The 144,179-nt window shown below is 46.4% G+C and overlaps 1 protein-coding gene across 1 annotated transcript; it reads left to right on the top strand.

Annotated features, from left to right (window-relative positions):
- Window positions 1-35,603: 35,603 nt before the first annotated feature.
- On the top strand, window positions 35,604-119,357 carry LOC119454367 (peroxidase-like). Its single transcript, XM_037716320.1, has 13 exons — window positions 35,604-35,737; window positions 77,786-78,018; window positions 82,091-82,285; window positions 89,537-89,671; window positions 90,940-91,041; window positions 93,181-93,291; window positions 97,436-97,571; window positions 98,742-98,951; window positions 101,010-101,144; window positions 102,903-103,127; window positions 111,220-111,389; window positions 118,604-118,709; window positions 119,294-119,357. The coding sequence occupies exons 1-13, from the start codon at window positions 35,604-35,606 to the stop codon at window positions 119,355-119,357; spliced, it is 1,956 nt and encodes a 651-aa protein (XP_037572248.1).
- Window positions 119,358-144,179: the final 24,822 nt, after the last annotated feature.

The following is a 144,179-nucleotide window of genomic DNA, read 5'->3' as shown; positions in this document are numbered from 1 at the left end:
TTGCAAAACATTAGCTAATATTGTATAATCAGGAGAATCATTACGTTACCAGAACTCACCGCACTTGTTTGTTTGGTTTATTCTACTACTTTGTAACCACTCCCCTCTTTATTGCCATATGGCCCTGAGGGTGCTTTAAATAAAAAATAAAATAATAAAACGAAGAGTGACTGCCAGTGTTTCAGTGAACGTGATGTATCATTTCCTTAAAATTGCATTGAACGTTTTTGGTCATTTAAAAGTTCTTTGCATTTTCATGTAACAAATTATCGTTGTGAGGGAGCACGTGATACTTGGTGGTAATGCCCGTCAAGCAGTTTTGCAAGGAGCAGATGACAGAGTTCGTGAATTACCAAGTAGGAGCTTGCTACATTGTTTCTGTTCTGGTCGTCATGGCTGCTTGATTGACTACAAAAGAAAGAAGTTAGGACTCAACCTGTTACTTCTCCAATTGTCATAAAACACCCTTATAAGCAAGTAAGCACGTATGTGAAATTTTATCATTCCCGCTCAGTACGATACAAAACTGTAGACTGCTGCTTTTCGGATTGGGCTCACACCCCTCTATCTGGTAAACTTGCAAATATATCAAGGTGAGGCACGTAGTCCAGGAGGACCTGTTGTCATTATGGTGACTATTGAGCTTCTTATGGCTTGGCGTGGGTAGCTTGCAAACCAATATTCTCGCTTTTGTCCATCTTCCTGAATAAAGAAACGATGAAGCCATGACAAACATGCCAGCAAAAAATGGTGAAACAAAAGTTAGTCTAATAAATGAACAAATCACGGTTCTAGCTTAAGTGTTCACAAACATGCCTTGTGAGGATTCTGGCCCTTGATGTTATTTCCAGTGGTGACACATTCACTGTTGAGTTGAACGTCTAGAGACAATAGAGTCCAAAGGGTTGAACAAATATGAGCAGCGTCTTGGAGGCTGGAGTCGTAAGAGAAAAGAGCCTCAATTAATTACTGTGGTGGAAGTGTGGGTTAGATTGTGATTCATGTATGACTAAGAACAGTGCACAAAACGCTCCAAGACAGAAAAGCACACACATATAAACACTGTTTTGAGTGTGCATTTCTTTCAATTGTGTCCTTGTATGGGTAGTGGGTCCTTGTATGGGTTTATTTACCGTTGCAAACGCCTAGAGCCTACAACGTCGATCCGCTTTCGTGGGTAGTCTTCAAGCATACTGTGATCGGTACCAGCGATGAATTTTCGCACTAGCTAGTATTTTTTTTTTCTAACAACACGTCATTACGCGGCCAGACGTGGCAGATCACTCACGGCGGAAGCCAAGCCATGCATGCAGCCGTTATGCCAATGAAACGACGCAGCTGATAAAATTCACCGTCTTCAAATACCTTAGCTTAGTGGCGGCTATCTAATGTTGGAGGCATAAGCGGCTAAGATATTATTGCTCTCTATTTAAAACGAATCTACGTGAAGATGTTCAAAGGAAACGATCCCCCCGTTCGCAAATATTACCTCCGTACGATTTGAAATGATAAACGGCATGGACTGCAGTCGATACCAGTGGGCTGCTGCTCAGTAAGGTCTCACAACGTTTATTCAAGTAATAAAGCACTGACTTTAATAACAAAACTCTAATAAAAACAATGGTCTGCTTATTTTGTAAAAACATGACATGTGAACTATGTTTGTCAGTTATTATATGTACATTTATAGATAAAATATAAAAATTTATAGATAAAAGTAAGACCCTGCACCTCCACCAAAATGTTGCAGGAAGAAAGCAGGCCCACGAGTGTAGAAGGATGTATATTTACAAGCGAAGAAATATGGCGTTCAGGCAACGGCCAGAGTCTTCGTCTTTCTCTCGTTCGCGTCACCTTCTTCTTTCCCTTCACCGTAACAATATTTAGACGCGTTGAGCGCCCCTAGCAGAAAAAATACAGACTAAAGTATGCGACCAAATTACAGTTGCTCCACATGCGCGCTTCATGCTGGAACGCGCTGCGGTTGAGTTTTCGCCCTCTGTGGACATTTCGCGAACTCGATAGTATGCGGGGCGTGGTTGGTGCCGCAGCACAGCTTCGGCCCCCTCCCTCCCTCCCTCCCTCCCATCTCCTCACGGCCTTTCGCGCGACGGAAGAAGTAGCGTTTCCTCTCCGCCGTACGTTCACTCTCCGTGACCGCGCGAGCCCACTAGCACATAGAGCATACGACGCGCCCGGTGACGATTTCATCGCCCTCGGACTTTATACGGAACCGCACGGCGATGGCACAAATCCGCTTGGAGTGTCCATATAATTATAACTACTATTGTTATTATTACTAATATAGCGGTGTTGGTAATGCACAACAGTTCCTGGGCAGCCTGTAGCCACTCATCTGCACCGCGCCCCTTTTAAGAGTGCGCGATAGATCTCATTGGTCGTTGAAGACAACGTCGGTCTTTCCATGAGGGGAAGTCGACTATCTTGAAGAGTGTCCGATTATTCAACTACACCAAAATAGCAAACACAGCCAAGGTTTGTACACCCGTGAGCAAAAGCATGCGGAACACAGGGTCGCCGAAAAAACAGAATTTCTTCGAATTACCAAGAATCGGCGGAAATTAATGGGTACACTGAAAAGTTCGCAATGCCAACTTTGGACTGCAATTCTCAATTTCAAGTTATGTTCAAAGGCAGAGGAAAAAATCAGCTTTATCACGCAAGCGCTGGTTTTTATATTTTTCCTCATGGGTCTACATCAAGGTACGGCAAACAGCTGCGTGCCGGATCAGCACCAACATCAACCAACCGCGACACCACCTGTTTAGCACACGGCTGCTAGCGCACAAGCTGACTACAAGTGTGCCGTAGAGACGTAGTAGTAAAAAAACGCGCTCGTATCAAATTTATATCATTTTAGTGCAAGTGCAGATGACCTAGGCAGAAGAGATTGTACACACATGGCACACCTAAATTGCGGTTTCAAGCACATGAGAGGAACGTGCATACATGTGAGTGCAGTCAGCGAAGGCATAAAAACGGCTGGAATATCGTCAGCATCGATAAAAAAAGAACACCACAAGGCGAACGTTATATAGGGCGTCCGAACTATCATGCAAAAAGATTTAAAAATACACAAATGCCACGTAGCTGGACAAAACCGAAGTAACGTTGTTTGCCGTCACTTGAAGATAGAGTATTTTTTCGCGTTCCGCCTAATAACAAATTAGTCTTAATAAATAATCTACTTCTCCATTATAATTAGATGAAAAGTGTTACTCTTAACGTATTAAATTATTTTTATTACTTTAACATAATTTTAATTACTCTTAACGTTTTTAATCTTGGTACGATTTCTACTGGCCAAATTTGCTCATTATAGAGGGTGTCCCAACTATCATGCTGCAAGATTTAAAAATATGCAAATTCCAGAGAGCTGGATAGAACCAAGGTAAAGTTGCTTGCCGTCGCTTGGAGATACTCAGATTATTCATTGCATTTGGCCGAATTACATAATTAGACTTAAGTAACTAATCAACTTCTCTGTTATATAATTAGATGAAAAGTGTTAATGAGAAATTTGTAGGATAACAAGAGAATTTCCCGACACAGCTTTCTATTGCCGAATACGTGCTACTTAAAGGTTCTTTTTTTAGCGTGAAAGAAGCCCGCACATACACACAAAATTGCCACCCGGCTGGCAGCTCGAGGCACTTTGCGTGTATTCGCGGGCTTCTTTCACGCTCGGAAAAACCCTTTTATGTAGCACGTATTGAGCAACAGAAACCTGTATAGGGAGTTTTTCATGTAGCCCTACAATTTTCTCATTAACACTTTTCATCTAATTATAATAACAGAGAAGTTGATTAGTTACTTAAGGCTAATTATGTAATTGTGCCGAATGCAAAAAATAATCTGAGTATCTCCAAGCGACGGCAAGCAACTTTACCTTGGTTCTGTCGAGCTATGTGGCATTTGCATACCTTTAAATCTTGCAGCGTGATAGTTGGGACACCCTGTATAAAGATCAAATCTGGCCAGTAGAAATCGTACCAAGCTTTAAAACGTTAAGAGTAGTTTTGCGACAAAATATGGTATGGAATACGTATACTGGCATTGTGCAAGCTAAGTTTTCGCAGTTAGTCGGACTAATTTTCCGAAACCGCAATGCTCTATCGCTTTGTATTATGAAAATTATTTGTAACATTCTGTTTCTATCTAGGAAATACTATTGCCACATGTTATGGGGAGCAACGACACACGTTAACCTCCAGAAAATAGATGGTGTTTCTAATTACACCCACACTTTTCCTATGTTCCGCAAATACGACTTTTTGCATGTCGCTAGGATCTATGATAACAGAATTTGTACAACTTATAAGCAAGAACTAAAAGAATAGCAAGCCCCAGCAGCTGACATATCTGTCAGAAAACATAGCCCTGTATGCCTCAATAATAATGAACATTGGAAAGTGCGAACATACAAAAGAGCATACGGCCAACAAACATTACAAAACAAGTTACCCAGACTTCTAAATACATTATAGCGAAACAAGCTTACTTTAAAGAGTGTAACATTCAAATAATTACGCTTTCATTTCAAACCTCCTTAAAGGCACACTAAAGAGAAACAGGAAGTTCAGCTGGAATAAAAGAGGAACCGTCAGGAATGCATGTAGTTTTTGGTGGGTGCAAAAAGTATCAGTTATTAGCAGAGAAATTCGTAAACAAAGACCAAATATCTCTTCCTCAATTTCTCTCACCCATGATTCGACGCTGAAGCAGTCTCGTCACGGATTTCATTGCTCTCAGTGAATCAGAGTGCGCCATGACACGTCACCGCTTGCTTAAGGTGGGGGTCCCACTCCGGCGGCACGAGCCCCCCGTTTTCAGTACTTTTGGAGCAACCGTGGTGGCTCTTCTACTTAAGATATAAAGTTGTATATACCAGAAAGAAGGTTATTTCTTGTAGATTCCAACTATATAAAATATAACGAAATTGATTATTGTGATTTAGAAATAAATGTTCATGAATAAGCATGAGATACATGGTTTTTGCGAACAGTGTCTCAGTTGTGACCATATTTATAAGAAACTACCGCATATACTGCATTGCGGCTTGCTCTGCAGCTTTAGGACATATTTATCTATTTGCTAGACGCAGCAAAATAATGTTGAATTTTAACTTTTTGAATAATTTGCTTTTGAACATTGCCGAATATCGCAAACTTCTATTGTAAACAGCCCGGCAAGTACACGCTCGGAATTTTGTATAACGAAGAGTTCAACGAATTTCCATTTAGGACGCAAAATTTCATTCATGTACCTTCATCAGTTTTAAACTGCAGCTTCGTAGCTTTAGTACCTTCCCGCAAAAATGGGCAAAAGTAGAACCAGAATTCTAAATATTGCTTAATTGCCGTCGCATTATTAGGAAAACTAATAAAGGTACATGAATGAAATTTTGCGTCCTAAATGGAAATTCCTTGAGCTCTAATTTTTCCAAGATTTAGCTTTCTTTAGCATGCAGTTACCGGGCTGTTAACAACAGAAGTTTGCGGTATTTGGCAATCTTCAAAAGCAAATTATCCAAAAAGTGAAAATTCAACAATATTTTGCTGGGTCTAGGAAATAGATAAATATGTCTTACAGCTACACAGCAAGCCGCAATGGAGTAAATGGGGTAGTTTCTTCTAAATATGGTCACAACTGAGACACCGTTCGCAAAAAACATGTATCTCGTGCTTGTTGAACATTTATTTCCAAATCACATTAATCAATTTTTCTATATTATATATAGTTGTAATCTACAAGAATTAAGCTTATTTATGGTATATACGACAACTTCATATCCTAAGCATAAGAGCAGCCACGATTGCTCCAAAAGTACTAAAAACTGGGGCTCGTGCGGCCGTAGTTGGACCGCCGCCTTAAACAGCCGAGGCGCTCGCTCCATCATAGCGCTGCGTGTGCGTTCGCTGCGACTTTTGCTAAGGTGTTGTGTGGCCGCGATGGATACCGTTGCGGACGCTCAACCTTTCAACGAAGAGTTCTCCAGGGAAGCAGGACTGCATTTGAGCGACTTCAGTGAAACGGAGCACGAAATGATCCTTTTTGCTCGCGCGGTAGGTGCTTCCGCGTACCGTCGCGGTGAGCAGCCGGCCGCGCCGATTGAAAACGAACCCTTATTTTCGACGACGGAAGGCAAGGCGGCCAGTCCGCCAGTCGACGATGTTCCCGACAGAACAAGCGTAGAAAGTTGCGCGCGTATTCGGTATGTTTTTTGGTGTCTTTTTTTATTGACATTCAGCACTCACCTAGTCAGTTTGCTGCTGCAGGGGAATCAGTAGGAGGTTTGATGAATGTGACATTAATGGAACAGCCCCCGCAGGGGCGTCTGCTTCAGCAGGCGTTTGGTGTGTTGCGACACCACGTACCCGAGCACACGAGGGTTGGACCCTCCCGCGTGTAGCCGTACGCGGCTTAGCCGTGTCTGGGGAAAAGAGGATCCTGGGGGTTGAGCCGATGCCGGGTGTTCGGACCTTTATGGCCCCTCGGCTGAGGCAACACACCTCTTTGGCCTCCGCTTCACGTAGACGGCACCCCTGGGCTGACCCACCCAGGGGAAATCGGCTGGTCGCCTTTTCCTATCCCCCTCTCTGACCTTTTTCTTTCCTATCTCCTTTCTTTACTGTCCTGTCTCCTCTTCTCTTCTGTTACTTCTGCATTTTCGTAGGTGGCTTGGGTTAACCTTGTGTATGTGCCTTCTCTTGGGTATCTTATATTGGGTTATAGCAGCAATGCACGGCTGGCACCTGCAGCATTACACGTTAAGTGCTGCAGCGTCCCCTAGTTGGGCTCCGTTGTGGGTGGCCGCCATTGCCGCCGAAACAAACCGAACTAATATGGGAACACCTACATTTCCCCGTTTACTTGATCGTCACCCTCACAAGAGGGGACGCACCGATGAAATATTAAACCTTTTCAGACCTAAACAAATATTTCCCCGATTTCAAGCTGTGCACAGTGAAAAAGATGAAAAGCCAGCTCGAACTGTATCCCTTTTTCTTGTTGCGAAAGGCTTGACTAACGCCCTTGGCCCAGGTTACAAGGTTACCAAAATGGCGAGCGGGGACATCATGCTTGAGATCCGTGACAAAGCGCAGCACAATAAATTGAACAAGCTTGTGGCATTTGGAGACACACCTGTTACGGTTTCACCTCATTGGTCTATATATGAACACAGCACGTGGAGTAGTGTCTGCTGTAGATCTCATCGACTTGTCCAAAACCGAACTATTGGAAGGCTGGAAAGAAGAAAACGTAACAAACGTACAGTGCATCGTTATCAGAAGAGAAAATAAGGAAATTCCCACTAAACACCTCATCCTGACTTTTGCCACTTGCGATCTGCCACAAACCATAAAACTGGATACACAAAATTAGCTGTCAGGCCATACATCCCCAATCCCAGAAGATGCTTCCAATGTCAAAGATTTGGCCACGGCTCGCAAAGCTGCCGTGGTAGGCTCACATGTGCGAAATGTGGAACACAAGGTCATTCCTCGGACAACTGTGAAGCGACACCTCACTGTGTAAACTGTGATGGTGAGCATCCAGCTTACTCCCGGTCTTGTCCGAACTGGAAAAAAGAAAAAGAAATTCTCACTCTCAAAGTGCGTGAGAACATCTCCTTCAAGGAAGCACGTAAAAGGTGCTTGCCATTCCACAGCACAACATATGCCGAGGCGACGCGCCAGGGGCAACGTCGTACCGGCTTCCGCCACCTGCCCGGCCCGCGCGCAGCGAGCCGCCGGCTGTGGCAGGCGCCCCTATGGTGGGAGCAGCCAAGGCTGCCTTGCCATCACCGAACTTGGCCACACCAGTGGCACCTGCTAGCTCTGGCAGCAGCCAGGATACCACAGAGGCTAAGGAGGTACCGTCAACCTCCGCACTGGTGGGGACAAAGGCTCCGTCTTCCGAGGCGAAGCCAAACCGACGTACACATCGCTCGCTAGAGCGAGTGCCCAACGCCTCCCAAGAGGCAATGGACACAACTCCTCAGACGGCACACGGAGCGCCTAGGGAGAGACGACTCTCCCAAGAACGCTCCAAAAAAGATAAAACGCCAGTTACAGCGCCTGGAAAAGGCTCTGTAAAATAGGCTGTACACATCCCTTGAGACACACTAGCACCTTTTATTTTCCTCCAACATGAACACAATATTGCAGTGGAATGTTAGGGGACTAATCCACAACCTAGACGACATCCAAGAACTTATCAATAAATTTAATCCAAAGGTGCTGTGTGTTCAAGAAACACCTTAACTCAAGAAACACCAACTTCAACGTCAGAATATTGTTTTCCGAAAAGATCGCGAGGATTTGCCGCATCATCCGGTGGTGTGGGCATCATACTCAACAGAAGTGTAGCCTGTCAGCAACTATCCACTCAATACGGCACTTGAGGCGGTAGCCATTCGTGCTGTACTTCTGGGTAAACTCGTAACCATTTGCTCGCTCTACATACCCCCACATTATCCTTTACATAAGCATGAATTTCAGTCATTTATAGATGAATTACCAGAACCTTACCTCGTTCTTGGCGATTTCAATGCACACAGCAGCTTGTGGGGCGACGCGCGTATCGATGCGCGAGGACGCCTAATCGAACAATATATTTTCTCCTCTGGTGCGTGTCTCCTGAATAAGAAGGAACCCACCTACTACAATCTCGCAAACAAAACTTTTTCTTCCATTGATCTCAGTGTAGCTTCCCCGTCCATATTTCCTGAATTTCAATGGGAAGTTATAAAAAATCCTTACGGGAGTGACCACTTCCCCATACTGCTGAGATCACCACTATAAAACGAACCTCCACCACAAGCTCGCCGGTGGAAGTTCGATACGACAGATTGGGAGAAATTCAAAAGTCTTACAAGTGGTATCTCGTGGCCTGACATATCTTTGCTGGGAGCTGATGCTGCGGTTGAGTATCTTGCATCTTTCATAATCGATGCCGCTACTGAATGTATAACAGAAATGAATGGTGCGACCTTCAAACGCCGTGTCGCATGGGGGAACGAGGAATGTCGGAACGCTCGTAGGAAACAGAACAAAGCGTGGGGGTTGCTACGCGACTCCCCAACTGCGGAAAATCTTGTCAATTTTAAGAAAATAAAATCGGAGGGCAGAAGAACGCGCCGACAGGCCAGGAGAGAAAGTTGGAAGTTTTTATCAGGCATAAACTCATATACAGACTAGGGCAGAGTCTGGAAGAAAGTTAATAAGATAAAAGGGCTACAAATTTATTCACTCCCGTTGGTAAACACACAAGGCCACAGTCTGGGAGACCAAGCTAACTGCCTGGGAGCACATTTTGAACATGTGGCCAGCTCATCTTATTATTCCCAAACATTTAAAAGGCACAAGGCTACAATAGAAAAACAGAACCAGACAGAAAAGGTACCGGAAACGAGGCATACAACCAGCCCTTCTGCATTGCTGAGCTGTATGCATCACTTGGTTGTTGCAACAAGTCTGCGCCAGGCTTTGACCGCATAGCTTATCAAATGCTGAAACACCTTCCCCATGAAACAAAGAAAACTCTCCTCTCCCTATACAATGCTATATGGACCTCCGGCAAGATCCCCTCTGCCTGGAAAGAGGCCATTGTCGTTCCTATACTGAAGCAGGGCAAGGACCCATCGTCTGCTTCGAGTTAGCGCCCTATAGCACTAACAAGCTGCCTCTTCAAACTGTTCGAAAAAATGATTAACCGCCGACTAATACATTTTCTCGAATCAAACAAATTGCTTGACCCGTACCAATGCGGGTTTCGAGAAGGTCGATCCACCGCCGACCATTTGATACGTATTGAGACGCAAATTCGTGAAGCTTTCGTCCGTAAACAGTTCTTTCTCTCTGTATTCCTTGATATAGAAAAAGCCTACGATACCACGTGGCGGTTTGGAATACTTAGAGACCTCTCGCACATTGGTATACGTGGTAACATGTTAAATGTGATAGAAAGTTATTTATCTAATCGCACTTTCCGTGTTCGTGTGGGAAATGCTGTATCAAGACCATTTGTGCAGGAAACTGGAGCGACACAGGGCGGGGTGCTCAGTTGCACTCTCTTTATCGTAAAAATGAGTTCTTTGCGTCTGTATATCTCAAGAAACATGTTTTATTCTGCATACGTCGATGATGTACAGATAGGTTTCGCCTCGTGCAATCTCGCAGTCTGTGAGCGGCAGATTCAGCTTGGTCTGAACAAGGTGTCTAAGTGGGCAGACGAGAATGGATTTAGCCTTAACCAACAGAATACCACCTGCGTCCTGTTCTCCAGAAAGAGGGGTCTGCACCCCGATCCTGACATTGAGTTGCAGGGGGAACGCGTGCCCGTAAAAACAGAACATAAATTTTTAGGTATCATTCTAGACACGAAGCTTACATTTGTGGCACACATACGGTATGTAAGAAACAAGTGTATGAAAACAATGAATATTCTAAAAGTGTTGTCACGCACCGCTTGGGCTAGTGACACACAGTGTCTGTTAAATTTGTGCAAGAGCCTCATACTCACAAGATTAGATTACGGCGCCATAGTGTACCATTCCGCTACGCCAAGTGCCCTAAGGATGCTGGATCATGTACACCATCTAGGCATCCGCCTAGGCACTGGTGCCTTCAGGACAAGTCCTGTGGCAAGCCTGTATGTAGAGGCGGACGTGTGGTCGCTTGATATGCAACGTTCATCCTTAAGCCTCACCAATTTCCTGAAAGTAAATTCGAACCCGAAACATCTGTCCTTCTCAACTGTAAATGATATGACCAGTTCCACACTCTTTAATAACCGACCGACAGCAAGAGAACCCTTCTCACTACGTGTAAGGAAAATTAGTGAAGAAATGGACATCCCACTACTTGAAAATACTCTGATGGCCCCAGCAAAGCCAGTGCCACCATGGCATTGGCAACTCATAGAGTGTGATACTTCGTTTGTAGAGGTCACAAAACATGCTCCAGAGGCACATATCCGGATGCATTTTCTAGAAATCCAGTTCAAGTACTCGTCCTGCACTCAGTTTTACACTGACGCTTCCAAGTCACATGCAGGGGTATCTTATGCAGTAGTCGGCCCATCGTTCTCCGAATCCGATGTACTGCACCCGGAAGCAAGCATTTTTACGGCTGAGGCCTATGCACTTTTATCGGCTATGAAGAGTATAGGCAAATCAAAACTCAAAAGATCAATAATATTTACAGACTCCCTAAGCGTCGTAAAAGCCGTCATGACTCCACATAGACACAAAAACCCTTTACTTATTGAACTGTATTCTGCTCTGTGCAAGGCATACCTGTCTAACCAGCATATTATTATATGATGGGTGCCTGGCCATAGAGGCATCGAGGGCAATGTTCTAGCTGATGAAATGGCCACATCACTACATCGCGAGCGCTTAACCCTACCGCTTCAATCCCTGCCAGAGATCTCAAGCCCTACTTGAGAAAGAAACTTCGAAGCCACTGGCAGCGCTTGTGGGATGCCGAAACGAACCATAAGCTCCACTTAGTTAAGCCACAGATAGGTCCCTGGCATCCCGTTACGAAAGTACGAAGAACTAATGTCCTATTCTCTCGTCTGAGAATAGGACATACATACGGCACCCACAATTTTCTTTTAACGGGAACTGACCCGCCAACCTGTGGTAGATGTGGAGAGAGGCTTACCGTGCTCCACGTCCTCGTGGAGTGCAGGGAAGCCGAAAGAGAGAGAAAAAGGCACTTTCCTCTAGCGCACCGGTACCCTCTTCCTCTCCATCCCGCTGTTTCTTGGCGACGAACCTCTCTTTGACAATAAGACTGTCCTGGATTTTCTGAGCGATGTAGTATTGCATGTTATTTGCCCAATAGTTTCGTAGCACATCCTCTCTCCAGAGGATATCGCCGCGATAGTAGTTTTGCATAGTACGCGCCTCCAGGCCCTTGCGTTTCAAAGGGTCTGTCAAGGCAGCAGTGCTTTTTGAAAAGTTTTATCTGTGATATATTTTCGTTTATCTTCATTATCTTGCAGTCTTTCGTGTTCATAGTGAACCTCATTAGCCATTGCCATAATTTTATTACATATATATTTTACGCATTTTACAGCGATTGTTTTTAGGCCCTTTTACAGCCACGATATGTCTACCTTTCGCAATTCATTGCTCCATTGTCAACTCATGAACACTGGCCTAGCGCTCTTTGGCCATACCTGGCCCTTGCGCCATTAAACACCATACATCATCATTGATGGAACAGCTGCTCCAGAAAAGACTGTCCTCTGGGCCACGCCAAAATACTTTCCGAGGGCAGGATTATATACATGTATAATACGAGGGCGAGAAATGCAGAGAGCACACCATCAGTTTATCTGGCTCTCTTGCCGTTTTATCATCGGCAGAGCACTGAGCCATTGCGAACGCCGGGGCTCATCGCGCGGTACCATATGAAAGGACACAGTAGGGTGAACACTGCCGCGGCCCCTGAGCAAGCACCTGGCGCCGTTTATACAGCCCTAGACACTACACACACGAAGCATTTTCTGTCTGTTTCCCGCGAAGTCAACGTTTTTCCAGCCACGCAACACGCAACCAAACACTGCAACACTGTAGAGAGGAACATGTGCGCCCGATGATGCAGGGAGCAAAACGAAACTACGAAAGTCACAGGCCTGCGCAGCACAGCCACAGCGTAAGCTGGTGGAGCGGCTCAAGAGTAGCTCCAATTTGTGCACCATGCACAACAGGGTCTTCGCGGTAGTCTGTTCGCCTCGTTTTGACGAGAACGATCTGAACTGTCCGCCCGGCTTCGACGGCGAGCTGCGGCTTGTAATGCTCTCTCTACAGCACTCTGCTGAGCCCGTTCAAGCCTTACAACTAGAACTTACATGTCGTGCGCGCCGCGTTTGCGGGCACCTTAACTAGATGGCGCCACCATACAGGCGGAGGCTCGGCAGCTCGGGAGCGCGTTGATTGTCCGCCTCGTCTGAATCGCATATCGTCGTCTGCGCCTGCCAACACTGCGTTTGCACGCATCTTACCTAGATGGCGCCACCATACTGGTGGAGGCTCGAGTCATCTCACCCTGCGTTTGCCTTATTGTATTTTCCGCCTGTATAGCAAGCGCTTGCGTGGCTCAGTGGTAGAGTATCTGGATAACACGCAGCGGGCGCGGGTTCGATCACGGCGGGAATCGGGTACTTTTTTCGCGTTTCCGGCGATAGCGGTTACGCGGCGGACGCCGGCGGCGGTATCAGCGCGACCAGAAACGGCTATTGGAATGAGCCCATAACAGCTTACGCTGTAAAACTATCACGCCCGCATGTAGCGCCACGAAATTGTTTCTTAATACTTATTTAATTTTGCGTTAAACTTGTACGTCCATGCTTGAAACGACTTAAAAATTTGACAAATGCTGTTTATGTACGTTTAAAGGGCCCCTAAACCACCTGAGGTATTTCTTGAACATTTCAAGTAAAAATGCGCATCGAGTTGAAAATGCCGTCACGACCAATGATGCCGAACGCTGCAGCGCTACGCGCCACCGGCGCGCCAAAAAATAAAAAAATAAACAACGCGGTCCTCCTCTCATGGCCTTTCTGGTATCCCCAGCGGTCGTCACGATGTCAGCAGGGTGAATCTGGTGATGTCAGCGTAGGGGATGATGCCCATTGCTCGAACAAGAACCTACCACTTCAGGTTTGTCTCCTAGCAGGTACGCGCGCTCCCTGCTCCTTCTTGTGTTGCTCGCTTGTGCGCTCTTGCGAATCGGTAATTGCAGCCCGCAACGTAAATGCCAAATCGTTCGCGTTCCAACGCAGTCATGGTTAGCGGTCTGATTAGCTGCCCGAACAGAGTGCGACAGTGTTGGCCTTTCTAGACGAGCACGCAACACATTATCTATAGCGGCACGCTTCGCATCAACACGAGCCGGCGCCGCAGCAACAGCGGGTAGCCGAGAAGCGCTGAGTCCACGTCCCCGTTACCGGCACAGTAACTCGCCGCATGCCGTTTGCAATTCGCGGGCCGCCGTTCGACGGCGGTTTCCCTCGCGAACGGCGAGATTTCCTTGCCGTAGAGAGGATAAGACCGGGACCCATTTGTGCGGTAGCCTCACCGCCACCGCCGGCGATCGCTCGACGGCACCGATATCGTCGCTAGGCCTTTTCCGGCTCACTTCAAAGCTATAACGGACAGCGCTTCGGAATTAATTACCGACGCTCACTAGCCGCAATATTTTCTTACCGTTGTTATCGCTCTTCGCAATAATTGTACACGAAGAAGAAAACCCGCTTATATTAGCGACGCCGTCGGCTGCGATGCGAGCACAGCCGATTAGGTCGTCTCCCGTCGGTAGCCGTGCACGGCAGCTGAGCTCGACAAGTATCGGAGCTCTCGAGTTCATGTTTAACGTTTGACAGTGGATATCGTTCTTCATAAAATGTACAATTTACGCATCACTTTATCTAGGAAAAATTATTTTGCTTGGAACAGAAGCTGCAGCCGATGTTTTCGTCGCCGGTGGCGGAGGCGCGCAGTTTCGCAGTCGTCGATGGGCCCATTGATCGCGCTGCGGGCGGTGCGCCGGCCAAACTACCGTCTACTTTGGACACCTCTCGCGCGGCAGACGTTCTAGGGCACGGGAGGCCGGTTCGCCGCTGGTACATTTGCCGCTAGCGTGGACCTGCCTTAACCGAAAGCGGGATGTCTTTTGAGAAGCGCGTTGGCGATGACGTGTGTCACGTGATATTTGGAGCAGCACTCGGCGAGGAGGAGAGACCAGCCGACGAGGAGAGTAGCGAAGGAAAGAGCCAAACGAGCGAGGGCCGTTTTTCGATCATCAAACGCGTGCAACTCCGCTATTACGGCACCATTTCGAAAAATTCTCGCGGTTACGTGTTCGTTGTAGATTCGTGCACAACTAGAACACCACAACTAAATTTCGACCTCTGGGTGGTCTAGGGACCCATAAGGTGTATTTAATTTTGCGTTTTATTAACAGCGATAAATCGCTCTCGACCAATCGCGGCCGGGCGGCGTTTGTGATCTCCGACGTCACGAACGTGTAGTGCGGGAGATTCGAAGGGGCTTCAGCACCTATCCTTTAGTTTTCCGCTATTTTCTTGCTTATTTAACCTCTGTTCGCAGTAAGAATGATATGTCTGTGATCGTGATAGGATAATCGACCATTAAAGCTGCACTTCCGATTTCTCTTTAGGGTCCCTTTAATATAGGGTCTTTAGGGTCCCTTTAATAAGGTTCTTACCGCTGCAACATTCTGTAGATGTGGCATTATTTCTGTTAATGTTTTTTTTTCGTTGTGAATGTAAACCGCCTTTTTTTTCTAGAACTGTCGTGATTGAAAATGCACTTTCGCACTGTTGACAAGTTTTTTGGAAGCTCACAGCGATTTTGATATGGTCACACGTAGCTGCTGCAGCCGCTATTTTGTGGGGACCTGTGGCGTCGTCAAGCCGTCGATGTCGGCAGATTTTTCCTCTGGTATGTATGTATCTGTTTGATGCAAATAAACTTGTTCATAATATTTTAGTACTAATATTTCCATTTACCTAGTTACTCGTCCGCCATCTGTTCATCCGCTAGTCTTTCCGCGCTTCGTTCCACCCTCCTTTCCTCTTTTAACATATTCTGCTTTGTATAATACACGAAATGTTGCGGTATATGGTCGCAGCAATTTTCTGCAGGTGCTCTCTCTTAAGGACAGCGCTTCAATTTTAGCCAGCCGTGTAAGTTTCGGTTGCAGCGGCCAGCCCCGCTGCAAACACGCCTGTTCTCGCATCGAGCACGGTTAGCTGAGTGATCAGCAGGTGTAGACACCGTCGCACAATGCTGCACCGCATAAATAAATCTACAACTTTCTCAATTTTTGTTGTGTCCTTTTGCTCGATCCTCAGATCCCTCCGAACTTGTAGACCACTTATTCGGTGGCGCGAGGCCAGCGTCCAAGCTCCATTTTTCGCCCGCGTACCGAGATATGTCTCACAGGCAAGCGACTCGCACGTGGCTGAAATGCTCAATACCCGCTTTTGACGATGTAGAACCCATGGTAGCCAAAATTACCGCACTATGCACATTGACAACCACTCGCTAAGCACTCAAAAACATCTCTATGAGTGCCAAGTAAATGCCGGTCTGAAACAGGCGCTTCTATGTACTGCTCAAACGAATTAAGTCAAAGCCAGGACAAGGGCCTTAACCGAAATCTCCCAATCACCTTGCACTGCGTCAGCCAAACTGCTTCCGGAGAATCGAAGTGTCTGATCGCGCCTCTTCTTCGACTGCGTTACTCTTACCCAGCACCCGTTTGGTTACCCTAGTACAGTAAGCTGTTATCTCGATTGTACGCAGTATATGCACTGCTCAAGTCAATTTCTTCCTGTTTTATCTCAACTATCAAATTTATTAACAACCAACCCTGATTTATATCCAAGAATGCGTTTAGCGTGCTTTGGGAAGCGGTTATTTATGACAGTGTGTCGCACAATGCACGTGTTATGGGTGGCGCGGGGTCGAATCCCGACCACGGCGGCGGCAAATCAATGGGGGGCGAAATGCAGAAAACAGCCGTGTACGTAGACTTATGTGCACGTTAAAGAACTCCAGGTGGTCCAAATTAATCTGGAGTCCCCCATTACGGCATGCCTAATAATCAGATGGCGGTTTTGGCACTAAAACCCCAGTTCTCTTTTTACATTTACGCCTTACTTGCATGCGGGTGCGAACCAGTTGTTAAAGCGCTGCATCCTCGAGGACCAGTTCGGAGCCCTGTGCAGCGTCTGCAACCGCGACCAGCTGAGGCGCAGCGTCTGAAACGACAGCGTCTGAAAACATTATATTTCAAGAGGGAAGAATGGGAGAAGGCCCCCGTTTCCACCGTCCCGCTATGCGTCTCCGCCGTGCAGTACCACCGCTACCACCGTTACCACCGTGCGGTTCTTACATGTCTCACACTGCACGATCTTTGGGATTGGCTCACGAAAACCGTTAGACGCACAGGAAATCTCGGTTAGTTCTCAGAGAAAGCTAAATGATTTATTATACTGTGTAGATGAAACAGTATTCAACTAAATCAGCGCTGAGGAAATAGACAAGGTTGAGGAAAACTTGTGAAAAGGAAAGGTAAAATTCACAATTAGTGAACCATTAACAAGAAAACTCTACTGGTGCATCCAAATGGGGGGCCCGCAATCACCTAGTATGGCCCCACGTGACCGTGTGGGGACATATAACGTCACTCGAGTAATCTCAGGCTATTTGGGCATTCATTGCCGAGACTGCAGTGGCTGCAAACCCATGTTTGTAGATACTTCTATTTTGTATAGGGCTCATAGCAGGATGACAAGGGAGATTGTGGAGGCCTATCAAATTGAAGAATTAGGAGAAAGGGGCGTGAGCAAGCCTTCAGTGTCACTCTCTGAAAAAGAGATACATTTTCTCGGTTTATCGCTGTAACATTTGCAGTATATGTTTTGATCATGCTTTAGACACGTGTACGGTTCACCAATATGCACCACTGAATTTTCCTTTTTGTCCTTTTTGTGTTGTTTGTTCCCTCTCGTTTGGTATATATTTATCGGTCCGTGCGAAAATAAAATGTAGAGTTGAAAGCAGCATTGTCTCTGTGTGTGTTTCTTTCTTCGTCCTCGTTCAGTTGCGCTTACACTTTCTACCATGTGTGTCATTAGGATATTGCTGTCAGCGCTCCATTTTTCACGACAGAACTCCGCAGCAGCATGCCTTTTCGTCGTTTCCACTGAAAGCGTGTCAAGCCGAACACACGGCCTATACCACATCAACACCTGTGGCCTAATACAACTCCACTGAATGCTTTTTACGATGAAGGACGAGAAAGGAAAACCGTTCTTCTCTTTATTCCCCTTAATAATGTGGAAATGGTGAAATGTGGTGCCTTTGTAATTTTCGCTTTAAAAGAAGCACACTATTGGAGCGAACGAATAACCTTGACCGCAAAAGTAAGTGAACATGTAAGACGATTATAAACTTTTCGTCACTTTAGGATGAACTTACTGCCTCTTCCACTTGACAAAATCTGAATCAGAAAAATCTGCAGAACCAACTACACCATTACATTTCAAATGCGCATAACATAGCGGCATAAGAAAGAAACACTCAAAGCAGCAATGCGAACCACGGTTGTTGATTGGACAATTTATTTGTAATGTCGGGGTGTTGTTTTGGCGGCAAAGTGATAACGTTATTCTGTGTGTATTAACTGTTTATTTATTTATTTATTTATTTATTTATTTATTTATTTATTTATTTATTTATTTATTTATTTATTTATTTATTTATTTATTTATTTATTTATTTACAATATCTACAGCGCCCTTGTGGGGCATTGTCAGTGTAGGGGGAAAATATTAACATTCAAATACAAAAAATACAAATACATAGCAAAATGCATATTGATGACAAGTCATTTGGAATTATCCACAGAACAACTACGAAATTTTGTTTAAAATTAACCAAGGCAAAAAACAAAAATCGCTAGGACAAATCGCGCAAATCGACCTGCAAGCACAAATCAAGCACAAGTAGAAGCAGGCACAAATGTAAGCACAAATCGCAAGCACAAATCGCTAGAAGGAGAAGGAACTGTAAACAATAACTTTCATGTAAGCCCAGGCTGAGATGAAATGGAACTTTGAAGGACAAGTGGAAATGTTGAAAGGGGAGTGGAGACAATTTCTTGATGGAGTTTGTTCTATGGTTGCATTGTGCGTGGGAAAAATGAATATTTGAAAAGATTTATTTCGGTAGCAAACTCAGTCAATTTTAATGTGTGATCAGTACGGGCAGATATATATGTAGGCTCCAGTATGTAGTTATCTTTTTCAATGTCCGTTAAACCATGAAATATTTTATAAAACAAAGACAAACGTAAATATTTACGCCTGTCTTCATGAATAGGCCATCCCAAAGTATTTCTGATTTCAAAAGACCTTTTTGAATAGTCATAATCACCTGTGACGAAACGGACTGCTCGCAATTGCACACGCTCCAGAGCATCGATGTTAACTTTAGTAAAAGGGTCCCACCCACCGTGGTTGCTCAGTGGCTATGGTGTTGGGCTGCTCAGCACGAGGTCGCGGGATCAAACCCCGGCCACGGCGGCCGCATTTAGATGGGGGCGAAATGCGAAAACACCGTGTACTTAGATTTAGGTGCACATTAAAGAACCCCAGGTGGTCCAAATTTCCGGAGTCCCCCACTATGGCGTGCCTCATACTCAAATCGTGGTTTTGGCACGTAAAACCCTATAATTTAGTAAAAGGGTCCCAAGTGCTACACACGTATTCCAAAAGTGGGCCTACATTCGACGTATACAGGGTTTCCTTCAGACAGGCCAGTGCTTGTTTGAAGTTGCGTCTCAGGAAGTTTAATGTGTTGCTAGCCTTCGATACAATGTAACCAACGTGTGCATTCCATGTTAAAGTGCTCGAAAAAATAACTCCTAGGTACTTATATTCCTTCACAAGGGAGAGCTGTGTTGCGTTCATGAAATAGCTTGCCGTCAGGGGCTGGTTTTGTTTGTGAATCTTAACTGTTTGCATTTGGATAGTTTGAGGGTCATGTTCCAGGTGGAACACCAAGACATAATATTGTTCAGATCGCTTTGTAACTGTTCGCTGTCTGCTTCAGATGATATTTCACGGTGAATACAGCAATCATCTCCATATAACCTAACATGGCAAGACAAATGCTCAGTTAGGTCATTAATGAATATAAAGAAGTAGGGGCCCCAAGACGGACCCCTGTGGCACACCTGATAATACAGAAACGTCAGATGAGCGAGCACCACCAAGAATCACGCGTTGGCTTCTTTCTAAACGATAACAGTGATGTGATTGGTCAAGACCGTTTTGGAGCAGCTTCTTGTAGCAGCCAAAAGTGCGTTTGGAGCAGAAAAACAAGCTTTTGGGGCATCTAAACGCATATTTTCAAGCGGAAAAATTGCCTCTGAGAGAAGGAAGAGAGACTACAAAAGGAGGGAGCCCAGTTTAATGGAAAACAAGCACATTTTTACCAAGAATTATTTACCTCAACAAAAAGTTGTGGCGCTAAAACATGTGAATCCCATGCATGATGACGGAGTAATAACGACGAAATGAGAGGATGAAGCTGTAATGACGATAGTAGGACCACTACAGCATCACGACGATAGTATGACCACAAACCTCTCTAATCTCTTCTTTAGCTTTCCAGTTTGCAAGAGGCTGGGCACTAAAATGGCGGGAACTGTGGAAGTGCACATAGAGACAAATTTGAGGAACTCAAATACGGAAGCGCGTTAGGAGTGCGCAATGCTCACTCGCTAAGTTACACCAGCCGAAAACAGCAAAATGGCAGCAGTGCAACGAAGAGAAACAAGCTCAGTAGCATGTGCAGCGACTTGCTCCCATTTAACAAAATTTTCAGCCATCATGCAACCACTTGACCTAACAACAGGAAAGTCAGATTGTGTAAAGGCTTCGCTGTACCAGCAGAACGCTTTTACATATAGCGTTATTATGAAAGTTATGTGCTCTCACCTCTTAGTTTTAAAAGCGCCATTTCAGCAATGGCAGGAGCCACCACATTTCAAACACGTTGCAGCCCTACTCTCGCACCCACCTCTTACTTCCTCCATGTGGACACATGACCAGTGCGTGTGATGAAAGATGTCGCTTGTTGGATTAGTTGGTTTTCAAAAATAGCAGAAAACACCTTTTGGAGCAGGCTTTGGAGCACATTATCGGAAATCTATCGGGATGTAGCAGGATTAGCCTTTTGGAGCAGCTTGGAGCAATTGGAGCAGCAATCACATCACTGCGATAAGCTTCCAGCCGCTTCAGGTCGGTATTTGGTATGTTAAGATAAGACAGCTTCTGTAGTAACAGGGTATGAGATACTGCATCAAATGCTTTTCTAAAGTCTAAAAATATGCAGTCAACCTGCATACCGAGTTAATAAATGCTGCGATATAATGACAAAATTTGCACAACTGAGTGTCGCAAGAAAAGCCGGCCCTGAAACCATGTTGCGTTGGACTAATAAAGCTATTTTCTTGAAGGTGTGCCGTTAAGTTTGTGTAAATGACTTGTTCCAATGTCTTGCAGGTAACGCTTGAGAGTGAAATCGGCCTACAGTTAGACGTTCTTGTTTTTCTACAGGTTTTATGAATTGGGATAACATTTGCATTCTTCCAGTCCGAGGTCAAAGCGCCTACTTGGAGGGATATCTCAAACAGCAGAGTTAAGAAAGGGGATGCAGACAATGCGCAGTTCTTTAGCCCAAAATTTTATATATAGTCAGGTCCGGGAGCCGAGTGAACGTTTATCTTTCGTAGTAATGATACGATGCCAGCTTCAGACAGCTCAATTTGCCTCATCTGTGTGAACTCACTGACGTCATGCAATCGAGTAACCTCGACATTTCAGCGTGAAAACACATAATGAAAATAAGCATTGAAAGCTTCTGCTTTTCCCAAGGTATCTGTGCCGGAGGCTTTGTCACCCATGACGTCAGGGATAGCGTCACCAGAATTTTTTTTTTTGCTTTTGACTTCTTTCCACATTTTGTCAGGTTTAGTTTGCATTTCGTGTTCAAGATTTTGTGTCCAAGAATGGCTGTTATAATTTCTCCTACAAATCTATATGCAAAAGTACTCAAAATGTTCATGTAATTGTACCACGTGCTTAAGATTCAAATTGTAGTCGGCGCCGTTTTCCGCCAGCATCTCCTTTTATCATTTCCTCCGCCACACGTGAAACTAAACCGTGCAGATGCAGACGCTTGGCGCCAGCTCCAAACTAATACGCTCCCCAGCCTTGCTCTCCGTCACACTTTTTACCCTACCCAGTACACCGACAAATGTCCTTTCTGTGGAGGTCACCTAAACCTCTACCATTCTACGTGGGAATGCTCCAAACAACCCGGCCTACCTAGAATACCCAACGCCTCCACATCCCAGTGGGAAGCAGCAGCAGCCTTGGACGACCAGCGATACCTGATAGACCGGGCCAGCCCGATAGCAGCAGCAAATGCAGTTCTGGACTGAGGGCTCCACTTGGGTGGCTAGAATGGGGAGGTGTGAATACCGGCGGCCCAAACGCGACCCCTCAGCGCGCCAATGCCGCGGGGCGGCGCTGTTGACCGAGGTGCGGTGACAGAGGTTGAAAGGCAGGGTTATGAGGTTTAAAGGGTAGTTCGTGGAGTAAACAAGAAAATTTAGACTCTAGCTAAAGCAATGAATTTTATGGTCATTGACATCAACCGAGAAGTGCACCGACCAGGCCGCGAAGGCGCTTTTGTGCGTGACGGCATACATTTTAGTGAAAGTGTAGCAACACCGTTCAGATGTCGATTCACGGCGCGAGCTGTAGCTTTTTTAGGCGGGCCCCAGGCAATCAGGAAGCAGGATTAAGTATTGAAATTAGCGAAACACCAGTAAAGGGCAGTATTAGACGGCCAGGAGTGAGGAGAAGACGCAGAAAGGATAAGAATAGAGAAGCTAAAAAGCAGGGTGGTCGCAAGCACGAAAAATGGCTGGAAATTCAAACGCAGCTGAATGATGAAGCGATTAGCGTGCACACCTTGACCGAAACGCATCTGCGAGATTTGGAACAGCCGCCTGTTGTTGACAATTTATATGGGAAAGGTGCAACAGAATGACCGGGTCAAGGAAATGCGGAGGCGTAGGCGTACTAATTAGGCGAGGTCTGAAGTGGCGAAGAGTAAACGAGACATGTAAAGAGCATTTATGGATTAGCGGCACATGGCAAGGCAAAAAGACGTGGCTGGGTGTAGCTTACCTATGAACAGGTAGTGGTAGCAGAGAAAAAATAAGGAATTGGTTGATTGCATTAGACGCGATATTAATGAGTTCTGTAAATCGGGCCAGGTGATATTAATGGGAGATATGAATGCACACATAGACGATTTAGACGGATATACTGATTAAAACGGCTCTAGTACTGGATCTGTGTGATGAACGGAGCCTTGTAGTAGTTAACGGGGAGAATAAGAGTCATGGATAGGTAACGTGGCAATGCGGAAAGAGTCAGTCATGTATCGACTATGCCTTAGTCTCAGGAATGGTCTACGAACAACCAGACCAACTGATAATAGACGAAAATGGAAAAAATAGCCTGGGAAGCGATCATAGACGTTTAGAATTAAAGCTTGGGGAGATACTAGCGCAGAACATGAACCAATAGCCTCAGAGTTTTTAAAAATGAATGACGAGCAAATAACAGAGATCGCAAACAACATAGAGAAGAAAGTTTAGGATTTTCCTACAGCAGTCTGCGAATATAAGGAACTGGTGGACGTTATGCAGCATGAAATAAGGCAGACACGGGAAAACAATTGTTGGATTGGAAAGAGGAAACCACGTAAGTGGTCAAACAAGGAAATAAAACAAGCTAATGAAGAGTGTAAATAGGCATCTAGGGCTCATCGAGAAGCCAAAATGTTGGGATTAAAAGAAGAAGAGGTCCTCTATAGATGGAATACATACTCAAAAAAGAAAAGGATGGCGAGTGAGCTCGTGCAAGAGAAAATTAAATGCTGCAAGGGAACATTGGGTGCATAACATTCACAAAAGAGACAAAGGCCCCCCAAAAGGTTCTGGAACCATATAAAAGCACTCGGAGCTCCAACTAAAAACTCGGAAAGCGGCTATAAGGGATGAAGATAGTAACATCTACGAAGGAGACGATGCACTGCGGTACATCACAGACGATATTAGGGATAACTTCGGCACGAGGAAAAAGTGTAGTTCAGACAACAGATCCAACAACAGCAGAGAGGACTGAGAGATCAAAATTTAGCATACAAAGCTTTTATTGGAACAACGCAGCAGAAGATGTCCCTAATAACATGGCAGCAGGATCCAATGAAATCCCAATACAGCTAATCAAAAACATCGGTCCAAAAAGCAAGGCACTGCGGACTAATGCCATAGAGCAAGTGATTGGAACAAAGAAAATTCCCGTTGGATGGCGTGAAAGGCAAGATGGACCTCACCTACTAAGAAAATTGTGATAAGGATAAGACGAGCTCGTACAGGCCAGTTACAGTAATGTCGGTGATATATAGAATGGCATGCAAGCTATAAAATTAGAACTGTCGAAGTGGGTGGAGAAAAACGATGTATTGGGGGAACTACAGAACGGGTTCAGGCCAGGCAGACGCTTAGAGTAGAGATGGGCAAAACGGCTCACTTCCGTGAGCGGCTCGGAACGGCTCAGCTCACCGAAGTGAACCGGTTCATTTGAATGGCTCACCGGTTCACTTGAACGTGCAACCTGTGTTATGCATATTGTATAGTTATGTAGCTTTGCAAAAAAACGATATATGCATAATTTATTAACCGTGTTATTCGTATTTTCGCTATATTTATAGAATATTTTACATGTAATAAAAGCGTGAATTTTCACTTGTAATGAAACTTTCTTTTCTGATATTGGGGATAAAATGCTTATGATACTGTGACAGGCAGAATGCGACGTAGTTCTTTTTTTTTTCGGAAAAAAAATATGTAACTTCATCGTCATTACAGAAGCTTGTCCGTTTCTGTGGTAGTTTAAAATCAACTTTTGCCAAAATAGGAACACAAAATGATAGTACAATATGTTTCAACTTTATTCATTTATTCACATACGTACGCTCACTATAATATGAGTAAGCTGTAATGCCATTCAAAATGAATGTAGAAATAATTTCTTGAAGTACAATACAAAAATCATACGAAAGATCCACGAAACTGCCGCACGTACCCCTCGTTTTTTTCTTCTCTTGAGTGCACGCGCGATACTGGCGATCATGCGATCATACGCTTGGACAAAAAAAAAGATAAAAAAGAAATGAAGTTCGATTACAACACAGCAGATCATTGACCTCGGTTTAATGACGTGCTAATGATACACGCTCAGAAAATGCATACAATTCATATTGCTACCAAAGCCGCTCACCTTACTTCGTATGACATTGCTGTATTGCTATCGCATTCATTGTTTCGCCCTTAGAGCAAAACTGTGACATTTTTTTGTGCTCGTGCGCCTTCGCTGGAATGTGTAGGGGTGAACGCACTTAGAGCTAGAAACGCAGTCTGTGAACGAAAGTGTTCGGTTGGTATAAGCCCTTGCTGGAAAGCTAACTTACAGTTTTTGCAAACTGTCCTTCTGCGACTGGATTGGGCATTCCATCCCGCTGTATATTTGCAGCCTCCATGTCTGCCGGTGGGTATGCATTCCCCCGCCTTTTCAATAGACAAGCGCCGCTTCTCTTGTAAGGTAATAATAATAATAATAATAATAATAATAATAATAATAGTAATAATAATAATAATAATAATACTTTATTCGTACTCAGACAGTCGAATATGTAGTCCAGGCAAACAGGGTGACAGAAGGCAGAAGTGCCTTACAGGAGTGGATGGAGTGCCGAACCTGGGATCCGTGGAGCGTGTGAGAAATCTCTTCTCTTTCCTTCTTTCGTCAGAGTCCTGCTAATGCATTTTGGCAAGTTTGGAAGTACTGTGGGCACAGCATCTTCAGATAGGGCAGGAATGCGACGGTATAAAGACTGCAGTTCCATTTATAAAGTCACGCACTATAAACCTGGAGGTGGTGGTGGTGGTGGTAACATTTATTTAGGTCCGAAAGAATCTTCACCCTGTTTTTATAGAGGCAAGACTGCGGGCCGCTCCCACGTTGCGACGGGAAGGCCAAGCCTCACCGCCGCATGGTGGGCCTTCTGGACAGCCCGGAGTTGATTAATCCATTCGTGGCTCTTGACCAATGAATAAAATGCTTCCGCCATCAATACGTGGTCCGTGTGGTGCTGTAAAGAGGGGCACTCCCAGAGAATGTGTTTAAAATCGCTAACTCTGCCGCAGTCGGGACACAAAGGGGAGACCTCCGTGTACCTACTGATGACGGAGAGTGTGGGATACGAGTTCGTTTGTATTAGCCTGAGGGTCACGGCTTGAGGCCTCGTGAGATTTTGATGTGGCAGGGGGAAAGCCCTGCGACTCATCTGATAGAGGCTAGTGATCTCGTTGAAGGTGGAGAGATTGTGTCTGAAACGGGGGGGTTCTGCCTCCGAAAAGGTCGGACCAAGCCCGTCGCCGGTCCCACCCGGCACACCGGCCTCCCAGTGCCCGGCGCGGCCCGCAAGACCTCACGCCCGGGCATCAGCCCTAGTTCTGCGCCCTCGTGCGCCGGGAACCATGTAATGACGTGATGAGTAAACACCTTACCTTCAAGTGCCCTACCAATCTCTTCACAAACTTCCCCGGTCGAGAAAGCTCGAAGGGCTGATCTCGAGTCCGTATAAATATATTCCCTGTCCGACCGAAGGAGCGCCAGCGCAATGGCCAGCTGCTCCGCCTTGCAAGCCGATGACGTCCTGATTGACGCGGCCGATAACACTCGGCCCTTCATGTCCACGACGTTAGCAACAAAATGGCTGGAGTCGCCTTCGTATTGGGCAGCATCTACAAAACATGACTCTGCCTCGTGCGCATGTGCGTACCGCAAAAGCGCAGAGGCGCGAGCCGTCCTCCTGCCAGTGTTGAAAGTCGGATGTACGTTCCTCGGAATTGGGGAGACCTTAATAGCCTGCCTCACACTATCCGAAAGCTGAACGTTCCTATCCCTTAACGTCTTCGGATTGATCCCGACCATAGCCAGGATCCCTCTTCCCGCCTCCGTAGACAAGAGTCTAGCAATTTGTGCGGATTGCTGCGCTTCGATAACTTCCTCTAATGTGTTGTGGACGCCTAGGCTTGCTAGGTTTTCTTTGCTTGTGCGCATTGGGAGTCCTAGAACTCTCTTAATACTTTTCCTGATGAACGTGCTTAACTTCTTCATTTCGTGTTTCTGCCATCTGTGCATCGGAGTGACATAATTCACATGGCTCATGAGAAACGCGTGAAAAAGCCTGAGGATATTATTTTCCTTAAGGCCTCCTTTTCTGTTCGAAACCCTTGCAATGAGTCTGATTATTCCTTCAGCATGTCCTCTAAGCTTATCTATAGTACGCCCGTGCTGACCGTTAGCTTCAATGATCATGCCTAGCACCCGGAGAGAACGAACCCTTGGGATATCGCTGCCGGACGACGTTCGCACGCCAATATCAATCTCCTCTGGAGGCCTCCACCCTCTAGGCTTGGGTCCTCTTCTAGTGGGGCGATATAGAAGTAACTCCGATTTGGAAGGCGAGAGCCGGAGACCCATCCGATTGACCTGGAGGCAAAAAAAAAACAGACGGTGGTGACCAGATTGAGCTTGCGTGAAAGGTCTCGTGAATAGTACTAGGATTGCAATGCCACGACGATGCTGTGCAACACGCTATGTATCGCGAGAAACACCCCAAAACAGGCGACGAGACCAACTGATGGCGAAGGCACGGAGGCGAGGCCGGCAGGCCGGCGCGGCCACCGCGCCGCGAGTGGCAGTGCCACATTTCCCCTGATGGCATCGGTGCGCAAGGTGGTCACGTGCGTCCGGAGTAGTAGTAGTTTTCTACTACTACTACTACATTTATCATTTAAGTGAAAAATTCGGAAGAACCCATCTCATGATGACAGTCAACAGTAACGCCTTATAGCACTGACTCTATACCGGGTGTCCCAGCTATCACGCAGCACTATTTAAAAAAAGAGGAACGGCGTTACGCGAAGCAAATTTAGTGGGTATTGTTTCCAGCACAGTGGAGTAGCCGCCAGTAATTTTTTGGTTACGGAGATTTAATTAGGTAATTGTAATTAATTATCCAACTCGAGAAGTACTGTCCTAATTATCAAAGTGTAAATGAGAAGATTATAGAGCAACATGAAAAACTACCGATACAGCTTTCTGTTGCTCAATACGGGCTACATAAATGTGTTTTTCCGAGCGTGAAAGAAGCCTGCGAATACACGCAAAATGCCTCGAGCGGCCTGGCGCACGTCAATTCTGCGTGTATTCGCGGGCTTCTTTCACTCTTGGAAAAACACTTTTACGTTGCCCGTATTGAGCAGCAGAAAGCTGTATTGGTAGTTTTTCATGCTGCTCTACAATTTTCTCATTGACACTTTTACAATTAGGACAGTACTTCTCGAGTTAGATAATTATTTTAATTACCTAATTAAATATCGGTAACGAAAAAATTACTGGTGAAAAAATTACTGTACTGGAAACAATACGCACTAGGTTTGCTTCGCGTCACGCCTTTCCTCTTTTTTTTAAATCGTGCTGCGCGATAGCTGCGACACCCTGTATAGCCCAACAACGTATTGCCACCGCCGAAATGGGCTATGTGTGAGGCGTGTACTGCGGAGTGACTCCTCTTTCGCGCTTCCTAAAGAACACTCGGCGTCGTCTAGTGGCGCCGCCGCGAAGCATGGGGGGCATCCGAAACGCATGGTGCAACGGTGCGCGCGAACGCTGCGAAACACGTCACCAGGTAACCGGGCTCCTCTCTCGCGCTTCTTTGTGGACACACATTGCCATCTATGGCTCTACCGAGCAGTCCGTGCGTGGCCTCCGACAGAATAATCATGGCGCGCCGATGCCTGCAGACTCTGACAATTGTTTCCTCGCTTTACGCGCACCCGGTGGCGCATACTCAGTGACCCAAGTTGGCGAAAGATTCGACAAACAGCTGCATTAGACACAGTGCATTAACGGCGCAGCTCGGGATACCTTGGCGTGAAAGACGTTCATTGAAAGGCGGGACATAACCAGTCCAATTATGGGGCAGCATGCTAAAACGTCAGGTAGTTCTCCTCGAGGAACCCTTGTGACATGGGTGTGACTCCGTTGAGCATGGGAGAATGCAAAGGATCAAATTTGCCTCTATAAGAAAAAATTAAAAAAGAAAGAAAGAGTAGGCCTAACAAGCCAGAATTGACGCCAGGAAAATAACCGGTGACGACACCACCTTCAAGTCCACGCAGCAGCTCGCCGTGAGGTCGTGTAGTGTGGGGGCGCCACGCACGAGCCCATTTAACTACTTGTCGTTATAGATATACTGCATTGTACTCTAAAAGAGGCAAACACGCAAATTAATAGGTTTCGAACATTTACACAGACACAACCGCCCGGCTCAACTAGGAAAAAAATTATTTGAAAGCTATGACGTTCAAAGGCATTCATCGAAAAGCGACACCTACCCAGTGCATTAGTCGCACAACCTGGTAATGCGTCGGGTTGTTGTCCTTGAACTTCTGTGACGTGGCTTCGATTTCGCTCAGCAACGGATAAGGTTAAGGGATATTTTTCGTCATTGTAGAACAGCACATTCCCAGTGGCACATACCTAGTTACCCAATTTGGCGCGAAAGACGTCGATTGAAGCGCGGCACACAGATGCTGGAACACACCCAGTGACTCAAGTTGGCATCGAAAAGGTTCATTGAAGACCAGCATATACCGAGTGGCAAATTCTATGTGCTCCAAGTCGGCGTCAGAGTTTCTTCAAACAGCGCTGCCTACCCAGTCCCGCATATACGTGACATATGTCAGCGTGAAAGAGCTTCGTTGAAGCGAGGCCCGTGTGTTAATGTGTACGTATACGTGCCTCTCTTAAACGAAGTTTTTTCACGCCGACATGGGTCCCTTTATATGCGGGACGGAGTAGGTCCCGCTGTTCCAAGAAACTCTTGGATTGACTATTGTGTTTTTGATGACGCAAAGGTCATTTCTGTCCAAACAGTGCCAAACACATGATTTAATGATTTAACAATGATTCATGAAGTCAAGGATGTAACGTGGCTGTAAAGGACCTAAAATCAGTCGCCGTGTAAATGCGTGAAATATACATGTATATGCACTAAAGTATGACAATGACAACTGAGATGCGCTGAGACAACTGAGGTGTGCTATGGTCATATAATATAATTGTGACGTGATCATATATAATATAAAACAGTAAGTGCATGCAAGCGGTAATGATGCCTAAACCGGGCCCTTGAGTGCAAGGACCGAGAAGCATGTGCTCCATCTACTATTGCAGCAGCAGCCTCTCTTAAGAGGTTGTGCTACGGATCGCTTGGGTGTATAACGAGTAGCATGCCAACATCGTTTAAAAGGGCTAAACGTAGTTTACTGTCAAAGCACGTGTCGTTGCCTAGGAGCATTGCTGGATGTAGTGAAACTTGTTGACGCTGTGGTAAACGAAAGCGTTTCTTTTTTTCTGTGAGGCTCTAATTCCCGACAATCCAGCAAACGTAGAGTACAGCCAACGTCAGTGCCGCATTTACCACAGATAGGTGGTTCATCTCTAGTTCAAAGGTAAGAGTGCGTGCCATAAGTGTGGCCGATTCTTCGTCTACAGATGATGACCTCCATGCCACGTATTTTCGATAGAGATGGCCAATTTGCAAACTGAGGTTTAATTACATGCGGCTTAATAAATATTTTATTGTCCCATAAGCGTTTCGAATAGTGCCTAATGGTTTTCCGTGGGAAAGGTTGTAAGTCTATGGCAGGAACATTTATTGAGGAGTTAGCGTCTTTTGTTGCTATTGATGTGGTGGTTTCGTCAGCAAGCATACTGAACTCGTTACCCCTGTGTCCAGGGTCAGAGAATATTGTGTTCAGACATGTATGTTCTACACAGCCGGCAATAAATATCATTCAGCACCGGATCTTTACATTTATGAAAATGATTTAAGGTTCTTACAACGCTCAAAGAGTCTGTGTATTTAATGGCTTATAGTATCTTTGTTTTACTAATGTGTGTACAGCTGAGGCCTACACACTACCGGGGGCCGTCAAAGATACTGGTTTCAGGTTGCAGGACATTGGATTCCGCGAAAGTCGGTGCAAGTGCTGCATAAGACACACTCACATGTGATCTCGATGCGTCCCGTGCATGAGTATTTCTGCTGAATTTATAGAAAATGCATCTTAATATGTGCTTGTGAGTCGTGCTTGGTGACCAAAATAAACGATGTGTCGCATTCAATTATCTGCCACTGCCATGGCGGTAAGCGCTTCGCTGGAAGAATTACGCGATGTTCCAGAAAGGGGACACCAATTTCTTCACTCAGCTTCCTCACACGAAGTGAGAAGCACTCTCTCACTGTGGGTTGGTTATGGAACAGTGTGGCACATGTAATGTAATTTATGGTTGCATAACAAGGATGTTCAGGGTGCGAATGTACGTTAAGGAAATATGTGAAGCTAGAATATAACCTCTGTAAATCGAGTGACCACTCGTTTGACTTAACGTAAAGGCTTTCGACAGGACTTGTCCTACATGCACCTGTGGCAAGGCGGATTGCTAAGTGGTGAACAGGATCAAGCATGCTTAACGCACTCGGTGCGGTAGACTGATATACCAGATCACCCTAATCCAAGTGTGATCGTATGAGGCTTTTACATAGGTTATTTAGGCACTTTCTGTCACTGCCCCATGTTGTGTGCGATAAAAGTTTTTCCCTGTATATTGTTTTCAGGCATTTAACCTTGAGGTACTTGATGGGGGTGATGAAGGAGAGTTTCGAGTTGAGTATGAGGCCTAAATATTTGTGTTCTCTGTTCAGAGCTAAGCGCTGTTCGTCGACTTTGATGTTAGGCTCTGGCTACCAAGCCTCTCTTCCTTGTAAAAAAGACACACGAGCTTTTCTGAGAGTTGAGCTTAAATCCATTCTCGTAAGTCCCTTTTCTAACTTTATTTAGGCCAAGTTAAACGTGTTGCTCACAGACAGCAAGGTTACACGATGTGAGCCCCACCTGCACGTCGTCAACGTATACACAATAAAACATGCTCCGTAGAACTGATGAGCGTAACAAATTCATTTTTATAATAAAAAGAGTACAGCTAAGTACACCACCCTGCGGTGCACCTGTTACCTGTAGAAATGGCCTGGATAAGGCATTATGAAACCAGACATTCACGGTTCGAATCGGTAAGTATCTCTGTATAATGGTGAACATGTTTCCACGAATACCCATTTCCGACAGGTCCCGCAACATCCCGTAGGGCCACGTGATGTCGTAGGCGTTCTACATGTGAGGGAACAGCGACAAAAAGTATTGTTATGAAGCAATGCATCACGATGATAAGCTTCGACGCACACGGGATGGTCGGTTGTCGACCGCCCCTCTCGGAAACCACATTGGTATGGATAAATTAATTCGTTGGATTACAAAAAAATGTAAGAAACAGCAATTTAGCATCTTTTCAAATAGCTTGAAAAGACACCTAGTAGGAGCTATCGGGCGGTAACTAATACCGAGGATGGGTCTTTGCTCTGCTTCAAAATTGGGATTAATATAGCTTCTTTCCACATAACTGGAAGATATCCGGCAGCAAAAATGTTGTTTAAAGCACGAGCAGTGAGATTGTGTGTCAGGATGCCGGCTGTTGATCATCTCATACACAATCCTGTCAGCTCCCGGTGCAGAGCTGTTGTATGCGCTTAGAGCAGATTTCAGCTCGGCGGTAATAAAAGAACGGTTTTATGGTTCGATTTTTCCACATTTGGGCTCGAATGCTTCTTGTTCTTCTATGTCTTTATCTTTAAGGAATGATTCTGAATAGTGTACAGAGCTAGAGACATGTTCGAAATGTACCTCAAGAGCATCTGCTTGCTCTTCTAAGCTCTTACCTTGGTCATTTACGAGGGGCAACAGATGGCTTGGTTGCCACTTTAGCTTTCTCAGCCCATCTCATACTCTACTTTCATGTGCAAATGAATTATTGTCCGAGAGAAACCTCTCCCAGCTTGCTCTCCTAGCCTGCCGTCTCCTCCGCCGTCCCTTTGATTTAACGCGCTTAAATTGGATAAGATTCTCCCTATCAAGGTAGTGATGCAGTTTGCCCCCCGCTTTGTTTTGCTTCCTTCGTGCATCTCTGCACTGATGGTTCCACCAGGGAACAGGTTTCTTGCACAACTGGCCATAGGTCTGTGGAATGACCTATGACCTCGCATATCGGCAGTCTCGCATTCAGGAAATGATTGGAGACCTTGCTGAGACCATTACAGCACTACGCTCATCGCCCCACCGTTGTCGGCGCAACCGCGATTGCCGTCCTAGATTCGCTTCTCCGTCCGGCTCCCGTTCTGACCCTCGTCGCGGAGCGTATTGCTGGAATCACAAGAAATTCAATGACAGCGCAGCTGGCTGAGAAACATGCCGCAGAGTCACTGATGGCGGGCGGTTATTCTCGCCGTACGTCAATCCGCCTGTTTTACATCACTGACAGGATTGCCAGACAACGATTTCTCGTGGACATAGGTGCAGAAGTCAGCGTCGTTCCTGCCGCGCGACTAGACCGGCAGCGTGCCAAAACAACCGCTCCCCTTCAAGCAGCCAACAGCTCTTCTATCAACACATAGGAGCAGCCCTCTCTTACCATCGACCTGGGTCTGCGACGCACCTTCCGATAGGGGTTCATTGTTGCAGGCATATGCATGGCCATATTGTATGCGGATTTTCTGACCTACTTCGCCCATAGCGGCGACCTCGGTGCTCGTCGCCTCGTGGACACGACGACTAGGATGTCTATACAAGGCATCCTCGCGCCTGTGACATCAACCACTAGAACGGTACCCCGGATATCAACACCTGCGTTCGCCTCAATTCTGTCAGACTTCGCAGCCACCTTTTAACCTTCCAATCTTTATCTGCCAGTACGTCACAGCGTCACGCATCATGTTGTCACCATAGGCCCCCGATGTTCTGCCGACCCATACGCCTCGCTGGTGATCGCCTTACCACCGCAAGGTGAGAATTCAAGCAGGTGCTGCAACTGGATATCATCCGTCCTTCGTTGATCAGTTAGTCTTCAGCTCTCCATCTGGTACCAAAGCGCGACCTAAGGGATTGGCGCCCGTGCAGTGACTACCGTGCGCTCAACGAGCGCACCATCACTGATCACTATCCTCTCCCTCACATTCATGACTTATAGCTGGAACGGTAATATACAGCAAGACAGATTTAGTGAAGGCCTACCATCAAATGCATGTCGAGCCAGCAGACATGCCAAAGACTGCAGTTGCGACACCATTCGGGCATTTCGAGTACGCCCGCATGCCATTCGGGCTCAGAAACGCTGATCAGACGTTCCAGACGTTTATCAACGAGGTCACCCGGGACTCCCCTTCGTCTTTGCATAGCTCGATGACCTACTGGTGGCTAGTATTACCCCAAGCAACATAGCAACCATTTGTGCCGACTAATATCTCGGCTCCAGGAACATGGCAAGGTATGTTTTTGGTGTCCACGACACTAAGTTCCTCGGACACCGCGTGACTGCTGAAGGAATCAGACCATTGGAAAAGAAAGTTCGAGCCTTGCGCGAGTTCCCTCGCCCAAGGTCACCGCGAAAGCTACGTGAGTTCCTTGCGCTGCTCAACTTCCACCGCCGTTTTCTTCTCAACATCGCCCGAATTATTATACCACTGACCGAGCTTCTGAAGCCTACTAAAGCTCGGTCCACTGCACATTTCTCGACGTCCGATGCCGAAGAGTCCTTGCAAGCTGCCAAAAATGCACAGGCACATGCCACCGTGCTGGTGCATCATCTCGTGTTGCACCTATGCGTCTTATCAGGGATGCATGTATTGCTCCTGAAGCTGAAGCCTGCAGAAGCGCACTACAGCACGCTCGGTCGCGAGCTGCTTGCGGTATACTTGGGCTTTCGACGTTTCTGACACCTGCTGGAGGCAACAAGGTTTCACGTCATCACGAATCACAAGCCATTAGCGTTCGCTTTTCGCGGTAATCACAGCACTTATACCACATGAGAGATACGGCACCTCAATTTCATCTCAGAGTTCACCATGGACATACGTTACATTGAAGGCCCAGTCAACGCAGCTGCAGATGACTTCTCCTGTATCGATGCAACATTCACGACCACACTTGACTTCGAAGTAATTGCCATGGCGCAGCTTTCATATGTCGAGCTTCGGGACCTCCGGTCCTCTGCTACGTCATGAGCGTTGTCCGACGTGCCCCTTCCATTTTCTTCAGGCACTATCACTTGTGATGTGTCAAGGGGCCGAGCGTGACCATTCGTTCCTTTCAAAAGCCGTCGTCAAGTATTTGACAAACTACATGGCGCAGGGACATCCCCGAGTTCGTGCCAACCCAGCATCTACTACTTCCCGCTTTGTATGGCCAAGTGTGAACTCTAAGGTGCGCCGCTGGGCTCGCGAATGCCTTCACTGTCAAGACTCCAAGACGACGCGACACATGAAGTCGTCAATTCACTCCTTGCGTCAACCTTATGCCCGATTCTATCACATTCACATCCACATCGTTGTCCCGCCGCCACCATACCAAGGTGCTTGATATATGCTCACTTGTGTAGACCGTTGTACCCGCTGGCCTGGAGCCTTTCCTCTAACTAACATAACGGCACTTACAGTGGCTTCTGCGTTTGTCAGTGGCTGGATCTCGCGCTTCGGATGCCCCAGCGTTGTTACGCCTGATCGCGGCTGGCAGTTCGAATGCTATCTCTCTCACCAACTCACTTGCCTCCTTGGCATCCGCCATATCCATACTACCGCGTATCACCCACCGGAAAATGGAATGGTTGAACGCCTTCACCGTGAACTTAAAGCGGCCTTGATGGCCCACCAGGCTTGCTCTTCTTGGGCTGAAGAGCTTCCTCTCGTCCTGCTGGGCGTGCGCTCCTCTTTCAAGGAAGAACTCGGCTACACAACTGTGGAGCTGGTCTATGGCACAACGCTGCGGGTGCCCGAGTAATTTTTCACACCAGCTAGTGTTACCACGTCCTAGCCAGACAGCTATGTTCGGCAGCTGCGCTTCCTGTTTGCACGCTTGCGTTCTTGCCCTATTAGGGTTGCATCATCAAGTAATGTTCTTTCACCGAATACATGCCAACAGCGAGCCACATTTTCGTACTGCCTGAAGGTATCCGACAATCTCTTACGCCAGCCTATGATGGCTCTTTCAAGGTACTGAAGCACACAGAAAAAACTGTTACCATCGACCTCAACGGACATGAAGAAGTCATCACTATAGAAGGGGTCAAACTAGCCTACCTGCCCACCTACTCATCAATATCCACTTTCAACAATTTTACAACCGCTGAAACGACGGATCCACTCGATGATCCTATATCAAAGGCTGGTTCATGGGCTCAGCTGCACCGCTGCTCTTCTCCTAATCAGATTTTTTTTGGATAGCCCTCTGGCAGCCATCGTCATCCTCTTCAGGCATCTTTTGTATTTAGCCCGCTCCGGCGCGGATGTCTCGTGCCCCGTGCTGCCAGCTGCAAAGTCAGAAGAATAAAAAAAAAGAGCTTCTTCGATCCTGCCATCGGTCCGAATGATTCTCAGGCCTTTAACCCGGAGGAACTGTGCACTTCCGGATGGGTAACGTCGTTCACGAAGAGACAAGAAGAAAGCGGAGTTGTCTCACATGAAAGAATATGCTGCTGATTGTAATATCGCGGTGCATGAACGCTTCAAGCAAGCGGGAAAAAGCGAGCTCAATCGAGTAGAGGCAGCATCCAGCCTGCCAAGACTACCCAGGGAGCAGATCAAGGTAATCGTACACACAAAGGGCAGACTTGACGTGGCGAAAGCTGTCATCGTACACTTGACGCGGGCTTTGTACAAAGTGGCGACTCTTACCGAAGCCCAGGCAAGCGAGGATACAATATGTCCTTACAAGATGAAAAACATTCTGGTTATCGCTAAGCCCAACGATCACCGTGCTGTGGTGTATGCTTCTATCCAGCAACTGGAGATTCAAGATAAAACTTTTCAAGCCTGGGCTTACGTGGCAGCCACATACGGCACCTGCCAAGGAGTAGTCAGAGGGATTCATCCAGAACTAATGGCGAATTCCATTGGGAGAACAGGAGCACTCAAAAGCACGCTGAAAGGGCTCGTTCCAGAAGCGACGTGTTCCAGTGGTCGAACAGGAGTGGGAAAGCCGTCATCCAGTGGTAGAACAAGAGCACTTTCGCTGCGCCGAGAGCAGCCGGGAGCAGTCCGGACTGCTCTCGCTTGAAAAGCGGAGTACGGAGGAAGTCACGTGACTTAAACCGTCATATCCTCCTAATTTCTTTTTATTTTGCTTCAGCCGGCGCGCGTGGGCGGCAGCCAAGCGCAGTTGGTGTTTTGGTACCGCTGTTTTTGACGTCGGTGATACGAGCGAGCTTCGCAGCGATTTAGCGACAGATCCTGGCATTTCTAGTCCGCCTTGCTTCTCGTTGGATGCGCGGGGGACAGCGGCAGCAAAGCGTCGTCGCCTTGTTGAAGTGCTTGAGACGCTCGACGGTGACAGCAGCGAAAGCTGCTGGAGCTCAACTTCAGATTCAAGTTGCAGTTTCAGATTATCTTCGCAGGCGGACACTTTGTGGGATGCGTCGGCGCTGCACAAAAGTATGTAGTACGTGGCCGCAAACGGTGACATTGTTACGCCCGACAGATTACAAGACGATCACGCGTGTTTTGCCGCTCTCCTGCAGAGAATGGTGGGACGTCGATTGCTTTAGTCACATCGTACATTTCTCCTCACACGTCCCCCTCCCACCTGCTCTCCGAATGCTCGCCGTATTCCAGTGGCGAGTCGAGTGTGCCTGCTCTCACTGCGCTGTCGCCCGACCCCGCAATGCGCGGCGCCCTGCTCCTGTTCTCCCAATGGAATTCGCCATAAGCTAGCAAGACCTCATCAGATTATTTTTCACACCCAGACACCCCACAGCTCTGGAAGTCAAACGAATCAAGAAATCAAGAATAGTGATTTTGTTCAAGGGAATGAGAGTGCCTAATACAGTTGTATGTGGCTCAACTCTAGTCAGCCGTTCGCTGTACATGCGACAAAACGGCGTGTGCTATACGTGTGGTCGTATCAGGCAGCGTGCTGACGTTTGTACAGCCAAAAAAGAGGATCTTAAGAAGTGCAAAATATGTGGTCTAGAAAACAACACAAGACAAGGGGACGAAGAAGATCTCTGTAACCCAGTTTGTGAAACGAGTGGCGACCCGCACCCAGCGGTTAATAAGGCTTGCCCAAAGCGCTTTCAAATTCCGTACATTGGCTGAAGACGGAGGTGGTGAAGAATAAAAGCTTGCAGCTGGGTGCGAAAGCAAACGCATGACGCCAACGGGCAGGCTTTACGTCAGAAGACGCCACCTGTGCCCTGAGGAGACTTCTACCTTCGCGAGCACTCTCCGTCGCGAGAGCGCTCCCGTTCAAGAGGACGCTCACGTTCAAGGGAGTGCTCTCGATCAAGAGGAAGATCTCGATCGAGAAGTGCTGGTCCAAGAGAATCCAGACCCACATCCCGGTCCGGCAGGCGAGCCACCTGGGCAGATTCAACCAACGAAGAAAGGAACAACTAGTCCAACAACGGCGGCAAGGAATCACCCAAGGAGAAAATTGAAGGTAAAGCACAGTCAGAGCATGACAGTGATGCGCGTATGAAGGCACTAGAAAACTGAAATCGCCAATGGAGGCTAGAGATCATCTCGCTCAGAAGCATGATAACCGGCCTCAGTAGCCGTCTCTCGAAGGAAAACAGTTCGACTCCTGGTCCCTCTTCGGCTGCAGGTACAAACAAACGCAGAGCTCTTAACCCCGACCTTGCTTCCTATTCAGATACAAATTAAAGTGGGCACCTACGTTCCCAGAGCTGATTCTGCTAAAATCTTAGGGCTAACCATTCATTCCAAAGAGCATAATAGAGAAGCTCTGAGTCTTCTAACCGGACAGACAAAGAGTGTTATAAAGCTCATTGATAGGGTAGCTAGCCGAAGGAAAGGATTGAAGGAGGGCAATCTCATCCGGGCCTTTCAGGCGTTCTTCCTAAGTCACTCCTTACACTGCACCTTATTTAGAATGGACACGAGCTCAAAAGGCTACGCTTGACTCTCTCATTTGAACGAGACTCAAACGGGCGATTGGACTGCCACAGTCTTCTAGCATGGAAAAGCTTCTGGTCCAGGAAATCCACAATACAATTGATGAGATTGTTGAAGCACATTGCATAGCCCAAACAACTTGGCTCTCTGCCACTAAACCTAGCCTTGAAATCCTGGAGGAGGCCGGCATTGAACCAAGGTATAGCCCCGAACCTACTAAATCTCTCGGCAAAGATACCAAGTATCAGTTCGTAACAGATGCTGTATATACATCTTGTAACTGCAGCGCGCACACGAGAAACGAGGACAAAAAGGTGAAAGTGTCTGTCACTTTCACCTTTTTGTCCTCGTTTTTCGTGTGCGCGCTGCAGTTACAAGATGAATAGATACCAACTCGCCCAACTTTCAGTACCTTTACAGATGCTGTACCCCGTAACATTCATCCTGTGTATAACGGGGATCGGAGGAGTGCAAGAGCAAGGACAATCCTGCAAAAGTTACATAAACAGAAGCTAGATGCGCTTTTTGTCGACGCAGCACAGTATCCCACAGGGAAAAGATTCTGCTTAACAGTGGTGGACGTAGAGTGGAAAATCATTGACGCAGCTTCTGTAAGGGTCAAGACGTCCTATGTGGCGGAGGAGGCTGCTATTGCTTTAGCTACATTAATAGTCGTAAGAATCCAACCTCTATATACTCGGACTCACACTCGGCTATGCGCTCCTTCTCGTCCGGATTGGTAGCGGAGACAGCGAGTAAGATCCTACGGGATCAGGACATCACTATCAGATGTGAAGAGCAGGGATATCACCACTTTTCGTGGTTTCCTGCCCGCTTAACGGGTATCACTGAATGGATGGGATTAACCCGAATGAGGCTGCCCATAGGACTACGCGTGACCTCACGAACCGCGCAACCGAATCTGGGACCTCCTAAATTCCCATAGATCTAGGAATAGACCCGCTCCATGCATATCATGAGATTACCACTCATTATAAGTTTACCCGTAGAACCTTGCCCCTGCCAAACCCCAAGCTTGACATAGCCCAGGCCTCTATACGCTTACAATGCTACAGGCTAGATCTTACCCTACTCCTTGCTCAATGCACTTAATAGATCAGGAAAACTCACAGGAATGCCGCAGTTGGGGATACAAATGTTGTAATTTTGAACACATGCTCTGGCTGTGCCCCGGCTTAGAGGACTCTTCACTTCAAACCAAGGACTCCTGGGAATCCTCCCGCCAGTGTCCACAACATCTAGAACAACTCTAGGCCGTCCACACGGCCCATGATGTTGCAGTGGGTATTGGCCTGCCAGTCCCGTCATGGTGAAGCCATCGGCTCATCCCGGGTCCCCCCGGGCGTGACCTCTTCCGGACCTCAATAAATTTCTTGTCATCTCATGTTTTCGCTTGCTGACTCTCGCATTTTTGCAGTGGACCTAACATCGGTTGCTATCAGCTTATAGAAGTTTGTTGTCCGGAGATGATGATTCGAGCATATATAAATGGAACATACGGTTAACAGCTTACTGAAAAGAATTGCCCGATCTGACACTGCCTCAAGGGCATCTGAAGGGCAACTTGTTGACAAGCTACAGATGTGTTGGTAGCTATTGCTACACCGCTGGGCGAGGCGTTTGCCTCGTCACGGCCTTCACGATATATAGCGTATTGACGAAGAAAGCTTGTGTGTGTGGCTTTCGGACTGGTCTCTTGAACACACAACAATTTTGGGTTATGTTTATGTAAGAGCTCTCTAATATCGTCGGGGTTAAGAAGTCCTCGAACTATCCATTGCAGTATTTGTGTCTCCACAATGACAAAAAGTGCTTGTGTGGTGTGTTTAAGAGACGCAGATTAGATCACGGAGCCATTTCCAGGCGCCGTGCCATGAGATCTTGCCTTTTTTGAGCGGACGAGGGAATCCTGCCGCTCCTTAGGTGCTTGCTGTACCATCTGAATCGGTGTTATGTCCATCGCCTCTTTTAAGGCGCTGGACACGTGTTCTTGTTAGCACTGTGTTTGACGTGAAGGCCTCGGCGCGTCGGACGAGACCTTTCAGGCCACCAACCCAGAAGTCAATGGTCCGTTCTTCCGAGACGGCAGAGCAGCTTTGGCTGCAGTCGCCAAGGGGGCGGATGGCGTCACCGCCGGCTCATTGTGTGTGGGCCGGACAGCCACCGGAGGCCGTTGTGGCGCTGACCCGTGATGCGCCACTTCGGCCAAACTGTTCGTTCGCAGGTATAATACCCGGCTGCGTGCCTCTTGGAATAATAGGTTTTCCTTCACTTTGATTGTCACAATTTCCTTTTCTTTTAGAGCAAAAGCTCTACTACGCCATGTCTTGCAAGGTCATTATTTGCGCCGCAATGACCTTGAGCCACTGGAGCGCAAGTGTGCCAGGTGTAACATCACGCCATTTGATCCGCTGCGAAGAGGCGTCGCAGCTGCATGCGCTCGCTCAGATCCTCCTCGCTGCGGTACCAGATGACTAGGCGAGGGTTTAACGGCTGCTTCGCCGGCGCTTGGTCGCTCAGTCTCACCGTGGACGGTGTGGCGGCTGGGCCGTCTGTGCGTGTGCTTCAGGGCAAGCGACAGGATGAATCCAATCATCAAGTAGATATAGCTAGACGGCAGGCTGTGAAATCTCAAGCAAAAGCAACGTTGGCTGCGCAAACACCGGAACAAAGGGAGGCCAGATTAGCCAGCTTATAGAGAAGCTCACGAAGTGCGGAAGCGTGCATTAATGAAACACTATGTGCATAGTCTTTGCAAAACCAAGTCAAACAGACCTTTCGCTCATGATAACTAGGTTCACAAGCATTAAACCTCAGCCAATGTTTTTTCCATGATGGCCAGGACTGCGAGTATGCCAGCATGCTATTCATCACAGTTCACATAACTGAGAGTTTTCACAGTTTTGAGAGTAGTGTTCGTGAGCACTGCATCTTGCACAACTTTGGCGGTCTCGGCAGTTCCTTGAACTGTGGCCGAATCGTTGGCAGTTAAAGCACGCAGAGGACTTGGGATACACTGTCTGACCCAGATCTTGACATAGCTAGCCTAAATTGCCTCGGGCAGCACACTTGACCCGAAGGTAGCAATAAGGTGCTTTGTTTAAATTTCTTTCTCATCGCGCCTCATTTTAATCTATTTCACACTGATCACATTTTTCTCTTTCCTGCCTTCCACAAGTCCGCCCTCGGTCAGCTCCATCATGTTTGCATCGGAAATAACGCAGGGGTGGTGTTCATATCTCGGTATGGGGTCACGGTGACTGGAATGTTCTCAAAAGCGACAAGGTTCTGTAGCTTTTCATATTCTTTCTTATCATATTGTTTCCTTTCATATCGTTTCTTATCACTAGCTAACTTCGTAGCTTTGTAACCTGTGCCTATAGAATCACAGAGACATTCCGCGACAAGGAAAGGTGAGATGACCCTCAAACTTTTTTCTGGTTTTTCAGGATGTATCACGTGATACCTTGGAACGGTTTCTCGTTGGTGGCCAAAAAAGTGAAATACTTCGGTGCGACCTCATTTCTGAGGGCGATCAGGGAGTTTCGGAATGGAACTATCCATAAGGAATCTTGAGTTTTCCGCAGCAGCGCCAACCACGCACCATTGAGCGGAAGGGGACGCCGCAGAATGTTTTAAACAGTTCTTGCGTATGCCAGCTGTACGTTATTGCTGTAACCAAATATCGCATACCTAAGGTTAGCTACCCACACAACGTTAACCCTCGCTGCCTGTAAAATTAGACGTAAAAGGAAGAGAGGACAATACAGGAAAGATTGAAAGTGAGAGAGACAGACGAAGATTGGAGAGGAGGTTATGAAAAAGCAACTACCGATTTCCCCAGGTGGGTCGGTCAGGAGGTGCCGTCTACGTGAAGTGGGCGCCAAAGGGTGTGTTGCACGTCTCTTGTACCAACAGACTCAGATCTCAACTCGACTACAGTCATCCAAGTTGACATTAAGGAGGTTCGTTGAAGAGCGACATATAGTCAGGTCACTCATACTTATCAGCACATACCCGCATGAACAGCCCACATTTTTAGAATGCACAATATCCAGGATGGGCCAGTACGTTTGATGGGATTTAATCGAATAATTTTCATTTGAAAGTAGGTTGAAAAAAGATAACAAGAGCAGAAACGCGAACGAAAGAAAGCAGGGTTTTTCACAAAATAACTTTGTTAGTATGAAAATCGGAGCTCACTGACCGTCATTGCAGTTATTGTATATACCATGTACTATAAGTAAAAAAGTCGTAACTGTGTTTATGATATCCAACTGCACCGTAACTTTCTATAGGGCCTATAGTCACTCTCTTATTTTGTGAAAGAAAAGTATTTATTGCTGTATTCGAATGCAAGATTACTTCACATCGTTCGGGCTTGTACCCTACAGAACTATTGCAGGTATCACGTTGTAACTGCGCATGTCGCTTTTTTTTCGTGATCCTTACCGCGCATCTTTTCTAATTGCTGTGCCATCGTAAGCTAATACTTTTTGCTACCGTAGTAATACGCGGTTAAGATGACATCTTGTCCTTTGAACAGTACTCTTTGGTAATTGTAATCTATGGCTCGCTTTGAATCGACACTGTTCATTCGCCGAGGGAGAGAGAGAGACAGATTGCTGTGCACTAACCCCTGCAATGTACAGGCTCAGCTCGATCGAAAGCAAAAAAGGAAAAAAAAAGCAGGTGTCTGATTCCAAGGCCGTGGGAGATTCAGTTGCGCACAGGTGTGGTCTAGTAAAAAAAATGGAACATCGACGATGCCAATGTGCGTGAGTGCCAAAGCTCTGCTTGAGATAGCACAGTGTATAAGTACGCGTGAAATGAAAACCTCTTCCAAACATTGCCGAATGGCTCTCCTTGTCTGTGCTGTAATAGTTCTCTGTGCGTCCGCAGGAGCGACGCTGTCCAGTGATGAACTCGACACGCTGGCGGGAAAGGTGACAGAAGATGTGCAGAGAAGAATGAATGCTCTTCGAGACGAAGAGGTCATGGGGAAACAAGATCACGGTACGTTCAAAGCATTTGTGGTGACTCAGCAACTGTGGCCTTCTGTTGCAGAGCACGAAGTCACGGTTTCTAATGCAAGTTACGGCGGTCGCGCACATAACGGAGCGCCCAAGAAAATGAGCCGAATTCTAAGCTATACCCTATAAAATGAGCGTGAAGTAGTTGAGCATATTCATCGCCTTGCTTTTCATCACGGCAGCAATGAAAAAACTTCTTACTCTAAGCATTCGAAAACAGGTTCCAATTGACATGGCTTCTTTGCTGGATGAAAGGTTGGCCGTACGCCTGGTGGCGGCTGATGATATCGAGGGTCCTACTGAAAGCGCGAAAGGTGGTAATGATTACTATAGACACAACGACGACCAAGTTAGAATTTGCTAAAGTATGTGCACAAGGCTCCTGTGGTGGAGCCAAATCTTCCTTTAACAAATCTTATCTTGGTCGACGCTGTGCCTATCAATTACTATGGTTTGCTATGATCATGACGCGATAACGTAAGAACCTCTATTTCATTCATAAGGCGCCGCCATTCGTGAGGTCAACCTTGCATCCACAAGTAGGCAAGGTTGCTGCTATAGATAGACCCCCTTTTTTTCTGTAGAAAATGCTCTTAGCTTGGTCGTAGTACCGCAAATAGACAGGAACTCCGGAAGCTCTGCGGTATTGTCTATATCACATTAAACTGATCGATTCTATGTGAGCAGCTATTTATGTGTGTTTTTATTCTTTTCCCGATGTTATGCGTGTGGTGTGTCGTTCATAAACTTTCATGACTGCAGTTTTCCCGTGTTTTTTTTTTTTGCATCCCTGGATTTGCTCCAATAGCGCTTTATAATGCCTTTACGCCTGTTCATTTTCTTGTTTTTCTCGGCTACGATATTTATGTACAGCCGGTCCTTTCAGTGACCAAGCAATAATACGCTAGTTCATTTCCGTCATCTATTTTAATTCTTTACCTATACATTTCTTCAAAAAAAAAACGATTCCGCACTTTATGGCTTGAACCTTTAGGCACAGAGCATGCAGCAGCACGTTCAGGCTAAGCATAAACTAGAACAGACAATACTGCCTCCTCATTGTCACACTCGTTATTCAGTAAAACTCAAATTATGCACATTTCACAGACAAGAAGCGCACAACGCCAATAGAAAGCAAGAAAAAACGTAAGCAAGTGTTATACGTTTGTAAACGTGAAGGAAAAAGCCTGTAGCTCTGGGGAAAAGACAGCGACGAACGCGCGAGCAGTGGCACGAGCGCGAGGAGCAGTATTGGAACGCTGGCATGATCAGCGGCATCGAGGCCAGCTGTAGAAGACGATGACGACGAACGCGCGAGTAGTGGCACGAGCGCGTCTCTGTGACCACGTGAAATGTGCAATCAGGCACGCACTAGGCACACCTTTAGTAAGCCGGGAGTAGCCTTAGCTTCAGGGAAGCATACTCGTCTCGTACCACGAAGGCCCGGGCTCGATTCCCACCCAGACCAAAATTTACCAAATTTTCACTTGATAGCCAATTTACTTTGCTTACAGGAACCTCCCTGTGAATGGTAACGTCAATCCAGGGAGTAAGATAAACAGGAGCGCCGGCTCCACCGCCGCGCAATGCATTCGCTCGGGATAAGCTGTGTAACTTGGACGCCGGGGATTTAGCTCTTGCCTTTGCTCTCTCCCTCCGCTCTTCTTCACGCTTTCGCGAGTGCTTTTTCCTTCCCTCTAATTATGTCATCGCGTAGCGCCATCTGTCGAGGTGCGTGGAAACCACTCAACAGCTTGCTGCACTGAGTGGCGGAGCATACGACAGCAGACGACACCCGTAGAGGGTGTCGATTGCTAGAAACCCGGGCCCTCGGCCGTCTCGATTTGACAGCAATCAAACACAAAAAATATCTGTGCACAAACATTAAAAGCGCAAAGGAGCACACGGTACCGCTTTTATGCACGCATGCGAAACGTTTGTACATGTCTTTAGAGGAAACAGACGATGCATGATGCTGTACAAAAATACACAATTACAGAAGTACTTGCTTTCCACTCCCCTACGTCTGCGCGCAAGCGAAGGTGCGAAATTTTTGTCTTCCTCGCTTTATTTACCATGTCTGCAGTATGTTTATTCATGCCTGACGGAACAAGGTATCTTGATACTTGTGCTTGAAGAGACTGAGCAACAGGACTGTGTTTTGTTCCCGGCTGTAAATCTGGGTATGACAAAGAACGCGAGAAGTTTTCGCTCTTCGCGGCGCCATCTCATCTTCAGCTACTGCACCAGTGGAGACAAGGAATTCCTGAAAGTAAGCGAGCGCTTTAAACAATGGCCAAATTAGGTGCCCGACACTTCGAGAAGCATCTTATTTTTGATGGTTACTTCAGCGAGCACAAAGACGATGTCCTATTAGATGTAAAAAAAGTGCCTCGACTTTGAAGTGGAGCTGTCCCTTCAATTTTTGATGGAAGCCTGGCGCAGCTCAATGATGCTCAATGCCAGATGGTACCAGAACACGCCGATGCGGAAGGATGGGAGGAGCTCAATTTATCTACAACTACACAGAGTGCATGCGCCTTTCCTTGTCCAGAGACATGCCGCAATGTAAATTCTCTGCCTTGTCTTCGAGAAGATTCTCCCAGTTATGCAGACACATAATCTGAGCTTCCCTTATAAAATTCATAAGCACGAAACACTGGCAGGAATTCCGCATCACTATGTTTTAATGAGAATGCGGCAATTTTGCTCGCAAGAGAACCGGGCGACACGAAAAGCACCGCGAGAAACAAAGAAGCAAGTAAAGCATCTCAGCACTTGATGCGTGCTCAGATATAAAGAGTGATAAACGTCAGGTTTGCATTAAAGGCTTTTTTTTTCGCTGTAGTCTGTCATTGCTTGAGACCACCCGAACTGCCGTTATATCTCCTTATCATTTGCCTAGTTTTTGCTTTCGGTCTTAATTTCCGTAATTCGTTTATTTGCTGTTCCTGTGCCTTCTATAGTTCCATGTAGCCCACCTGAGAAATGCCCTGTGTTTGGCGTCTATAAAATAAATCAAATAAAATGATACATGACTTGTTTCTCCTGATAAAGTCACTTCCTGAACCACGAGAGATATGCCAGCTATGTGCGCTATAAGGGTCTTGGCATGAACGGAGCGGACGACAAAACGGATGGGCAAGCAGGCGCCGTTGCTTTAGCAACTGTAGGAACGACAGAAGGACCGACAGACCCGAGCTTTTTTTTTTTACTTGATCTGCCCGCGCCTCTGATGCTTCGGTTGCTTGGGCCAACGCTGGTTGGGCCCGACTCTCTGCTCCACAGTTTGTCCTAATCCGTAGCGCCGTCTGGCGAACACGCTGTGAAGCAGGAGCCGGCGTTTCAGAATGTGTCCCTTTCCAGACGAGCAGAGTCGGCGCTCCTGTCTTATCTTACTCCGTGCGTCAATCCGAACATTTTAGACGTGTTTTTAATCTTTATGGCGTCGGCCATTTTTCATCACGGCACAGTTTCGCCAAGGTCGCTGCAAGGTCACGTAAAGGTCACCTCCAAGGGCACCGCCAACATAGACACCTAAGGCTTTCGGTGTAATAAAGAACTGAAACCCCGGCGAGTTTATTTCGGTTCCTCTTAACATATCAGCGAATGAAGGACCGAGACGACCAAAAATTAATGGCGAGACCTTCATGCGTCCATGATGCGCCATATAGACGCTTTTGTCTGTTTCTGAAAAAAAATTATTTACTCATCACGTAGACAGGTAAATACTTGACTAATTCATTGTCCCCTATTTTTGTTTATGCGATAGATTTATAAGGTCACTCTTTTATTCATGTCGTTACGACTGTCTATATTTACCATGGTATTAAAAACAGGCTTGCATTCCCGCTTTCTTACAATGTGCAATGGTGTTTGAGAATAGGTATTTTCATTTTCTTGCAGTCTTTTGATCTCACGTATTGACAACGTTCAGTTTGTGTGATACAACTGCTGCAAGACGACATAACCACATGATATTGTTGCGAGGCGGAAACACCACCACTCAATGTATCACATTTATGGTGCAGAGAACGAACGGGTCCTCGCGTTGGGCATTTCATTCTGCCCTGTTTCTAGAATAAACTCCGGCTTTGTGTTTTCAATGCGCGCAATTGCTTTGCGTCTTCTGGGGGCTAGAAAACAACTTTCACGCGATAGCGGGAGGCAAAATGCTGGGCAAGCTTGTGAACTTACAACTAGCGAGCCGATCTTCTTTCCTTTTCTGCACATTGCAGCTTGTTAGAGGCCTTGATCCATTGTTCTAGATTTTCGAAGGTAGTTGCAATAAAGTCCAGGTACCTGGCCTTTCTTAACCAATCAAGTTGGACAAACGCACTAGTGCGCCGTGTCAATACACGATTTTGACACATGCCGCTCGCACAACAAAAACCGCAATACTGTCCTTAACGACCTTTAAATGGGTTGAAGTGTAATGTGAAAGAGGTTGTTGCCGCTTAATAATATAGACTTAGATTACACTTAAGATGTGCTCATTTAATATTTCCTTTAACAGTTGCGCACACACGTGCGCAAAGTTGTGGGCCACGAGACTGGTTTGATTACTTTCTATGAACCAGAACTTTTCTACTCTTTTTAACGCAAGGGCACTTAATCTAGATCCCATGTAGCCATCTGACAGCGCGGCCCACGCACTAAATACGGGGCAGCTGATGACAAAACCATGACGAGCAAGCCCTGGCGGCTATAGCATGCGGTAAGATGAAGCTGAGCACTATCTATTAGCCATTCTTCCCAGCACTGGCAGCACTCCTCACCAAAGATCGCTTTGATCTACAACTAACTACAAGCATTGCAAATTCAGTGGTATATATGGGAAATAGGCGCGTAAGGGCTGGTCAATTTTCTTTGTACTAATGTAACGTAATCCTTTTACACGTGTGACGACTTCAGATCATTCTCGCTTTCGACGACCTTACCTGCCTCGCGTTTTTAGGGTTTGCTTTTCCACATGCGCATTTCCTTTCTTACTTCGTGATCTGCGGAATAAACAAGGTCGATCCAAATAGCTCACTAAGCTTTGGGCGAAAAGCGGTTCCGAACAAATTGTCACTGACAACAGCAAGGGTAGTGAGAAGAGAACAAACATTGAGAAAGAAAAGGCGTTTTTAATTAAAAGGAGGCGCAGTTTCGTTCAACGAGAATAAAATTCTTAATCAATTTTATATACGCGTGGTGAAGAAAGAAAACACAGCTCTATTTCACTTGATCATTCTCAATCTTTTTCAGCGCCCACTATAGATGGGGGCGTTCACGCCACTTTAACTTGCAATGCAGCCCACCCGCATCACACGTACAGCAACACACCCGCATCACACGTACGTTGTGTTGTGTTGCTTGTCGACGTTTGTATTAACTTGGTGGCGCGGGTGGCGTCATCCTTCGTTAGCCTTCTCAGTTAAAAGCAGTGATTGACGACCGACGGATAATCGTTTCGTTGTTTTCGTTCCAATGCCTGGCCCGTCGTGCTTGGCGTTGAACGATGCGGTCAGCACTCTACCCCCAAAGTTTCTGTCGGCCTCAAAAGAAAGTATGTCCGATGCAGGTGTGAAATTTCGACGCCCGTAATGCTCGACCGTTCGCTGCATTGCTGTTCGCGCGGAAAGCTTGAAACGGCCATCGAATCGAATTGCTGGGCATGTTAAAATACAGCTCTAACGACAGGCCACCAAAGCCAATTTCGCGCCTTTGAGAGCAAAATGACGACACTTCTGTTTTCAAACAGATATGACCGTCACATGATTTTTTTTTCTTTCACCGTAAGTGTTCCCTCGTCTTACATATGGCTCTAAGCCCCATTAACCGCCGAGGAGCCGCCATGTATTGAACGGCTTCTATGGAAGCTTCGCTACCCGGTATATTTACGATGCAATAAAGACTGAGATGCGAGTCAGTGCAGTCGATATTTGCTTATCTGTTGACGCTGTCTTTCTCGCACTATTTCGAGATAAACCAATGCGGATTTAAGTTCAGTTATCTATAATTTCTACTACCGCGGGCACTTTTACGTTTCTATCTGACAATGTGGCGATTGTTCCCCTCACTGCCATATTTCGCGCAAGACACGCCGGCTCGGCTGGCATGAACGTGTCTTGAATATGGAGAAAGGGGAGAATCTGTGCAGATTCTTTCTGGCGCCCGGGAGGCGACTACAGATGTTTGTGTAGGATGATGGAGTGCGAGTTATGAAGGTAAGTTGATTTCCTGAAGGAGAGTCTTCATGTGGGTATACAGCAAGGGAGAACAGCACAAAGGGACAGGCTTCGTTTGATTCGTTTGTGCGGGTCTGCCCACTCAGCCACTCAGTCTATTTAGAATTCTCTTCGGGCCCTCTTACCACGCAAAACGACCTCCCCAGAAAAATGAAATAAAAGTCTCGAACCTCGGTGACGTGCACACAGAACTAATATATTAGAAGCACTAATAGAACACTGGTCAGACTAATCCCAAGTATGATTTTGAATCACATATTTTTTTTCTTCGTGTACAGCAGGTGGCTCTGATGAGAACAATTTCGGAACGCGTTCGTGAAGACCAATGACCAGGTATATTTTTGACTGTGCTAGTGTTCTGAAAAGGACTCGGTGCTCGCAAAAAAAAAGAAGGTAAGACGCCACTAGCACATTGGTTGATCGGCTGGTTAGGAACGCCCTCTGGGTTTTTGTATAGTAGATAATGAAGGAAATATTGTTGTTTTTCCTTGGAATATCTTCAAAGACAAGGTCAAAGATACCGTAAAGAGCCATTTAAAACCAGTGGTCAAGAACTCGGAAAAAGTCAGGGATAAGGCTGTCGCAGTTCTGAAACAGATTCGGCTACCTTCGCTGAGCTTAGCGGTAAAGAATACGAATGATATTGAAGTGCACATCTTGTCTGGTGCTGAAACTCACAAGCCCGGGGTTTACTTTAAAAGCCAAGTCACCGAGAACCACGTTTTTTCTTTTGCAGCCCCTGTTGTTTCTTCACCCCCTCATAACATAAAAAGCTTTTGCGCGCGTATGAAACACCAGGCCGCCGGAAATTCTAGAAAGAAAATAGAATGAAAGGTCCAATGCAAAGACCCGTTCATTTCCTGCGCAACAAACAGAATATATCACTTGCCTCTGCCGTACTGCAGCAGCTGTATCGGACAAACTAAACGATGGGAATATGTGATATTAAGAGATAAAAAATGAAAAGAGCTCATTCTCCAGCGTACTTGCACACTGCACAAAGCGTGAATACACAAAGCGGCCTGCGTTTAGCAGCACGGTAATTTCATACAGGCACAGCGGCATCAATATAAGAGGGATCTTAGAGGCCTACCACATAAACAATAATCGGCACAGTGCATTAGCCAACCATTTTTTTCTCTAAGTGATCAGGAAATAAAATTTTTCAGAAGCAGACACAAGCCTTAATAAGGCATATATTGGGCGCATGATGGTCTCGCATTTTATTACTTACTTGGTGAGTGAAAGAAACCAGCGGAGAAACAGAGACAAAGAAGAGCTACATAGGACAAGCGCTGGACCATAGCCTCCTCGATAAACTCTGTGCCTGTCAAGACGCCGAGAGAACAATAGGGAGGCGCCGTCGGCAAAGTTGCAAACTACCGCCGCTCATTTCGCTGAGGGCGCCACCGACGTAGAGTGCCACCGCGCCTCCTGTCTGTGCGGCGGGCGCGACGCCGACTGTATTAATTGCTGCGATGGTGGAGTAACGATCCACTGGGTGACCAGAGCCTTGTTTATAACGCTGTAGAGCACCATGGTAGTGTCTCGAATACAGTCTGTGAAAGTGCGAGCGCACTTGCAGCAACTGCAGCGTCAAAGTGGATTGCGCGTCGCACGTAGCAAAAAAAAAAAAAAAAAAAAAAAAGCCCGAGTTTGTTTATTGTGGTTAATACGCTCTTGGTTATCGTAGTAAAGTACAGAGAATACGCAAGTCGCAAGCGTTCTTACAGCTATATCTTGTCAAAAACTGCTTGCGACGCTGCTCTATAGTGAGCCGTCCTTCTTATTCCTTCATTCTTATAGTGAGCCGTCCTTCGGGCCTCGGCGCACGTTAGTAGCATACTACTTTTACGACTTACAGACAAGTTTTCCCCAAGTTCTTTTGCATCAGATGAACGTTGTGGCCGACGTGAATATTTATACCCAGAAACCTTTGCACTTTCTACCACGTCCGTGTGCCTTGGCGACCAGGAAAAATAGAAACAAATATTTGAGGACCTGTAGAAAAAGCGCCGCATGCCTTGAATAAGCAATATGCGAGCAAATATTTTATTGCAAACGCTTTGTCGAACGATGCATGCCGCTCAGACATACAAAATCCCGAGGGCGCTTCTGTCACTATATATGCGTTGCTCGAAGTTACATATGTATCCACGTGAAGAAGTTCACGGTGCTTTACCCACACATGATGTCTGTGAAAGAGCGTGGCCTCAATGAAGGTTTTTTCTTTCTTTTTTTTTAATAACGCGAGCGCACTTCAAAAGCATCTATAGCAATCCCGGTCGCTCAGCGTTAAGCTCAGGTCCACGATCACCAAAGAAGGTTTAAAATGCGTGGACCGCACCAACGTTGCGAGGTTTGACCGTACTGCACGAGAAAAACCGACAAAAACAATGCACCCGACTTGCGATCCCAGCGGAGGTAACGGAGAGACGGAGACGCGGGCACACGGCAGGAGTCATGAGCTAGTCAACGTCGGTGGCGCCATCTCTCGGTGGAAACGACCAAAAGGGAGAGGGGAAAGCGACGGCCGATCGAGCGCCGTTTGACAGGCACAGAGTTATCGAGGAGGCTATGGCTGGACTTACACAACTGTAAGTTAACTGGTAAAAAATCGCAGTTTCACTCGAAAGGCGAAGCATCGATTGCGATAGCAATTAGTGAAAGCTATATTGTTACCGGGAGAAAATATATGTATTTACAATATATACAGAGGGTTGTAGCTCTGTGGCCAGGGTGACACCATCTACCGAGCTCCGAGACACTTCAGCCTCTTCTTCCCCAACCAACGTCATTTTGTCCACAGCGGTACAAACTCGTACGTGACATGAACCCCCGGCGGCAGAAGCATCGTCTCGATGCTTCTTAGGGTGTCAAATCCGCGTGCGGGTTATAGGGCTTTAGTCGCGAAACGTGCACGATATCAGTTCCTGAGGTGGTAGAAGACTTCGAATTCACAGGTGAGATCTCATATGTGAGGCTGGTGACTTGGCGAAGAACTCGGTATGGCCCGACGTATCGTGGCAGCAGTTTTTCAGAAAGGCTGACGCGACGGGAGGGTACCCAAAGCAGAACAAGGGACCCAGGGCTGAAATGAGCGTCCCGACGACGACTGTCGTAACGGTGCTTCTGGATAGTCTGAGATGCCAGAAGACGGTCACGGGCAATACGACGTGCTGCGGCTGCGCGAACAATGGCGTCGTGAGCATAGAACGTGGTAGTGGTGGCGTCAGAAGGGAGCAGTGAGTCAAGAGGCAGGAGAGGGTGGCGGCCATAAAGTAGATAGAACGGGGAATAACCAGTAATATCGTGACGCGACGAATTGTATGCAAACGTCACGAAAGGTAAGGTGCAGTCCCAATCCCGGTGATCATCACACACGTACATGGAGAGCATGTCCGTAAGTGTACGGTTGAGACGCTCGGTAAGTCCGTTTGTCTGTGGGTGGTAAGCCGTCGTGAACTTGTGGGACGTTGAGCAAGAGCGAAGAACGTCGTCGACAACCTTAGAAAGAAAACAGGGGCCTCTATCGGTGACTAGCTGACGTGGGGCACCATGATGTAGGATCACTTCATGGAGGAGAAAATCAGCCACATCAGTTGCGCAGCTTGTAGGGAGGGCCCGCGTTATGGCATAATGCGTGGTATAGTCCGTCGCAACAGCCACCCACTTGTTGCCCGAGGATGAGGTAGGAAATGGGCAAGGAGGTCCAGGCCGACGCGGAAAAATGGCTCACTGGGGATATCTACAGGCTGAAGGTGGCCAGCGGGAGACAATGGAGGCTTCTTGCGGCGTTGGCAAAGTTCGCAGGCAGCGACGTAGCTTCGAACAGAGCGATATAGCCCAGGCCTCGTCTGCGCACACGGTCGTATGTACGGGAGACACCCAAATGACCAGCGGTAGGCGCATCGTGTAACTGCGAGAGAATTGTCGAGCGCAGATGCTGGGGAACGACGAGGAGCAGTTCAGCACCATGTGGATTCATATTGCGTCGATATAAGGTCCCGTCCTGGAGAACAAACAAACATACGGGGAGAAGCGTCCTGTTGCTCCGAGGTAATGCGTTCGATGATGGGTCGCGAATATGGGTCACGACACTGCTCGTCGGCGATGCGTGAGAAGTCGGAGATCGACAAAACGCAGGTATCTGTATCGGTTTCGGTGCCATCGGGTGGGTCGACAGGGTAGCGGGAGAGGCAGGCGGCGTCCTTGTGTAACCGCCCAGATTTGTAGGACACGGAAAACGTGTACTCTTGCAGGTGTAAAGCCCAGCGGCCAAGACGGCCTGTCGGGTCTCTGAGTGAGGATAGCCAACATAAGGCATGATGATCTGTCACGACGGTGAAATATCGACCGAACAGGTAAGGGCGGAACTTAGCAATGGACCAAACAAGGGCCAAGCATTCACGTTCTGTTATCAAGTAGTTTCGCTCTGGTGCAGAAAGAAGACGGCTAGCATACGCGATCACGCGATTGGTGTCCCACTGTCGTTGGGACAAGATAGCACCAATGCCATGGCCGCTTGCATCAGTGCGAACTTCTGTGTAGGCATGCGGATCAAAATGACCCAACACGGGTGGATTGGTAAGGCGACTGATAAGCGTTGAAAACGCTTCAGCCTGGTCGGGTCCCCAACGAAAAGTGGTGTCCTTTTTCAGAAGGTCTGTGAGAGGACGAGCGATTTCGGCAAAGTTCTGGATAAATCGTCGAAAATAGGAACACAGCCCTAGAAAACTGCGGACATCGGTAGGAGAACGCGGAAGGGGAAACTCCCCAACGGCACGAACTTTGTCAGGATCAGGCTGGACGCCAGAAGCGTCAACCAAGTGACCAAGTACTCGTATTTGGCGGCGGCCGAAATGGCATTTTGCAGAATTGAGTTGTAGGCCGGCACGTCGAAAAACATCAAGGATAACTGAGAGTCGGTGAAGGTGGCTCTCAAACGTCGGTGAAAAAACTATGACGTCATCAAGGTAGCAGAGGCATATGGTCCATTTGAATCCGCGCAGAAGAGAGTCCATCATGCGCTCGAAGGTAGCAGGGGCATTACACAGTCCGAAAGGCATCACATTAAATTGGTAGAGACCATCTGGGGTGACGAAGGCGGTCTTTTCGCGATCTCGTTCAACCACTGCGATTTGCCAGTAGCCGGAGCGCAAATCAATCGATGAAAAGTAAGCAGTCCAGCGCGTCATCAATACGCGGAAGTGGATACACGTCCTTTTTCGTAATCTTATTCAGGTGACGGTAATCGATACAAAATCTCCAGATATTGTCCTTCTTTTTAACCAAAACGACAGGTGACGCCCACGGACTGCAGGAAGGCTCGATAATATCTTTGGAGAGCATTTTGTCCACCTCCGTTTGGATCACCTGGCGTTCAGCCGCTGACACACGGTAGGGCCTCCGGTGTATAGGAGGAGCGTCACCAGTGAGGATGGGATGGGTGACGACACGGGTGCGACCCAGCGGGCGATTTCCAAAATCAAAGATGTCTTCATAGGACATCAGAATACGGCGAAGGGCGAGCGCGTAAGCTGGCCGTAGGTCAGTAGCTATCATGGGCGTAAACTTGTCGTTGCTTGAAGTAGGACGGTCGGAAGCTGCAGCAGTGTCGAATCGTGGTTCGGGCGTAAGAGCAGCTACTCCACACTCTTCCAAAGGGGACAGCAAAGCGAGAGATACACCCTCAGGAAGCACTTGCAGACACGAACCAAAGTTCAGAAGGGGAAGCCACGCTCGATTGTTAACAAGAGTGACAATGGAGCTGGGTAGTGCGATTTGGCGTGCCAGGAGAACGTCGCAAAGTGGAGACACCACGTAAGGACCATCTCGAAGTAGAGGAGAAGGCGACATGAGGACGTAGGTCGCAGCATCAGGTTGCAGGCGAACAAATTCAGCAGAAAGAAGTCGGGACATGTGGTCTTCGGTCGGGTCGGCAAAGTAATGGGGCAGTTCAAGGCGAAGGGTGCCGGATGCACAGTCAATAAGTGCTGAATGAGCAGTCAGGAAGTCGATTCCAAGAATCACTTCGTGGGGACACTCGGCCAGTACAGTGAACAGGACTAACACAGGACGACCGGCAATGGTAACACGGGCGGCGCACATTCCCATAACGGCTGTTGTACTGCCATTAGCCACTCGGACGGCAGGTGACTCGGCAGGTGTCAGGACTTTACGGAGACGGCTAGGAAGATCTGATCGCATAACCGACACCTGAGCGCCAGTATCGATGAGGGCTTGAACGGGTACATCATCAACAAAAATTTCAACAAGGTTCGGTCGAGCAGCAGGGGTCAGCAGAGGTTTTGCAGTCCGAGTCGTCAACGCAGTACAGTGAACAGGACTAACACAGGACGACCGGCAATGGTAACACGGGCGGCGCACATTCCCATCACGGCTGTTGTACTGCCATTAGCCACTCGGACGGCAGGTGACTCGGCAGTTGTCAGGACTTTACGGAGACGGCTAGGAAGATCTGATCGCATAACCGACACCTGAGCGCCGGTATCGATGAGGGCTTGAACGGGTACATCATCAACAAAAATTTCAACAAGGTTCGGTCGAGCAGCAGGGGTCAGCAGAGGTTTTGCAGTCCGAGTCGTCAACGCAGCCTCACCTACGGGGGCTGCATTGCTTAGTTTCCCGAGAAGCGGCCCGCGTAGGACGGGCACGAAGGACGTCGAGGTGTAGGCGAGCGGGACTGACGGGGTTGCGGCGAGGGCGAGCGGCTAGTGGTGTTTCCCCGAGAGGGAAGGCCGGCATGGTATGGTTCAGAAAGGGGCGACAGAGACCGAGGGTCTCGTTCGAAGCGGCGATCAGCGTATGGTCGAGGCGAGGAGTACCAGCGGCTACTACGGCAGTGGCGGGAGATGTGACCGACCCGGGAGCAACCAAAGCAAACCGGCCTGTCATCCGGTGTTCTCCACTCAGATGGGTTCCGATATCGACTCGGGAACGACTGGCGAGGTGCAGCAGAGGCAATGACAGGAGTGGTAGGGGTGGGACGTGGGTGGACGGCAGACTGGATGTCCATGTTGGCAATTTCTTGGCGGACAACAGCTTGAATGAGCGAGGTGGTCATGTTGTCGTGCGTATGGGGACAGTGAGAACTTGGAGCCATAGCCTCAACTTCGCGGCGGATGACCTGTGTCAAGCTTTGCGTGGCAGGCGGAAGTGATGCCGGAGGGTCGTTGCAGGAGGAAGTGGCAGCCGTATTGGGAAGTCGGTCGAAGCGTTGTACGATGCGTTTGCTCTTCGCTTGCTCAAAATTGCGGCATTCCTTTATGATGGATTCAACCGTTGAGCAGTTCCTGCAAAGCAGGAGGTTGAACGCATCGTCTGCGATGCCCTTCAAGATGTGTCCAACCCTATCGGCCTCTAGCATGTCCGCGTCCGCTTTGCGGCAGAGAGCCAGAACGTCTTGAATATACGCGACGTACGATTCGGTTGGTGTCTGGACACGAGACGCTAGCTCTTGCTTGGCCTCCATTTGACGTCCCACAGGCCTTCCGAAAAGATCGCGTAGCTTTTCCTTGCAGGAGTCCCAGCTTGTAATTTCGGTTTCATGCGTCTCGAACCATACCTTCGCGGTTCCTCCCAAGTAAAAGATCAGGTTGGCCAGCAAATGTGTGGCATTCCACTTGTTGTGCTTACTGACGCGCTCATACGACGTCAGCCAGTCTTCGACGTTGACCTTGCCAGTGAGAGTGAAGATTCCCAAGTGACGTGGCTGGGTTAGTACCACTTCCGCCGGTGTCTGAGCGGCGGAGGCAGCGTCAGCGTCGGAGGCAGCGTCAGTAGCCATAACAGCGGAACCGATGTGACACCCGCTGCGAAGATCCAGGGCCGGCTTGTGGCGAGATTACCCCGCACCTCCACCAAAATGTTACGGGGAGAAAATATATGTATTTACAATATATACAGAGAGTTGTAGCTCTGTGGCGAGGGTGACACCATCTACCGAGCTCCGACTTCAGCGTCTTCTTCCCCAACCAACGTCATTTTGTCCACAGTGGTACAAACTCGTACGTGACAATATGAAGTAAGGATATTCGTTTTATCAGCAGTATAATCTTGTAAAGATAGGCATACTAGCTAAATGAACAAGCTTGGTGCCATGCACGCACAAGCAAACATGAACACATCTCACTCGTTTACCGCGGGAACTCGCTGTCAAAACGCTGGAGGGAGGAAGCGCGGCTGCAATGAGCGAATTGACCTGTATGCTGCGTGTCGCATGAACGTGAACTAAGCCGCGAAAACACAGCGCACGGTGGACTGTGTCCCCGACGCTGATGACTTTCAAGATACAGTGGCCCGGGCGGGCGCGCGCTGCCGCCCGGGCCGTCACAGACCTGCAGCAAGAAGTCTGAAGATGGTTATGCAGTTTTATGATACCACAAGGAAAGCGGGGTGGCTTGCGCAAGAAGCAGTGGCTGCACAACATTGGCCGAAAGAACTTTGTTCCGACATAGAACGGTGTTTGCGAGAAGGCACCTTTTTTTATTGCTCGTATGAAAGCATTCCCTAATGCTGCATTTTTTTTCATTCTCCCGGCGTGCTCATCAGCGCTTTTTCTGCAACAAATTGGACGTTGCATATAAGTGGGGTTGTCTTCAGTGTCGTGAATATTCTGCTCGAACTTCATCACCTCGCACGTTGTCAACCGACTGAAATGCAGCACTATAGGTCCTGTTTTCCTCTAAACAATTATGCCCGAAGATACAGCCTTTCGATTGCACTTTTTGTGACTGTTAGGATCTCTTGCTAATTTTACTGAAAATCGAAATAGCGGCTTGTAGAGGAGCGTGAATTATTTAGATACAATGAATGCAGGCCGTGTAAAATTAATGCAAGTATACCCGTGGTATTGCGGGTGATGAGCGAGTGATTGTGTTTTTATCAGTTCTTGAACTTCCTTTGAATTGGGCTGCCACGTACGCATGAGTGGATGACGATTATTATTTGGTTTTCTCACAGATACAGGCAGTGTGCAGGGAATGTTCACATGACCGCGCACGCTTGCTGTTTATATGAACTAGGAGGAAGCGCCGGGAATCTTCGCTTTAATAGCGAATGCTTTAAAAGCACCTTTCCGTGGTTTCTTTTTCTGTGGGGAAATTTTTACCATCGATGTAACACGATCCGAGTCGGCATTTTGGTGTGAACTATCAAAATACGTTATCCAGAGGCGTTTTTCTTTACTAAAAATATAGAATGCCTTCTTCTGTCATAGGTATATCCAGTATTTTTTTAAATGCTGTCTTGACATCTACGCCTGAAGAACATTCTGTAAATACAAATCGGGCCTCTCGGTTCCCTTTCTTCTCGTTCATTACAATACGAGGGTCTCAAATCGGGCAACATTGATGCCTTCAGGTAGCATGTGTGGGTTTATTGACCAGTTGCCTTCACCCAAAACGATCACGTACTCGTGACGCCTGCGGCCGAAAGGATGTTCCACATCCGCCGCCAAGGTTTGTGAGTGGTGGCGCTGGCTAACACTCCCAGGGTTAGTTCCAGTAGTAAAACATAAATACCCCAGAAAATGGATGGGAAGACGGCGCCGCCATAGCTCAATGGTGAGAGCATCGCACGCGTAATGCGAAGACGTGGGTTCGTTCCCCACCTGCGGCAAGTTGTTTTTTTTGTCATCCAGTATCTTTTCCATCATTCTCTTTTTTAGAAGTATTTCACGATAACGTTGCCGCCGGCCACTTAGGCATCCACAAGACCTAGGGCCACATCAAGACCCGCTGCTTCTGGCCTGGATTGTCCACAACGGTAGCCAAATACGTTGCTTCGATCGTGCGCGTCGTGTCAGCACCGTAAACGCTCCACATTCCCTCCTGCCGCTTTTATCCAGCTTCTTCGATGTCCGACCGAGCATTTCGAATTCATTGGACTTGTCTTATATGGTCCCTTTTCATTGACGCCCTCCGGTCACCGTTACATCGTCACTGCGGTAGACAATCTAACAAGGTGGGCCGACATGCGGCCCTTCGATCTGGTGCTCCTTCTGAGGTTGCTGACTCTTTCTTGCAATCCATAGTCTTTCGCCATGGTTCTCCTCCCGTTCTTTTGACTGACCGTGACAGAACCTTCTTATCCCATGTCCTCAAGGAAGTCTTGCGGGCGACTAATACGAAGCATAAAACCACTTCCACATATCACCCGCAAACGAACGGTCTTACTAAGCGCTTCCACCTAACGCTCTCTGACATGATTTCTATGTACTTACGTCCTGACCACAAAACTGGGGAGAACATTCTTCCTTTTGTTACATTCGCCTATAATACTGCGACACAACGGACTACCGGCTACAGCCCTTTCTTACTCGTGTATGGACGATCTGCGTCCTCTGTCTTCGACACAGAATTCTTTTTCTCTTCTGCTTCGCCTAAAGCCTGCCTCCCAGAAGAGTTTGCAGTTTGAGTCGCGCATTGCCGTGAAATTTCTCGTCGAAGCACCAACGCTACCCAGTAAGAAAGAAACCTTCATTGCGATAGTAAACGCCGCGACATCGCCTTCCATACCGGAGACCAAATCCTCATATGGACGACCGTTTGGACCTCTGGACTTTGCGAGAAATTCCTTCACCGGTACACTGGGCCCTGCACCGTCCTACAAAAAAGCTTGCGCAGTGAACTATCTAGTCGCTCCGCTTCATTCCATCGCAGACTGCCGTCGTCGTAGTGTATAAATTCTCCACGTCTCCCACATGAAGCGCTTTATTCCCCGTTCAGCCGATCTTTAGATTGATGCCAGCTTGGCCGCATCAGCGAGGGGGAGGGGGGAACCAGTGTCAGTACATTTAACGGAATTCATCATTCTTATTTGTATATAGCCATCATCATCCCTGTTCTTTTTCTCTTCGTACTTGAGCCATGCAGTGCGTGTGCAAACGGGTCTGCTAGAGCTGCTTGTCCTGGTCGTCTTCCGTCTTTTAATATATGTATATATGTATATATCTATATATATAAATATATATATAATATATATGAAGGAAGTAGTTCTTCGGATCCAGTGTTGAATAAATTGAAAAAGTCAAGGCGCACGTAGCATAGCAAAAACGAGCATTTTATTTCAACGTTGTAGTCGGAGTCTTGATGAAGTCGACGAGGGTGGGGATATGGGCTTCTTAGTTAGTGATCATGGAAAGGTATGTGGTACAGTGCAGCAAAGCACGGACACAAGGAGAAACGACCACCGGACACAAGCGCTAACTTTCGACAAGGAAAACTTTATTTCGAGATCGGTCGTACTTATAGAACAAAAAGCCACGTGCAGAGCGATATCAGACCTCACGATACATTACACCTTGAAGGCAATCTTAAAGCCGGTAAACCACAAAAAAACATTGAGAAAACCTAAATGATACATTGCAAATGAAGTAAGCTCTGAAGGCAGGCGCAAATAATTTCTTTTGCGGACAGTGACAGTGAACGTTCGCTTATACATTGATCAGCGGCCGAGATGATGTGCTCGGTTGTATTATTAATCTTGCAGACTCGCGTTTATTACTGTCTATAATAGCGGTGTGTTCTAGAATAGGGTAACATGTACACGTTTTGGCATGAAACGCCAGGAAACCGTCACCTGATACACTCTTTACTTTGTTTCGTTGCACTCACAAGCGCTCATTGATATATCTCCAGGCTTTACCTATGCAGCATTTACCGTAAGACAGCGGAATGCTTTAGGCCACCCCTACAGTGCATGCGACGAACTTATCTTTGTGCCTGTTATCACAGACAGGCTTTTAAATGCCAAGCATTTCTGCGCGAACATTTGCTACTTTGACGCTAATATATATATACATATTGTCACGGGCGAAACAACAGAGCTAGCAAGAAGTCTTTACTGGAACCAGACCAAAAAGAAGAACGTTCTCTTCTTCTTCCAATCCCCAAGCGAGTACGTGCCACAGCAGATGGCTCATATGTGACGGCATGTGGCATTACCCCCTCTCCTAAAGAAGCATCGTCTCGATGCTGTAAATGAGGGTAAAAAAATATATATAAAAAAATGAGGGTGACAATATAAAGGAAAGAAATGTGTCGTAACGCGAAAGAACAATCTGGTTCGGGGAAAGAAGGAAGAAAAGGAAAAAAAAACACAGAACACAACGAAAACGAACAAAACAAAACAAAAAGAACGGCGTAAGTCGTCAATATAGTATAGTCACTCGACGGTCGAGTCACGGCGCGAAAAATATGGTTTCAGTCTTGAAACATGAACCACTTCAGTTTGAGGAAGCCGACGGGAGTTTCTAGGGGTGCCTTCTGGGAGAACCTCGTAGGTAACGTCACTGAGTCGCCGTACAATCTTGTAGGGGCCGAAGTAGCGACGCAGCAACTTTTCTGATCGGCCCCGCTGTCGGATGGGGGTCCACACCCACACTTCATCGCCAGGATTGTAGGCAACCTCGCGGTGGCGAAGGTTGTAGCGCCGTGCGTCTGCGGTTTGGCGACACTGAATACGGCATCGCGCGAGTTGACGGGCCTCCTCGGCGCGCTGAGCGAACATGGCCGCGTCCGTGTGAAACATCCCTAAGTTGTCGGGAAGGAGCATGGCGTCGAGCATCGTGGTGACCTCTCGACCGTGCACTAAGCGGAAAGGTGTGAAGCCTGTACTTTCTTGAATTGCGGTATTGTACGCAAAAGTGACGTAAGGAAGGATATCGTCCCAGTTCTTGTGGTCAATGGCTACATACATTGACAGCATATCCGCGATTGTCTTGTTCAGGCGTTCAGTCAGTCCATTTGTTTGGGGGTGATAAGCCGTCGTTTTGCGATGTGCAGTGCCACTTAGCCTCAAGACTTCCTGTAACAGCTCGGCGGTGAAAGCTGTCCCACGATCGGTAATGACGACCGCTGGCGCTCCGTGACGGAGGACAATGCTGTGCACGAAAAAATGGGCGATGTCTGCTGCGGTAGCTTTTGGGAGTGCCTTTGTTTCGCAGTACCGTGTTAGGTAATCGGTAGCAACCACAATCCACCGATTGCCGGACGAAGACGTGGGGAATGATCCCAGCAAGTCCATACCGATCTGATGAAATGGCCTCTGCGGTATTGATACTGGTTGTAGCAGCCCTGCTGGCCGCACAGGTGGAGTCTTACGTCGTTGGCAGTCGCGACATGTGCGAACGTAATGCTTCACAGTCTTTGCGAGACGTGGCCAGTAGTAAGAGCGGCGAATTCGTTCCAACGTGCGTGTGTACCCCAGGTGTCCGGACGATGGTTCGTCGTGACAGGCACGTAAAATATCGTCACGAAGCGAGGTCGGCGCGACTAGCAGGTATGTAGCTTGCGTATGGTCAAAGTTCTTCTTATAAAGCACGCCATCCCGGAAACAAAAGGAGGCTAGCGCGCGTGGGAAACTTCGAGGAAGACTTGACGTACGCCCTTCCAGGTAGTCAATGAGAGGACTGAGCTCCAAGTCGTCGCGCTGTTGTTGAGCCATGTCTGTTACTGATACGGCAGAAAGAAAACTGTCGTCCTCTTCAAGGTCAGCGGGGGTACTTCCGACTGGTGCACGTGAGAGACAGTCAGCGTCGGTGTGTTTGCGTCCTGACTTGTGAACGATGGTGACGTCAAATTCTTGCAGTCGAAGGCTCCAACGCGCCAGGCGACCTGAGGGATCTTTGAGATTCGCGAGCCAGCAAAGCGAATGGTGGTCGCTGACTACTCTGAATGGGCGACCGTACAAGTATGGCCGAAACTTTGTTATGGCCCAGACAACGGCTAAGCATTCTTTTTCTGTGGCAGAGTAGTTTTTCTCGGCAGCGGATAACGTTCGGCTCGCATAGGCAATCACACGCTCTATGTGATTTTGCCACTGAATCAAGACAGCTCCAAGGCCGACGTTGCTGGCGTCTGTGTGCAACTCCGTGTCAGCGGTCTCGTCAAAGTGACCGAGTACAGGTGGGGCCTGGAGAAGGTTTCGGAGGGTATCGAATGCGAGGCACTGATCCTGACCCCAAACAAACGGCATGCCTTCCTTCGTCAGATGGTTGAGGGGTTCAGCGATTTTAGAGAAATTTTTGACAAAGCGTCGGTAGTACGCACAGAGCCCCAGAAATCGGCGTAGATCACGCTTATTTGTTGGCACGGGAAATGCGGCAACGGCGCTCGTTTTCTCTGGGTCTGGGCGGATGCCGGCATGGCTCACAATGTGACCTAAAAACTTCAGTTCTTCGTATCCAAAATGACACTTTTCGGGTTTTAGAGAAAGTCCAGCTGTTCGAATTGCCTGAAGAACTGTCTGGAGGCGCTGGACGTGCTGCGCAAACGTGTCCGAAAAGACCACCACGTCGTCGAGGTAAACGAGACACGATTGCCATTTCAGCCCAGAGAGAACCGTGTCCATCATTCTTTGAAAAGTAGCTGGCGCTGAGCATAACCCAAAAGGAAGCACCTTGAACTCGTAGAGGCCGTCAGGAGTAATAAAAGCGGTCTTTTCACGATCACGCGCGTCAACGGAGATTTGCCAGTAGCCACTGCGTAAATCCATGGAAGAAAAGTAGCGAGCGTTGCGTATACGATCCAAGGAGTCATCTATTCGGGGCAGGGGGTAAACGTCTTTCTTCGTGATCTTATTTAATTTTCGATAATCCACGCAAAAGCGCAAGGTACCATCTTTCTTCTTTACTAACACAACTGGCGAAGCCCAGGGACTGGTCGATGGCTGGATGACGTCATCTTTAAGCATCTGTTGAACTTGATGACGTATAGCGTCTTGTTCCTTTTGCGATACCCTATAGGCATGTTGTCGAACGGGCCTTTCGGTAGGTGCGGTAATGATACGATGCTGGGCAAGCGGCGTCTGGTTAACCTTCGTCGTTGTAGCGAAACAATCTCGAAAAGAATCGAGTACGTCCAGAAGCCTTTCTCGTTGTTCTGATGGTAGGCTCGGGTTCACATCTAGAGAGCTCGCAAACGCCTTGGCAGAATGGTCACATGGCGAAAGAGCAGCTAATACTGGCGGACCGTTGACGTCGGCAATTTCCGCAAAGTATGCAATCGCGGTGCGTCTGGCAAGATGACGATATTCCTCACTGAAGTTCGTGACCAGCAAGTGAGCCTGTCTGTTTCGAGGCTGAATAACTCCTCTGGCAACGCATATTTGTTGTGCAAGGAGGAAAGACAAATTTGCCTCCGCTATTACAGCGTGGGGAACGTCCTGCTCACATTCCACACCGACAAAGAGGCTGCTGCGCGGTGGCAGAGTCACGGATTCATCGGACACACGTAGCACGGTCTTCGGTACTTGGGTGATGTTGTCAGCTTCAGAAGGAAAAGGGTCCTCGAACGACACCAGCAACTCACGTAAGTCAATGATTGCGCCGTATTCACAAAGAAAGTCCATTCCAAGGATTATTGGGCGCGAGCACACAGGTAATACGAGGAAAGACCCCGTGAACGTCGACGCACGGATCCGAATACGTGCCGTGCACATTCCAGTTGGCATCACCAGATGGCCACCTGCCGTGCGTAACTGGGGCCCTTGCCATGACGTGGTGACTTTCCTCAATTTAGATGCCAGTGCGCCGCTCATAACTGAATAATCGGCACCGGTGTCGACGAGGGCAGTGACAGCATGGTTATCAACAACTACGGCGATGTCGGCAGAAATAATCTTAGTACTGTCGGAAAATAAAGAAAAATCGGAACGGTCGTCGTCGGGTCGTTGCGTCGAGGGAGGTTCTTTGAATGTTCGTTGAAAAGCGACTTCACCCCCAGAAGTCGCGGTTCCTAGTTTCCCCTGTGGGGACTCGATGAGCGGTTCCTTAGGGGAGCGTAAGACGACGAGGGCAAGCTAGGTGACACGGACCGGCGAGGGGATGGTGATCGCGATTGGCGGCGCTGAACAGTCGATGAAATTCGCTGGCCCGTCAGATACGCTTCGATTTCGCGGGGACGCTCACCGTAACGTGGGCACCGCGCGCCGGGATGAAAGCCGCGGAGACCTAGCTGGCGGTACTGGCAGTCGCGGTACACGTGACCCGCTTCGCCACAGTGGTAGCATAGCGGACGGTTATCCGACGAGCGCCATACACTTGCCTTAGTAGCGCTCTGTCTTGAGTGATCTGGTGGTCGATACGTAGGTACGCTCGGATACCTTGAGCCGGATAGCGGATGCGAAGAGGTGTCCGGTAGCAGATGTGTAGCCTGGTCCACTGTACGCATGATGGGTTCTGTAGATGGTGGTGCAGGAGCCCTCAAGGCCGCTGCATAGGTTAGCACAGGGACCTCAGGTCTAGGTGGTGCGAGTGGTTGCACCGCCTGCCTGATTTCACTCCGGATGACGTCCGAAAGTGCTGTCACGGGTGGTTGGGGTCCCACTGGTGACACTGCTTGGAGTTGCCGCAGTTCGTCACGCACAACGCTTCGTATGAAGTCTGCGAGGGCCTGCTTCTCGCTGTCGAACCCAAGAGAGCACGCAGTAGCCGTGATGTCGTGGCGTTCGTACTGTGACGACCGCTGCTGGAGAGTGCGCTCCATCGTGGTTGCCTCACTCACGAACTCGGCCACAGTTGTTGGTGGATTGCGTACGAGTCCGGCGAAAAGCTGTTCCTTGACTCCACGCATTAAATGTCGCACCTTCTTTTCCTCGGGCATTGCAGGGTCTGCGCGTCTGAAAAGACGAAGCATGTCCTCGACAAACATCGAGACTCTCTCGTTGGGCCGCTGGTTCCTAGAAGAGATGGCTTGTTCAGCTCTCTCCTTTCTTTCGGCGTTGCGGTACGCATCGCGGAGCTGTCGGCTAAACTCGTGCCATGTCGCAAAAGAACCCTCATGGTTCTCATACCATGTCTTCGCAGAGTCTTCTAGCGCGAAGTAAACTCTCCGCAGCTTGCGAACATCATCCCACTCGTTGATGCTGGCAACCCGATCGAAGTGGTCCAGCCAGTCTTCAACATCTTCAAAAGTGTCTCCGTGGAACGGTCTGGGCGTCTGTGGCGCATGAAAAACATGCGGGGGAGAATACTGGGCATCATGGGTTTGGCTCGCCTGGTTTGTAGTGGTCGTTGACATTGTTGTTTCTAGTCTCGACGACAGGGAAACGAATTCGGGTGGTAGTCCTTGCAGGCGGCGGCTGCTTCTTGCTGTGGGAGCTGTGGCTGTCTGGGAGGTGCTAGCAGTGACGGCGAAAACTTGGGAGCGAAGGTGCATTTACCCAGCACCTCCACCAGTAATGTCACGGGCGAAACAACAGAGCTAGCAAGAAGTCTTTACTGGAACCAGACCAAAAAGAAGAACGTTCTCTTCTTCTTCCAATCCCCAAGCGAGTACGTGCCACAGCAGATGGCTCATATGTGACGGCATGTGGCAATATATATATATGTGTGTGTGAACGAGAAGAAAGGAAAACGAGGCGCCCCATTTATATTAATCCTGTCATAAGAAGCCAACAAAACAGTGCCACCAAGCACAACATAGGGGAAATTACTTGTACTTACTAATTGAATAAAAGACATAAGAATAAAAGAAACTGGCTTTATTAGGTACAGGCACGATCTTTTAAGAGCGCTTTAGATACACATGTTTGTTATGCCCCTCTTCACCAACTTACAATGGGCTGAATGAAATTGGAGAAAAGGTTTGTTAGCTCGTGGGCTAAAATATAAGCCCAGCAAGTCGTACTATCAGTTGAGATGAACTGAAGGTAAAGAAACCGAAGCGCATTATCTACTGACATTTCAAAAGTCACGTCAAGTGGTCTGAAATACTCGCGAACGACGGAAAGACATCAGCACGTTTTCCTTGGAAACTCTTACTAAGGTAATCAAGAAAGAGTAAAAAATCATCGACAAATCTAAAAGTTCCCTGCAAAACTGTTAATCCTGTTAAGCATTCATACATGTGCCTATGTACTTGGGCTAAATGTAGGTTGCTAAGGACGGTAGCCAGGCGCGACCCCATGGAAACGTCTTTTTTCTGCAAATACAGCCTGTTGTTTCACGGGGGAATGTGTCACTGTTCTTATCGAAAAGAACAGCGTTCGAAACAAGTGTACGATACTTGACTTTATCAAAACATTTTTCAACATGCACTAGTGTTCTATTTTTTATTTCATATTCTTGTGCTCTCTGAATGAAAGGTTGCTGGGGCCATCATGAATGAACGAATGTGTGTTGCCTATGCCAATGAAGTCGTAGCGCGTCCTCTCCCTAGAGGATGCCACTGCGATAGTAGCTTTGTATAGCACATGCCTCCAGGCCCTTGTGGTTCAAGGGCTCTGTTTAGGCACTAGTGCTTTTTGCCAATTCTTCCATCTGATATTTTCTACATCGTTCTATTCTTTTGCAATGCATTTTTCATGTTCAAAGAACACCTCATTTGTCATTGTTATAAACTTATTACATGTACATTTTACGCACTGTACACCGACGATTTTAAGGCCCCTTTACAGCCACGCCTCATCTACTTCGCAGAATTCATCGTTCAACTGCGAACTCACTAACACTGGCATGACACTCTTTGACCATACCTGGCCCTTGGGCTACTAGCTAATAACATACAGGACCACATCGTTCAAGAAACCGAGGACTGCTTTGGTGTTAAAAAAATGTCACAGTTTCGCCCTAAGGGCGAAGCAATGAATGCGATAGCAACACAGCACTGTCATACGAAGTAAGGTGAGCGGCTTTGGTAGCAATATGAATTGTAGTAAACATGAGCTGATTAAGTAAGCAGGTGTGCTGCGGCGTAAGTAGACCGACATGAAGAGAGACTCGATGACCACGAGAAGGCGCGTGTGAAACGGTGGTGTTGATGAGAAGCGCTTCCCGTGGGCAGCGCGTGCGAAGGGACACACCTGTAGCGCTGCACTGCCGATCCGGGCAGCATTGCGTGTGTAGCGTGCGTTGGAAAATGTGGCCCGACTATTACGAACTGAATGAACAAGCGTGGTGTGAGTGCGCACAAACACGAAGAGATCACACTGAATGACAGCAGACAACGACTGTCAAAACGCTGGCAGCAAGCATACGCCGCAGCGGGCGAAGGTACGTGCGGTCTATCGCTTCAACGGAAACTGAGCGGCGAATGCACTTAAAGGTCAGAGCCGTGTGGAGATAAGAGACGGTGCGAGCGAGCGACGAGCACGGTTGTTGGCAGAGAAGTGCGCCCCCCCCCCCCCCCCCCTGCTCCCTCCGGCGCTGGCTTCCTGCTTCCTTGCTTGCGCGTGGGAGATTGAGTGCGTTCGCTCTCCGTGATAGCGCGCGTCTCCGCACGCTTCCTCTCGGGCATACGGCGCGCGGCGAAGATTTTATCTATAGGGAACCTCACGGCGACGGCGACGGCGACGGCGACGACGACGGCGACGACGACGCCTACGGCAGAAATCCGGTTCAAGTGTCCATATAATTGCTATCGCAATAAAAACGGTTCTTCACCAAGAGACATAATGGGATGGAGAGCGACATGATAGCCGTACGCTATAGAAAAAAAAATTTATTTCCCTGTGTTTCAAGTTCCCGACACGTTGGGGCCAAACGTCCTAGCAACATTTCATTGAAGTATAAAACAATGTATTTGTCATGTTGGTGAATGCATATTAAGTACCCAACCTTGTTTCTCTGTCGAAGTTATGCAGGCTTGACTCACAAACTGCGAACATGCCGGCAATAAATAGAATCGTTGGCCGCTCATACAGATTTCCAGGACAAGAGCCTGAGATTAGGGGGTGTGGGTCGTTCCAGAACATTATTCTGGAGGCGATAACGGGGCTAAGATGCAGCTAATGAGAATGTGTTTGTGTGTGAGGGGAGGGGGTTAGGGGAATATGTGTAGACCACTGCCTCCACCAACAGAGACGTCGGGCTGTCCTTTTGCTGCAACTGCGAACCGCCGAAGTCGGCGGTCCCGGGAAGCCACTGCCCGCGGCGCCAGCATCGCGCACATCTACGAAGAGGCCACTCGGGATTTTCTTGCAAGGCGAGTCAGAATGCCACATTCCTTCTAATGACTCCTATCGTAACATTCTTCGACATTCTGTAAAGCATAAACTGGATTGAACTCACACAGGTGTGCCCTCACTGTCAGATTGTGCGTCACTAGGATTAGTGTCACAGAGGATCTCCGTTTTCTACACCGTGGTAGGCATAATGTACGTCGCAGACGTCCCACTTTCCTTTTTTGTCACCGCTACCTGCTGCAATTATCACACTTATGTGTGAAGACTAAAATCACTAATATCATTGTTTTTAAAGAGTGGCAGCCCCGATCGAGTGAACTGTCTCGAGGACAAATAAATCCATGACGCTAAATGTGAGGGGCCTCTCACATGGCCCCTCACCCGAGTCATAACGGGGAGGGGGGGGGGGTAAGGGCAAAGTATTCCTTTTGCCTCCTCCGCCCACGTTTCAAAGCGGGCACCATCGCCGCATACGGACAAATAAAACAAAACGACTGAGGCAAGTTAGCTTTTCTATAACACGTATCTCCTGCAGCTGCAGTGAGAATTCTATTTCAGGCTATGCAGTGACATCACTTGCACTTAATATGAAAATTATAATGGTACCTTGATCTATTAGTCGAAATTTTGAGTGCGTTGTGGCAGTCTAAGCATCTGTGCAGGCTAACAGCCTGTTTTTAGCTTACGGCTGGGGGACAGGTCCGAATAGACCGCAATATACCTGTCCATAATAGTTGACCATGTGTTATTGGTAATCAGATTGGTTAAGCATAATAATAACTGACACTTACGCACTTTTCGCCATTTTCTTTCAGTTCAGCGGTAATGCGCCATGTTCTAAGATTATATATAATAATGATAGTATTGTATGAACGCAAAGTATAGTGTGAGAATTTTGCGCAAGTCGAAACATTGCCGATCCGGCAGCAATTTGTAACAATCAAACGCTAGTTTGTCACAAAGTCAAGGTGACCTTGCAAGTGTCAGTTTTGTTCTAAAATAACTGCTAGACATCTAATTGTTGGTGCTTTTTCTGCTAGGCTGTAATTAATAATTATTTTGGCAGCGGCCAGACCAAGGGCTCTTGTGAGCATGTGCAGTATAGCACACTTCCTTTTTCTTTCTTATTTTATCCACAGTTACCTTGTTTAACGTAAACTATTCTGAGATCTTTCATAGAGCTAACTTTGCTTTGTGCTCTATAGTTCACTGTCGCTTTCTGCGGTAACTGCGAGGCTCGTGCCATCAGCGAACATTAGCAGTTAAGTACAATCATTAAAGGATGATAAATCATTCGCGTGTAAAGAAAACAGTAGTAATGGTCCCAGCATGGAACGCTGATGTACGCCTGAATGCGAGTCTTTCCAGAGGAGACGTTTGCCTTTTGTCACGTGTGATTGTTTTCGGTTCCTGTTTTATGTGCAATTCACAAAAGTACGAATTCACACATAGAGACATCAAAGAGCATAGCACCACCGCATCCCGCCTATTCGCATGTTGATACGCTCAAATCTACCTAATTCTCCTGGGAACTACCAAGGATAACTGGATGCCGACTTCGGGTTGCAGCGCAGTCTACAGCAACATGGCACGACGCTATCAAAGCGCGCGAAGAAACATGTTTGCCCTTCAAAAAAAAAACGCAGTATCTCTCACGAATACCTTCCATGATGTGTGCGTATCAAATTTCTTTCAATAAAATGTGCGAAATTCTCACATTGTACCAGATATTATAGGAAGGTATTTGCCGGTCAAACAACGAGGCCATGCAGCCGGAGCACAGCTCTCACAGAAATATTCCCCCATGTTTAAGCACTTGATGGCGTCAAGGGCAATTAGCACATGTTTGTCTGCATGTAAACTCGAAAGCTAAGTCCAACAAGCAAACAAAACCTCCTTCGCATATTTTGACAGAGTATACGTTAGGTGCCGACGTGGAATATAGCTGGGAACAGAACTGCGTGCAAGACCAATCGATGAAAGGTGCGCTATACCTGAACAATGATGATGATGATGTATGCAGTTCTGTGGCGCAACGGCCTGTGATGGCCAAAGAGTGCCAAACCGGAACAGTAAGGGAAACTATTTACTCGAGCGTCTCTAGTGCATCTGCACTTCGAACCAAAGGAGGACTATCATGATACAGCGAGGATGTAGAGGCAGTGATTGGAATACGTCGTGCGTCCTCAACTGCTATCTCTCAGACAGCGCGCTCTAAGCCGGACGCGCTCATATATGGGCGAAAAGAACCACAGAGGTATAGTGCTCGAAGAGTAGAGACCGCTCACATGCTAATCGAAAACACATATCGCATCAAGTCAATGGCCGCACATGCAAAACTGTATCAACGCAGCTATGAGTGCGACAGCCAGAAGTTCCTGCTGGCACGCGCTAATCCACTTTGTAAGTAAATGCTGAACAGAACACAAACACATGGATAAAAAAAGGCAATTGAAATAGGGCAGTCTCATACTTCCATCTACAGTTCAGAAAAGCCGTGATATAAATGAGAAATTACCTTGTACGTGCCACGCCAATGATGATAATTGCCGGAGGTAAGCCCTAACCACAGTTGCGCATATACAGTACACTTCAAACCATCAGCACCTCTCTTTGCACTAAACGCAACCTCCCCCCGCCCCCCCCCCCCCCAAAAAAATATAATAACACAGAGCGCGCAACGAGCCCAGGCTACAATCCGCAACGGTGCAGCATGTAGACAAAACAAAAAGGTTGCGCACAGGACAAAAAATCACCGCCCAAGCACTCCATACGAATGTTAACCAGCGAAGCTCAAAGGTGCAGCCCCGGTGCTTATCACTGGCTTAATCCCGATGGTTCATTACAGTCTTTCTCAATTAGCGGTTACTTCTTTGTGTTGATTAATGAGGTTACACGTGGGGCTGCGGTGGAGAGGGTGACGTCACTGGCGGTATACGCCCGCAGTCCGCCGTTGTCGCATTGCCGCTTGCGATTCTTGAAAATTAAATTGCTTCAAAATTAAATATGTCGGTCAGGTAAGACAATGAATGGCTCATACCCCCTTAAGCAATGGCTCATACAGCCGTGAACGCGGCCTCCCCATTACGACGACCGAAGAGAAGTGAAATGCCACGCTGGAACGATGAACGGCAGCGGAGACAGCTGCGGAAGAAGACGAACACAGAAGCAGTGGCATGAGCGCGTTGCCCAACAATCCAGCTGTGGACAAAGACGACGACGCTCGAGCCCTTGCTGATGATGAAAGTTTTCGGCTGACAGGCGACAGACGGACGAATCGGCTAGGCACATACAGCTTCGCTGTATAATGCATCTGTTGCTTCTTCACACTCTGTTCCGTTGCATCCCTTACTATATAACCTCGGCGCATGACATCTTTGGGCGAGTTGCGCGCTCTGTGCTTTTTGTCCTTTGCATTGTTTAACGCGACAACAGGTGCTGACGACACAGTGTTATGCACAGCAAGAGCCTTGGTTCGGCCTAACTTCTGGTATTTCTCGGTACTTCAGGCCGCGGCGTTCGCATTTCATGGAGGCGAAATGCAAAAATGCCTTTGTGCTTGCGTTGTTGTGCACGGTAAGGAACCCCAGGTGGCCAAAATCAATGCGGAGCCCTCCACTACGGCGTCCTCAATAACCAGAACTGGGTTTGGCACGTAAAACCTCCGAGAGAAGAAGATCGGCACTCGTGTGGTACATAGCAGATTCCCTTATAAAATACAGATCACTAGTTGTCCCTAGGCTAGTGATTCATACATATTATGGTGTAAAAAACCTGAATAGGAAGAATCGTCTGAAAAGGAAAGAAATTCACTCGCAACCAACTTTTTACAGCAAAACTGTTCGCCTCTAGTTGGTAACAATTTTTCGCAGCGCGTACTCACGCAAAAAAAAAGAACCTTCAGCGATTAAAAGGAAAACCCTTCAGCGATTGAAGCGAAAAGTGCATACATTATTTGGTATCACGCATACAACATACAGCACAGCATTCGTTTCAATAAAGAACAAGTGCAAAACAAGCATCCGAACTACATAATTGATGTTAAGGTGCTCCCGATAAGAATGCGAAGCATGTAGCCCTGCCCGTGTACGTTTCCCGGTAAATATTACGGTTGCGCAAGCTGCCGCGGCGACGGCAGCTTGCGACGTGGAGAGTGACGCCACTAGCCTTCCATCTATAAAATATCTACCTTGGCAACTTCTTTCATTGTTGTTGCAGCACCGCTATGGGTAGGCAACGCATAGTTAGGACACCCGAGGAGCAGCGTGAATACGAGATAGCGACAAAGGGAAAAGAAACGCCAATACGACCACTAGCAGCACGTGAAAAATTACCAATAGTCCAATTACTACCATTACTCTAAAACATTAGAACATTGCATACGCCTCCTCCCCTCCTACCCCCGTGCTGTTTGGACACGCCTTGTCATGAAGGCATAAGGCATATACCACATAAAAAAATAACACGTCTGTATTAATCAGCCTTCAGTTGCCCTCCATGAAAAGAGGTTATGTATCTTGACACTTGATAATGGCATGCGCACTCTGTACACCGTAAAGATACTCATGCGTACCGGGGCACACACAAAATTGGTGTCCTGTCTGATTTTCTGGAACCTTTTGTATGTACTGGTGTGCTTCAAGATCGGTTTAACTTCAACATTGACAAAACAGCTCGACTCGCCATCTTGTATGTCCTGTTTGTTTTTATTATTCGCCCCTCTTGTGCCTTGTTTTAAACTCACAGCGCGCATGCGCGATTCCCTACGTTATATACCCAGTGCTTTTCTACGATAAGTCCAAGTTGCGAGTCATCCTTGTTTCTTGTTACCTTTCACTGTCACTTCTCGTTCGCGCTGTTCACTTTTCTGCAAAGATGCATAAACTAGCCCAGCGAGCAATTCTACTGCGATGGATTCGTATGTCAACTGCCCCAAGTTCCCACCCTTCTTCGCTTAGAAGTAACTTCAAGGTTAAGCGCATGCACTTTTGTGGACAAACAACGTTTAACAGAGAAGGCACAGTGTGAGTGAAAACTAGGACCGAACAGGTGAGTGCAGGAAGGCGCAGTTCATAATGCAGAGATTGGACCAACGAGCTCCCTGCGCAATGACACATCAATAATGTGAGCGATACTATACAAGACGCGTAACAAGATTGAAGTTCGTGGGAACAACTATGAGCTGTGGTCAATGGAGGATTGTCGCCGTTGCTAAGGTTTCGACAAAGGCACTTGGCTTCGCCAGGGCAGCAACTCACGGCACTCGCCGCTAATGAAACACGCCGCTAAGGAAAGCAGTTGCTGCCCTGATGGTAAATCCCCTTGTCGAACGTGCGTCCAGCGACATTACTTATTTGATCGTAGCTCATACTGCCAGCTAGACGAAGGGCACGATGGTGTGCAGGGACGTCTCAAGGGGTTACAGCTGTTTTGTATCAGGACGTTTTTCCGTGATAGCAGATCACGCAAAAGCGAAGACACCGAAGAGAAAAAAAAAAACGCCCCGTCCTCTTCTGTGTCTTCGTTTTTGCGTGATCTGCTATCATGTATAAGTTCCAACTCGACCTCCTAACTGCTGAATGCTTTAGATTAGCAGGAGCAGACTTAAGAGCAACTCCCAGCAACCATGTTGCAGCTAACAGCTACCATCGCATTGCTGTTCGTATGACTATAAAGCGATTTCCAATAAATGCGCAGTTTCAAAAATATATGCATACAGTAATACGTATACAGAGCAACGTAGAAGTAACACACACAGTCAAGCAAGGTATGTATGAAGTAACAGAGTAATGGCTGAGTTAATGTATCCAGAGCGTATACACACGAGTAATGGGCATAAACATGAACAACACTGCAATTACGCCAACTGTCGCCACTGCCTCTCCTTGGCAGTATATACGAAGGACAGACGCAAAACACTGTCCAATATCATCGAAATCTTTGTTGAACTTTTCCTCCAAGCCTTATAAAGTTCTAAAAACACAAAAATATAGAATAGCCATGTCGGCCTCACGTATTTCCTCACCAACTAATGCGTGCACAAGATGACCATTAGCGATCGTCTGCAGGTTACGCAGTTTCTTAGAAACAGGTTTTTGTCGTGTTGCCGTGATCACTGTTTCGCAGCGCTTGAAAATTCACACCATGTTTTTGTGCTCGCAAATTGTTGCAGAAAACATAGAGATTGAGAAGGGCTTCACGTGTACATACCTTGCATTTACTCTGCGTCGCAATGACTTAAGCAAGTTGGGACTCGATACAGAGCTCAACAATCTGTTTACTGGTGGAAATCAGTCAGGAAATACATTCGCCGCCGTCCATAGAAGAAATAGCTTTTGAATGAAAGAAAAATGTAACTGACAGGTGTTACGTGCCATATCGCAGGGAGAGGCCTTTGGCCAGCAGTGGACATAAATATAGGCTGATGGTAATGATGATGTGCTCTATGTAATTGCTCTTAGCTGAGGTAATTTTCAGACATCTAGCCGTTGCATCAATCGGAGATTATTTGTGCATAAATGATCTTTGGCCGGTAGAACGCCGTCTACTTTATACACGTTTTTGGCGAGGTTTGATAGATCATTAATAGCGGCAGAACGTGCGCAAATCAGCCCTATAGATCTCGCAAGAAAGGGAGTAGTCCACCCTAGCACTTCCGTGAGTACCCATACGTGTCCATGATGAACGAGCAGGCGCTGCCTTCAACGAAGCATACGTAAATTGTAGAGGAGAGCGAGTATCATTTTTTTCGAATACGAATAGACTATAAATCATAAGTATGAAATATCGAATCGTATATGAAATGGCCAAACGCAGACGCATATGTTTGCAGCAGAAATGTTCATTTCGGTATAATGCGGTACCGGCCTGCACCGACTAGTGTTAAAAAAAGAAGGAAAACTATCTAACAGGAACAAAGAAGCAGTTTTAAAAACAAGATCACTAACTGCTATTAAAAAAACTTCCCGAACACAAGTTTTTACAGATTTAGGGACTGGTTGCAAACATTTTTTTAAGAATGAAACGCTGCTGAATAACAAACATTCCAAAAAAGGCTAAATCAATTCAATTGTGGGCGAAAGAAGATCAAACGGTGTGGAAAAAAAACGAACAAAAAAAGCTGCTGAGGGGTTGTCTGCCACCAACACATGTGCAAGGGCCAGTTGCAATGAAAGCATCACTGGTTGTAATGTAAAAGATAAAACTGCTCCTTGACTAGACTAACAAGAACACTAAATGACGGACTACAAGCGAAAAATCCCAGGTTAATTGTCGTGCAGGCTCCTGCCACGGAACCGAAAACAAAGCTTCCATTGCGCACTTTCTTCCCGCATTGCTTCTAAACCTTTGGTCGTTGTCTCATTTCTGATTATTCGCGCTACTTTGTTTAGCAGAGAGAGAATTAACAGTAACCAGACTTTAACACTCAGTTGTTGAGATATATTTGGTTAGGTTTGAATATCCGAATACAGCGAATACTTCCTTTTCGAATAGGAATAAACAGTGTGTAATATTCGACCCATATTCGAATAATCGCACACCCCTAGCAAACACGTTTCGTGTCTTATCCGCCGTTGTGCGAACTTATCACTTCATAGTCGGCGTGTCTGTTGTCCATGTGTCCGCCTGCATGCCCTCTCCGTATACCGTGAATACAAATAACCTCACTGTTTTTCGCACGTTATATAACACTCCAGATTTGGCAACGACGAAAGGCCAAGTGATGTGGTGCTCGATCACGTCAACCAGAGACTGAGAAGACAGGTGAACAGCAGTTGCAGCACCTACTGTCCTGTACCGGAACCCGTGACGTGCGACCAGTCCAAGCCGTACAGGGAGTCCGATGGGAGCTGCAACAACCTAGATAATCCTAGCTGGGGACAAGCGTACTCGTGCGAGCGTAGGCTGCTTCCCGCTGCTTACAAGGACGGTAAGCAAATGACCGATAGCTTATGTCCTTCTATCAAAAAACAAGGCAGATGACCATTAACAAGAAAAAACCATGGCAATCACTATTACTAGAAGTGCCCCATATCCTTCACATACTGTTTTGATAATCAACCGCTTGCAGTCATAACCAACTGTACATATTTGGGAGCCGTCACCTCTAATGATCTTAGGTGGAAAGACCACATTGACTACATCCAAGGGAAGGCGATGAAAATGCTCGGATACTTAATGAGGTGCCTGGGTAAGTTTACGAGAGAAGACAAGCTTTTAGCGTATAAAACCTTTATTTGACCATTACTAGAATACTCTGCAGCTGTATGGGATCCATGCACAAAACAAAATATTTCAATATTGGAAAAAATACAGAGGAAATCAACTAGGTTTATCTATAACAATTACAGTTGGCAGGCATCACCTACACCTCTTTTAGAAAATTCTAAGCTCGAAAAGCTAGAAATCGCGAGGGAATGAAACTGTTTATCTCCTCTACCACGGACACTTATCAAGTAATGCACACCGACGGCCTACACGGTCCTACCATACAAGAAAAGTAACATATTTCATGGAACACCAATATGTTTACATATTTTTCCCAATAACTATAACCAATTGGAATTCACTTCCCGCAGCTGTAGTCGAATGCCTGATGGTATCATCTTATCTACATGCCCTTGAATCCATAACGCATAGTGCTAGTGTACACAACTCTTGATGTTCTTTTTGTCGCATCTCTCTGTATATATTTCTTTATCAATGTTTTTTTTTATTTTTTACAGAGCAATATTCTCACTAATTCGGCTCTTTGTTGAAATTTTCCTATTTAAGTTCCACCTTTCGCATGTGTTTATTACGTAATAGTTCAGCGGAAATCCGCTAGGTGGAGATAATTAATTAAAGGGAAACTGAGACATCCACCCAAATGTAGCAATTTGCTACAACGGAAACCCAACCGGGTTCTTCGAAAGAAAGCCTCGCAGTTGAAGAAAAATTCGTCCTGGTGCGCGAAGGGCATTCTTCCTTCTTTGTATGTTCATGGCCTGGCAGACGCGACGAAGGGAAGAAAGGACCCCCCGCTCTAGGTCAGCAACACCAAAACAACTCGTCCCCCCCCCCCCCCCCCCCCTGTCCCTCGTCAACGCATTCCCGCGACTAAAGGGCGCCCGGCACCGGTCATCCCAGCCGACCAGCGACGCCGAAGCCCCGCCCCCTCCCCCTTCCACCCCACCCCACCACCTATGTTGTCTGTCTAGAACAGGTGCCCTGCCAAGTGTCTCCGCACCTTACGCTCTCTCCCCCTTCCTCTCCTTTGTTACGACGGACCTTTTAAAAGCGGCACACCGCCACCTCCGAAGAATACCCCCTGAAGAAGGAGCCGAATTGGTTCCGAAACGTCGGGCTAGTAAAATTCCTTATTTGGTTGGAGTCAATCTCTAAGTCTTTATCAATTTTCCCAACCAGACAGGTAATTCTGTCGAAATGTTTAGCTTCTTCAACTGCGAGGCTTTCTTTCGAGGAACCCGGTTGGGTTTCCATTGTAGCAAATTGCTACATTTGGGTGGATGTCTCAGTTTCCCTTTAAGCATGTGTTTATTGTACCACTCTTGCTATATGGTCTGAAGTCCAGACCGCCAGTACTCTAATAAGTAAATAAATAAATAAATAAGGCTGAACTGTGAGAATTTGGTTGTAGTGGTAATAGCAGTACGTGTAGTTGTTCAGCGGGGTTAATCGCTTCATTATTTGGTTTCCAAATATTATAACGACACCTGAACTAGGAACGAGTTGGGTAAAAAGCGCGACCAACAGCTAAGGGAAAAAAGCTGGCATGATTGAGAATGTACAACAACAGTTAGGAAAGAGACAAGGGGGGCAAACCATTTAAAAATTCGCAACGTCATTGCGAAACAACCGGACCAACATATGTGCTATTTGTTTAGTAAAAAAGCATAAAATATAAATTCTAGAGATTCATGAGTCCAGTATTTTTTGGTTGTAATCAATTTCTCAACTTCAACAATCTCAAAAGTTCATAAAATAAACCTAATGAGCCATGATTGCAGTTGCGCAAGTAAACAGCTGAAAAAATTGTCGCAAACAATTGACTAAATGCATCTGAAGTAGTCAGATTTACCATAGATGATATTCGAAAGTAAAATTTCATGCCACCTGCAATGAGACACGTTTTTTGTCCGTGTACATGTCCTCTCAGCTTCATCATAATTATTTAGTGGGATTTCACTAAAAGTTTAATTTTTTGAGCAGCCACATGGCGGCTTTGTCAAAAACAAAAGTAACTAACATTGCTATGGGGAGCTATAAAGTTAAAAACTTCTTTGTTTTATTTTGATCATTGCAATTTTCTTTAATTTCCTTTCTTATGTGGTGGCCGAAACAAAATTTATGCAAGAAACTTTGAGCAGTGTTTCATGCTTTGGGGTAAACTCTGAGTAACTCCTGGCACTGATTTTTATCAGACTCTCTGATGTTGACACTTTCGTATATTTCACCTCAAACTTATTTTAACTGCGGAACAGATGTGTTGCTCTAGCTAGAGCTCCCTTTCTCAAAAATAAAACTATTTGGCGATCTTAAAATATAACTAACACATCTAATGCGATAACAGCACGTTCTCAGAGTGAACACAACGATTCTTTCAAGAACAACATTTTTGAGATGCATGCAACATTACTCCCATTCGTAACCTTAGCGCTTGGTGTGGCCTCAAACTTGCATGTATAAACGCCAAAATTGTCAAATTACCTGTGAAGCGTAAAACATTGCAGCAATTATGCTCTCGTGAATATATGGTATGTCACAATCAAACTAAAGTAGAAAAAAAGAGAACAAACTGGAGACTGAGTGGAATCTTTTAACGGTTCGGAAAACGAACCGTTCACATGGCCTCGCTTGAATAGCGCTTTCGTCATCAAAAAACGCCATTCTGACCAATCCCGCGATGCCAAGCGAACGGTTCGCTTTCCGAGCCGTTATTATAAGAGAACCGATAAGATGGCCATCGACAACCGTCGGTGCAACAGAGAGGACCAAGTTTTCAACTACTGTGGCAGTAAAATTTATTAGGAAGGTGAGAAAGTAACGCGGCGAGCGGCTGGTATTCTGCACTGTTCGCGATTACAAGAACTCGTTTTTAACATGAAAGTGTTTTATGCCGGGGTCCACCAGGACTTCACTGACGCATTTCCGTCACGGAAATACGTCAGCTTACAATGTACACGAACATAATACAAAGAAAGAAGCCAGAAGAAAAAGTTCCACAAACATGCAAAATCTGGAAATCGAACCCACGACCTCTCGATCCGCGACGATAGATCGCCGAGCGTTTAACCCATTGCGCCACAAACGCATTTGCAAAGAGCTACACAGACGCGCCTTATATATCTAACACTCCTCCGTGTACCCGCGCTCTTGCTCGGGGCGGTGCCGCCGCCTACGAGCAGAAAAGAGAAGTACTGCATTATGACACTAACGCGCACCGCTTCGGTGGTCTCAGCACTACGACGTACGCCTTGATGCCAGCATTCGAAAGGACGCTGGCATCAAGAAGCACTACCAACGCCAGGTGGCGTTCACCGTACTCAGCACAGCGGAGCGTGGCCTCCGCAATTAGCTCTGAAAATGTTTCTGAAGTTGATCGCGGAGGCTGCAATTACGACGCGCTGTACGCGCTGATTTGACTCGGTGACGATTCAGTTACGTGCTTTGTCTTGCGCGTTGTATTAGTGTGTCAGTTACGTGCTTCGTCTTTCGCGTTGTGCTAGCGTGTGCAGCGTAGTGCAGCTTCCATATGCACGACGGTTGCTCATGGTCATCGACGTTGGTAGTCGTGATGGAGGAGACGTGCCACCAGGCGTCAGCGTGGGTGCATCAACGCCTAAGGGCGCTTTAACCACAAAACACCAATAGACATTATATATCAATGTGCAATAAACATGACACTACTTCTGTGAAGACACGTTTCACTTTCGTGTTCTATACCGATTCCTATATAAGAGGGATCAACCACATTTTTTTTGTTCCCCATCATTGCGCAGGTGTCAGTGAGCCAAGGGTAGCGCGAAGCGGTGAACCACTGCCAAGCGCACGGCTGGTGTCCTACAAGGTGCATCCTCCGATTAATATTCGAGACAAGCAACTGACCCATATGGCCATGGCCTTCGGGCAGTTCGTGGACCACGACATCACGTTCGTGCCTCCGAACACGCTGCCTCCGCTGGAAACGTACCTAGGTGCGATCTTTTTGCATGGAATCGAGGCCCCAGGGAGCGAATGCACGCTCTTAATGCAAACATTCCGGCAGAATCCATCTCAGTATTATTGTCGACGTCAATGCGATAATGCAGCGGCACTCCGTGTTGCCACCGCCGAAACGCGCCAAGAGTGAGGCGTGTACTGCACATATCTAGTGAATCAAATTGGCGTCAAAGGAGTTCATTGACGAGCGGTACCGAGTTACCTAGTTAGATACTAGCACGAATACCAGCATTTCTTGTATCTATATGTACAGGGTGTTTCAGCGAACACTTTCAGAATTTATTGAAGGTTGCCTGTGGCAGATAGCCCAATTCTAGTTAATGAGCTGGTCTACTCGAAGAGGCGGACATTACTTTCACAAAAAATTGACATGCATAATCGACTAATTAACAAAAATTCACTAATTAAGTTTTTATCTAATTATGTGATGGACCATATTTCAATTTAGAAATTGTAGCCGTGGAGTTCGCACGGCGGATACACTTGGAATTAATTCTCAGGATGACACCAGTTTCGAGGTATTAATTCCCGAAATTTGCGAAGAAATGCATTGGCGTTCCAGTTAAATTCTTAACAAAATGTCGCTTCATGCATTGAAGCACAAAATTAACTGGAACGCCAATGCATTTCTCCGCAAGGTTCGGGAATTAATATCACGAAGCTGGTGTCATCCTTAGAATTAATTCCAAGTGGATTCGCCTTGAGAACTCCATGGCTACAATTTGTAAATTGCAATATGGGCCATAAGGTAATTAGTTAAAAACTTAATTAGTGAATTTTTGGTAATTAGTCACTTATACATTTCAATTATTTCTGCAAATTATGTCCGCCTCTTCAAGTAGACCAGATCATTAATCACAGAATTTGGCTATCTGCCACAGGCAACCTTCAATAAATTCTCAAAATGTTCGCTGAAACACCCTGTATATATATATATATATATATATATATATATATATATATATATATACAGGGTGTTTCAGCGAACACTTTCAAAAATTCCTAAAGGTTGCCTGTGGCAGATAGCACAATTCTAGTTCATGAGCTGGTCTACTCGAAGAGGCGGACATTACTTTCACAAAAAATTGACATGCATAATCAACTAATTAACAAAAATTCACTAATTAAGTTTTTATCTAATTATGTGATGGACCATATTTCAATTTAGAAATTGTAGCCGTGGAGTTCGCACGGCGGATACACTTGGAATTAATTCTCAGGATGACACCAGTTTCGAGGTATTAATTCCCGAAATTTGCGAAGAAATGCATTGGCGTTCCAGTTAAATTCTTAACAAAATGTCGCTTCATGCATTGAAGCACAAAATTAACTGGAACGCCAATGCATTTCTCCGCAAGGTTCGGGAATTAATATCACGAAGCTGGTGTCATCCTTAGAATTAATTCCAAGTGGATTCGCCTTGAGAACTCCATGGCTACAATTTGTAAATTGCAATATGGGCCATAAGGTAATTAGTTAAAAACTTAATTAGTGAATTTTTGGTAATTAGTCACTTATACATTTCAATTATTTCTGCAAATTATGTCCGCCTCTTCAAGTAGACCAGATCATTAATCACAGAATTTGGCTATCTGCCACAGGCAACCTTCAATAAATTCTAAAAGTGTTCGCTGAAACACCCTGTATATATATATATATATATATATATATATATATATATATATATATATATATATATATATATACAGGGTGTTTCAGCGAACACTTTCAAAAATTCCTAAAGGTTGCCTGTGGCAGATAGCACAATTCTAGTTCATGAGCTGGTCTACTCAAAGAGGCGGACATTACTTGCACAAGAAATTGAAATGCATAATCGAATAATTAACAAAAATTCACTAATCAAGTTTTTAACTAATGACCTGATGGCCCATATTGCAATTTACAAATTGTAGCCGTAGAGGTCGCAAGGCGAATCCACTTGGAACGAATTCTGGTGATGACGCCACTTTCGAGTTATTAATTCCCGAACTTTGCGGAGAAATGCATTGGCGTTCCAGTTAGTTTCTTACAAAAATGTTGTTTTATGCATTGAAGCACAAATTTAACTGTAACGCCAATGCATTTCTCCGCAAAGTTCGGGAATTAATATTTCGAAACTGGTGTCATCCTGAGAATTATTTCCAAGTGGATCCGCCTTGCGAACTCCACGGCTACAATTTCTAGATTGCAATATGGACCATCAGGTAGTTAGTTAAAAACTTAATTAGTGAATTTTTGGTGATTAGTCGATTATGCATTTCAATTTTTTGTGCAAGTAATGTCCGCCTCTTCGAGTAGACCAGCTCATTAACTAGAATTGGGCTATCTACGACAGGCAACCTTAAATAAATTTTGAAAGTGTTCGCTGAAACACCCTGTATATATATATCATCATCAGCTTACATTTTATGTCCACTGCAGGACGAAGGCCTCTCCCTGCGATCTCCAATTACCCCTGTCTTGCGCTAACGTATTCCAACTTGCGCCTGCAAATTTCCTAACTTCATCATCCCATCTGGTTTTCTGCCGACCTCGACTGCACTTCCCTTCTCTTGGTATCCATTGTGTAACCCTAATGGTCCACCGGTTATCCATCCTACGCATTACATGGCCTGCCCAGCTCCATTTCTTCCGCTTAATTTCAACTAGAATATCGGCTATCCCCGTTTGTTCTCTGATCCACACCGCTCTCTTCCTGTCTCTTAACGTTAGTCCTAAGATTTTTCGTTCCATCGCTCTTTGTGCGGTCCTTAACTTGTTCTCGAGCTTCTTTGTTAACCTTCAAGTTTCTGACCCATATGTTAGCACCGGTAGAATGCAATGATTGTACACTTTTCTTTTCAACGACAGTGGTAAGCTCCCAGTCAGGATTTGGTAATGCCTGCCGCATACACTCCAACCCAATTTTTTTTCTTCTGTAAATTTCTTTCTCGTGATCAGGGTCCCCTGTGAGTAATTGACCTAGATAAACGTACTCCTTTACAGACTCTAGAGGCTGACTAGCGATCTTGAATGCTTGTTCCCTTGCCAGGCTATTGAACATTATCTTTGTCTTCTGCAAATTCATCTTCAAGCCAATTCTTACACTTTCTCGATTAAGGTCCTCAATCATTTGTTGTAATTCGTCTCCATTGTTGCTGAATAGGACAATGTCATCTGCAAACCGAAGGTTGCTGAGATATTCGCCGTTGATCCTCACTCCTAAGCCTTCCCAGTCTAAGAGCTTGAATACTTCTTCTAAGCATGCCGTGAATAGCATTGGAGAGATTGTGTCTCCTTGCCTGACCCCTTTCTTGAGAGGTATCTTTCTACTTTTTTTGTGGAGAACCAAGGTAGCTTTGGAATCCTTGTAGATGTTTGCTAAGATATTCACGTATGCCTCCTGTACTCCTTGATTACGCAATGCCTCTATGACTGCTGGTATCTCTACTGAATCAAATGCCTTTTCATAATCTATGAAAGCCATGTAGAGAGGTTGATTGTACTCCGCAGATTTCTCTATTACCTGATTTATGACATGGATATTATCCATCGTAGAATATCCCTTCCTGAAGCCAGCCCGTTCTGTTGGTTGGCTGAAGTCAAGTGTTGCCCTGATTCTATTGGAAATTATCTTGGTGAATATTTTATACAATACTGAAAGCAAGCTAATGGGTCTATAATTCTTCAGTTCTTTAACGTCTCCCTTCTTATGGATTAGTATAATGTTGGCGTTCTTCCAGCTCTGTGGTACACATGAAGCTGTGAGGCATTGCGTATAAAGGGCCGCAAGCTTTTCAAGCATGATATCTCCTTCATCTTTGATTAAATCTACTGTTATTCCATCTTCTCCAGCAGATTTTCCCCTGCTCATGTCTTTCAAGGCCCTTCTAACTTCAGCGCTAGTTATAGAAGGAGCCTCTGTATCCGGTTCATCACTATTTTGAATGAAAGTAGCTTGGCTGTTTTGGGCACTGTACAGGTCAGTATAGAATTCTTCCGCTGCTTTTACTATGTCATCGAAGTTGCTGATGATATTACCATGCTTATCTTTCAGTGCATACATCTTGCCTTGTCCTATGCCAATTCTCCTTACTGATTTAATGCTGCGTCCATATTTTACGGGTTCCTCAACCTTTCCCACGTTATAATTTCGAATATCCCTTACTTTTTTCTTGTTGATTAGTTTTGACAGTTCAGCGAATTCTATCTGATCTCTTGAGTTGGACATTTTCATCTTCTGTCGTTTCTTTATTAGGTCCTTTGTTTCTTGGGAGAGCTTACCTACTGGTTGCCTTGGTGCCCTACCTCCCACCTCAATTGCTGCTTCTGAGATCAACCTAGTTACGGTTTCAGTCATTACCTCTATGTTGTCTTTTTCTTCTTTTTCTAAAGCTGCATATTTGTTTGCAAGCACCAGCCTGAATTGGTCTGCTTTTACCCCTACTGCCTCTTCTCAAAAGTTTCATCAAAAGTCACTCCCTCACCAGAACAGGAATTGGCCTCCCGGGTGCAGTATTCGGCCACTACCTCCCTCATGACTCCGACAAATATATATATATATATATATATATATATATATATATATATATACCAGAAAGCCAGTGAAGTATCTTAATGTTAAACGCTATAAAGTAATGCCGGATACACCTTTTGCGGTTGTAAATGCTCATACAATATTTTCAGCGGGAGCTCTCGCTTGTCTTCATATTGACCATTCTCACGGCGCAGTTTGTTCTAGAGAAACGAGGTGGCGCTTTCGGCGGCGCGCCATACGTTGCCTCAGCAAAAGCGCACGAATTACCGCTTCTGCCCTATTTCCGTGCGATCGGCTGTCGGAAATGCAACTGGGTTTTTGCTCACGCACTGTGCTCCATTCATGCTGCAAAATGTGGAACGGTGGATTGAAGACGTCTGTAGTTGTTGGCTGCAAAAAAATAGTGGTATTTAGGAAATGGAATGAATATGTGTACATTAGTTCACGGACGGTTGCTACATACGGAGAGCCTCTGTTGCCGGCCCTTCTCAATGCACGACTTTCCTGGTGGATAAAAAAATCACTTTTGGCAAAATAATCATGTCAGCGTTGTATCGCTAACCTCCAAATACTTCAACCCCGGAACGTCGGCAAGAGTGAGTGCCGCTCGTTAAAAATAACAAAGGGAGTAGCATCGCTTCTTGGCATAGTTATCTACACACATCTACCCCAACTCGCACGCAACATAACGCGCACTCGGTCGCGAATGTATTAAGAATATCTCAATGGGCGCACACTTGAACCAATGCACTAAAGCATGGGTAACAGCGACTACACCGACAGCGCATGAATGGTCGAAGCTGAATGTTTCGTGACGGTCCACAGGAGTAAGCGAAATACTAGCGATACTACATATTTGCTACAAGCTATTACAAAGAACAGAACAGCTACGTTCCAAGCCTTGTGTGCAGCAAGAACAAATCTATTGCAACTGGGCACACCCGAGAGCCATTAGGCTGAAAATCAGATAGTGACCGCATCGACGAACTTCAGTGTCAGAAACGTGACAAGCTGCTGCTTCTAAGTATTTGCCAAATAAAGACCGAAGTGCAAAACACAGTGATTCTGATTTAAATTCTTAAAGAGAAGGCTAGGATAGCTAGAAATACATTTTCAGTCTTGTTTTTAGAACAAGCACCATATATACGCTGCTCGCGCCGTTTGGACAGAGCTTAATGAGCTTCGATAGAGCTTTTACATGTCCTCTGAAGCTGTGTCCAAAGCTTTGTGTCAACCACCCAGTCAGTGTCTAGGATATCTTCCTAAACAGTGGTTTCCTGAGCCGCACCGGGCGTCATGTACATCCATTGTGAACACGGAGGCAACACAGGCAGCTGAGGCATGCATACATACATACATACACACACATATGTATACCTGCACACATACATACATACATACATACATACATACATACATACATACATACATACATACATACATACATACATACATACATACATACATACATACATACATACATACATACATACATACATACATACATACATACATACATACATACATCCTCCCGCATTTTTAACTATATCGCGCAAGCGCCCATCACGTGTCATTTTAGCGTCTTTAAGCGGCGATAATCAGCGAGACTGGCAGAAGTACTCTCGTGTGCAAGAGTCGTCTGATGCGATGTTCCCTTCAGGATGACGTGCGACCATATTATAGTGTTCTCGCGCGATATAGTTAAGAATGCGGGTGGCTGTGCATGGCTGTGTTGGGCTGCTCAGCACGAGGTCGCGCTATCAAATCCCGGCCATAGCGGTCGCATTTTGATGGGGGCGAATTGCGAGAACTTCGGCGTACTTAGATTTAGGTACACGTTAGAGAACTCCAGGTGGTCCAAATTATTCCGGAGTCCCCAACTACGGCGTGCCTCTAGATCGTGGTTTAGGCACGTAAAACCCCTTAATTTAATTTTTAACAGACATACACACACATAGATACATGCGTTGCTCTCGACTGTCGACGATGTATAAAAAGTCGGTCGCACGTTCGTTCATTTGCCCGTTGGTTCCGGCTGCTCGCTCACATTGAAAATCGTCGATGGTGCGCGCATAATTTCTTTAATAATAATTATAATCAGTAAAACGTCCTTTGAGTTTTCTCGAGGTTCAATCTATTAGGATAACTATGAGCCGCCCTGCGAAGACACGCGATGCCACACCTCGATCAGCGTGAATTAGCTTCACATCTCTCTGCATAAACCGTAATGAAGAAAGCCATGCACCACCATGGCGAACGACTCATAGGCGAATGCCGTTGACAGTCCACTCGCGCACGCCTCGCGATTCGCCACCTTGAACGAAATTATACAGCAAAGAGGTTTAACATTTTTCGATAACGTATTAATTTTCTTCTCATGGAAAAATTCACGCCTCCACAGCTGTATGCACTCCCTTTGATTACAGTTTCAGCACGTGAGCGCTGCCATGAAGTGACGCACTGCATCTTCTCGTTGTGATAAGCGGCCTGTGTGCACCACGCCGCTTTAGGGCGGAAACTGTTTTATTTCATCTTTTTCTAGCTTTGTATTATTATGGAAAATGTTCGCGTTCTAGAATCATCGTCGATAAACGTTACTCACTTTTTTTCATTATCAACATCACTCTCTTTATATAGGTTAAGCCAGTAAGCAATTGAAGAAACACCTCACGGCGTAGTTCACGCTGACCCTGCCTGTTGTCTCTCTCAGGTGCCCAGAATGGCTTCACAAACGGTACCGTTCCCATGAACATCGAGGTTCCAGCGGGCGATCCATTCTACGCCAAGTTTCAGAACACGTCGCTTTTTTTCACCCGCTCCTTGCCCTGCTGCCACTGCCAGCTGGGTGAGCTCTTCATTGTGGCCCTATGTCTTGTATAGCAATAGTTATTTAGGGCACTGTTGCAGTTTTTAAGGGCAACAGACTTGGACAAGCGGCTGTACCGCGGACAGATGTTTATAGTGCTGCAAGTGCTACTGTGCTGCGCCACCTGTGACCAATTGTGATTGTGTCTCTGCTTCTTACTTTCTTTATCTATACTTTTCTGTCACTTTACCTCCCCCTCCCCTCTCTCCCCAGCGTAGGGTAGCAAACCGGATCTTCCTATCTGGTTAACCTCCGTGCCTTTCCCCTTTCTTCTGTCTCTCCCTCTCTCTCTCTCTCATGTGGTGGCGCGAGCAACCGTTTATAGCGAGCGCGTGATATGGCTGAGCCGTGAGCAACTAGCCCTGGGCACACTCGTGTACATCTCGATTATCTTCCACTGTCCACGTAACAGTCGAATGTGGCGTGAATCGGCCATTCGGTGCGGCGTGTGAATGCAACGCTGCGTTCACAAGATGAGCGCGCAATGATACAAATCGCACGCAAGAAGAAACAGATGCCTCTGTCTTATTTTAGGTTGCAGTTTTTATATACAGAAAATAAGCTTCATACTAAACAGATCGCAGTGTCACCTTTTAGGCTATTACTGCCACAGCGCATGGCTGCTCCTGACAAGTTTGCGTTATTCGTAACTTTACGCTTTTACAGAACGTAAGCAGGGTCTACACGGCATCATATTTATAGTTCTAGCTTCCAGAGGCCTTGTTTGACTGAAAATTTATGCGTAACCATACAAACGCACGCACACACACACACACACACACGCGCGCATATATATATATATATATATATATATATATATATATATATATATATATATATATATATATATATGTGTGTGTGTGTGTGTGTGTGTGTGTGTGTGTGTGTGTGTGTGTGTGTGTGTGTGTGTGTGTGTGTGTGTGTGTGTGTGTGTGTGTGTGTGTGTGTGTGTGTGTGTGTGTGTGTGTGTACGCGCGCGCTGCCTACAGACTGATCGATAAATGAGATGCGAATGGCGGGGTGGCTGACCGGAAGTTACATATCTTGTTTGCTGCCCTTCACTAAGACAAGGGCAAGGGGAGACAGTAAGGGGAGCTCTACCAGCTGACGAAATCTTCCACTGACGCAATCAACGACATGGACCACTATGCGCGATAAATCCTTTATTTTCCTCCAATCGGTCACATACATTGATGCAATGAAACTCCAGCGCTACAGCGATCTAATCTGTGATCTTCTTTTCACAGGTCCGAGAGAACAGATGAATTCCAGGACGTCCTTTATCGACGCTTCTCAAATTTACGGCATCAAGGACGACATCACGGACAGCGTGAGATCCTTTTCTGGAGGCACGTCTGTATTGTCTGCTGAACAAACATACATAACCAGTTCCTTCCAGCTGCTTGTGGGGCGATCATCTCTAAATAGGCGCTGAAAGGCTTTTCGAATCCGTTAAGAAAACGTTCCCGATTTGTAAATAACGCTGCCCTGAATGCGCGAGCCAACGATATTGTGCCATTCCAAAACCCTACTCTTTTTTCGCATTACGCAACGTGTGCGGATGTTCCATGAATCGCGGTGTCCCATACACGATATACACATTGCGCCCAATGTTTGCGCAATGCACATGCTTCCAGATTTTCTAGAAAAAAAGATAAGTGGCGGTTGTCGAGGCGTTCCGCTCGTGTTGTCAGCAATCATTTAGTCACCGTCGGACGCGATGACAAGGTTAATATACCTGGTAGCGAAGCTTCCATAGAAGCCCATCCCTTCACAATATGGCGGCTCATCGCCGGTTCATGGGGCTTAGCGCCATCTGTGTGTGGAGTTAACACTTCCGGCGGAAGAAAAAAATTATCTGATGTATATCCGTTAAAAACAGAAGTGACGTCATTTTGTTCGCATAGGCGCGAAATTTGTTTTCGGAGGCCTGCGATTAGAGCTGTATCTTCAAATGCCGCGCCACTTGACTTGATTGTCGAAATCGCATCGCTGCACGGAACATACTTTCTTTGGAGGCCGACGAACGCTTTGGGCGTAGAGTGTGTAGAGTGCTCGTCCTGTCGTCGGACGCCAAGCCCGTCGGCCAGCGCTGTCGCACGAAAACAACTAAAGTAAACAAGTATCTGACGGTCGCAACTTGCTACTTTTGACTGCACAGGTTAATAAACAATAAAACTACCCGCGTCAACAAATTCAGACAAACGTCGACAAGCAAAACAATACATCTAAGGGGGCGTATTGTAACAAGTGAACTTTACGAGCGCGCTTTTCCACGCACTCCGAGAGCTGCATTGCATTGCAAGTGATAGCGGCGTCAACGCCCGCCGCTATCGATGGGCGCTCTCACGGTGGGCGCTGAAAAAAAGATATTTATTGATAATCATCAAGTAAAATTGAGTTGTTTCTTCTTTTCTCGTCCTGCGTATTTAAAATAATCCGACATCTTATTTTCGTTGAATGAATATAACTGCGTCTCGCTTTAATTAAAAAACGCTTTTTTTTATTTCCCAGTGTTTATTCCCTCCAAACATAGTCGCGCTTCAGCCGCTGCATCCATAACCACCCTTGCTGATGTTGGTGACAATTCGTTCTGACCCGCTTTTCTCCCGAAGCTTCGCCACCTTGTGGATCGACCTTGGCGATGACGCCAGCCTCAAAAGTGTGACCACTGCGGAAAAAGGAAGGTGACGATGCAGGCATGCGCGCTGCTACCACCACCGCCCCAGCCGAAAGGAATCAATGAGTTTAGAGGGAAAGTCTGAGTTCACGTGAGGTCATTTTCAGAAATTTGTTGCGGAATACGTTCCTAGAATGGCACCGGACTCATTTGAGCGTTTTGCTTTGTTTCAAGAAGAGGTGTTTTCCCGTGCTTGTAGGATCTTTACCTCGGGATCTCCTATCACAATACAAGGGAACGGTAACAAAATTATGAAATGCATAGCGATATTGCCCTTCAGGTGTTTCTAACAGGTAAACTTGAACGAATTCAGATATCCATTTCTGGTGCAATTTCGCACAGTTGTATACTTTGTGCTTTAATAATAATATCATTTGCCAATTTTCGGCAATTTCTGCGACAGCGGTAAATTACAACTGTCTCCCGCAGTTGGTCCAATGGACCTTTCTGTCCCAAATGCAGTTTCCCTCCTTCGAGTTTTTTTACCGCAAGTTAAATTGGAGCATTTCTGCGTTTTTCATCTATTCGAACAGAGAGAGTGTAGTAGGCCCCAAGCTAAAGACTCCTAACAAAACTTAGTTTTGTGGGTGTAAAGAAAATCTCGTCATCCGTAGGGCGAAAAGTGAAAGGAAATCCTTATAACGAAATAGCCACAAACAATTCCACAGAGGAAGGTGTCGGTATCGGACGGCGTACTGGAGTTTCTGTCGCACACTCCAGAAGCCGCGTCTTGGTAAGATGTGCTGGTCTTATGCTTCCTCTCCTAACTTTCACTTATCTTAAGCTGCACTGGGCACCGCGTACGCAGGTCTACTGGCAACCCAAGGGCCCGATGACTCTGCACTCCTGCCGCCGAGTCTTTATCCCAACAATGACACTTGCAGCATTCCGGACGAAGACAAGATCTGCTTCCGGGCAGGTACGCAGACAGCTCAGCATGCACGACTGGTTCTAGAGGAATACACTGCCCGTGTCTGGTAATTGTAAATTGACAGGCTGAGCTATATATATGCTGGTTATACCGTCTTCTAGAATTTACCTTCACCGTTAAAATTGCGCTAATTATGTCCGCTGCAAGAACAGTGCTTATGCCACGTATCTCTAATTACATCTGGCCTGCGTTAGCAACCACCTATACCTTGTACTAATTTATTATCGATTGCAATGATTTTGTGCTTATTATAGACTACCTGTAACTAGTTATACAAAAAAATTACCTGCAGTACTCGGGGTTCTTATTATTCATCTAAACCAGAATAATAATACGTAGGTTTGTTCCGCAATGCCTTCGGCCGCCATATATCTTGACGTGTGGTCCATATCCGTGACAATACTCGCTGCCGTGACCATAAGTGGCACTGGCTAACCTCCCAGTAATAGGTTATAAATAAATGAGCGTAACTCTTTATTCATTTGTCTACCAAAAATATCGCTGTTAGGGCAGTTTTACGTGAGAAATGAACGAGTACAAATAAAAAGAGGCGGGCGGTAAGGGACAGAAACGGCAACAGCAAAAATGGAAAATAGGTATAAATAACAATAAATGCAAAGAAAGAGCAAATACAGAACACGTGGTGAAATAGAATTTTAACATGAGCATGTAAAAGAATTAGTACAATACAACAAAAAGTAGGTACAAAAGTGATAATTTGATAGCCAAGTACGGCGTATCGGCGAGAACATACAAAAAGTACAAGTAGTACTCATACAAAAATAATTTAGTTCAGTGGATATTGGGTGCAAAGTCTCAGAGTAGTGTGTTACATCTTGAAAGAACGAGTGGGCCATAAAGCTATTCCACAAGGACCACCGGAACTACATAAAATTTTTGAGGGGTGGGGTTGTATGGAAGAAAACCGACACGTACGGATGTGCAGAAGTATATAGGGTCGCGTACAACGAACTGCTTTTTGGTAACCTTTACTGAATTATAGTCGGGGAGGGGCTGTGAAAAGGGGCTCGGTAATAGACGAGTGAAAAAGTTTGTACGAAACGGGCAGTCTTCAGATTTAGCGGCGGCATTCAAGACTGGGAAGGCTGGCTCGGGTTACTAGTGCTGTGACGGGGTTAGATAAGAGTAATCGGAAAAAACATTAACCTGGTAAGGGTTCCAAACCGCGCGGGCGCACAAGGTGAACGACCAGCTTGACAGAGTAAAAGGGCACTAAGTTATTATTTTGTTTTTTTTTTTATTTTCCCATTTGCTTTGTTCTAAGAGGGGGCGAAAACTTGCACTGCGCAGAGTACTCCGTCATGTTTCCGGGCGCTGTAAATAGCTGGCACGTGTATTTCTGCTCTCGTAATCGCTTGTTTAGACAGCGCCCACTTTGCGCTTTTCCGTATGTTAACGGTATGTCATCAATCGCACAGCTTACACGAGGTGTGAGGTATGGTTCATTCAATGCCACAAACTCCTCCTGGTTGCAAGAGTACTTAGCACAAACTTACACTTCAAGATGTACATAGCGGTGGCAAGACAGGCAAGAGGGCGCGGATCGCCTGCGTCCTCAGCCTGAACTTTTTTTCTCAGCGCCCGCATCTTCCAGAGCGCCGCGTACCAGTCTTAACTTATTAGTGGGGCAGCAATTATATGGACACACTAGGCGAATTTCTGCGGTCGTTGTCGCCGTCGCCGTGAGGTTTCCTTAAATACAAGGGCGATAACTCCATCGCCACGCGCCAGGCCTATACGCTATATGTGCGAGAAAAAGCGTGCGAGAGAAGCCGACAATCGCGGATCAATCTCGCCCGCGCGACATGGAGAAAAGCGAGCAGGAAATACGCCGTCTTTCGCCGCGCGCGAAGCACCCAACGTTGCGAGGAATCGAGGGGGCTGCATTCTACTCCGGCTGCAACTGCGTATGTGGTGGTTTCGCGGTCGCGCGGCCCTATCTTGACCGATCTGTATTGGGGGCACGGTCTACGTACGTCGGCGGCTCCTAGCTTGGTGCGTGCTGTCTGTTCTCGGCGCTCAGTTTCCTTTGAAGCGATAGACAACTGCATGCAGGTCATTTCGCTCCTTGCTGCGGCAACACCACCTCCTCACTCCGATCCATGACGTCAAGCTACCTGGCCCGACTGCCGTAGAATCTAGTGGGGATGCTCCCGAGTACGCAGCGGTGATTTCGACGTCATCGCTTCCGTCACGCCAGGCTTGGCAATGGAAATTTCGGGCCAGGTAGCGTGACGTCATGAATCGTCAAACAAGCCTTGTGCTATCTAATTGGTGTTGGCTGCGGCCGCGTTTCCTCACGCCAGCGTTTTGGCAGTGAGTGTGCGCATTCGTCCAGTGTGACGTGTTCATATTTGCTGTGCGCGCTCACACTATGCTTCGTAATTTAGTTATCAATCGAATGTTTTCAAGGCGGTAAGGCTGATAAAAGTACAATCACTACTTCGTATGGCTCTTCGATAATTTGCTATCGCAATCGATGCTTCGCCTTTCGGGCGAAACTGCAGCTTTTTTTTCTTTGCGCTGGCTTTTGACACTTAGTGGCAATATGAACTTCCATGTCGTGCTTTAAGTGCTTGGTCATAAGTTATCTGCTTTGTTCTGTTACATTGTATCTGCTATTGTACCGGCAATTTTCGCACCTTTCCGTCGTTTAGGTATACAGCCAAGTATTTATATACTGCGTGCTTGAATATCGCTGTGGCTTTTTGTTGAATTTATACTAATTCGTTGCTGATACTTCGTTGCAGACCACAATCTCCAATTTCTGAGGATTCAAACTAAGGACCACATATGTCGCCGTAACTGAATCCCCTGCATTTTCCGATAATAGCACTATATGTCGCCAAAATAACATTCCAAGAAGAACCTGTTTTCCATTACGAGTGTAAGATAAATCAAAACCTAACGTACTATTGGCTAGTCGCTTTTCATTTTGTTACTGTAAAGCGTAAACAATGACAATGGCGTTCACAGTCCTTCGGGAATTTCTACACCTGTGTGTACATCCGGCCTTACGATTTGATGTGTACCCAGCTTTCTTTATATATTTGTATGAGCAGATCTGCGAAAGCGACATCCACACCCTCTTTCTCAAGAATATCTCATAGTAACTCTGTCTACATTGCCGGAAGTACTCTTAATATCTAAAAGCACTAGCCGTAAAAGTCTGCCTTGAGCCATTTAAATCTCTTAGCTGAGTTAGTACAAAAATACTGTCCCCTAAGTGTTGCCCTGGCCTGAATACATTCTATAGCTTCACCAGTATTTCACGCTTCTCCACCCATTTTGATAGGTTGATATTGTAACTGGTCTGTGCGAACGCTTCTTATCATTATCTGCCCTTATAAAGTAGGTTCATCCAGCTTTCACGCCATGCGACGGGATTTGTTCTTGATTCAATCACTTTCTCGAATGAACTAGTCAGCTGTGCCTTGCTCGTTCGACCCATCAGTTTTATTAGCTCAAGTAAAATTCTATCCGTGGCACAGAACCCCGCCTGGTGAAGTGAAAACATGTTGAGCAGAAACCTGGGTCGCTGACCAAGCCAAAATGAATGCGTGGACGTTTCAAATTTGCTATGGCCCGTTTCGTCATAATAGCATCGGTATCACAAAAAAGCATCTTATACGTGTGTGCTTCAGAATTTTTTCACTAAGTGAATCGCATAAGCACTGTTCAATGTTCAAAGCTGGGTTGTCAGTGTATGATGCGTCATTGGAAATTTAATCTGGCAGATAAGTTTAACTCGGTGACTACTGTCTCAATCTCATCCCAGTTCATTGCGTGTATCGTGTTTAGAATGCACTCGGCCACTGCGTGTCGCATATCTCTTTCTCACATCACTCTGGTGTTGTCGAAACGTCATGTGTATGTTTGTGTTAAGGCGCTTCTCTTATTAAGCGCCTACCTCGCACAGGGGACTTCATAGTCAACCAGAACCCGGTGACTACTGTCTCAATCTCGTCCCAGTTTATTGCGTGTATCGTGGTTAGAATGCACTCGGCCACTGCGTGTCGCATGTCTTTCTCACATCACTCTGGTGCTGTCGAAACGTCATGTGTATGTTGGTGTTAAGGCACTTCTCTTATTAAGCGCCTACCTCGCACAGGGGATTTCAGAGTCAACCAGAACCCCGGCCTAGTGACTATGCACACGATCTTCCTCAGGGACCACAACAGAATCGCCCGCAAGCTAGCCATAATCAATCCCAACTGGGACGACGAGCGTCTCTTTCAAGTTACCAGGTGGGCCAAACTATTGTTCTTTGGAGAAACTGGTGTTTGAAAACGGCTGAACAGTTCAAGTACAGACTATCAATACTTCCACTCAGAGTGTTTTTAAAGGATATATAACAGAATGTTCGAGAGTTAAGTGTGGTCTGAAGGTTCTCGTGCTATATGTCGCTCTTACATTCAGAAGAAAGGAAGCGATGACACATAGAGTGTGATCCAATATAATGCCCTGTAGCTTCCTCGCCGAGTTTAAACGGTGAAGATTCGCAAGCTTTAAGGCTAAAATACACTTAGAAGCAATCAAGCGTCAGAGAAGGAAAATCAGCAAGTTCAGGAGATGGTTACAAGAAGAAAATATGATTGTTGGGGCGAAAGAAAGCTCAACAACTACAACAACGGCTATCTTTCGTTTGGCGATTACTGACCACGACTATGCAGCTGAAAGCTACCACAATTATTCAATAAACAGTCCTTTTAAAGGGCATCTCTTAGGTGACCGTTCCTGAGTTGAGTGTCACTGTCCCTTTGCACAGCTGGCTCCAACGCCGCTCATCATGCCAGTGCGTTCCCATACTGCCCCTTCATGTGCGAAAGCGCTGATGACACTGGCCCACTGCCAGTCGCTGCGCTGATTGCGGTCTGAAATTTTTTGCCGCAATCTATCGCTAAATGATAGGATGTATACAGCTGCGCTCAAATTTCCCATTAGGGAGTATCGTAATCGTCGGGCATTTTTTTACGCATACTAACACTTTTATTACACAAAAAATAAGAAGCATGAAGTCGTGTAAAAGAGCATTTGACTATAACTGGTACTTCAGCATTTGTCAGCTCACGAGTTAATTGCTGGCGTATATGCAAAATTTGGGCGTTGCAGTAACTAATAAAACTTGTTGCTGCGCTAGTCGGTTCACGTTATACCTTAGACCACATGGTCGCTTAGCGCAAATAATGAAGGAGGGACGGGGTCAATCATTATTTGCGCTAAGCGACCATATGGTCTAAGGTTCCAGTAACTGCTTGCCGTGTCAAACAAAGTGCTTTGAATTTGTGCTCTGGCTGTAACAATAGTATCTTCGTGCCACTGATAAACGTTCGTAAAGGATGGAAGAATAAAATGCCCCTCAGTTCAATGCGACCGCAGGGCCTGATCCGCTGAAAACATTCCTTTCAATCGTTCAGGAGAATCGTGGAGGCCCGATACCAGCACGTGGTCTTTAGCGAGTGGCTGCCTTCGATCGTCGGGTCCGACGCCATGGCCGAATATCGGCTGTTGCCACTCAAGAACGGCTACACCGATTACAACAGTAGCGTGGACCCCACCATGTTCAACGAGTTCGCCGCGGCAGCCTTTCGCTTTGGGCACTCGGACGTCGTTGGATACTTCAACCTGTAAGCACAACACACTTGCAATGTAAGCCGCTGAGCACGGATGGATAGTAATCGTGAAAGCGAAGAGAAACAATGCTCATTCAAAGAAAAGCCACAAGTGCAACCTAGAGAAATATGGGGGGCTATAACGTAAAATGATTCCAAACTGTTTTGATTCCAATTTCTTCAATCAGCCTCCACGATTGGTCAAAACATTTTCAGGCCACTCCCAACTTCGCCAGTCTGTCACGCGACATCACGAAAACCGCGATAGCTTCCCATCCGATATAATGTGTACACACTGGTTACGCATGATTAAACCGCACAAAAGAAAAATAATAATTCCTGATTCGACGATTTTTCAAAATTAGCCCTCTGCTATTGGTCCAATGTTTTCTGGCTACGCCCGCTTCGCCTGTCTGTCACGCGACCTCACAACACGGCGAAAACTCACCACGTCAAATTGACGTGCACGCGAAAAAAAAAAGCAATATGCCGAAAAAAAACTGAAAATTTTTCTGAATAGCCACAGACTGCCCCGTTTCGAAAGGAATAGAAGATTGATGCCCGCCGATCGCTCAGGCCCTCGCTACTCGCACCTGCCGGTGAGCATGTATATTTGCTCATGATAAACCTTTTTGCGTGGCAGTAAAACGTTATCGAGCCCTTTCGGCATGCATACACATCGCTCTGCCAACTCTTCCTTGCTGAGGATCCGTTTTAGTGGCATTCTTATCCTTCCCTTGCACGCCGCCGCGATTTTCGACCAGCCACTCCAAGCTAAGTAAGGTGAAGCGGACCAATTGGAGAAGCCGGCACCACCCTCTTCATGCGGTTATCTATTTTCACTGTGGTGGCTCGGCCCCATCGAAACCCTCCCCACTAGAGCATGCTCTTCGCCTCTTGTCAGCCAATTGGATAAGAAAAACAGCTGAGTGTAGACAATATTAGTGGTTTTAAAAGCGAACAAAAGTGACCTCCTATAAACGAGGAGAGTGTTTGATTGTGTTGTTCAGACAACGCTGTGGGTCACCGCCCGATGCTTGCGTCGGTGATTACGTAAATTTGACGTCAGGGGTTTGCAATCACAACAGTTTGTAATCATTTTAAGTTATGTCGCCCATGGTCGCTAAACCGTCGACGATGATAACAACGGCACGAAGACATCCCCACTCATTGCGCAACAGAGATAAAATCCTGCGCGGAGACAAGTAATATTTCCTATTCTGTCCACCTGTTGTGCGAAAAAAGCAAAGTGATGAAAATTACAATCATTACGCTTGCGGCAGGTACCATGAAATTACGAACAACCCTAACAGCCGCAGCCGTAAAATGTTGCTGTCTCGCCGGAAGTGGCAAGGAGTGGCAGCGATAATGTTCTTCCCAGCACCGCCGTCTGCTGCATGTTGAAACACGTGCCACAACAGCGCTGCTACCTGAATTCGTAAAGGTAAAGCCGACAAAGGTGAAGCCTGACTAAGTCACTTTAGCTATATGACGCAGGAACAAAAAGAAAAACTAGGAAAAAAACGAAGCAAATACCTTCGAAAATATACCACAGCTCTGGGATAGCGACTCTCTATATAGTTACTGTATGCTAGCAGTCGTCATAAATATTTGAGGTAGTGCACCACCCTTAGCGGACGCATCTGAACTACAGTATAGCTGTCATGTAACTCTTAGACATGATGTTGTATGTTAGCTTTGTAGCGTATTTCTTCCTTTTTCAGTGTATTTACTGATTCTAGAAATTTACGCTATCGTTTATATATATATATATATATATATATATATTGTTTCATTTATTTATTTATTTATTTATTTATTTATTTATTCTTCAAGCGGGACGAATTGAACTTATACATTTGCCACTCACGACCAACGCCTCCAGTTTTCTGTTTTATGTAACTTCTCTACATTTGGCTTATCTCAGCGCAGTTTAGCTGAAGAGCTCTTCATAAGCCGGATGCACTTCTGCAAACTTTGGGAAATGTGGTTGTGAATGTGAGAGAAATATTGCAGAAACCTTTCATATTTAATAGCACTTTGTACTTAACATCATTTCTGTCTGACACGAAGTGTTGCAACCGGCGGCGCCAAGGTGGGAGTCATCTTGCTCAAGGACGCCTATTTCCAACCCTTCGAGTTTTACAAGGGTATCGAAGACAGTGCTACCAGGGGATTAATCCAGCAGCCAATGTGGAAAACGGACAGGTGAGTCTTTTGCATTTGATTCTGCCTGCTGAGAGTAAACGGCTGATGATGAATGGATGCCCAGCTTGTCGCAGCGTCGTTGTCAATTTACTCGACGCTGCATGGTTTACACTCGTCAATGAAAGCATTTCAATATGGTGTTAACATGAATATCTCAATTTTAGGGCATGCGCCTTTGTATTAGAATGATTATAAAAGAACGATGTCACCCTGTATGGTGACGGCCACTCGTCTTCACGGTGCAGAAACAATGTAAACAAGATATGTAGTAAGAAAAAGAAATAACGTCATAGGGCCAGAAATCCACAACACACAGTCACATACGCCCAAGAACACACACACACGCACGCACACACACACACACACACACACACACACATATATATATATATATATATATATATATATATATATATATATATTAGGAGGCTATAAGGAGGCAAAGACAAGTCGCACCACAATGAATTTGTAAGCACTCATAAACACACGATGTAGGCTGCGATGAGGTGGTGAACGGATGAGGAATACACGGTTAAAATAATCCACGCGAAGAATACGACAGTCAAAAGTGAGCTGCAGCATAGAATACAAAAGAGTATAACACATATTTTGTCTCGCGCGAAGTTAAAGTAGAAAACATTTCGGAAGAACTCATCTAACTATGGCTGTCAATGGTAATGCAATTAGCAATCGAGCAACGTAGCAACACACCATATTTCTGTATATTCACTTTTATTTAACACGTGTAGTGACCATTCTGAGACTCTCGTTGCTTCGGCTATATGCGACATACCCCAATGTCATCTCACTTCATTGTCGCACTCGCTCTTGCAACGTCACACATGAGCATGGATGCATGACGAATATTGATTGAATAGCGGCAGCATGATTGCGCTAAAACGATGGAGAAGGATGGTGTCGAAGGAACGACGAAGGCAGTATGGCTACGATGGCATGACAATAGGATTACGATGGTAAAACTACACCAGGACGACGGCGGCATAGCCGGATGTCCAAGGTAGGATGAGGACGATGGAATGACCGCGACGCCATCGCGACTGTATGACAGCAAATGCGTGACGGCGACGAACTGACGACGATGGCATGAAAACGGTAGGATGACTATGGGATGACGACGAGTGTATGATGACAATGCCTGTCGTGGTCCTGCCATCGTTCTCATTCCAGCTTCTTAATCCGGTTGTCATTATGCCGTCGTCATCGGCTCATTGTCCTCATGACACTATCGTCGTTATACCATCGTCGTCATTTAAGAATTGCCCTCTCATTGTCGTCACGCCGTCGTGGTTATAGCGCCTTGGTCGTTTCATCAACGTCATTCTTTCATCGCCATCGTCGTCACGGCGTCGGCGACATGCCACCATCATCATGGGCCATCTTGGCAAGCGAGTGCCATAACAATGTGGGACGATATTGAAGTAAGCCGCGTATAGCCGAAGCAACGAAAGTCTCAGATTGAGCTCTACGCGTGTTAAATAAACGTGACCACAGGAATACGGTGTGTGTATGTCGCTACATTGATCGAATGTTAATCGTATTACTATCGACAGTCAACATGAGGCGAGTTCTGCTATTATTTCAATATTTCATTTATTTATTTATTTATTTATACTATTTATTTATTTATTTATTTATTTGTAGTCTGCCAGCCTTAATTTGAAATTTCGGTTGGCATGAGTGCTCGGGCGTTAATCATATGTTCCCGCCAAGAGTGCTTCAGACAAATTTAACTTGCAGGTACGGCGACAGCGCCGTGACAAATTACCTGTATCGTGCCCGTGGATCGCCGAACGGCAACGACCTGTTTGCCGTGGACATACAGAGGGGCCGCGACCACGGCACCCGGCCTTACGTGGACTACGTCCAGCTCTGCCAGAACCTCACGTTGACGTCATTCAAGGACCTCTACCGCCGGAAGCTGATGCCAACGATCGTGGCCACACTATATTCGCACATATACCAGTAAGGATTGTCTTGAAGACATTATGGCGTCAGGCCGCGGTAAACGCGCCTGTTGCTTTATATATACCTCCATTGCACGACCAGCTTGTATAGATGTGTCGCAACGCATCCCCTAACACATGTCGCCGACCAGTTCCGGAAAACCCATGGTATTATTCCTAGTCGGGCTCAATCTTCATATTTGGACGTTTGCTTGAGGATGCCGCGCAGAAGGTCACGCTGAGTCGGTAAGCGCACAATTTGGCCCGAGCGGACACACGTGCCAGTGCCTCAACCAAACCAATACCGCACACTCCTCTATGGGACATACTGTGAGACAGCGACCCGTAGCAACTCCAAACCAAAACCTTTACGCTTCTTATCGCAGTAAAAAGCTGTCTGTGTCTCAGAGTATCGAATTTGAGATGGACTCAGCAGAAACGACAGGTAACTTCTGCCCGGGCGCCACTAGCGACGTCATAGTAGCCTTGTTTACAGGAGGTGACGGACGTTTACGCACCGGTAGCAAACTTCTGCGAAGCTTCTCGGTACTCCTTAATTTGTTTAAATTGTCACACTATCGATTTCGCGAGTTATAAATGTTTAGTAGGCAGTCATCCCGTGGTTTCGTTATTGCTTAATGCGCAGCGGAAGCATGCCGACCTCGACTGTGCGAGAAGTAACTAGATTTCTTTACAATCTCTACATGAATCCTGAATGTGTCTATGGCCTGAACTTGGAAGCGTGTGCGAGCGCTTGTGCGCCGATAAATTTGAGGCTGCACGCTGATCACATTCGTGGCAAGATTGTTTGCGCGGATAATTTCGCCAGCCTACGGATTACAATCGGTCATTTTCGTGGATGCTAAGGGCGCTTGTGCGAATCCTCACGCGGAAAACTGACATGGCGGATCGCACTCCACGTGTTCCACAAAGTGGAAAACAAAACAATTGATTGAATTAAGGGGACACACTATTCATTATCTCTTTCAAATCTGCATATCGACGTCAACCTTCATGTACCATGTGCCAAAGTTGAAAGCATGTGTAAGGGCGCCGTGAGCGCGAAATATATCGCATTCCCCCGTAACGTTCTGATGAATTTTCATGACATGGTTTTCAACAGGAACGTCACGGAGCGCCCGTGAAAAAAAAATGCGTCATGATCCTCACGTTTACATGATTAACAGGGAAGCAATGGAGCGACACATGGAACGCCGAAACGCTTCATGTAGGCGTGTGTTGCATCAAGGCTCCTCGCTCGCGCTTCCCTCTAGCACGGGACTCGCCCGCAAAGTCTGGAAATGGCCTCTGAGATGCCCGGCGCACAGGTGCGTTCCAATATGTCAATGTAATCCCACCCTCCCGCGGGCATTTGTGACACACCGTAACGCGAGCTTGATTCCGCCAAACACTGTAGAAATTTTCAAAATTAATTTTTTTTTTCTCCGAAAATAACCGTGAGGAAGGTTAGGCCCACTTTATTAGACTGCACTATACCTTGGGTATCGGCCCAAATGTTTAAACTGGGCTACCTTCGGGATCGGCCTAAATTTTAAGACCTTCTTCTGGATTGATTCATATCTCCGGTTAGACACAGACGGGAACGGGCGACAAGAAAGTGGCCGAAGTATTTTATAGCGACAACCCCATGCACGGGATATACAAGCGACACCGACAAGCGGCGCGAAAGGCAGGCCCTCTCGCGCTGTCGCGGCGCGGCGTTGGGCAACCACAGGGACGTGACGTCGACGAGTAAGAAGCTTCAAATATATATTGTTGTTTGAATAAATGCTATTGTGCTCTCGCAAAGAAATTTCAAACGTACAACGAGGTGAGTGTTTGAACGATTAGACCTAGCTTAAATGTGAGGGTATGCTGATTGGTCTCCAGGTTTTCGCTGTAGACTACACATGTTCAGTTCAGTTCAGTTTATTTCCTCAAAGGCCCCTTTATCAGTGGCGTTACATAAGGGGTAGGGTACATCATGCAGCGTATAATTTAACGTAGTAATCAATGGGAGCAATGTTTTAAAAATGGTAGAGTATTGTGCAAACAATAACACACGTGATAAAGGATGAATTCGTATAAGAAAGAGTAATTACTTTGGTAAAACAGAATAAACATGGGAAATAGACAATTCAACGTAATAACTAATGGAACATTTTAAAAAAGGTAGATATATTATACACAATCAAAAACACACGTTCAATTAATATTTTGTACAAAAAAGCGACGTTAATTCCGGCAAAACAGAAGAAGCATCAGCAATGAACATACGGAGACTTTCCAGATACACAACATGGTGCGGAAGAGCATTCCAATCTGCCACTGTTCCAGAGAAAAATGAAGCAGAGAAGGTAGTTGTTTGTGGACGTGGTTTTAAAACTTGGAGCGGATGACCAGCGAGTTGTGATATGTTTGCGGGCGGGGTGATGTACGGCATACGATTAAGTTAAATGTGGAAGAACTTGTGAAAAATACCAACGCTGGCTATCTAACGGCGGTGCGAGAGCGACTGTAACTCAGATTTATCATTTGAGCCTGTTATGTTTACGTCATATGAGTAGGATGATTTAGTGTATCTTACAGCACGATTCTTAAAGAACTCGAGTGCGTTAATGAGATAATTTTGGTATGGGTCCCAGATTGGTGTCCGAGATTTGACTTTAGGCATGGTAAGTGATTTGTACGCCAAAAGTCTCACATCCGGAGGAGCATAACGCAAGTAGCGCCTCATAAAGCCGAGTGTTTTGTTCGCCGATGAAACTATGCTGTTGATATGTGTGCCCCAAATAAGATCACAGGAAATTAAGACGCCTAAGTACTTGAATGATTTTACTGTTGCTACGTGGTTGTTGGCTATTGTGTATGAAGTCAAGATGGATTTATGCCTACGGGTAAAAGACATATGCTTACATTTATTTCGATTAAGAGTCATTAGCGAACGGGCACATGGTTAAGATTTTGTTGCAAAGTATCTTCGACAGTGTCATTGTTAATGGTATGATAAATCGCGCACTCAACAGCGAATATCAGAACATTGCAAGTTGCGTGAAGGAGTAAGCCATTGATATATATTACAAAAGAAGTGGACCAAGACGAGAGCCTTGAGGGACACCTGAAAGTACCGTAAGAAGGACGGAAGACTGGTCGTTATTAGTAACGAATTGCGCGCGGTTAGTGAGGAATGCTTCCAGCCATTTTAATACATCGATGTTTGAATTCAAGAAAGAAAGTTTATGTAAGAAGTGACGGTGAGAGACTTTATCAAAAGCATTTTCATAGTCGAGAAAGATAGCGTCAGTTTGTTGATTGCAGTCAAGGTTCGCATGAAGGTCGTGAATGAAAAGAGCTAGTTGGGTTTCGCAAGAAAGGCCCTTACGAAATCCATGCTCTGCAAGATGAAAAAAAATGGTTGGCGTCTAAATGGTCCATGATGAGTGAGTAAATAGCGTGTTCCATTATCTTACATGGAAGGCTCGTTAAGTAGATGGGCCGATAATTTAGTGGGTTGTACCTGTTGCCTGCTTTGTAGATGGGAATGACCTTTCCCACTTTCAAGTCTTGAGAGATGGAGCCTGCTGAAAGCGACTGAGCAAACAAAAGACACAAAAATGCAGCTCAGTTATCTTTAGTATTTTTTAGCAGTTTCGAGTTAATACCATCGATACCGACGGAGGACGAGAGTTTGAGAATATCAATTACATTGGAGATACTATCTGGGCAGAACGTGATGGCGGCATTACAGATACTATGTTGCTAGACAATAATGGTAGAGGAGCACTAGTATCTTTAGTAAAAACTGGGGCGAAGGCATTGTTGAAAGAAATGGCACAGTCAGTAGTAGTCATAATGTCTCCCGAATCGTCGGCAAGAGTTATGGCGTGAGCTTGAGTGGGGTTTATTACGTCCCAGAATTTCTTGCGGTTTTCTCCGAGTATTTTTGGTAAGTCGTAGTAAAAAAAGGTATGCTTGGCACTGCGAACAGCAGATAAGTACGATTGTTTTTCGGGGCAGAATAGTACTTTTTCCATGTGTTGGCATTCGTACTCTGCTGGTGGCTAGAAAAAGCTTTTTTTTCTTAATTTCTAATCGCTTTACATGGTTAGTGAACCATCGATTCTGACGATTTGCACGGAAGGTAATTTTCGGTATATATTTGTCTGCTAATTCAATAATCTTACTTTTAAACAGCACCCAAATATTGTGAATGGACCATTCGTAGAATCGAGATTGAAATTTTGGTAGAAAGGCAGCCAGTTCTTCAATAATTGCGGTAAGACAAGTCTTCAACAGTGTAGCAATGGTGTCTATACTGGACAAGCACGTGGTTACCAAATACAAGGTCTAAGATAGAATTCTCGCGAAATGGAGACTTAACAAGTTGGGTCAAATTAAATGACAAGGACATCTCAATAACCGATTCACAAAGCTGTCTATCGCGACCAGTTGACTTGAGCGATGGCCAGTGATATATGGGAGTTTCAGATCACCGGTAACTACCAATTTCCCATTGTGTAGCCTATGCTGTGCAATGTAGTTTTCTGACAAGGTGAAAACATTGTTAACGACATCAGGATTACAATATATTCCGCCAACTGCAACAACCAAGGTTCTAACCATGACTTTACACCATAGTGACTCGGTGCCAGGAAGATCAGGCAGCAGGAAGAAATCAATACGATTCTTATTAAACTCTACATATCACGGTTTTAATCACATGATGTCTGTTCTATTGAATCTATTGAAACGCTGTGCTTTATTTGAATTTTTTTAATTTGAATTTATTAATCACAAGAAGATATGTACATGGGGTATAATATAAAGGTGGGGCCCTATAACCTCGTAGGAGTTGCGGACGGGGCCCCTATGTTATATGCTGTTACATAAACACTAGAGCGCGTGCAAAAAAAAAGAATGTGTGAGACAGTACAAATATGGTACATACTCATGAAGCAAGCGACACGAGCATAAAAGAGCGAAGATTAGTTTTGTAGCCGATAAATGTCTGTTGCGCTGTAAGATCTATTGGTAATGTATTCCAGAGTTTCGATGCGGTATGTGAGAGTATAAATGAGTGATTAGTGCGAGATTTTTGAACGGTTAGAGTTTTCGAGGTGACTGATCGTAAAGGATATGTGGTATATTGATAATTAATTTTTACAGAAGGACATAGTATGATTTTGTACATAATTTTATAGAGAAAAACAAGAACGTGGTAATCAATGCAATGTTTCACAGGTAGTATATTAAGTAATGGGTAGGCAAATGTTAGTGAGTCCGTTCTTTTTAGGAAGAGAATAGCTTGAAGTGCTTTATTTTGTGCTGCAATATTTGGTAATAAAGTGGTGGGGTACGTGAGTCCGTATATGGTAATGTCATACGTAATATACAAATGTATAAAACTGACATAAATTGTAGGGAGTGTGTTCAAAGGGAAAATGTAACGTAGTTTATACAGTATTGGGATTTTCTTATAGATGGTTAGTGTAGTTTCGTGGATATGTTTATGCCACTTTAGTTGACTGTCGAGGTAGACGCCCAAAAATTTCGTCTCGTTATCCCTTTCCAAATTATACCTGTTGAAGCTCAATGATTTAGTGTTCATTAGTCGCGTGTTTTTTTGCAGCGCAAACTATATAGTTTCTTTTCTTTGTGTTTACGAGAAGACAGTTAGATTGAAGCCAGTTAGATAGTCTTAGCAGGACATCATTGCTTTTTTTGGAAAGATCTCTTTCCGTATTCGCTGTTAGGAAAATATTGGTACCGTCCGCGTATGAAATGCTGCCTTCTGATAGATAGTCGGGTAAATCATTGATGTATGCTACAAAAAAAAGGCCCTAATATGGATCCCTGGGGAATTCCGCTGTTATCTTGTGATGCATTGACTTTAGAATACGGGTTGTTAGCCACGGTTTTCGCTTTACGTTTCTTCTGGATACCGTTGAAACACATTCACCTAGTTTTTTACATGTATTAAATATTTTATGAACTGTTCATATTTATTGTCAGTTGTATCTTCCGAATATACAGAGTGCCAGTTTTCTTTCATTAGGGCATCATAAATGATGTCATGTTTGTATGTTATACGCTTCTGCTCAGTACATAACTGGTTACTGGATGTGATGGTTGCGAAAAAAGGAAGGTGATCAGTAATATCACATGCTAATGTTCCACTTGAAAATTTGGTGTCTGATATGTTTGTGATGATGTGATCTAATGTGCTCTGTCTTGAGTTAGTAATGCGTGTTGGTAACCTGATTAATTGTAATACGTAGCTCGTTAATAAGTCTGTGTAGTTATAAATGTCGGTTCGATTAATGTCAATGTTTATATTACCCAATATAATAACCTAAGTAGTGTTGTTACTGTTGTTATCGAGCCACTTATCTAATTCGGATAGAAAGTCATTTCTGTTGTTTTGCGGTGACCTGTAGACAACGCCTACTAGTGTGCGTTTATTTTTATGAGGTACAAAGCGTCTGGCTGCTTTATCTGGTGGTATTTAGATAATGAGTGCTTCGCACCATGCAGGTTTAAAAACTATGTCTGTTCTAACTCTGTATATTCCGTCGTTTCTAACGTAAAGAGATACAGCCCCACGTACAGTTTGGTTATTTGCAGTACTTGATGATAAGCTTCGCCTACGAGCGAGCTCCAGGTGATAGCCGGGGAGTGGATATGTTTGACACGTGTTTTAAGATAACCAAGTTTCTGGTAAAGCAATGAAGTGAAACGTGTGTCGTAGTGTTGCGCAAAGGTCAACAAGTTTATCGTAATGTTTCTGGAGGCTCCTTATGTTCAGATGCAGTAATGATAAATCTAATTAATTAGGTAGCTGATTACTAAATGCTCGTGATTCTAGAAGTTCAAACGCTTTCTTGGTGATTTTTTTTCTTCCCGTCGGTCGTTGAAGCTTCGCCTTATGTGATGACGTGCAAGTCATCTGGTGATCTTATCTTGTTATTGACAGCACTGGTTGTAGTTTTTCTGGCTTTTATGACACATTGGTCCGTCTAGAGGAACTGCCACTGTTTGCTTTACTTCAGCTTCAATGCTTCAGAGAAGAGCGCTTTCCTATGCGGACTTCAGTGGTCGTTAAAAAACAAGTGGTTCGAATCTTAGCTTTTGCCGAGATCTTTCGCAGTCAGCTGAGTTTTTTTTTTTACTCTTCTCTGGAAATCGTTCTTTTTGTCTCTAGAGACAAACCAAACAATTATATTGTTTGCTCTCGGGTTATTAGCAGTGGGCACTCTGTGAACGGTATCGATGTCTGTAGGAGCAATAAGGCATTCTACTTTCGAGCAGATGTCAACTACTAGTTGCACACGGTGTTCGTCTGTAGCGTTCGGTATACCGCGTATTTATTCCTGTATTCGGGTTTCATAGTTTTGAAGTTGTATACATGTATTAGGTTGAAACCCCCACCTACCTATGAAGCGCCCGCTAGAGCGCTTAGGATATTGGTATGAAAATAAAATAATAAATGAACTGCAGAGGAGTAATGCCCCAACATAGCAAAGACAGTTTTTAACAAATGTTTGGAATTCATCGCGGAGTGAGATTATCTATCGTTGGTCCCACAATCAGAGCTCCTGCAGTGGAGGCTCTAAAGCTTCTGACATTGAGCAGCTACCCTGTCCTATTAAAGCAAATAATGATTTATGTAGCTGATACTATATATGTGGCCTGACAATAGGCGCGACAGTGCACGCACTGCCTTCGGAACTTTTCGCACAGTGTCAAGATTCACGGAATGAACACGACCAGAAAGAAGAGCTGAAAGAAGACTAGATACATAGTTCAGATAAAGTTCATAAAAAGTGTAACGTTCTCTACCTTCGAAGGAACAAAAGGAAAAGAATAAAAATTAGAGAGAAATAAAAAGTAGTTACATTTGGGATTTGTACCCACAAATAGCTACAAAGAAAAGACAAAGACGTTCAGGTAGATGAGTCAATCGCTGAAAACTCAGCACTGCTGCCTTCAGTGCTTCATGAGCTGACAAGCAGCGAGGTTCAATTGTTATATGTTCACTGGTCGGTGGTCTAAGACAGCACTGCGAACAAGTCGAAGCCACAAAAGTAACAGCACCTGGTCTGCGCGCGCAGGGACGTCGGGGACATTGACCTGTTCTCTGCTGGCATCAGCGAGTACAACGTTCCAGGGGCGGCTATGGGGCCCACGTTCCTCTGCATTGTGGCACGCATGTTCAGCGCACTCAAGTGGGGTGACCGCTTTTACTACGAGCATAAAGACCAAGCCGGATCGTTTACGCCAGGCAAGTGGTTTTTTGCAGTGCACTTTTCAAGCGCGCATTTTCACACCATCAGGGGCACGCAGGATCCCCATCATCATCAGCAGCAGCACCCTATGCTTTTACGTCTACTGCAGGACGAACACCTCTCCCAGCGATATCTAATTACCCCTATCTTTCGCTATATAATTGCAACTTGCAATAGCAAATTTACTAATTTCATCATCCCACCTACTTTTCTGCCATCCTCGACTGCTCTTCCCTTCTCTTAGCGCCCCTTCTGTAACTCTAATGGTCCACCGATAATCCGCCCTACGCATTACGTGGCCTTCCCAGCTTCATTTTTTTCTATTAATGTCAACTAGAATATCGGCTACCCCCGTTTGCTAACTAATCCACACCGATATTTTCCTGCCTCTTAATGTTGAACCCTAATATTTTTCGTTCAATTGCTCTTTGTGTGGTCCTTACCATGTTTTTGAGCTACTGTGTTAACCTCCGAGTTTCTGCCCTGTATGATAGCACCGGTAGAATGCAGTGATTGTGCACTTTTCTTTTCAGCTACAGGAGTAAGCTCCCAGTTAGGATTTGGTAAGGCCTCCCATATGCGCTCCAACTCATTTTTATTGTTCTGCCAATGTAATTCTCATGATCAGGCTGCCTTGTGAGTAACTGACCTTGATAAAGTCCTGCGCAGACTCTAGATGCTGGCTGGCGATCATGAATTCTTGTTTCCTTGCCAGGCTATTGAACATTGTTTTAATCTTCCATATACGATCCTAAACCATTTGTTTCAGTTCTTCCCCAATGTTGCTGAACAGGACACTGTCGTCTGCAAACCGCAGGTTGTTGAGATATTCGTCATTGATCCTCACTACTAAGCCTTCCCAGTCTAATAGCTTGAACAAGGTCGATCCAAATGGTCGCGAAGCTTCGGGCGAAAAGTGGTTCAGAACGAATTGTCACCGACATCAGCAAGGGTGGTTATGGGAGCAGCGAATGAAGCGCGACTATGTTTGGAGGGAACAAACATTGCGAAAGAAAAAAGCGTTTTTAATTAAAGCGATACACAGTTAGATTCCTTCAACGAAAATAAAATTCCTAATCAATGTTATATACGCATGGCGAGAAAAGAACAACTTTATTTTACTTGATCAGTATCAATAAATACCTTTTTTCAGCGCCCACCGTAAGAGCGCCCACCGATAGCGGCGGGCGTTGACGCCGCTATCACTTGCAATGCAATGCAGCTCTTGAATTGGGCAGAAAGGGGCACTCGTAAAGTTCACCTGTTACAATACGCCCCCTTCACATGTTGTGTTGCTTTGCTTGTCGACGTTTGTCTGAATTTGATGACGCGTATAGCTTCATTGTTTCTTAACCTGTTCCGTCAAAAGTAGTGAGTTGCGACCGCCAGATAATTGTTAACTTTAGTTGTTTTTGTGGGACAGCGCTGGCCGACGGGCTTGGTGTCCGATGAAAGGGCGAGCACTCTACGCCCAAAGCGTTCGTCGGCCTCCAAGCAAAGGATGTTCTGCGCAAGGGTGCGGTTTCGACACCCGTATGGTTGAACTTTTCCTGCATCGGTTTGCGCACTGAAAGCTCGAAACGCCCATTACGTCGAATGGCAGGGCATTTGAATATACAGCGTATACGCGGCTGCTGCTCACGGAGCTATCTTCAAAGCGATCTGCGACGCGGCCGATGTGTGCGCCCGCGGGAGCCTCATCTTAAAAGCGATCTGCGATGGGCCAAAATGCATTCGCCGAGTGCCGGTAGCTTAGTATGCGCTGCGCTTTCGACGTTTAGTTCGCGTTGAAGCGAGAGCCAGCGCGAAGGTAAATTTGCTCCTTGCCACTGCCGCGCTTCATCGCTCCAGCGTTTTGACAAGCTCCCGCGGTCATCGAGCGAGATGTGTTCATGTTTACCTGTGCGCACGTGACACCGTGCTTGTTTTTTTGAGTTAGTAAGCAAATATTTACAACTTTATACGGCCGATAAAACTACTATGCTTATTTCGTATAGCTGTCTACTAATTTGCTATAGCAATCGATGCTTCGCCTTTCGTTCGAAACTTCGACTTTTTTATTGACAAGGGGGTTTACTGACGGCAAGCGGCAGGTGAAAAAAGTCAGGGTAGCTTGTACTAGTGGCGCAAGGCTAAAGACACAGCAGAGCTGATCGGCTCCTAGCTGGTCCTAGCTACACGAAGTGATGCTAACTTATACGAAGTGTATAAGCACATCCTCGTGGTCCGTGACATCGGGGAACGCCTCGCGAAGCACTTGCAGTTCGAGCACACGTAGGGGAAGTGGGTCGAAAGCTATGCACAGTGTACGGGCAGCGCGCAGCAGACGACACGCCAAGATGACGTCACGGCGCCTGCGCAATAGCACGTAGCTGGTGGGGACGGCCGCTGGATAAAAAAAAAAGACGCGGCCTGCCGCGTGCATCGAAAACGGTGTGATCCACCGCGGCGCCACACGCCGGGGGCTGTTGTCTGGCATCGGAATAGCAAATGCATCAGGAACGCGCTTGAAACGCCGTCGCGCATGCAAGCCGACGTGTTCCATCCCCGTCACCTAGCGCCGTTCCGCCCAGCCAAGCGGCCGACAATGCAACTACGACCGTCGCGTTCGCTCCCATAGCGGCGCGCCTGACGCGGCAGGCCGCATCTTCTTTTTTTTATCCAGCGGCCGTGTGGTGGGAAACCGGCCGAGCCGCCGCCAAAGTCGCCTTGTGCAGCCACGGACACCGCGAGCGGTCGGCGCTAATGCGGGGAAACGGAGAAGCGCGGATGGCTACGGCATCACCTCTGCGCGTTGCCTCGTTGGTGCTGCTACAATTGTTTCTCTCTCTCTCTGGCTCTTAATTTCTGTTTCTCTCTCCCGAGCATAGCGCGCGACGCTCCGCGAGGCGGTTTCTAGTAAACGCAGTAGCAGGCGGCACACATTACGGCCGGCTTAAACAGCTCCGCTGTTAAAACCAGCACAGTCACAAGACAGCATTGGTATTGGCGCCAACAGCTCGTGACCTGCGCTCACACCCTACATTTATGAGAGCACCCTGCTATAGGTTGATTCCTCTTCTTCTTCATTACATTATATGAAAGACGATATTCTTTCGTGGGCTACCTAAACACGTAAAACTTTGTCTCTCTGTCTGGCACTCAATCCAGCCGCGCGGCCAAAACCGATTCAACCGCCCCGCCAAAGCCAAGCTACTAGCACTGGTGGCACGGGGTCATACACGTCAACACCGCACAGCGCAAAGAAACCTCAGGCCTATTTAAGGCAAAATATATGCACATAATCGTGATCCGCAGTGTTCATCTATTTAAGCATACACATTGGACTGGTTTTACCTTAGTAAATAAAAAAGCAACGCGTTAGAAATGGTGTCAAAGAGACACTACGCGTTAAAAACAAGCCGACTGAAGTCAGGGATCTGTAGCCCGCTTTAAGCCAACAATAATAAAATGTCCCAACAGATGTTGCGAGAGCCGGGCGAATGCGGAACCTCCATTGCATCCATCATAGGAGGAGTGAGAGGGGAGGGGAAGAGCGTGACGGATGGGAGGGTGAAGAATAGAGGGTGATACATATCAGGGGTGGCAGAAGATTTCGACGTCATTTGCACCGAAGCAAGCAGATATGCGGCCAATATTTGAAGGCCGAATCCCTCCCATCACATGCAAAGGTGTTTCACTTCTGACACAAAGTTCGCCCCTTTATACCGAGAACGCTGCAGAATTTGAAGCATACTAAATTAGACCATATGAGTAGAGTGAGCAAAAACACTAACGTGTCTTCTCGGTGCACTGGGCCCCACACCACTGACACGTGCGAGGGCAGTGTGCTGAAGTGCACAAATTGCAGCGGGCGTCACGATTCATTCTCGGACTGCCCTTTGACTCGAATATAAATGTCTATATTGAAGAAAATGGTTAAAGACCACTCGTCCCACTGAGAAGCAGCCTGATCTATTAAGCTACGACGATCTCGTCCCTGACTTGATTCAAGAACCTCCAAAGCCTGTGTACCACGCCGGCTACGTCCAACATCACTCCGCACCCGTTGCCAACCAGGCTAAACGCAGTCGGACACTAGGTCTGTTCCTGATAAACTGACGGACCAAGATGAACAAATTGTTGTCATTCTCAGCTCTCTGGGGAGTGCTATTCGTTTTCTGGACAATCTACAGGCACCAACAGCTCGAAGTGCGTTGCAAGTGCTGGATGCCATCAGTCAAGTTCGCACAAGACTTCAAAAGTACCGTGCTTGAGAACTGTTCCGTCGCCTGCGCAGCCACATGAAGTGAGCACGCTACACCAGTGCAGGCCCCATGCCGATAACAACCTGTAATCAGGTGAACATCGCTTATTAACCTGAGCACTAGGGCGCCATCGATTCAGTGCCCCGTTACCTACATCACGTATGAATGCAATCTGGTGCGAAGGCACCAGATGGCATTACATCTAGATTACATCGGCTCCTTCTCTTAAAATAGGACAAAGTTATATGCGCTTACAACCTAAAACAGTCAATGCTTGTGACAGACTAACAAAATTATAGTGAAGTCACCTGTGGCGACTACATAATAAAGTAACTGGTCCGTACGTTCACTGCACATAATCCCTGAACCTCTCTGGTGGCCTTCGCTCCCATGTAGAACGACGAAGCCTTGACTGAACTGGCTGATAGGTAATTCCTGGTTCACCAGCACGATCAGCACACAGTTCCGAGGTCGTGGTTTCAGTTAGTGGACTGCCCGGTAGTGGTGGTGGCTTGGCGTGTGAGAATGCAGTGCTGATCCCAGTGGTTCTGGAGATTTCTGGAGTAGTTCAGGCGTTGGTATACTTTGGGCCGTGGTGCTCTGTGTCCCCGAGGACGGTGTCCGAGCTCTGATGTTGCCTAGTGACATGTTGATTCCATTAACAACCAACTGGCTAATCAGTGGGCAATCATCGGCGACTCAAAAGTGGCCCTACAATGTCTTTTGTGAGCCCTTCGTCGCGGGTCCTGCGAGCAACTCGTGTCGGGGATACGAAAAAAACACCATCATGTGATCGGGAACGCGACGTCGTGTTTCAGTGGCTGCCGGGTCATTGCGGTATCTCGCCAACGACCCCACCGACGAATCTGCAAGGAAAGCGCACGAAGGAACAAACCTTGTTTCTGTACCTTTCTCGAGGACTGACGCAGCCCCACACATAAGAAAGCTAGCGCACCGTATGACGTTGCAGGAGTGGCACACACCTGAATTCACTCACCATCGATTGTATTCTCTCGACCCCTCTATGCAACTGGGGCTGCGGCCTACGCTTCCATGAAGTAAGAAAACAATGATGTGCCTCTTACGCATGGGAATTTCATTCAACAATTCATATACCTGTTTGATTGAAATGGCTGATAGCGCCGAGCGCACTGCCTGTGGTGTCGAGGATACTGTGGTACACACGCTGTGCTACTGTCCATCCTTTGAAAATGAAACACATGACCTCTGAATAGCTCGAATTATTGCATAGAAAACAATTCACATTGAATAGTATCTTGGGACCATGGCCTCGCATATCGCCGCTACGAAAGGCCATGAAATGACTTATGCAATTTCTGAAGGCTATCTGATTGAATGACCGTCTGAGATATAGAGCAGAAAACTGCTACTACGTTGACGATATCCACAGCAGACGTTTCTCTTCTTCCCTGTTTAATATGTGCAGTTTAAATTATGGTTGATATATTTAGCCATATTATCGTGAGTAAGACTAAAATATGATTAACTCGTACGCTACTTTCGAAAATAAAAGTATGTCTTGTTTTCACATAAGTATGTTTCAGCGCAAACCATAGATTTTGTGCTTTGCATTGATACACGTGGAAGAAGCGCAAGGATTAGAAAGGGCACGTCACCCCCACTTCTAAAAATGTACCGGCTGTTTCTGCGAAGACGAAGTAATTTTTAAAAAATGACATGTGGCACATTCTAATCGTTTGACTGTATTCCTACAACTAGCAGATATTATGTGGGTGCAAAATAGAGACGTCTGATTGAATAACTAACAAAAATTGCTAATTATGTTTAACGAATTACTCTGAAGCAATTATATTGCAATTTACAAATCGTAGCCAGGGAGATACTTTTGCGAACTTTCCGAAGACATTCATTGCTGACCCAGGTAGTTTCGTGCTTCAATGCATGAAACGCTGCTTTGTTAGAAAAAAAGTAAATAAAACAACAGTGCATTTTTACCGCAAACTTGATGGCGCATATCTGGAAAACAATGTCATCCACAGAATTCCTTTCACGTGAGTATTTCTTGGAGGCTCCCCGGCTATAATTAGTCAATTGCGCTATCTTCCGCAAGGTAATTAGCTAACCTAATTAGTGAATTCCTTTATTCAGTGGAATATGCATTTCCATTTCCAATGCAACTAATGACCACCTCTTTGAGTAGGCAGCTCAAGGACTAGAATTGTACTATCTGCACAAGCCATTTTCAAAGATAACTTACTCTTCGCAGAAACACCTGTTATATTGTGCAGCCTATCCCCTAGCTACCCCGCTTATCCCCTATCCTGAAGGCTATGCAGTCTGACATAGCATCTAAAGGTGCTAATAGTCACGAGGGAAGAATGGGAGAAACTAGCATGCGTGTTCCTTGGTACGAGATCGAATGGAAAATGGCCGAGGCACACGTGGTCACGCACGTGGTCTCGTCCCTGCTAGGCGAAGTGTCGCATGCTCCGGTGGCCTAAAAGAGTTAACGGTCACTTGGACACAAGAAAAGTATGCGTGCTATCGTGGCCTATTGGTCAATAGGTAAAAAAGAAAACGTTTATGGACTAATGATAAGAGCATCTAGCTGCTGCGCTGGAATGCTAATGTTCAAGGCCACCGTCGAGCACCTGAACTCTTCTTTATTTCGTTTAAGAGGACAGAGTAGTTGATGTCAAACAGCCTACGTACCCCAAAGCGGCTGGAATGAGCCAAAGAATGATTCGTATAAGAAATCTTAATTAGATAACAATACCCTCTTGCAGTACAGTGAACAACTCGGCTTAAGACGTTGCCAAAAATGATTATGACTTGTGCTCGAGGGCATAAACATTATTTTTTACGAACGGCCAGTTAACATTGTTCTGCCTGAGCAATACATAATGAACAAATTGCAAGACGATTGTTAAAGGTGTCATTTGTGTAATTTATTCTAGCGTCCTTGTTTCATGTCTTTCCAGAGCAACTCCAAACAATAAGGCAGACCACGCTTGCAAAAATAATCTGCGAAAATACAAGATTTGGTTCGAGAGTGCATCGGAACGTCTTTCGTCAGCCAAAGTTATTGTAAGTATGCGTTCAACTCCAGAAGCATTTGCAACAAAACATAATATGGGCTATATCATATACACTTTTTTTGTAGGAATAGAGCTTATCTTAATAGATCTCGCTGGCGAATTGAGAAAACTGTTGAAAAAGTGCTTTTTTTCTCGTGGTTCAAGAGCCAAGTGGCACGTCGTAACAGGCAGATTTCAGGCGATACTAGATGTCTCAGTTGGAATGAGGCACAGGAGTGGAATACACCACTTGGGCGGCGGACCAAATTCTTCGGTCCATCCCCGTTGGGGTAAACTGTTGTATTATACACAGCTAATCGGTATAGACAACTGCTTAAACCTGTCGTCATGGGAGAACCAAGTGCTACCAGCAACGCTACGAATATGCAACACATACTCATCCTGGTTAGGTGAAGAGAATAGTACGACCAATACGGTAATAAATTATTATACATGCCAAATAATCATTTTCGTTAAGGTAAGGTTTACGAGGTTTCGTCCCACGATTGTAGTATTAGTTGCTTGAAATGCACTCTCTTTCATTTTGGCGTGCGTTGTACTTCTTTAAAGCGTTCTTTTTTTCATGATAAACAGGGAAAAAGAAGAGGACTGCAAGGACCTACCCGACATTGAACTAGTGCACTGGCGCAACGGCTAATGGCAGGCACGGCGATAACAATTAAATTATATACGCACTGAAAGAATAGATTGTCATCTCTGCCGTCAGTGTGCCGCAATAGATGCACTATCGGTGGAATCTGTGCAGGATTTCACAGAAGGTCCTGCTGTACTGTATTTCTTTAGATAAATAAACTGTGTTGTTTTTGATGAATTTCTAGATGATTGCATGTTGCATTGTGCTACCATGCAAAATTTTGGCACGCAATTTCACAATCTATAAAACCATAAAAATTAATAGCATGGTCAATATTGTAATTTGCTATGGCCATGCCAGCTGGCAACGCGCAACGCTAGAATAGCTATAAACGGCAGGGGTGGCTAATGGCTAGTACTGGCACTGCCAGGGCGAAGCGAAACTGGCTATGAATGGCAGTGCCGGCTATATGCTTATACTGGCACTGCGAGTCGCCACCCAAAATCGACCGATAATGGCAATGCCAGCATTGGCCATTGCTGACGCCGGTAGTGCTGCCGGCCCCAGGTCATTATGCGTGCCGGTGTTTGCCGTGATATCGCCGTATTGGAGCCAGCCTGGTTGTGCTGCCTGGGTGACACATTGTTGAACTTCTATATTGAATTATTTAAGTGGTTATGATGCTTGCAGCTTTTTTCTACGATTTCGCTGGCCTTGACCTTCATCTACCACAAAAAATGATAGCTCAAACATTTCATGTCAGTACTCCCATAAAGTCCGCCCTGTGTCCGCCGTACCCATTGAAGCTGTAGCAAAAACGTTCAATTCTTACCACGCAGATATCGTTGCATCTTTGCTTTTGGAGCATCGTAAGGTAGGCAGCTAATGCATGAAATAATGGCAGCTTTAGGTCTTCTGTTGCTGTTGTGCCTGTTTATTTCAGAATTTTCTGTCTGGCAAGAAATATGGGAAGAGAGACAGCAGCCGTTTTAATGTGTCAACAGGACAACGGCAATGTACGCCAGGAGATATTAAGCATTGTGTTTATTGCCACCATTCTGAAAATTAGGAATGTGCTCTTGTGGAGCCTTCTCGCCTCGCAACGTTTTCATATCAATACGCATTTGGTGCCACAGCTAAATGTCGCCTCCCCTCCCTCCGTCCCGTCCCCCCACGCCCTTTCACGCGACGGAAAAAGTCGCGTTTGCTCTCTATGTATGGTGATTGTAAAGGAGGAAAAAGATGCTTAATTCTGCAGCCCTTCAGGGAGCACGGCGCAGAACGCGCGTTTGCTCTCCGCCGTGCGTTCGCTCCCTGTGAAAGCACGCGTCCCTCGCGCCCTTTCACTCGCACATACAGCGTCCCGAGCGCGGCGACGACTTCACCCCCGTTGATGTCATAAGGAGCCTCACAGCGACGGCGACGGCAGAAATCCGCTTTGGAAGGTCCATATAATTGCTATCGCAATAAACAAAGTCGGGTCGACAAAATTGAATCCACAGTAGCCTAGGTATGTAGGTTCCTTAACGTAAGTGTCAAAACCAGTGATAGTTGACCATTACGTCACAGTCCGCCAACCAATCCACCAATTAAGGTGGATGAAGGATGATTGGGGTGGATTAGGGTGAATTAAGTTTGATTAAGGTGCATTAAGGAGGATTAGGGTTGATTAAGGTGGATTAGGGTGCGTTGAAATCGATTAAGGTTGACTAAGGTGAATTTACGCCAATGAAAGAGGATTAAGGTGAATTAAGGGGGACGGGTCGATTAAGTTGTACTAGGGTGTCTATTTCTTGGTGCTCTATTTGCATATATATATATAGTCATACGTATGTTTAATTTGGTGATTTTAGAACACACAACAGCTTCGCTGGTCCACCTTCACAGAGCGGAAGGGCACTAAGTTTTTTTGTTGCATTAATTGCCACACGACGTGACATATTTATATTCGTGCGGGTCTTCTTCATGAAGAGACCGCTTGTAGTGTGAAAGATGTACAGTTCACATACCATCAACTCGAAGCACTTTCTCTGGCGGAGTCTTTCTCCCCGAAAAAAAAATTACACTTAATGGCCAGAATGCGGTGTACACGATGGTGCATAGCATTACAGACATCTTTTGTGGTTTCCGGAGCCTGCGTCCCAGCTGCAGTTCACGAAACGTGTGAAGTCCGCCACAATTCTCTGGAAAGAGACGTTGTTGTTTACATAGCTTGTTGATTGTTTTGTTAATGTCATAGCGCAACACACCTTCGTGGATTGTCAAAGAAATCGAGTGCTGAATGTCAAGGATTTTTAAAAATGCTTCGAGCTAAGCAATTTGTAGTTAGGAAGTACTGCCATATACGTGTTAGCCTCTACAAATATCTAGTGAACAAAAACTAAATATTTGTTACTGTAAAGAAATAAATCAGAGAGAGGCGACATTCTAGGCGAAAAGTTTTATTTGAATCAAGAAACAAACAAATAAGAAAGGCACAGTTCCGCCCGAAATGCGAAGCATAATTGCTATAGCAAATTACAAGACAGCTATACGCAGTAAGGATAGCAGTTCTATCGGCCGTAAAAACTTGGAAACGTTCGCTTACTAGCTGAATTGACAGACACGGGGTCAGCGTGCACAAACAAATATGAACACATCATAGTCGATGACCGCGCACACTCGCTGTCAAAACGCTGGCTGAGCAAGCGCGGCGGCAGAAGCGAGCGAAGTGACCTTCGTGCGCTCAATCGATCGCGCTTTCAGTCGCACGTACAGCATACGGCGCGCGTTGACGATTTCATCGCCCTTGGACTTTATACGGAACCTCAAGGTGACGGTGACGACGACGGCAGAAAACCGCTTAGGGTGCCCATATAATTGCTATGCCAATAAAAAGAATGATTCCAGGAACGTTCCCGGTAGGTAATCGAGCCCAAGTATCCATTTTCGGTGAGCTTCTGTTGGTGAATACACGAAACAGAACAAAATAACAGGACAAACAACTGACGAAACAAGTGGCAGGGCCGTTTTAAGTGAAACCACTTATAAAAAACGATCACTTATCAAAAAGGCAAGTTTAGACTGCAAAAGAGCCTCGAAGAAAAGTGGCTCTGGTAAAGACTACAGCTCTAAGGAGGGTCTAAGCACCCAATCATAGCAGCCTTCATCATATTTCAAAGAGAGTTTGTTATAGCGTTCTGGCACGTTGGTTTTCCTTTAATACGTTCTTGTGGACAAGGTGATACAGGTGCGTGTTAGGCATTCTCACGTGTGAACCATTGATATTCAAGAATGAAATTGATCAGCTGCAATATTTCCTCTTTGTGCATTTGGGAGCCACCCCCCCCCCCTCATGACTCTTCCTTTTAGCGTGAATTGACCTTGTTTCCCTGGTTCGCTGGTAGTCTGCTTTTTGTGTACTGGTGCATAAAGCTCTGTTTCATCGACCGGAGCGATGTGTGGTGCGAGGGGTCAATGATTTAAACTAAATTTAGGGAAATAGAAGTCGGAACGAATGTATACCTGTATATATTGACAATAAGCTCTAGACAATACAAATATACATCAAATAGTGGTAAGTAAATGTTCCTGTAAGGATTCAAAGAAAAAACCCGCAGTTTCATCCGAAAGGCAAAGCGTCGAGTGCGATAGCAAATTATTAGACAGCTATACCAAGCAAGGATAGTTGTTTTATCGGCCGTATAAACTTGTAAGCTTTAGCTTACAAACTAAATTAACAAGCATGTTGTCACGCAAACACGAATACATCTAACGCGGTGACAGCGGAAACTCGCTGTCAAAACGCTGGACCGTGGAAGCACAGCAGCATCAGCGAGCGAATTTGCATTCGTGATGCCTCTCGCTCCCACGCGAGCAAAGTGGCAAAAACACAACGCGCACAAAGCTATCAGCACTCGGCGCACTGTCCCCATCTCAGATCGCTTTCAAAATAGAGCCCGCGCGGCCGCACCATACGCAACAGCTGCCGGAGTAGAACGCTCCCTCCTTGCCCCCCGGTGTCTTGCGTGCGACGGAAGATGGTGTGCTTCCTCCCGGCTTCCCTCCCTTGCGCGCAGGAGATTAAGCCGCCATTATCGGCTCACCCGCGCACACTTTGACTCGCACATACAGCATGCGGTGCGCGACGATGATGTTATCAATGTAGTCCAAACCCAAAACGGTAGCCTAAACGATAGGACCATTGTAAGAGTCGTGTTCAGGCTAAGTTTTAGAAGGGAATCCTGAAAATTCTTTACCTCAAAATTGAAAACTAACGACATTTTCAAAAGGAACGTACTAGATATTCACTTTGATTGCAGAGTATTGCTCACATGCACGCACCTATATGTATACGGCAGAGGCACACTTCATGCCAAATAGATAAAAACAAGTGACAAAGACCAGATAATGACTGCGGTCCACTGTCCCTGCAATGCAAAAAAAAATTTATTCTGCTCAGTCGTCTTCTCACTTTGTATGGTTACTAAGTATAATTTTCACAACTACTTCGATCAGACTTTTCACTGACCTTTTTATCACGTAAGTTTTATCCCATGGAGTGCTTTGCAACATGTAACAAAGAGAAACATTTCCCTGGGCACCTCCCATGCTGGATACGAAGGTGTATTCTCACTTGGAGCATGGGTAGTATAGGATACAGGTGTAGTAATGTTCTAAAGCTGTCTATCATTACCTCCTTGAAAAAAAAAGACGTTCACCGCATAATATTACCGCAGTTTCATCCGCGTTAATTCGCTGTATAGCTGATTACTTATTTCTGCTTCATAAAGGTGAAATTGCAAAAAAAATTTTGTTAAGTAGAAGTCTCACGAGACCGCCTGAGCTTTAACATTCTGACAGAATTCATCCCGCGACGACTGCTCACGGTAACGCACCTATCTTTCAAGCGACCTAGAGGCACGCCGTATTTCTGGACACATCTGTAATTATAGTTTCTAATGCTCATTCTGGTATTTTTAGTGTTTCGGGCTCACTACCATTTACACGTGAGTTCTACGCTTAAGGGGAAATCGGTATAAACTGAAGCTTTCTTTGATGTTTGCGCAATTGTGAAATGTAAATGGTGTGCAAAAATCACGCAATTGGTATGCACCTTTATGCAATTCTCTGTAGGCGGCTTCTTGAATTCCAGTCGCCGACCTTCTGACTCCTCTCTATCTCAGGGGCATTCATACGCAGTGCGCGCTCAAGGAGGACAAGCAGGAGAAAAGGAAAGAACTAACCTTCCTGAATGCTCGCTTAAGCCCCACTTTGCTCACTTTTATTATTTTTCCGCACTTTTGCGACATTTCCTAACTTTTGCCAACTTCTTAACATATATGCCTATTGCCCTGCTCGTCAATTCGAGTACTTGCCCTGTCTAGGGCAAAGGACACGAATAGGCATATGCCCAGTGGCCAAAGTTCTGATGCGGTGGTGGTTAGACAAGTTGGATTAGTATTCTAAGAAAGCTAATTACAATAACATCAAAAACTTGCGCAAGGATCTGAAAGATTCTGTATACCGATGATCGTGCAGTATGCATTCATCTACTTTTATTGCGATAGCAATTATATGGACACTCCACAGCAGATTTCCGCCGTCGCCGTCGCCGTTGCCGTGAGGTTCCGTATGACGTCAATGGAGATGAAATCGTCGCCGCGCGCCGCCGAACGCTGTATGTGCCAGTGAAAAGGCGCGAGGGACGCGCTCTTTCACGGGGAGTGAACCCACAGCGGAGAACAAACGCGCGTTCTGCGCCGTGCTTCCTTAAGGGCTGCAGAAGTAGGCGTCTCTTTCCTCCTTTACAATCACCATATATGTAGAGCAAACGCGCCTTCTTCCGACGCGCGAAAGGCCGGGGGGGGGGGGGGAGGAAAGGGAGGTGACGTTTAGCTGCGGCACCCAGTGCCTATTTATATCAGAGGCTCCGGCAACAGTCACCAACGCCGCACGCATTTTGAGCGAATGCGGGCAAAACGCCGACGGCGTCGACAACAGTTCTGCGTGTTGCCGGTGCTGCTGCATGTCCAAATTTATACAGCTGATAAAGCTAATATCATTACTCCGTATAGCTCTCTACAAATTTGCTATCGCAATTGATGCTTCGCCTTTGAGGTGAAACTGCGACCACTTTTTTTAGAGCCTTGTTCTCCTAATACCCACAAAGCTTTATTATAGGGTGCTTTCAGCGGTAATACTGCCCCATTTTTTTTCTGCCACCGATAGGGGGTTCGTGGCATCTTTAGATATAATCATCATTATCCTCATAAAGGGATGATCGCATGTGGTGGTTTATTGAATGTCTGTCCACTGAATCGTCTTAGAATTTACACGCTATAATTTATTCACCAAAATCACAGATTTTGAAAATTTATTCACTTTGCACACATGTAAAATCTGCCCGTCTCTTGGCCAATCCTCGTGAGTGGGTATGTGCCAATGACGTTAGGGTCATCATCATCATCCATCATCATGAGCGTGTGGTGGTCGGTGGGCGGCCAGTGCGTGGAGTGCCTCGACTCCGGAAACTAGACCGGTGAGTTCACTCCAACATATTTTGCAATGCCTTGTGACTACAAAGCAGCCTAATTTATACCTTCTGTCATGGCCATGCATGGTGAACCACAGCACCTAGAAGGAGCGTCATAATGCTGCATTATAGAAGGCATGGCCTATGCGTATGTGTACGTTTGTCGTAGTCTGCCACACCTGTTTTATGGTTATCCCCTTGAAAACATATAAAAATGCACGGAACGGAAGTGGTAACAGTTTCTAGTGCCATACATTGCAATTGAAACCAATAGCGCCAGATTTAGGGATAATAAAACATCAAAAGAACATGTGTGGAATTGGCGCCGCGGTTCTCAAAACACTGAACCCGGTCGCAGCTCTGTCTTACGTTCAACCTGCAATTGCTAAATACTAGTCAGCCACTCATAAATAAACAGACATTGTATTTTAAGTGAAACAATAGACTTATTGTGTTCAACATTCTTTTATTTTTCTAAAGCACTCTTTGCTGGTACCTTCTCATACCACATTGCCAGACCTGTTTCTTGATGTCAAACGCCCTCATTTATTCATTCGAAATCATCGAATGTAGAGTCATAATCATAAACATCATCAGCGTATAATTATGTCCACTATATTAGTATACTGTATTAATCTAGAGTATTAACTGACTAATGGTGAGAGTAGTGCAATACACCTACCGTACGCTGACGTGCGCCTGAAGTATCTTCCACAGATTTCTTGTGTGACCTTCTGAATTTAAAATATTGGCACCCATACTCGACAGAAAACTTCTTACGCTAAAACTGTTCGTAAGATCAGTTGCCAGCCAATGGTAACATTTGACATCTTTGGCGAAAGTTGCCGCCCAATGGAGCGACACCACTTACGAAATAAAATCTTTCTGCATTACGTTAGAAAACGCGGAGTTCAATGCCTTCCTCATTAACTCGTAGTTTACGCTCCTTCACATGGCAGTGTCAACGACCACTGTAGCTCCGACGCCTAAGGTCTCACGAAGATTTTTTTCAACAAGCGATGTCATGGACCAAACAAAGGCCCGGTGTCAAAATGTATGCACTGTAACGACCTAAAATTAGTCATGCTAAGTAGTTGACTATGTGTTTGTGCGATTCAAAGAGCTGAATAACTTTTGAACTGTCCCCGTGTGTCAATTTTCACTTCCCGTATTCAATCCTACGGTATATTCCTAAGTAGAATGAGACTGACTCTCGGTAAGGGCACGTCACTAGCTCATATTGAGAAAATATTTATCGCAGTTTGCATTTGTAGCTTTTTGGGGGTAGCCAAAATACTCTGTGGTATAAGGCTTGGCTGGGACACCACGACTAGCCACGTTGGCGCGCGAGTACAACGTGACATGTACGAAGCCAAATCGCCTCGATATAGCCCCAACCCGGTCGCGTTATTCCTGACCATACTGTGTTCTACTGCCACGCATGGAATTCGGAGTGCAAATACCAGGCAGCATTGGTCGTATACCCACGTCGGACAAGAATCAAAAGGAGCCCTTGTACAGATTTCGGCACCGCTTTATGTAACCCATGGGCGGCGCAAACTATTCCGCCTCCTACAAATTCTGCGTTCTTTATGACTGATATGTTGCATTGGTACGTTCAGATTAATAAATCAACCAGGGAATCAATCAGCAATCTATAGGTAATTTTTTGACGACAACCATTAAAAACTGCCCGATTTAGTTGTGATCTGGTTACAGTTATTACAGTGCACTATACAATAGTTATGAACTTGAAGAAACGTGTTTTGTGGTACGTTAGGCGACAGGTGTTCAACGGCAATAAAACGTTGAGCATGCTGAAACACGCTCCCCTATGGCTGGTAAATATAAAAACCGCATTGTCAAAACGATAATCAATCTCGAATTAGTCAATCAGTGTTTTGACACAATCGTTCCAGGTATTGCTTCTTCTCCCACAACGCATGATAATTAATTTCTATTGTAAGCATTGTTATCAGCCGGAGACTTTCAGTGATAAAATGTTAGGTATAAATATCGGCTGGAGCCTGTTATGAACCACTCTATTATGGGCATGAATTATGAACACGAGCACCTATCTTTATCATACTTCACTATGATGCTTGAAGGACATACCTAATACTACAGGAGAGGGAAACAGTGCGAAAAAACACGACAAGAAGACAAGGGAGACACACCAGCGCTGGTGTGAATGTAGTCTAAAGTAAAGGTCCACTTGCGGGGATGTTATAGAAAGTTCAAAATAACGACGAAATGTAATTTTGCGCCTGATTCCTGTACCTGACATAAATCCTTTTAACATAGGAAGATCCTAAAAAGTGTATAGCGTCATTGCTTTTTTTTCTAAATACATCAACAAAAAAGTGTTGACACGCGCTGGGTGTGAAACAACGTTCAGCTAGTCAGCATTTTGTCTGCAGTAATTGCGCACCTTACTCGGCGGATTGTGAGTGTAGATCAGTTTGCACTTTCTTAACGTTTAGCATTCAAAAATAGTTTCTTTTTAAAGCTAGCCATATGGTATTGGTCTACTCGCAGAGCTACTTGCATGTGGCGAATGCTAAAGGGCGCGGAAGTTGGTGGCGGGAGCAAGGATTTCAGTTGACAGCGCAAATCCAAAAGAATGAATGGACAATATACTCGTACCATGTTCTTGCTGTATCTTTAGACAATGTTCCAAAAAAATAAAATAAAATAAAGGTCGTCCGTACAGGCGACAGCAAAATGTCGGTATATAAACTCTGCAACTGAACGGTACCCGAAAGCAGTTCAATGAGACGAAAGCAGACGACTGGTTACACGTCACTTAGTTGCAGAAGATAGCTACAGGTTGTCACAGTCGTTCTGCACAATACACAACTTTTCACTGTCCTCTGTACGCACGTTTTTTTTTTTTCGATGACGAGTAAGTTCGGTGAAAAATGTTTTTGTTTTTCAATTTTTTAGTGAGAAAGAAGTTAGAGCAGGCGTGGGTGTTTTAGCAAACTCCTGCAAAGGAAAATGAGCAAGCAGACGGCCGTTGCGGCGTGAGTAAAATCCCCGAAGTGACGGTTTCTCAGCAAACTGCTGCAGTAGCTTTTCATCGGCACGTACTGCCAATGCTCTTGCCATGAATCCCGGCTCATGAGGAACGGCTAGAGCCTCTACTTTGTCGCGATGGAGGAGGAAAACTCGTCGCGGCCGACACCGGAAAGCACAAGGCGAAGAGAAATTGAAGTACAGATCAGTATCTACAGTAGACAGAGAGAGGTTTGTTGACACCTTTAGAGGGAGAGGAAATCTGAAGCAATTGGCAGCTACGCCTGGGATTAACATCAAAACTGTGCACTCCATTGCAGCTACAGATAGGAATCACGCAAGAAAGGGCGTCGGATCTGCAAAAACGTTTGTTCAAGACATTGCTACCGCAGTTTGTGATATAACGGATGAAAATCCGGCATTTACTTTCGATCAAATACGGTCAACACTATCTGAAGGCTACCAAGCACTTCAAGTAAGGACGTCGACGATTGACCGACTGCTCGATTTTCACGTCTACACACTGAAGCTTTCCCCTCCCGGACCAACTGATATTAACCGGAGTGACGTAAAGTGCGACCACAAAGACTACGCGCAATGGCTCCAAAATCAAGCTTCAAATGTCTTCCTAATTTATGTCGACGAGGCAAATTTAAATGTGTGGTGTGCCAGAAGCTTCACCAGGGCAAAGCGCGGAACACCAGCAGTCCTAATGGTGCTAAGTACGAAGGGTGCAAACATAAACATTATCGCTTGTATGTCTGCAGATGGTATAATTCTCTGGAAGACAGTAGATAAAGTTCATTGGCTAGTATTCAATGAATTTCTTGCTGAAGCCTCGAAGCAAGTTCAACAAAATGACTCCACCAGCCACACCGTATTCATTTTTGAGAATGCAGCGGCCCACCATCGCGCTGAAAACGCCACCCTCGCAAGAATGACACACTCTGCGGAGAATCTGCCACCCTACAGCTCCTTCTTCAATCCTATTGAAGAGATGTTTTCAAAGTTCAAGTGGCATGTTAAAGCTTTCCTGAGCGAGCGCCGCCAAGAATTGTTCACAATTCCACCGGGCATGACAACGAAAGAACACCGACGGGCCATGCTCATCGAGGCAGCCGTACGCTCCATGTAGCGACTACAACGGGCGGACTGCGCGTCATATCACGAGCACACCTTTCCTTTTTGGATGCCGCACCGAAATGTTGCGACATGTGAGGGCCAACTTTGATCCATGAGAAAGATTGTCTCAGTGAGTGATGCTCCAGTCATAAACCAGTTTCCATAATCGAATTAACGTATTTCTTTGAACCCTTTTACAATAAATAGCAATACATTTCGCTTTGTTTCACTTAGGTTACAACAGTCCCAATGTAACTGAATTAATAGGGGCTAGTGACCATGCACTAACAGGGCAGATGGCGTCCAGACAGATTAAAAATAATAACGAGTTAGGTTAAATATGGGGCTTTTCGTGCAGAACCATGATATAGTTATGAGATGTACCGTAGTGGGTGATACTGTAACGATCGATTTTGACTACCAGGCGTTTTTTACCGTGCACTTCAATCTAAGTATACGAGTGTCGTCGGATTTTGCCCCATCGAAATGTGGTCACCGAGAGCGCGGTCAAACCCGTGTCTTCTAGCTCAGTAGCGCAAAACCATATTTATTGGGTTGCACCGCGGCGAGTCAAAAATCACATGCATAGGTGCACTGGCACCCGGAGGTATCGATGAAGGTACACTGTTCGGCGATTGAAAGGCAACACTCCGAGGACATCGCTCCGAACAATTTTTGCACCATCTACGAGCGCTCGGTCCGCCGAGTTGAAGCATTGTTGTGTACGATGATAGCCAGAGACTTTGTGATGAATTTGATACCCCAGTGATCACACAATGCTGACTAATGGTGAAAAATCACCGGCCGCCACGCGGTGCGATTATGGCGTTTCAGTTGCTGAGCAGCGTACAGTCCGTTCTGCCGTATAAGACGTATATGATACATGCTGTCCCAACCATCATACACCAAGATTTAAAGATATGCAGGTGCCGCGTAGCTGGACAGAACCAAGGTAATCTTGGATGACATCGCTTGGAGTAACTCAGATTATTTTTGCATTCCACCTATGATTACATAATTAGTATAACTTAATTATTCAACTTCACAAATATTACAATTAGATGAAAAATGTCAATGACAAAATTGTACAGCACCGTGAAAAACTGCCGATACAGCTTTCTTTTGCTCAATACGTGCTACATGAAAGTGTTTTTCCGAGCGTGAAAGAAGCCCGCGAATACATGCAAAGGGCCTCGAGCGGCCAGTCACGCGGCAATTTTTCGTGTATTCGCAGGCTTCTTTCACGCTAGGAAGAAAACTTTTATGTAGCACGTATTGAGCAACAGAAAGATCCTGACACGGTTAAAAAAAAGTGAAACTATCCTTTTCCAGTTCAGTCAGTGTGCAGTAATTACGCACAAATCAGCACAACATTCCGAGCAACGCGAGCTTTAGAACAATTCGATAGCATCGTTAATGTGTGAAGAGCCACTACCGAAACCAGAATTCGCACTTCTCTCACTCTTCCTATGCGTGTGCGAGGAAACAACAACAAAAAAACTGTGGCAAGCTTTACCGATTCATCTATGCGTACCACCTCCTTTCAAGGTAAATTCCTCTCGCCGTGATATCCATGCCAATACGTTCAGCAGTCAGTCACGTTCGATTCAAAATTACTTGAAGTCACGTGATGCACTTTTCCCCGCGGTTTCCGTCGTTTTACGTGACAACAGTCTCAGTAGCTGTTCGATTCTCGTTCGTGTAATATGCATGTTAGTAAGTTCTTGAATCAGCCAATGGCTGTGGAAAGTTTTGAGGTCACGTGACACTGCTTTTTACGTGGTCTGATATGTGCTTTCCGTGGGTACAAGCGCAGAGTTTCTTCGAAGCCCGTTCGTTTGATATCCATGTCAGTATGGTTGGGAATGACAGATGAGAGCCTGGCGAAAGTTCCGCGATGTCACTGGACTCTTTTTCACGTGGTTAGAAGTACGCGAAGTGCGCGCCATCGCAGAACTTCTTCGAAGCCTGATCGTTTGATATGCACGTAGATATGGCTGGGAATCATATATGCGCCAGCGAATAGAACGTGAGATCACGTGACAGCCTTTCCCGCTTGGTTTGACGCTCGCAGTGTGTGTACTATCGCAAAGCTCTTTCCAAACCCGTTAGTTTGATACCCATGTCAGTATGGTTAGGAATGACGCATGAGCCTGGCGAAAGTTACGTGATGTCACGTGACTCTTTTTCACTTGGTTTGAAGTACGCGACGTGAGTACCATCGCAGAGCTTCTTTGAAGCCCGTTCGTTTGATATCCATGAGGATATGTTCCGGATGACCCATGAGGGCCTGGTAAAAGTTACGTGAGGTTACGTGACTCCTTTCACGTGGTTTGAAGTACGCGACGTGCTTGCCATCGCAGAGCTTCTTCGAAGCCCGATTATTCGATGTCCATGTCAATATGGTCCGGAATCATGCATGGGCTAGCGAAAGATATGTGAGGTCATGTGACAGCCTTTCCCCACGTGGTTCGACGCTCGCTACGTGTGTACCATCGCATAGTTTTTGAGATTCTCGTTCATTTAATACCCCTGTCGGTGTGTATGTGAATCACCTGTTGGCTTCCGAAAGTCACTAGGTCACGTGACCTCCTTACCACGTGGTCTGACGTCCCCTTCGTGGGTACCATCACCGAGTTCCTTCGAAGCCCGATCGTTTGATATCCTGGCGTATGGTTGGGAATCACCAGTGGGCTGTAGAATGTTGCGTGAGGTCGCGTGACACCCTCTCACGCATGATCTGAGGTGGCCTAAGCGGTTATAGCCACACAGCTTGTTCGAAGCTCGTTCACTTGATATCCATGTCAGCGGGGCTTCTAGAAAAAGAAAATGATATGTCGCGTGACGTGCTTCTCGGCCTGTTTTTATCAGTTTTAGAAATCAACGGTTTCTTGCTGGATGCCTGTTTCTTTAAATGCATGTCAGCAAAGCCCTAGTTATGGCAACAATATAGCATACCGGTACAGCCACCCAAATCATTAATTAGCGTGCGCGAGCTGTGACGTGCTGTGCGCCAGCACCTTAAATTAGAAACAAACTAACAAATGACTATACTATCTTCACGAGCTTTTTGAGCATTGGTTGATCTCAATCAAGAGAAAGAAATTTGTAGAAGAAGAAAATTGGGTTGGAGTGCATACGGCAGGCATTGTCAAATTCTGACTGGGAGCTTACCCCTGTCATTGAAAAGAAAAGTGTACAATCATTGCATTCTACCGGTGCTAACATATGGGGCAGAAACTTGGAAATTAACAAAGGAGCTCGAGAACAAGTTAAGGACCGCGCAAAGAGCGATGGACCGAAAAATCTTAGGAGCAACGTTAAGAGACAGGAAGAGAGCGGTGTGGATCAGAGAACAAACAGGGATAGCCGATATTCTAGTTGACATTAAGCGGAAGAAATGGAGCTGGGCAGGCCAAGTAATGCGTAGGATGGATAACCGGTGGACCATTAGGGTTACAGAATGGATACCAAGAGAAGGGAAGCGCAGTCGAGGTCGGCAGAAAACTAGGTGGGGTGATGAAGCTAGTAAATTCGCAGGCGCAAGTTGGAATGCGCTAGCGCAAGACAAAGGTAATTGGAGATCGCAGGGAGAGGCCTTCGTCCTGCAGTGGACTTAAATATAGGCTGATGATGATGATGATGATGATGATGATGACGTCAACCGTTTCGCAAGTTCGTTCCATCGTAAGGCACTGGAAAGTAGAAAACAACGGATTTACGTTAGTTAGATAAAGATTTGACCAGTTATACATTATTTCGATGATATATCGCACAGGAAAGGCATTTTGTTGTCTCATGACAACGCTCTTCAAGAAGTCAGCGTAAAATTACATTTAGTCGTTATTTTCAACTTCCTATAACACCCCCGCAAGTCTATCTTTACTTGGGAATAAATTCACTGGCGGGAGGATTAAAATACGTGTCGCGTAGATTAAATATTTGGCTCTGGAATTAAATGTGTGGAGCATGGATTAAATTGACTGGCGCTTGGACTGAAATAGCTGGCGCTTGGATTAACATGAGCGGGAAAACCTGAAAATACAAATTTCTTTGCCCAGCTGCCGACTCCACCAAGGCAGCCAGGTAGCACTCGAAGCCGGCGCCAGACAACCAAGCCCTTGCTGTGGCCAACTGGAGCGCGCAGTGGCTCGTGGTCGGCGCATCTACCTGAGCTGTGCGTTGGTGGTTTGTAATTGCATGGTCAATTGCTGCGTTATTTAATAGGCCGCCGTTGCGCGCTCATCGCTTGCGCTTACATAGCATACGCATAATTTACCCGGCGATCTGTCCCCATGTGGCTGGGCGCCATTGGTAATATCTTTCGCCTAAGTAACTTACACATTGGTAATAACTTTCGCCTAGGGGCTAACCGCAATATCCTTGATTGAATGCACATAAAAATCAGAACTGTTCGTGCTAAGAAACCATTTAACCTATTTGAATTGACATGGGTGCCTTTTATATAACGCGCGATTGTTGTAATGAAGTTCGTCCTTCTCTTTACTATTTATTCCACATTTTGCTAAGGGTTGCAGTGTGTAAAAGCTCAATAAAAATTGGAGGATGCTTAATGCTTCGCTATCGAGTGAAACGCGATAGCGTTATTGCGCCCCGTTCACATCGCATTTTTCTTGACGAGTAGGCTTCACTGCAACACACAAGGTGGAAAGCCAGCTTACACAGACCAAGCTTACACCGTTCCCATTAAAGTCAGCCTCACTTTTAAACACTAATGCTTTGCTCGGAATACATTTTCACAGGGGCAATATAAGCCGTCATATATCAAAATGTGAAGGCCCTAGGACCTTTTGTTAGTATATTATTTATTGTTTGCTGTTGCCCCGCGGCGCGCGGGTGTGCAAAACGCATTAGGCAGGCTAAGTCCCAGTTTGACCGCCTCCTCGCCACCTGCCGTTGGGAGCCTACATACAAGCGCCGTTTTAGGGTGGTGACAACACCAAAATTTTGAACGCTATTTACCGCCAAATTTGGTGGTAGCCATGTTGGTCCACAGTCTTTCTGCCTTTTTTTGTCACGCTCTGATGTACTCATGTTGGCACGCGATCTATTAAATTTCTTTAATTTAGTTTTCCGCCAGTGCGCGCAAGAAACCTACATACATCTTTAGTATACTAGTTGCCTTTTTCTTTTATTTTAGCACTTCAAACTTACTTTTCTATTGCATGTCGTGCGACACATATAAAGCAACAAGTTATAAGGCACGATGGCGTGCTTGTGGTAGCATTATCTCACGCCAACAATGTGAACTGCATTAGGCATTGTCGTTGCCTTTCAGTTGTACAATATATAAAGGGTGTTTTTCGAAGTGTGCTGTAATAAAGATTGCCCTTACTAGTCTGTTTAACTAAAACGTAAACTTGCCTTGTACGGCACTCAGACGCACCATTTGTCTCTGGTTGCTGAGGCCAAAGTTTATTAAAAGAAGTTAATTAATTTCACGTCACAAAGGTTTGCGGGAAATGCGGTCTGTCAGCTGGTCTTTCGCCATTTTGTGCCCCAGATTTAACCCGCCAATTTAGCTGGCGGCGGCAAGTACCCTAACAAAGGCTGTCACCACCCTAAAACAGCGCTTGCAGGTAGGCTCCCTAACCTGCCGAGGAGGCAAGCGCCATCTGGATGGTGTTTTGCAAGTAATATAGCCGGGCGCGCCGCTGTTGTACGACCGAAATACTGCAAAAGGGGTTTGTGTTTGAGTTTCCTCGTAACAGAATTTTTTTTCTCCTACATTCAAATTACAATCTGACGCTATCATGTTTGAAGGTTGTGGTTAAGTCGTACTTTACGATTGTTCTGACGGATTTTACTTTGAGAAATTCAATTAGTTCACTAACAATTCTGCGCCACGAGGAGGGCCTTCGTGGTTGGGGTGGCTCGGGATTACTTTCTCAGCCGCGGACCCAGGCGCCGACACGACTCCGACGTCGGATTTTCTGGGTACGGGGCCCTAAGCTCGATGTATACACCTCTGCCTGCAATAGTACGAGAAAATGCTGTCTTGTGAACTGTAACAGTTTGACTTTCGAATGCGCACAGCTTTAGTGCGTTGTTACTCAGTAAAACAAGTGGTGCTGTGGTAGGAGTGGCACTATATTACAATACTCGCATAGCCAGGGTAACACCTCTCCAAACATTGTTTATTTAACCATTGATTTTCCCCACTTGGAAGCTCATTCTGGTGTACTCTAGCAGTGAGTCTTCGACTCTGTGATGGTGTTTATAAGCACAAATTCACAGTTGGTTAAAAGCTGCCGCGTACAACAGCTATAGCACGTGAGGCACTGCGTGTACTGAGGGAGACGCCACTTCTGCAGAGTTCATTGGCGCAGAGCGCTAAGCCGTCCAAACATGGCGAACGCAACGTACCAAACCCAGCATCAGCACTCCGGTCGTCGCGAGCAAACCGCCACTCCATTCTCCTCGATACGCCGCCCGAGCATGATTTCCAACATCCTCCGCGCCCGACAATGTAACTTCCACAGTTCCAAAGGACAAAGAAGTTGAAGAAGGCTCGTGAGCTTAGTGCCGTCTGCTAGTCAAATTTTGCACGTTCTGAAGTACGCGTCGTTTCCCTTATAAATTTCAACAGCTTTAGCTGATCTCCAAAATGTAAAAGGTACCTTGTAACCTATAACAACGACAAGGTCATTATTTTTCAAACTGTTGCGAAGCTTTTGTGTCCTGCTGTGCGCTCTATTTAGTGTCAAGATGTATTCTTTATACCGGTGCTACCAAAAGCAATTAGGTTTTTCTTGTTCACATCTCCAGGCATGCAGTTTGTCTGTATGAATTCCCGAGATCTCGCTAACTTGTGCTTGAGGAAGGGTAGTAAGACGTCTACACGCTAAAAAGTGCGAAAGAATTAGTACCTCGGCTTCGGCAGCGTCATCTGTAATGTAAGTGAGTGGTCTAGAATAGCGATAATTGCTACGATAGAGAAAAATAGCAATAAAGAGAATCAATATTGATAGCACCTAGAGACTGTAAGGTGTCGAGCCGTTCGAAGCTGAAGCGTCCTTCTCCTAATGCATTCCTGAGGCAGTTTTTATACCGTGTGGTGATATGGGCCGGGGTTTGGTGGACCTTCAAAAACGTCTTCTTGGAGCTCAAACCAGGTTGAACATCAGAGATGGTCGGGCAGGGAAGACGAGGTGACGTAAAAACAATCACACAAGTTTAATGCATACTTGCGGGTGAGCGGTGTGCTCCGAAGAAAACATTAGAAGTAAACTAAGGGGTTTTACGTGCCGAAACCACCAGCTGATTCTGTGGCATGCCGTAGTGGGGACTCCGGGTTAATTTGGACCACCTGGGGTTCTTTAACGTGCGCCCAAATATAAGTACGCAGGCGGTTTCTGCATTTGGCCCCATCTAAATGCGGCCGCCGTGGCCGGGATTCGATCCCGCGACCTCGTACCCAGCAGCCCAACACCATAACCACTGATCAACCGCGGCGCGTAGAAGAAAACATACAAGAAACGTTTAGCGTGCATGCACCTGCACGCTAGGGCAAAGCAAAAGTGTTCTCCACGTGGCTGCTTGCTGGCTTTTTTATACCCTCCACCATCCGGGCACTCTTCACTCTTCCCCTATCCTGCAACCACTGCAGGACAGGACAAACCAGATGAAGAAGTGAGGGTGGATGACCGTTGCGGGGTGAACGTCCCAAGCGGGGGTGAGATGGCTGCTAGGCGGCACGGCAGGTTTTGTCTCTGAAGTATATCTGACGCTCGGGACGGACACGTCTATTCATCTTGACGACCGAGATCGTTGGGCAAGGCGTTTCCCATGCGTTTGCACGTGATCCGGGCATGGCCACTCTAAGGAAATCGTAACCGACTGCCCCGCCGGCGAAAGAGATCCCGATGGGCAGGGGACGGCATCCGCTGGCCAGAGGGGTGACGCAGGCCAAGGCTTGCAGTCAACATCGGTTGTCGCACAGCCCTCTTGAGCACGAAACAATGTGGGTGTTCTCCAATGTAGCTCAACATCCGGGTCAGAGTCTAGATGCCTCCGAAGGGTCCGCAGCAGTTTCTCGTTCACCTCATTCTTGTGCCGAACTTCACCGATACTCAGCCGCTCAGTCAGCAAGCACAAGACGAATCCCTACTGAGCTCTTCCAGGCTTATTTCCCCGCTCAAAAGTGACAGTTTTACCAATTTACAGCAGCACTAAATACATACAGAAACTTGTTATACACTTCACAAGGTATGACTTAACCGAACTGCGCAAACAAAAATAAAACCTTTATAATCGTACGTCAGGAAAAAAAACACGATTTTGATGAAGCGATCGAAGCTGATTCTTGATCTAGGGGCTTCGACATAAGCATGGGCATAGCAATTGAGAATTGCCTTTTTATAGCGTATCTCGAAAGAATATTGTTGCAAAGCGAGACTCAAACGCAGGAGTCAGCCATTTTTGGAAGTCGTCATCTACCACTGCTGCGTGCCGGCATGGCTGACGAGACGCCGACGTCAGATCCCACTTCCACTCCAACCCCTATCGAGTTGGATGAGCCTGAAGGAGAATGGACAACGCCCGGAAATGTCCGAAAGCCTCGACTTGCTGCCCGCCCAAGTTTTGACCTCCATGCGGTTTGTGTCCACCTGCCAGCGTTACCTTCCGCCACCTCCGCCCAGCTGCTGGACATTCTCCCAGCTTTCATACGAGCAGCAAAGCTCCCGGCGCATACTTGTGCCGACGTTTCAGTCCATCTACGCAATCGCAACCGCCTCGCCATACTCAAGACCCACCACATCGAACTCGCCAGCCGCCTTCTCAGCGTTGAGAGCATCGTGCTCGCTGGCCGCATATATGCCGTAGCTCCATACCTCGCAGCTCCAACCAACTCGTGCCGCGGGGTTATCCACGGAATTGCCCCTGACGCTACCCAAGAAGAACTTCTGCGTGATTTAGACAGCTATCAAGCCGACATCCTACTGGCCCGCCGCATGGGAAGTACGAACTCCGCCCTGATCACTTTCGCCGGCATGCACGTTCCATTTTCCGTGTACTACCAACGACTCGAATTCCGCTGCCGTCCCCATAAGCCCCGGGCCCATCATTGCACTATCTGCCTGCAATATGAACATCGCACGTGTGCCTGCCCCGGAAACCAGCGCCTGTGCCCCACTTGTTCCACACCCATCAGCCAGCCTGATGAACCACATTCCTGCTCACCATGGTGTCTTCATTGTCAAGGCCATCACACTCCCTTTGCAGAAATATGCCCAGTTCGGATGCAACGGGATGAAGCCTGCGCCAACGCGGCCAAGAAGCAGCGCCTCCTACACAGACAGCAGTGGAAGAGTCTGAACACGTCACAACCCCCAGTAAAACCCTCCAGTCCCTCATCTATACCCAAGGTGCGCGCCTCGTCAAGCCTACTGCCTACACATGCCCAGTGGGGGGGCCAGCACCCGCGTCTGACCCAGGTGTCACCAACCCCTGTGATTCAACCAGCACCGAGTGCACAACCGAAGCCTGCGGAATACCACACGCCTGCTCCGGTGAAGCAAGATTCACCCCTGCAGAAACCTGTACACCAGGTAAGGTCGCCGACGACTCCCGCACCCGCACCCACAACCTCCTCCTCTCCCTGCCGCGTTGAACAGCTGGAGCTGGGGCTGACGGAGCTTACCTCTCGCGTAACCGCACTGACATCCCTCGTTGAGATGCAACAAAAACGTATCGAGGCACAAGACCAACGTACTTCCAACCTCGAGACGCTCATTTCAAGCCTCACACAGTCCCTTGACAATCTGAACTCCACCATAAACAAAGCATTTAATGACGCCCCAGGCCCTATGGAAGACAAGAACCACCCCTTCAAGCGCACCCACCCCATACCCGCTGCGTCAGTAGGCCTAGCCCCCAAAATTAAGCCCGCCACCCTTCTCGCTCCACCTAACCCTTCCAATAACAAGCATCATGGCGATCACAATAATTCAGTGGAACTGCCGTAGCCTCTCCACAAACCGCACCCCCTTACAGCAATGGCTCCTTACGCAAACCACACTACCTCACTTTATCCTACTACAAGAAACAAGGCATACCAAAAACATCCCAGGCTACCGAGCTCTGCACGCCGACCCCGCCGCGCCGCTGTCTTCCATTTATATTCGCCGGGATATCGCTTATGAAGTGGAAGATGTTCCATCCACGTTACTTCCATATGTAACAGCCATTTCGTATTACCCAGACCCCCCGAACCCACCTCTCACACTTGTGAACGTCTATAATCCCCCAAATTCTACCACAATTCTCTCTCCTCTCTTTCATTTTCTTCGATCCTTTCCAAAACACCGTGACATTATTCTTGGCGGAGACTTCAATGCCCCAAATACCATCTGGGGTTACCCAAACACTCTGCGCCCTGGCCGCCTTCTTCACGCACACACTATGCAGCACTCATATACACTCATCAATACACCAGACACACCCACACGAGACGGAAACGCAAAACAACGTCATACAACGCCTGACCTCACCTTTCACCATGGCCACAATCCTCCAGAGACTTGGCAAGTCCTTCCGGACACCCTCCTATCCGACCATCACATAATTGAAATTAAACTGACACTCACTCACAAACCCAAAAAACGCATCACCCAGACCAACTGGCACCTCTTTCGTCGCCTGCGAGTCCAGGAGTCAACTCCCAACTATGATGTGTGGGTGGACTCGCTACGGCGAACGCGGTCGCAGACCACCACCACTACAGAAGCTAACCCCCCGTCGGACCACGCTGACCCACACCTCATGCGTCTCTGGAGACGCCGTAAACGCCTCCTTAGTCGCATCCGCACCCAACCTAACAACATCCAGCTTAGACATACATTAGACATACTCAACACTGACATACTAACTCACTGCTCCATCCTTGAGACAACAAATTGGAATCGCATATGCGATTCTATCAACTCTTCCCTCCACACTAAATCAGCCTGGTTGATCCTCCGGTCCCTCCTTGGCCCTCAACCTGCTCCTCTCCCCACAATCCAAAAGCATCTCTCCGAGCATGGTGCTACTTCCCTCCTTCAACAGGTCACGGATATATACATCCCTCCTCCACTTCCTTCCCTGTACCCTGAGTACACAGGGCCTTCCAATAGCGGTTTGGACAGCCCCTTCACTCTGCCGGACCTAGAACGAGCTTTGGCTCAAAACAAAACTGGTACCACTCCGGGTGCGGACCACATCACTTACTCTCTGTTGAAGAACATGCCTGATTCGGATAAAGAATTTCTTTTAAACAAAATAAATGAACACTGGGCCAACGGCACTCTTCCCGATGAATGGACCTCTTCCATCATTACTCTAATACCAAAGCCCGGCAAGCCCGCCACACTCTCCAACCTGCGACCCATTTCACTTACTTCCTGTGTCGGGAAAACCATGGAACGCATGGTACTCGCACGTCTTACGGATCTTCTCGACGATACTCACTTCCTTCCGCACAATCAGATTGGTTTCCGCCCCCACATGTCTACTCAAGACCTCTTTCTCCTTCTCCAGGAAACTTTCTTTCAACCTTCGAGGTGTCAAGTTCACGCACTTGTCACTGTGGACTTGCGCAAGGCCTTCGATACCTTACTTCATGACGCTATCCTCTCCCCCCTCGAAGACACCGGCTGTGGATCCCGACTCTACTGTTACGTTTCTTCTTTTCTCCGCTCTCGACAAGCTCAGTTCCGACTCGGGACCACGTTGTCCCCGCCCATCGCGCTCACCCGCGGAACACCTCAAGGTGCTGTGCTCTCTCCAACCCTCTTTAATCTCGGGCTAGCCCCTCTCGCAAAATCCTTGTCGGAGATTCCGCACCTACAGTCAATTCTCTATGCTGATGATATAACCCTTTGGTGTACTCACGGCTCACCGGGGGAGGTGGAATTCACATTACAATCCGGCCTCAACCTCATTTCCGAATTCCTTTCCCGCTCTGGTATGCAAGCAGCTCCAGAGAAATCTGAGCTGCTGCTCCTTTCCGCTACAAAGTACCAACGGTCTGTAAACCCCCTCCTTAATCTCACTCTCGCCGGTACTCCCATCCCCCGCACGTCATCCTGCCGGGTTTTAGGCTTTCCCCTCCAAGACCACTCTTTCAGCCGCGCAATACAGTCCACGATCACCACCTGCCACCAAGTAACTCACTTAGTCCGACGAGTGGTCAGGCGGCGCGGCGGTCTCGACGAATGCAGAGCCAATCAACTTGTAACAGCTTTTGCCTTGAACAAAATCCTTTATTCCCTGCCATACTGCACACTTACGCAGACGCAAATGCATCGCATTCAATCGGCTTTAAACACTCTCTATAAAGCTGCCCTACATCTTTCGACACACGCATCCACAGCCAAACTATACGCAACAGGCTTATTTCTTCCCCTTGCAGAGCTCTTGTGCCTCCATAGGGATCGACAACTTGGCCGCCTATCCTGCTCTGCGCAGGGTCATTGGCTACTGCAGCGGGCTGGCATCCGGCCCATTGACTTTCCTCTGTACACTCCTCAACGACCTCTTCCCAGCAATCTCCGCTGTGCCCCTATTCCCTCTAATATGACCCCACATCTTCATGAGGGACGACGACAAGCCCGCGCTCACTTCCACGACCCTTTTCCACCGGACACTGTCACATGCTACGTCGACGCAGCGTATTACCAAACTCATGGCTCCACTGCTTGTGTGACAATGCCGACCCCCCTTGGCATTCCCATCACTTCCACCGCTGGCCCCTTCTCACTTCCTACTTCTTCTCTATCCCTTGAATTGGCCGCGATCGTTCACGCAACGCACGAACTAACCCTTCTTCCTCCCTCTCCTCGGTATCGCATTTGCTCGGACTCCATGGCGGCAATCAGGGCTCTTCGCGACAACAGACTTCCCGATAATCTTCATGACGACCTTTCTGACGCTCTCTCCCTTCTCTCCCCTGCTTTGGTCACTGTGGTGTGGGTGCCAGGTCATGCGGGGATTATCGGCAATAAGCTCGCTCATGAGCTTGCCCGCGAGATTAATAGCCGGGCGCCGACGATCCCCTGGCCTTGCCCGCCCATAGCGGACGAGGCACACTCTTATAAGAAAACTCTGAAGCAGCACTACAAACACCTCCGGCATTCATTGCAGACGCTTCCGCCACCACACCCTCGTCTCTCCACTGCCCAAGTACGCACCCTCAGGGCCATCCAGCTCAACACCTTGATCACTCCAGCACGCCTATACCTTTATCGTTACCGCTCAGACCCCTCATGTCCCAACTGCCCCTCTACGTACGCAAATGTAGAGCACATCCTTTTCTCTTGCCCCGCAGCCCTACAATCCCCTCACTACCCTAACCCCCCACCTCCCCACTGGCGGGTGTGGTTGGCGTCGGCGGCCTTCGCCGACCAGCTGGCCATGGTCCTCCTGGCGGAGGAATATCTATAGGTCTTAGTCTGACCTCGAATAAAGTCTTTTCTCTCTCTCTCTCTGCAACCATCTGAGAGGCCAATGATCGGTTTCGATGACGAACCTCGAGTCCGCAAGATAACAAGACAATTTTTGACAGCCCATACTAGACATGCGCACTCTTACTCAGTAGCGCTGTACGCCTGTTCTCGACTGGTGAGCTTCCCACTTCCGTACAGGACGGGGTATTTCTCCTCACTCTCTTCCTTTTGGCATAGTACGACGCCTATGCCTCGCTCGCTCGCATCGCATTAAAACACACATCCCCTCGTGTAGTCCGGCCATCTTAGCCCAGACTGACTTGTCATAGCGCTCTTCAGGGCTTTGAAAGCCGATTACATTTTCTGTGGCTCAGTTTTTCAAAGAGCATCAGTCAGAGTGCTAGCTAGTTCAGAATACGTCGGGATCTACCGCTGATAGTACCCTGCGACGCCTAAGAAAGATTGGATATCAGTCTGTGTGCGGGACTGCGGTAAATCTCGTATCATAGCCACCTTTGGCTCAGAGGGACCGCGAAGGCCCTGTCCGATCACGTGACCGAAATTGATCCTTTCCGCTTGCGCTATCTGTCATTTCGTTGCCTTGACGGTTAAGCCGGCGGCTTCGCGCAAGTAGGCCAGCACTGCCCTCAGATGTTGCATATGCTTCGACCAGGATGCGCAATATATCGCGACATAATCTAAGTACGGCAAGGCGAACTCTTCATGTCCTCTAAACAGTTTACTCATAAGGCTTGAAAAACAGTACGGGGCATTTTTCAAACC

This window comes from Dermacentor silvarum, chromosome 5 (assembly GCF_013339745.2).
Source record: "Dermacentor silvarum isolate Dsil-2018 chromosome 5, BIME_Dsil_1.4, whole genome shotgun sequence".
NCBI classification, from domain to species: domain Eukaryota; kingdom Metazoa; phylum Arthropoda; class Arachnida; order Ixodida; family Ixodidae; genus Dermacentor; species Dermacentor silvarum.
Note: the sequence above shows the minus strand (reverse complement) of the source record. Positions and strands in the feature narration are given on the sequence as shown.

Excerpts from the sequence above, each read along its gene's own strand:
- LOC119454367 (XM_037716320.1), top strand. The coding sequence starts at position 35,604 with ATGGCCCACCAGGCTTGCTCTTCTTGGGCTGAAGAGCTTCCTCTCGTC. Across the intron at positions 93,292-97,435 it reads CAAGATCTGCTTCCGGGCAG|GGGATTTCAGAGTCAACCAG; the intron begins GTACGCAGACAG and ends TACCTCGCACAG. Across the intron at positions 103,128-111,219 it reads CTATATTCGCACATATACCA|GGACGTCGGGGACATTGACC; the intron begins GTAAGGATTGTC and ends CTGCGCGCGCAG.